The 122930-nt window shown below is 41.8% G+C and overlaps 5 protein-coding genes across 8 annotated transcripts; 1 reads left to right on the plus strand and 4 right to left on the minus strand.

Annotated features, from left to right (window-relative positions):
* Nucleotides 1-1892: 1892 nt before the first annotated feature.
* LOC106611752 (39S ribosomal protein L11, mitochondrial) lies at nucleotides 1893-69755 on the minus strand. Its single transcript, XM_014212296.2, has 4 exons — nucleotides 68899-69755; nucleotides 44036-44192; nucleotides 4104-4264; nucleotides 1893-2285 (listed from the first exon to the last, which is right to left on the minus strand). Exons 2-4 carry the CDS (start codon nucleotides 44087-44089, stop codon nucleotides 2153-2155), a joined length of 348 nt encoding a protein of 115 aa, XP_014067771.2. The 5' UTR covers nucleotides 44090-44192; nucleotides 68899-69755; the 3' UTR covers nucleotides 1893-2152.
* Nucleotides 35564-41069, plus strand: LOC106611751 (transmembrane protein 121). Its single transcript, XM_014212295.2, has 2 exons — nucleotides 35564-36231; nucleotides 39071-41069. Exon 2 carries the CDS (start codon nucleotides 39073-39075, stop codon nucleotides 40129-40131), a length of 1059 nt encoding a protein of 352 aa, XP_014067770.2. The 5' UTR covers nucleotides 35564-36231; nucleotides 39071-39072; the 3' UTR covers nucleotides 40132-41069.
* A 178-nt stretch (nucleotides 69756-69933) lies between the features above and the next one.
* Nucleotides 69934-87185, minus strand: LOC106611750 (uncharacterized). Of its 4 annotated transcripts, none has more exons than XM_014212292.2 (16): nucleotides 86739-87182; nucleotides 83789-83894; nucleotides 81361-81574; nucleotides 80779-80921; nucleotides 78841-79003; nucleotides 78663-78718; nucleotides 78271-78461; nucleotides 77869-77979; nucleotides 77591-77716; nucleotides 77003-77107; nucleotides 76772-76921; nucleotides 75313-75937; nucleotides 73198-73261; nucleotides 72886-73070; nucleotides 72669-72757; nucleotides 69934-70757 (listed from the first exon to the last, which is right to left on the minus strand). In XM_014212292.2, the coding sequence occupies exons 1-16, from the start codon at nucleotides 86925-86927 to the stop codon at nucleotides 70665-70667; spliced, it is 2610 nt and encodes an 869-aa protein (XP_014067767.2). In that variant the 5' UTR covers nucleotides 86928-87182; the 3' UTR covers nucleotides 69934-70664. The 4 variants fall into 4 exon arrangements, with proteins under 4 accessions (XP_014067767.2, XP_014067768.2, XP_014067769.2 ...); XM_014212293.2 differs by lacking the exon at nucleotides 86739-87182 and adding an exon at nucleotides 85546-85798; XM_014212294.2 differs by lacking the exon at nucleotides 86739-87182 and having other exon boundaries at nucleotides 83730-83900.
* Nucleotides 87186-99443: 12258 nt separating this feature from the next.
* Nucleotides 99444-102239, minus strand: LOC106611749 (ADP/ATP translocase 2). The gene is made up of 4 exons (XM_014212291.2): nucleotides 101946-102239; nucleotides 100310-100793; nucleotides 100047-100187; nucleotides 99444-99913 (listed from the first exon to the last, which is right to left on the minus strand). The coding sequence occupies exons 1-4, from the start codon at nucleotides 102054-102056 to the stop codon at nucleotides 99756-99758; spliced, it is 894 nt and encodes a 297-aa protein (XP_014067766.1). The 5' UTR covers nucleotides 102057-102239; the 3' UTR covers nucleotides 99444-99755.
* A 1000-nt stretch (nucleotides 102240-103239) lies between these two features.
* On the minus strand, nucleotides 103240-113480 carry LOC106611748 (solute carrier family 25 member 43). Its single transcript, XM_014212289.2, has 5 exons — nucleotides 112804-113480; nucleotides 107287-107528; nucleotides 106733-106905; nucleotides 105054-105188; nucleotides 103240-104585 (listed from the first exon to the last, which is right to left on the minus strand). Exons 1-5 carry the CDS (start codon nucleotides 113073-113075, stop codon nucleotides 104382-104384), a joined length of 1026 nt encoding a protein of 341 aa, XP_014067764.1. The 5' UTR covers nucleotides 113076-113480; the 3' UTR covers nucleotides 103240-104381.
* Nucleotides 113481-122930: the final 9450 nt, after the last annotated feature.

Genomic DNA, 122930 nt, shown 5'->3' on the forward strand with positions numbered 1-122930 from the left:
TAAATTTGGCTAGATTGGCTTGTAGTACCAGCAAGCAGGCAGGATGAAAACCACTACATTGACCATGATCCTTTGCTAGTTACAACCACATTCACCATGATCCATAGCGATTTATGGTGCCATTCAGCCAATGAGGTATATAAATCCTGGATCGCTGATGCTATTTTTTGGCCAATGAGAGGTCGATCATATTGGCATTCCTCAGAAAAGCAGTCCACCATAAGATTTAATGGAATTATACAGTATTTCATTTAAATGTTTAAAGTACAAAATTACATGTCCTTTAGTGGGGACAGTAACATTAGAACTTTCTAAAACTTATACTTTATGGAAAATATTTGTATATATTTTTTCATGTTTCTGTTTAGCTCACATAATTTAATTTAAAAGTATGCTTTAAGGTGTCTGTAAGAGAATAACCATGGTATAAAAAAAATGAGTAAGTGCATTTCTATAGTCGGAGCTATAGAAAGAGGGCCGAGTTCCCAAGTTGGAATTCAGAGTAGGATGACTGTTCAAATGGTTTTTTTCCCAAGTTCCCAGTTGTTTTGAACGCACTGAGGTCGGAAGTCTGAGATTTCCGAGGTCCCAGTTGTTTTGAACGCGGCATCTATAGTGTCTGTGACAGCATGAGCAGCCATTGAGGCTCTCTCTTTTGAAGTAGTACATTTTATTCTTCACGACTGGCTGATCCCTCCTGATAATCCGGTTGGACATGACTCCAACAGGGTCACCAGGAGGGATCAACCAATAAAGTTGGAAGTCCCACCCAGTTCACTACAATAAAATGGTGGAAACCCTCAATGGCATTGCCCATGCTAATATGACCTTTTTGGCCACTAGAGGCCTCTATCATTCTCTATGGTCCTTCTCCACTTGTACATCATCAGGCAAATTACATTTATAAGGGTGGAATCATAAAGTAAATGTGTAAAGTTATAAAAACTAATTTAACTAGCTGTGCAATATATTTTATAGTAAAAGGATAAGTAGTAAATATTTGTTAAGTGTATGCATGCTTTGCTCCTTTGAGAAAAAAATGCTGATTCAAAACAGGTGTGGTGGTATTAAAGGCCCAATGCCTTATAATCTTAATATAAACTAATTTCTGGTTAACAAGTACCTAACTTTTGTTTCACAATTTAAATTGTAAAAAAAAGACAAAAACAGCTTCTTAGCAAAGAGCCTGGTAGTGGTCTGAGTGATGGGCTTAATTGGACGAGCCTAATGGGAGGGATATACAACCTGAAAACTAGCTGTTATTGGCAGAGGTTTGAAACTCTTTGTTATTGGTCTATTAACTTATACCACCTGGTGATGTCACCAGGCAGGCCAAAACTCCAACCCTCAAAACTCAACATTTTCAAACAGCCATTACACTAAAATGTAATTATCATTTTCACAGTATTATTCCAACCTCATTGTGTGGGAATATACACAGAGTATACAAAACTTTACAAACACCTGCTCTTTCCATGACAGACTGACCAGGTGAAAGCTATGATCCCTTATTGATGTCACTTGTGAAATCCACTTCAATCAGTGTAGATGAAGGGGAGAAAACAGGTTAAAGGATTTTAAGGCTTAAGTGCCTTTGAACAGGGTATGGTAGTATGTGCCAGGCGCACCGGTTTGTGTCAACAACTGCAAACCTGCTGGGTTTTTTCACGCTCAACAGTTTCCTTTGTGTATCAAGAATGGCCCACCACCCAAAGGACATCTAGCCAACTTGACAACTGTGGGAAGCATTGGAGACATGGGCCACGAAAATCAATATTAAGGTGTTAATGTTTGGTATACTCAGTGTATATAAAGCACAGGGAAACCACTTCCCCTGGACCACTCAACCGTTTTTTAATTTGATAGATGGCAAATGAAAGAAGATGCAGCAATTTGTATAACAAATTCCTTTAATACAGCTTGGTTTGATGCCAATATTGAGAGATGAGATACATTCCTTAAATCATCTTCTGCACATCGTTTGTATTTAATAAACTCTAAAGAAAACATGAATCTCCTTGAGAGAAAATTGGCGTAAAACACACTCAACTACACTTAAAATCATACAAGTTTATTTTGCTAAGAAATACAGAGCTACTGTAAATGACATTGACAGAATGTGTGATGTGAGTGGTATGTGTACAGTACAGGGTCAGTATAAATGCATATGTAGGATATGGGGTGGCTGGGAGGGGGTCCTCATTTCTTCTTCACTGACTGCTTCGGCCTCAGATCTCAACCGCTCCTTCTCCTCCAGGAAAGTGTTATAATCCTCTGCCGATAAACTGAAGGTGGGATGAGAGGGAGGAAGGTAAGGCGAGACAGGGTGAGAGAGACAGGGAGAGAGAGAGGAGAAAATAAGAAAAAAAGTGAATAAAATGGCACAACTATTTTATCAACGATACAGTGGTCCTAACTGAATAATGGTGCGTCACGACAGTACCATTTGCCAATGATGAGAATGGCACTTAATTCCAGTCTATCAACACATACACAACCGTTCAAAAGTTTGGGGTCACTTAGAAATGTCCTTGTTTTCCATGAAAACATACATGAAATGAGTTGCAAAATGAATAGGAAATAGTCAAGACGCTGACAAGATTATAAATAATGATTTTTAATTTAAATAATAATTGTGTCCTTCAGACTTTGCTTTCGTCAAAGAATCCTCCATTTGCAGCAATTACAGCCTTGCAGACCTTTGGCATTCTAGTTGTCAATTTGTTGAGGTAATCTTGAAAGATTTCACCCCATGCTTACTGAAGCACCTCCCACAAGTTTGGATTGGCACTTATGTACCATACGGTCAAGCTGCTCCCCCAACAGCTCAATAGGGTTGAGATCCGGTGACTGTGCTGGCCACTCCATTATGGACAGAATACCAGCTGACTGCTTCTTCCCTAAATAGACTTAATAATTTGGAGCTGTGCTTTGTGTCATTGTCCTGTTGTAGGAGGAAATTGGCTCCAATTGAGCGCCGTCCACTGGGTATGGCATGGCGTTGCAAAATGGAGTGATAGCCTTCCTTCCTTCAAGATCCCTTTTACCCTGTACAAATCTCCCACTTTACCACCACCAAAGCACCCCAGACCATCACATTGCCTCCACCATGCTTGACAGATGGCATCAAGCACTCCTCCAGCATCTTTTCATTTTTTCTGCATCTCACGAATGTTCTTCGTGATCCGAACACCTCAAACTTAGATTTGTCTGTCCAATGTCTGTGTTCTTTTGCCCATCTTAATCTTTTATTTTTATTGGCCAGTCTGAGATATGGCTTTTTCTTTGCAACTCTGCCTAGAAGGCCAGCATCCCAGAGTCGCTTCTTCACTGTTAACGTTGAGACTGGTGTTTTGCAGGTACTATTTAACGAAGCTGCCAGTTGAGGACTTGTGAGGCGTCTGTTTCTCAAACTAGACAATAATGTACTTGTCCTTTTGCTCAGTTGTGCACCGGGGCCTCCCACTCCTCTTTATTCTGGTTCTGTGAAGGAGTAGTACACAGCGTTGTATGAGATCTTCAGTTTCTTGCCAATTTCTAGCATGGAAAAGACTAATTTCTCAGAACAAGAATAGACTGACGAGTTTCAGAAGAAAGGTCTTTGTTTCTGGACATTTTGAGCCTGTAATCGAACCCACAAATGCTGATGCTCCAGATACTCAACTAGTCTAAAGAAGGACAGTATTATTGCTTCTTCAAAATCAGCAGAACAGTTTTCAGTTGTGCTAACATAATTGCAAAAGGGTTTTCTAATGACCTTTTAAAATGATAAACTTGGATTAGCTTACACAACGTGCCATTGGAACACGTGACTGATGGTTGCTGATAATGGGCCGCTGTACGCCTACGTAGATATTCCATAAAAAAAAAGAAGCAATTTACAGCTACAATAGTAATTTACAACATTAACAATGTCTACACTGTAGTTCTGATCAATTATGTTATTTTAATGGACAAGAAATGTGCTTTTCTTTCAAAAAACAAGGACATTTCTAAGAGACCCCAAACTTTTGAACGGTAGTGTACAACAGAGAATGAGTTTTTCAATGCCAAGTATTGTTACAATATTAATGACACTGGGCACTTTGAGACAAGGGTCCTACTCGTTGACGATATCAATGCTCAACGAGCGAGCCGAACCGATGATGCTCTTGACGACCGTCTCTAAGGAAGCATTCTGCATCTTGAAGGCCTCATCCTGGGCCTTGAACTGAGCGATCTCATACACAGCCCTCCACAGACACCATTCCGGCTGTCTCATAGCCTAGAGATGGAGAAAGAGATAAGAGTCCAAAGTGGGAATAGGATGTAGAAACCGAGGGGAGCGGAGGGTGGAAGAAAGAGAAAGAGTAAGGAGCAAAAAGGAGGGCAGAGTGTGGAGGAGAGTGGGGGAAAAAACGAGGAAGTGATCAAAGGGAGGAGCTGGCGCGGAAAGAGGAAATCCATAATTCTCTTTCCTTAGCCCACCACTTTTCCCACTACCTTCCTCCTGCCTGTAATTGCCTGGCTCAAAGCCCCCCCCGATCATAAATATATCATCAATCAAAGAAGGCCAATCTCCGCCTCAAAGCCCTGTGTGAGACGTCTGCATCTGCCCGTCCCGGTACGGGCCTGGCCTCAGACAGCCAGCTACAGAGATGGAGTGAGGGGGGGAAACCAGCCAACAATGTCCAAACCTTGCCGGTTTTACTGGCCCCTTTCTGGATGCCAGCCACCTGCTTGAGGAAGTAAGACCCATTTTTCCCGTGTCCAAGGGCATTGAAATATTTGATATTGATTTATACACTATGTTCTGTTGGAATTTAGAATTCCCAAATCAAAGCTTTTGATTTGAAGATCGGTTGGCCGATCTTCAGGTCATACGTCCTGTCAGGCTGCAGTGAGAAAGAGTAAGACAGAAAGAAAGATCGAGAGAGACAGTAGGGAAGAGAGAGTTCCTTTTAGATGTGTTTTAATCCATCAATCAAGATGAAAGTGGAAAGTGGAACGGATGAAAGTGGAACGGACGCTGTATGAAGTGGAAGTTGCTCTCAGTCTCTGTTCTGCATTAACTTGTCAATGGAATTATCTATCATCAGTGACCTCACAATGAAATGACACCATTTTTCTTCTATGAAATAGCCATTCGCTGGGATGGCCTAAATCTCCTGGCATCGATCTGGCGGACAATAGCAACATCCGAGAATTACTCTTGATTTAGGGATGGTGACTTTGTAAAACAGGAAGATTTGCTACTGCTCCTATCCTTTTGTTGAACAGAATGAGTCAGAGACAGGGAGAAAGAAATGAAGGAACAATGAACACAAGACTGATCGAGGCTGCAAGGTTCCAACAGCCCTGTGGCATGCCAGCGAGAGAGACACTTCCACTACACTAGCTAAACCAAGTCTGGGCAATTAGGCCTGGCTTGCAGTCGACGTTCCAAATCATCACATAGGTGTTTGATGGGGTTGAGGTCAGGGCTCTGTGCAGGCCAGTCATGCAGAAACAGGAAAGGGCCTTCCCCAAACTGTTGCCACAAAGTTGGAAGCACAGAATTGTCTAGAATGTTATTGGATGCTGTAGCGTTAAGATTTCCCTTAACTGGAACTAAGGGGCCTAGCCCGAACCATGAAAAACAGCCCCAGACCATCCTCCACCAAACTTTACAGTTGGCACTATGTATTGGGGCAAATAGTGTTCTCCTGGCATCCGCCAAACCCAGATTTGTCAGTCAGACTGCCAGATGGTGAAGCGTGATTCATCACACCAGAGAACCCGTTTCCACTGCTCCAGAGTCCAATGGCGGTGAGCTTTACGCCGACGCTTGGCATTGCACATGGTGATCTTTGGCTTGTGCTTGGCCATGGATATCCATTTCATGAAGCTCCCGATGAACAGTTATTGTGCTGACGTTGCTTCCAGAGGTAGTTTGGAACTCTGTAGTGAGAGTTACAACTGAGGAAAGACGATTTTTACGCGCTGTGCCCTTCAGCACTCGGAGGTCCCGTTCTGTGAGCTTGTGTGGCCTACCACTTCGCGGCTGAGCCGTTGTTGCTCCTAGACGTTTCCACTTCACAATAACAGCACGTACAGTTGACCGGGGCAGCTCTAGCAGGGCCAAAATTTGACGAACTGACTTGTTGGAAAGGTGGCATCCTATGACAGTGCCACGTTGAAAGTCACTGAGCTCTTCAGTAAGGCCATTCTACTGCCTGTGTTTGTCTATGGAGATTTTATGGCTGTGTGCTTGATTCTGTCTGTCAGCAATGGGTGAGGCTGAAATATCCAAATCCACTAATTTGAAGGGGTGTCCACATACTGGTGTATATATAGTGTATTATATAAAGCATGACAAACAATACTCAGTAGATCGACACGGCAAGGGAAATTCTACTAGCATTGGATCAGTAACTGAAAGGTTGCTGGATCGAATCCCCGAGCTGACAAGGTAAAAATCTGTCGTTCTGCCCCTGATCAAGGCAGTTAACCCACTGTTCCCCGGGCGCCGAAGACGTGGATGTCGATTAAGGCAGCCCCCCCCGCACGCACCTCTCTGATTCAGAGGGGTTGGGTTAAATGCGTTAGACCCATTTTAGTTGAAGGCATTCAGTTGTACAACCGACTAGGTATCCTCCTTTATATACACAAAAGGACATTTGGGTAGTGAGGAGATGCTTGTAGTGCCCAGCAGATGGAGCCCGTGAGTAAGAGCGAGGCTGCAGGTGGGTTGGACAAAGTTCTGAGTCTTTCTGTCAGTCAATGCCTATGGGGTTTACAAGGCTTAATCTGTTCCCTCATTAGATATTCCACATATGCACTGACATCAATGCATGTATAATTGGCTAGAGGACTTCGAAAATGATTAACAGAAAAACGCAGCTGTATGAGATATGAAAAATGAATACCATATGAAAAAAAAATCATAAAAGCCACTTTACGATGATTCTATCCTCTTTACGATGATTCTATCCTCTTTACGATGATTCTATCCTTTTATACGCGCTAAATTCTGGGAGACTTTTACGTCCCCCCGGACAACGCTAGATTAATGAATGCAAACGGAAAAGCTTACTTCAGTGGAACAGTATGAATAATGGAGGTTCTTGGGTAATGGTATGCAGCCAGTGAAATCAGGCAGGATCTCTGAAAGGGTAAGCTGTAGGGGGCAGGGCTGGGTACACTGAGTGAGTAGTATTTTTTATCACACCTTAACATGAATCTTGATGGGCAGAGGGATTCCCTTCCTTGAGCTCTTCTGTCTTCTCGTTGAAGTCCTTGCAGAACTGGCCGATAGGGATGCCCTTCTGATGGAGACAGAAGGAGAGAAGACAGAGAGACGGGTGAAATGTTTTAAAATGGATGAGGAGTCTGGACCTGCAAAAACATCCATCCGATTGTCACTCATAGTGGGTGCAGCTCGCTGCTGGAATACCAATAACTGCTGGGGTCTGTCAATCAATCACAGGGCTTTTCAGAGTGGGCTGAGTGTATGTGCACGCATGACCGCCCTGGGGAGTGAGAGCATCTGCAGGTGTGTGTGGTTGTGTGTGTGTCGTTGTTTCTGTAGTGTGTGTGTGGGTGGTTGTTTATGTCCGTCTGTGTTAAAGTGCACACGTGTGTGTGTGTGTGTGTGTGTGTGTGTGTGTGTGTGTGTGTGTGTGTGTGTGTGTGTGTGTGTGTGTGTGTGTGTCAGGGGGGTATGACAGAATCCATGTGCGTGGCCGCTGAGTGGGAGACCTGAGATGAATGAGCCTGGCGTTTCCAGTGCCTGCCAGGCCAACCAGAGCAGAAGCTAAATGGATGGGTGACATTAAGTCAACACGCGCCACTGGCATTCCCCTCTCTTGTCTAGCCTACCTCCACACACCCATAGCACAATAAGCCATTTCTCAGAGTGGCATTGGGAGGCAATGACTAATCAGCAATCTAATTACTGCCGTTGAAATTTAAACTGACCTTCAACAGCCATCTTTCCCCTAAGGCAATGGACACGGTTTGATTGAAATGTTTCTCTCAGAATAAGCAAAGAGCGAGAAACAGATTTTTGACCACAGTCTAATGGTGCTTTGAGCTGTGCTGCCGTGATGGACCATGTTGAACACTGCCTGCAGTTCCTAATTATGTCGCTAATGAAAAGCCATTCATCCCAGCAGACATTACTCAATGACAGGGGGATGAGGAGGACCTTTATTTGGGACTAACGGAGTAGAAAAGCTCTTTTAACATCTTCACTCTATGTGAGAAAAAAAAAAAAAATAATGAATGTGAATCGATCCATCCATTTATCTGTCAATCCCATCCATCTATCTTACTGCCTCTATCACAGGAGGCTGCTGAGAGGAGGATGGCTTATAATGATGGCTGAAACAGAGTGAATAGAATGGAGAACGCGTGGAACCCACGTGTTGGATGTATTTGATACCATTCCACAGATTCCGCTCCAGCCATTACCTCGAGCCTGTCCTCCCCAATTAAGATGCCACCAACCTCCTGTGCTCTCCATGTATCTCAGCATTTATAGAAACCCAACCTGACTGAAGTTACAACACACCGTGTGTCGTCACGACTCACATGGTTTCAGAGCAGATGAGGCCCATTTGAATGATACAACCTCAGTAATGAAAAGCCATGAAGTCCCTGGAGCCCATCCCCCCCCGTCCCTCAGCTGCTTATTAACAGTAATCCTATGTCAACCTCATTTCTATTGCCTTCCCTCCCCTCCTTCCCATAAAACAACAGAGCTAAACAAACAAATGGGGAGGAGGGGAGGACAGAAAGAAAATGTCTAATTAAATAAGGCTTAATATAAAGGCTGGGCTCCCCGCTCACAGATCCGGGCTCCCCTTCTCTCTTCCTCGTTCCTTCTGTTCACCACCATAAGATAATGATCTGTCGGAGACTCTACGGCCAATGAACAATGACACGAAAAGCCACACAGACTAGCAGAGACTAGAGGAGATGGGTCTAATGCCGTTATAAAGTGCTTAAGCACAGACAGAGGGACATGTATGCAGTCAGACAAACGGACGGCCAATTATGCTAAAGAGAGGATGACAGAGAGGATGACATGAAAGGACCACAGACCAGCGGAGATGCTGTCCCATGGTGTTAGAAACAGATTAAAAGAACAGAGAGAGATGCAGAGAGAGAGAGCGAGATGCAGAGAGAGAGAGATGCAGAGAGAGAGCGAGATGCAGAGAGAGAGCGAGATGCAGAGAGAGAGAGCGAGATGCAGAGAGAGAGAGCGAGCGAGATGCAGAGAGAGATGCAGAGAGAGATGCAGAGAGAAAGAGAGAGAGAGAGATGCAGAGAGAGAGAGAGAGATGCAGAGAGATGCAGAGAGAGAGATGCAGAGAGAGATGCAGAGAGAGATGCAGAGAGAGAGAGAGATGCAGAGAGAGAGAGAGAGAGAGATGCAGAGAGAGAGAGAGAGATGCAGAGAGAGAGAGAGAGATGCAGAGAGATGCAGAGAGAGAGAGAGATGCAGAGAGAGAGAGAGAGAGAGAGATGCAGAGAGAGAGATGCAGAGAGAGAGATGCAGAGAGAGAGAGAGAGAGATGCAGAGAGCGAGAGAGAGAGAGAGATGCAGAGAGCGAGAGAGAGAGAGAGAGAGAGAGATGCAGAGAGAGAGAGAGAGAGAGAGAGAGAGAGAGATGCAGAGAGAGAGAGAGAGAGATGCAGAGAGAGAGAGAGAGAGATGCAGAGAGAGAGAGAGAGAGAGATGCAGAGAGAGAGAGAGAGAGAGAGATGCAGAGAGAGAGATGCAGAGAGAGAGAGAGAGATGCAGAGAGAGAGAGAGAGAGAGAGAGAGAGTTCCGGAGTTCCAAATTGAGCAGCAGCTGCTGAAAAATGAGCTCCTACAAATATTGAAATTATTTGTACGTACACAGAAAATAAATGTGCAATAAAAATCAAAAACCAAAGAACAGAATTATTTTCACAATGTCGAGGTGTGAGACAAGGCTGCAGTTTGAGTCCAAACCTTTTCAACATTTATATCAATGAATTAGCAGACATGTTGGACCATTCTCCAGCCCCAGGACTCACACTATTTTACACAGAGGTGAAATACCTGCTATATGCTGATGACTTAGTACTTCTATCACCAACCAAAGAAGGTCTTCAACAGAACATTAATATTCTAGAGCAATATTGCCATAATTGGACCCTGGCAGTAAATGTCAAAAAAACGAAAATCATGATTTTCCAAAAGAAAACCAGATGTCAGAAACACAAATATAAATTCACCCTGAACAACACCATAATTGAGCACACTAAACATTACACCTACCTTGGTCTGACCATATCTGCATCGGGAAACTTTAATATGGCAGTGAATGCACTCAAAGAAAAAGCCCGCAGAGCATTGTATGCAATAAAAATGAAATTATTCAAAATCAACATCCCAATTAGAATTTGGACCAAAATATTTGACAGTGTAATCCTACCAATAGCTCTTTACGGAAGTGAGGTTTGGGGGCCACTCAATAAACTGGACTTTAAAATGTGGGACAAACATCCAATTGAAGCCCTACATGCAGAATTCTGTCGGAAAATCCTACAAGTCCAGAGAAATACACCAACTAATGCATGTAGGGCAGAATTGGGCCGCTTTCCAGTAATAATGAAAATACAGAAAAGATCATTACAATTTTGGCTACATCTAAATTCAATTCCAAATTCAACTCTGCAATTTAAAGCACTCCAAACCCAAGAGCTGAGCCCAGAAACGAGCCCTCTCAGTCAGCTGGTGTTGGACCTCACCAACCAAGCTGACACCAGCACTGCTTCAAAAGAAAGAATTCAAATAAACAAAATCATGAACCAATCAAAGGACTCATATTTACAACATTGGAAAAACGAACCAAAATCCCAAAGCCGACTAAATTGCTATCTGACCCTAAACAGAAAATATGAATTGGCTGATTATCTCTACTCTGTCAGAGATACGAAGCAGAGACAGATCCTTACCAAGTACAGGCTGAGTGACCACCGATTGGCAATAGAAACCGGCAGACATAAAAAGACATGGCTACCCAAAGAGGAGCGTGTATGTGGTCACTGCACGAGATGCACTTTCTCCTTTATTGTGATAAATATTCCTCACAAAGAGATTCCTTATTCACAGAAATTACTACATTTATTCCAAATTTGAACTTATTAAACCCAGAGGAAAAACTAAAAATACTCATGGGCGAAGGAGCAATGGCTCCTCTTGCAGCCAAATATGTATTTGCCTGCCATAGCCTGAGGGACACTGAATAATATCATCTGCATAGTAAGCAGTAACTTACTTATTATTACTATTATTGTTATTACTGTTATTGTTATTTCTATTATTATTGTTGTTGTTTATCATTCCAAATAGTAGTGGTATGGGTAGTAATGGTAATGATAACAGTTTAGTGATGGTGGTGGTAGTAGTAGTGGTAATGATGATAGTAGTTGTAGTACTGATGTAATGGTGAAGATGACCGTTATTTAGTTATAAGTTAGTTATAGATTCATTTTCCATATTTACATTTTTATATTTATTACATTCTACTATTTTACTATTATTTTACTACAATTTTATTGTTATTATTTTTATATTTAATTTTGTATTATTATTTACTGCCATTTTATATTATTATTTGTTATTGTTTATAATTGTATTACAATGTATATTGTATACATTGTTGCTTTGGCAATATTGACACAATGTTTTTCATGCCAATAAAGCAGCTTGAATAAGTGTTGCTTCTCTTTCTCTCTAACTCTCCATCTTATGTAACAAGTGTCATATTGTGTTAGTCCGCTAGGGACCTGTTGTCATCGTATTAAGTTACTAATCAATAACCTACACCGTGTGTGTGTGTGTGTATCCTATGTTATCATTTGGTTTGTTCGTAAAATAATCAAATCAATTTGTGTGGTACGGAATGATCAATGAGACTCGGGTTTGTGAAGAGATTCACGAAGTCTGCAACGTTCAGAATGAGACTGATATGAGGAAATGATTAATTAGTGACTGTTATATCTATATATTCTTGAGTTTAATTCGGGATACAGTAACTCGTTAAACAACTTTTCCCGTGGTGTCCCAAATTCCTAATGAGTTAATTGTTACATGACTAATTTAATCTAATAACAATTAAACGTAGTAGGTAATTATTCAATGAATAACAGTCATCACATTAATGATAGTCACGTCACGACAACCCAATAGAATCACCATACTTTAACGATGACAGCTTCTCCATCCTAGAGGGGGAGATCAACAATTTCCAGGCTCAAGGACATGTACTAGTCTGTGGCGACCTAAATGCCAGAACTGGACAAGAACCCGACAGACAACCTCAGCACACAGGTTGACAAACACCTACCTGGAGGTGACAGCATTCCCTTCCCCATATGCCCCCCAGACACAATTACAACAACATAACCAACAAAAACGGGTCACAACTCCTGCAGCTCTGTCGGACGGTATGTACATGGTCAATGGTATGCTAAGGGAACTCCTATGGTAGGTACACCTATAGTTCATCTCTTGGCAGTAGTACTGTAGAAAACTTTTGCACTGACCTCAACCCAGAGTCAGTTCACAGTCATTCCACTGACACCCCTATCAGACCACAGCAAAATCACACTATACTTGAACAGAGCTTTGCTCAATCATGAGGCATCAAAGCCAAAGGAATATTAACCTGTTAGGGCTAGGGGGCAGTATTTACACGGCCGGATAAAAAACGTACCCGATTTAATCTGGTTATTACTACTGCCCAGAAACTAGAATATGCATATAAGTATTGGCTTTGGATAGAAAACACCCTAAAGTTTCTAAAACTGTTTGAATGGTGTCTGTGAGTATAACAGAACTCATATGGCAGGCAAAAACCTGAGAAGATTCTGTACAGGAAGTACCCTCTCTGACCATTCCTTGGGCTTCTTGGCTCTGTTTATTGAAAATTTAGGATCTTTGCTGTAACATGACACTTCCTACGGCTCCCATAGGCTCTCAGAACCCGGGAAAAAGTTGAATGATGTAATTCTAGCCCCAGGCTGAAACACATTAGCGCCTTTGGTTAAGTGGTCTATCAGAGGACCATCAGACTGAGGGGATCCCATGTTTTTATTTTCTCTCTCTTTGAACGTAAACACGCTTTCCCGGTCGGAATATTATCGCTTTTTTACGAGAAAAATGGCATAAAAATTGATTTTAAACAGCGGTTGACATGCTTCGAAGTACGGTAATGGAATATTTAGATTTTTTTTGTCACAAAATGCGTTGTGGGCGTCACCCTTCTTTACACTTCGGATAGTGTCTTGAACGCACGAACAAAACAGAGGATATTTGAACATAACTATGGATTATTTTGAACCAAACCAACATTTGTTATTGAAGTAGAAGTCCTGGGAGTGCATTCTGATGAAGAACAGCAAAGGTAATAACATTTTTCTTATAGTAAATCTGACTTTGGTGAGGGCTAAACTTGCTGGGTGTCTAAATAGCTAGCCCTGTGATGCCGGGCTATCTCCTTAGAATATTGCAAAATGTGCTTTCACCGAAAAGCTATTTTAAAATCGGACATAGCGAGTGCATAGAGGAGTTCTGTATCTATAATTGTTAAAATAATTGTTATGTTTTTTGTGAACGTTTATCGTGAGTAATTTAGTAAATTCCCCGGAAGTATGCTAGTTCTGAATGTCACATGCTAATGTAAAAAGCTGGTTTTTGATATAAATATGAACTTGATTGAACAAAACATGCATGTATTGTATAACATAATGTCCTAAGATTGTCATCTGATGAAGATCATCAAAGGTTAGTGCTGCATTTAGCTGTGGTTTGGGTTTATGTGACATTATATGCTAGCTTGAAAAATGGGTGTCTGATTATTTCTGGCTGGGTACTCTGCTGACATAATCTAATGTTTTGCTTTCGTTGTAAAGCCTTTTTGAAATCGGACAGTGTGGTTAGATTAACCTGTTGGGGCTAGGGGCAGTATTTTCACGGCTGGATAAAAAACGCACCCGATTTAATCTGGTTACTAATCCTACCCAGTAACTAGAATATGCATATACTTATTATATATGGATAGAAAACACCCTAAAGTTTCTAAAACTGTTTGAATGGTGTCTGTGAGTATAACAGAACTCATTTGGCAGGAAAAACCCTGAGACAGATTCTGACAGGAAGTGGATACCTGATGTGTTGAATTACCTTTAAACCTATGCCATTGAAACACACAGGGGCTTATTAATGTTTTGGCACTTCCTATTGCTTCCACTAGATGTCACCAGCCTTTACAAAGTGTTTTGAGTCTTCTACTGTGAGATCTGACCGAACAAGAGCCTTGGAACGGTGATGGCCGATTAGACTGGCGCACGAGGTCATGTTGGGTACCCTCGTTCCAATACGTTTTAAAAGAGAATGCATTCGTCCACCTTGAATATTATTCATGTTCTGGTTAAAAAAGGCACTAATGATTTATGCTATACAACGTTTGACCGAACGTAAATATATTTTTTCCCCTCGTTCATGAAGTGAAGTCCGGCGGGCTTAGATCATGTGCAAACAACACGGAGCTTTTTGGACATAAATGATGAGCTTTTTTGAACAAAACTACATTCGTTATGGACCTGGGATTCCTGGAAGTGACATCTGATGAAGAGAATCAAAGGTAATGGATTATTTACATAGTATTTTCGATTTTAGATCTCTCCAACATGGCGGTCAGTCTGTATCGCAAAGCGTATTTTTCTGGGCGTAGTGCTCAGATTATTGCAAAGTGTGATTTCCCAGTAAGGTTATTTTTAAATCTGGCAAGTCGATTGCGTTCAAGAGATGTAAATCTATAATTCTTTAAATGACAATATAATATTTTACCAATGTTTTCTAATATTAATTATTTAATTTGTTGTGCTGACTTGACTGCCGGTTATTGGAGGAAACGATTTCCTGAACATCAACGCCATAGTAAAACGCTGTTTTTGGATATAAATATGAACTTGATAGAACTAAAAATGCATGTATTGTCTAACATAATGTCCTAGGAGTGTCATCTGATGGAGATTGTCAAAGGTTAGTGCATCATTTTAGCTGGTTTTATGGTTTTGGTGACGCCGGTCTTTGAATTGACAAAACATTACACACAGCTATTGTCAATGTACTCTCCTAACATAATCTAACTTTATGCTTTCGCCGTAAAACCTTTTTGAAATCGGACAACGTGGTTAGATTAAGGAGATGTTTATCTTTCAAAGGGTGTAAGATAGTTGTATGTTTGAAAAATTTGAATTTTGACATTTATTTGGTTTCAAATGTGCCGCTCTTGAAATGCACCTGCTGTTGATAGGGTGCACCACGGGTGGCACGCTAGCGTCCCACATAGCCCCAAGAGGTTAACCTCTATGGGCTAGGTGGGACGCTAGCGTCCCACCCGTGGTGCACTCCATCAACAGCAGGTGCATTTCAAGAGCGGCAAATTTGAATCCAAATAAATGTCAAAATTCAAATTTTTCAAACATACAACTATTTTACACCCTTTGAAAGATAAACATCTCCTTAATCTAACCACGTTTTACGATTTCAAAAAGGTTTTACGGCGAAAGCATAAATTTAGAGTATGTTAGGACAGTACATTTACAAGAGTTGTGTGTAATGTTTTGTCAATTCAAAGACAGGGTCACCAAAACCATAAAACCAGCTAAAATGATGCACTAACCTTTTACAATCTCCATCAGATGACACTCCTAGGACATTATGTTAGACAATGCATGCATTTTTAGTTCTATCAAGTTCATATTTATATCCAAAAACAGCGTTTACTATGGCATTGATGTTGAGGAAATCGTTTCCCTCCAATAACCGGCAGTCAAGTCAACACCACAAATTAAATAATTAAAATTAGAAAACATTGGTAAAATATTATATTGTCATTTAAAGAATTATAGATTTACATCTCTTGAACCCAATCAACTTGCCAGATTTAAAAATAACCTTACTGGGAAATCACACTTTGCAATAATCTGAGCACTGCGCCCAGAAAAATACGCGTTGCGATACAGACTAGACGTCATGTTGGGGAGATCTAAAATCGAAAATACTATGTAAATAATCCATTACCTTTGATTCTCTTCATCAGATGTCACTTCCAGGTATCACAGGTACATAACGAATGTAGTTTTGTTCAAAAAAGCTCATCATTTATGTCCAAAAATCTCCGTCTTGTTAGCACATGATCTAAGCCAGCCGGACTTCTCGTCATGAACGAGGGGAAAAATATATTTACGTTCGTTCAAACATGTCAAACGTTGTATAGCATAAATCATTAGGGCCTTTTTAACCAGAACATGAATAATATTCAAGGTGGACGAATACATACTCTTTTATAACGTATTGGAACGAGGGTACCCAACATGAACTCGCGCGCCAGGTGTCTAATGGGCCATCATCGTTCCATGGCTCTTGTTCGGTCAGATCTCCCTCCAGAAGACTCAAAACACTTTGTAAAGGCTGGTGACATCTAGTGGAAGCAATAGGAAGTGCCAAAATATTCCTCAGCCCCTGTGTTTTTCAATGGGATAGGTTTAAAGGTAATACAACACATCAGGTATCCACTTCCTGTCAGAAAATGTCTCAGGGTTTTGCCTGCCAAATGAGTTCTGTTATACTCACAGACACCATTCAAACAGTTTTAGAAAATTTAGGGTGTTTTCTATCCATATGTAATAAGTATATGCATATTCTAGTTACTGGGTAGGAGTGGTAACCAGATTAAATCGGGTATGTTTTTTTATCCAGCCGTGTCAATACTGTCCCCTAGCCCTAACAGGTTAACGAGAGTCTTGTCTTTAAAATGGTGTAAAATAGTCATATGTTTGAGAAATTAAAGTAATAGCATTTCTAAGGTATTTGAATAACGCGCCACGGATTCCACTGGCTGTTACGTAGGTGGGCCGAAATCGTCCCACTGGCCCTAGAGAAGTTAAGAAATGCTATAGATGGAAGGAATGTAGTGTGGAAATCTACCAAAAAAACTATTAGACAACAAATTCAATCCCTTCTTGACAATATCCTGGACAAAATGTTTCACTGTAATAGTGAAGGTTTAAATTTGGCAGTAGAAAACCTAAACAGTATATTTGACCTCTCAGCTTCCCTATCAAATCTAAACATTTAAAGCAGACAACCTAAGAAAATTAACAACAAATGGATTGATGAAAAATGCAAAAACCTAAGAAAGAAATTGAGAAACCTATCCAACCAAAAACAAAAAGACCCAGAAAACCGCAGCCTGAATCACTAAAACAATACAGAAATACACTACGGAAAAAGGAACAGCACGTCAGAAATCAGCTCAATGTAATTGAACAATCCATTGAATCTAACCACTTCTGGGAAAATTGGAAAGCTCTAAACAAACAACACAGATTGTTATCTATCCAAAACGGGGATGTATGGATAAACCACTTCTATAATCGTTTTGGCTCGATGACAAAGAACAAACAGCAAAAACATATACACTATCTTAGAATCAACTATTAAAGACTACCAGTACCCATGATAAAATAAAATATACAGACCACAAATTCAAATTGGCTATCCTTAAACTTTTTATCATCCTCAGCTCTGGCATATTCCTCAATATTTGGAACCAAGGACTGCTCACCCCAATCCACAAAAGTGGAGACAAATTTGACCCCAATAACTACCGTGGGATATGCGTAAACAGCAACCTTGGGAAAATCCTCTGAATTATTAACAACAGACTCGTACATTTCCTCAGCAAACACAATGTACTGAGCAAATGTCAAATTGGCTTTTTACCAAATTACCTTACGACAGACCACGTATTCACCCTGCACACCCTAATTGACAAACAAACAAAGTCTTATCATGCTTCATTGATTAAAAAAAAGCTTTACTCAATTTGGCATGAGGGTCTGCTATACAAATTGCTGGAAAGTGGTGTTAGGGGAAAAACATACAACATTATAAAATCCATGTACATAAACAAGAGAGGTTACAATTGGCAAAAAACACACATTTCTTCCCACAGGGCCGTTGGGTGAAACAGGGATGCAGCTTAAGCCCCACCCTCTTCAACATACAGTACCAAGTCAAAAGTTTGGACACACCTGCTCATTCAAGGGTTTTTCTTTATTTTTAATATTTTCTACATTGTAGAATAATGGTGAAGACATCAAAATGATGAAATAACACATGGAATCATGTAGTAAACTAAAAAGTGTTAAACAAATCAAAACATTTGCGGTTTTTCAAAGTAGCCACCCTTTGCCTTGATGACCGTTTTTCACACTCAACATTGTCTCAACCAGCTCCATGAGGTAGTCACCTGGAATGCATTTCAATTAACCGGTGTGCCTTGTTAAAAGTTAAATAATGGAATTTCTTTCCTTCTTAATGCATTTGAGCCAATCAGTTGTGTTGTGACAAGGTAGGGGTGGTATACGGAAGATAGCCCTATTTGGTAAAAGACCAAGTCCATATTATGGCAAGAACAACTCAAATAAGCAAAGCGAAATGACAGTCCATCATTACTTTAAGACATGAAGTTTCATGAACTTTGAAAGTTTCTTCAAGTGCAGTCACAAAAACCATCACGCGCTATGATGAAACTGGCTCTCATGAGGAACGCCACAGGAAAGGAAGACCCAGAGTTACCTCTGCTGCAGAGGATAAGTTCATTAGAGCTACCAGCATCAGCTATTGCAGCCCAAATAAATGCTTCAGAATTCAAGTAACAGACATCTCTACATCAACTGTTCAGAGGAGACTGCGTGAATCAGGCCTTCATGGTCAAATTGCTGCAAAGAAACCACTAAAGGACACCAATTAGAAGAGAGACTTGTTTAGGTAAAGAAACACAAGCAATGGACATTAGATCATGGAAATCTGTCCTTTAGTCGGGAGTCCAAATTTGAGATTTTTAGTTCCAGTCGCCGTGTTGGAACCAAAAAGCAGCCAACAAGTGCTCAGCATATGTGGGAACTCCTTCAAGACCATTGTGAAAGCATTCCAGGTGAAGCTGGTTGAGAGAATGCCAAGAGTTTGCAAATCTGTCATCAAGGAAAGGGGTGGCTACTTTGAAGAATCTAAAATATATTTTTATTTGTTGAACACTTTTTGGGTTACTACATGATTCCATATGTGTTATTTCATAGTTGAGGTCTTCACTATTATTTGACAATGTAGAAAATAGTAAAAAATAAAGAAAAACCCTTGAATGAGTAGGTGTGTCCAAACCTTTGACAGGTACTGTATATATCAACGAATTGCCAAGGGCACTAGAACAGTCTGCAGCACCCGGCCTCACCGTACTAGAATCAGAAGTGTGGTGGCTAATTTCTGCATTACCAAATGAGGAGAGTTACAAACTTCACACACCAGTCAGAGTTATACTTAAACTACATCTTTAATAATAAGAGCTTTGCAAAAGCACTTGACTTTCAATGATGCGCTATCTCTAATGAACCATTGAAAGTGACAACACAAAAGTACAAAGAGCTTTTATAGCCAAGATACACCCCTCTCAACGTACATGACGAACCACAGATACATAGAATGGGTCACAAGGTTAAGTTTTGTATGAAAGATATCTATAAAACATAGCAGAGAGCAACTGCTGTGTCAACAGTTTTCATTGTATAGACCAGTGTTTGGTCCTCCTACTCCAAACTGGAACCGTCTCTCCCTGGTACGGTATAGAACAGAACCATTAGCTCATGTTATCTGGAATGCTCTTTAGGCTTTATTACCCAAAGACATCGTAAATCTCCTCTGTCAGTGCTATCTCATAGAGGCCCATCCTCAGTAAGACACACACACATATGTAGACAATGTTCCATTCTGTCCTCTTCCCTTTCTGATATTCTGCATAGCACCAGGGACATATGAAAGACAAGCCTGACCTCTCCCCTCTCTGGACCCCAAGTGACTGAGCCCTAGCTAAGGGAAGAAGTCAGGCTTCCAACACCAGAGTCCAAAGGGATACATTCTGATTCATCCGCCACAGAAGTCAAATGTCTACTTTTTGCTGATGATCTGGTGCTTCTGTCCCCAACCAAGGAAGGCCTACAGCACCACCTAGATCTTCTGCACAGATTCTGTCAGACCTGGGCCCTGACAGTAAATCTCAGTAAGAAACAAATAATGGTGTTCCAAAAAAGGTCCCGTTGCCAGGACCACAAATTCCATCTAGAGCACACAAAAAACAATATATACCTCAGCCTAAACATCAGCGCCACAGGTAACATCGACAAAGCTGTGAACGATCTGAGAGACAAGGCAAGGGCCTTCTATGCCATAAAAATGAACACAAAATTCGACACACCAATTAGGATCTGGCAAAAAAAAATATTGAATGAGTTATAGAACCCATTGCCCTTTATGGTTGTGAGATCTGGGGTCTGCTCACCAACTAAGAATTCTCAAAATGGGACAAACACCAAATTGAGAGACTGCATGCAGAATTCTGTAAAAATACAACGTAAAACACCAAATAATGCATGCAGCGCAGAATTGGGCCGATACCCGCTAATTATAAAAATCCAGAAAAGAGTGGTTAAATTCTACAGCCACCTAAAAGGAAGCTATTCCCAAACCTCCAAAACAAAGCCATCGCCTACAGAGAAATAAACCTGGAGAAGAGCCCCCTAAGGAAGCAGGTCCTGGGGCTCTGTTCACAAACACAGACAGACCCCACAGAGCCCCAGGACAGCAACACAATTAGACCCAACCGAATCATGAGAAAACAAAAAGATAATTACTTGACACATTGGAAAGCATTAGCCAAAAAAACAAAGCAAACTAGAATGCTATTTGGCCCTAAACAGAGAGTACACAGTGGCAGAATACCTGACCACTGTGATTGACCCAAAATTAAGGAAATCTTCGACTATGTAAAGACTCAGTGAGCATAGCCTTGCTATTGAGAAAGGCTGCCGAAGGCAGACCTGGCTCTCAAGATTAGACTGCTATGTGCACACTGCTCACAAAATGAGGTGGAAACTAAGCTGCACTTCCTAACCTCCTGACAGATGTATGACCACAGAGACACATGCAGTTGAAGTCGGAAGTTTACATACACTTAAGGTTGAAGTCATTAAAACTCGTTTTTCAACCACTCCACAAATTTCTTGTTAACAAACTATAGTTTTGGCAAGTCGGTTAGGACATCTACTTTGTGCATGACACAAGTAATTTTTCCAACAATTGTTTACAGACAGATTATTTAACTTATAATTCACTGTATCACATTAAGTTGACTGTGCCTTTAAACAGCTTCGAAAATTCCAGAAAATGATGTCATGGCTTTAGAAGCTTCTGATAGGCTAATTGACATAATTTGAGTCAATTGGATGTGTACTTGTGGATGTATTTCAAGGCCTACCTTCAAACTCAGTGCCTCTTTGCTTGACATGGGAAAATCAAAAGAAATCAGCCAAGACCTCAGAAAAAAATTGTAAACCTCCACAAGTCTGGTTCATCCTTCGGAGCAATTTCCAAATGCCTGAAGGTACCACGTTCATCTGTACAAACAATAGTACGCAAGTATAAACACCATGGGACCACGCAGCCGTCATACCGCTCAGGAAGGAGACGCGTTCTGTCTCCTAGAGATGAACCTACTGTGGTATGAAAAGTACAAATCAATCCCAGAACAACAGCAAAGGACCCTGTGAAGATGCTGGAGGAAAGTAAAACGTAAGTAAACAGTAAAACGAGTCCTATATCGACATAACTTGAAAGGCCGCTCAACAAGGAAGAAGCCACTGCTCCAAAACCGCCATAAAAAGCCAGACTACGGTTTGCAACTGCACATAGGGACAAAGATCGTACTTTTTGGAGAAATGTCCTCTGGTCTGATGAAACAAAAATAGAACTGTTAGGCCATAAAGACCATCGTTATGTTTGGAGGAAAAAGGGGGAGGCTTGCAAGCCAAAGAACACCATCCCAACCGTGAAGCACGGGGGTGGCAGCATCATGTTGTGGGGGTGCTTTGCTGCAGGAGGGACTGGTGCACTTCACAATAGATGGCATCATGAGGGAGGAAAATGATGTGGATATATTGAAGCAACATCTCAAGACATCAGTCAGGAAGTTAAAACTTGGTCGCAAATGGGTCTTCCAAATGGACAATGACCCCACGCATACTTCCAAAGTTGTGGCAAAATGGCTTAAGGACAACAAAGTCAAGGTATTGGAGTGGCCATCAAAGCCCTGACCTCAATCCTATAGAACATTTGAGGGCAGAACTGAAAAAGCGCGTGTGAGCAAGGAGGCCTACAAACCTGACTCAGTTACACCAGCTCTGTCAGGAAGAATGTCCAAAATTCACAACTTATTGCGAGAAGCTTGTGGAAGGCTACCTGAAACGTTTGACCCAAGTTAAACAATTTAAAGGCAATGCTACCAAATACTAATTGAGTGTATGTAAACTTCTGACCCACTGGGAATGTGATGAAATAAATAAAAGCTGAAATAAATAAATAATTCTCTCTGTTATTCTGACATTTCACATTCTTAAAATAAAGTGGTGATCCTAACTGACCTAGGACAGGGAATTTTTACTAGGATTAAATGTCAGGAATTGTGAAAAACTGAGTTTAAATGTATTTGGCTAAGGTGTATGTAAACTTCCAACTTAAACTGTCCCTCAGATTACACAGGCCCACAAAGAATTTGAAAACAAATCCAATTTTGATAAACTCTCATATCTATTGGGTGTAATACCACAGTATGCCATCAAAGCAGCAAGATTTGTGACCTGTTGCCACAAGAAAAAGGGCAACCAGTGAAGAACAAACACCATTGTAAATACAACCTATATGTATGTTTTGTACTTTAACTATTTGCACATCATTACAACACTATATAGACAATGACATTTGAAATGTCTATTCTTTTGGAACGTGTGTAATTTTTACTGTTCGTTTTTTTATTTTATTATCCATTTCACTTGCTTTGGCAATGTAAACATGTTTGCCATGCCAATAAAGCCCCTTGAACTGAATTTTGAGAGAGCGAGAGCACGAGATGCAGAGAGATAGTGGGAGACGTAGAGCAGTGAACAGACAATGATATGCCAGACAGTGAACATGGGCAAAGAAAAAACACAACCTATATCAGGCAAACAGACAAGTCACCATCGTTTTAATTAAAACATTACCTGAGGATACCAGTCATTGGGGCGTTTGAAGATGACAGGGTGAGTCTCCTTGTCACCCCGGCCCTTTTTAATAGCCTAATTGAAGTCATTATTTGGATTGAGCCGTGTTGGTAATTGTAAATGAGACTCTTTAAACTGGCAGTGGAGGCTGGCATGCCATGAACGCAAGGTTAACTTGGCTCCCTGACTTCCCATGACATTTAGAGCAGAGAGAGTGAGAGCGAGCGAAACTGAGCATTTGCACCCTGGCCAAATAGCCAACCCTGCTCCACGCTCCCTCTCCATCTGAACATTCAAATCATCCCACAGTCCGAGATGAGCGGCCGGCTTTCTCTCTCTCCTCCTGTACCATGACTGATTAGACTCCAGAGCGCAAAATGGCACCCAAGGCGAGCCTACACATTGTCGAGTGAAGGGGATATTTAACTCCCTCATCTTCAAAGAGTTTCTCTGAGATCCTGTCTGTGCATCAGGATTAAGTACTAATCTTTGGCGATATTTTAGCTGTCAGACGCCACAGCGACAGTAGTGAGTAATTGCTCCAATTTATTTCCAGATCCGAGGGTTATTATATATAATAATTAAGAGCGCAATTAGGCATATGCAATTAAAATCTTGGAAGTGTCCGTCTGACTTGACCCTTACACCATATTCTCTCCACTGTGCTTGTCACTCCTCATGTTAATGTGATTGGCCTTTCAGCTTCACTAACTCTTTTTAACAAGATATAGCGAGCACTGACATGAGCGAGAGAAAGGGTAACTGTGAATGTGTATGGAGAGAGAATGAAAGAAGAGAGAAAGAGAAGAGGGAGAGATAGCCGGGAGGTAGAGTTGAGTGTTCAGCGTGAACCGTGATCATCAGGATTAATATTTGAACAAGGGAAAGGTTCATTTTGACCAAGGTGAACAAGGAGAGAAAACAGAAGTACAGAGAGGCACCACAGGAGATCCTCATGAATGTGTGCGCACGCAAACACACATTTAAGTCTGACAAGAATATCAGATGGCGATAGAAAACATGTGTTCCCATATTCTTTCAGAAACAAAACGTTGACATGAAAAGATATTGAGGAGTAAGGCTCTGCGGGGTGTGTGTTCCGTCTCCCCTCTCTCTTTGTATGGTCACACGTGCCTTTATTTGTTAGGGGGTAGATCAGCTTTAATATTGCAGATAGATTGTGGGTTCTGTCAATGTAATTGCTGCATCATTTCCAATCCCCCATATATATTTTTTTCAAATATAGACATTTTCCCCTAACACTACCACCCTTCCCCTAATTGGAGTAAAATAATGGACAACAATACTTAGGCTTCTACTTCCAGCTTTTACACACACATTTTACAGACAATATATTTTACATTAGTTATCTTTTATTTTTAGTCCCACACGTCAGCTACCCTCAACCCTTCCCATCCATCACTGCAAACATCCAGTTTTGATAATAGCCATATATTTTTCAACTGTGCTGTAATTTTTCACAAACGTTCTGAACCTTTCTATTCTCATTGTTTCTACAGATTGTAATTGAAAGAAACATTTTTACAAAAAATATTATTACATTATTGATTGATTGACTAATGCTTTTCAAGAGTTAGCTCCAGGTAAATGTTGCAATTCTTCAGCCATTCCTGAACCTGCGACCAAAAGCAAGCAACTCATGGGCAGTAGCAAAACAAGTGATCAAATGATTTGGTCTCCCCGCAGCAAAATCTGCAAAGCTGGGATGGTTGTCCCCCCCATATACTGTAGCATGAAAAAGTATGTGAACCCTTTGGAATTACCTGGATTTATCCATAAATAGCCCATCCAACCAACTACCTACCTCATCCCATATTTGTTTTTGTTTTTCTGCTCTTTTACACACCAGTATTTCTACTTGCAGATCTTCATCTGCACATCTATCACTCCAGTGTTAATTGATAAATTGTAATTACTTTGCAACCATGGCCTATATATATCACCTTATCTCCCTTATCTTACCTCATTTGCACTCACTGTATATAGACTTTGTTTTCTTTTTCTCTCCTGTATTATTGACTGTATGTTTTGTTTATTCCATGTGTAACTCTGTGTTGTTGTATGTGTCGAATTGCTATGCGTTACCTTGGCCAGGTCGCAAATGAGAACTTGTTCTCAACTAGCCTACCTGGTTAAATAAAGGTGAAATAAAAATGAATAAAAAACTTCATTTGCACACAGTGTATATAGATTTTTCTATTGTGTTATTGACTGTACGTTTGTTTAATCCATGTGTAACTCTGTTCTTTTTGTCGCATTGCTTTGCTTTATCTTGACCAGGTCGTAGTTGTAAATGAGAACTTGTTCTCAACTGGCCTACCTGGTTAAATAAAGGTGAAATATTTTTCTACATTGTTTTTATTAATTGGTCATAAAATTTGATCTGATCTTCATCTAAGTCACAACAAAAGACAACACAGTCTGCTTAAACTAATAACAAATAATTATACGTTTTCATGTCTTTATTGAACACCATGTAAACATTGACAGCTTAGGGTGGGAAAAGTATGTGAACCTTTGGATTTAATAACTGGTTGACCCTTTTAGCAGAAATAACCTCAACCAAACGTTTTCGGTAGTTGCGGATCAGACCTGCACAACGGCCAGGAGGAATTTTTGACCATTCATCTTTACAAAGCTGTTTCAGTTCAGCAATATTCTTAGGAGGTCTGGTGTGAACCGCTCTCGAAGTCGTGCCACAGCATTTTAAAATCGGGTTGAGGTCAGGACTCCTGAAGGCGTATTTTCTTCTGTTGAAGCCATTCTGTTGTTGATTTACTTCTGTGTTTTGGGTCGTTGTCCTGTTGCATCCCCCAACTTCTGTTGAGCTTCAATTGGCGAACAGATATTTTGCAGGAGAATGTAAGGCTGTTTTGATAAACTTGGGAATTCATTTTTCCGTCAATGATAGCAAGCTGTCCAGGCTCTGAGGCAGCAAAGCAGCCCCAAACCATGATGCTCCCTCCACCATACTTTACAGATGGGATGAGGTTGATGTGCTGTGTCTTTTTTTCTCCACACAGTGAGTGTTGTGTGTTTCTACCAAACAACTCAACTGTAGTTTCATCTGTCCACAGAATATATTGCCAGAAGCACTGTGGAACATCCAGGTGCTCTTTTGCAAACGTCAGACGTGCAGCAATGGTTTTTTGGACAGCAGTTGCTTCGTCTGTGGTGTCCTCCCATGAACATCATTCTTGTTAAGTGTTTTACGTATCGTAGCCTCGTCAACAGAGATGTTAGCATGTTCCAGAGATTTCTGTAAGTTTTTAGTTGACACTCTAGGATTCTTCTTAACCTCATTGAGAATTCTGCACTGTGCTCTTGCAGTCATCTTTGCAGGACGCCCACTCCCAGGGAGAGTAGCAACAGTGCTGAACTTTCTACACTTATACACAATTTGTCTTACCGTGGACTGATGAACATCAAGGCTTTTAGAGATACTTTTGTAACCCTTTCCAGCTTTATGCAAGTCAACAATTCTTAATATTAGGTCTTCTGAGATCTCTTTTGTTCGAGGCATGGTTTACGCCATAATGACCATCGTTATGTTTGGAGGGAAAAAGGGGGATGCTTGAAAGCCGAAGAACACCATCCCAACCGTGAAGCACGGGGGTGGCAGCATCATGTTGTGGGGGTGCTTTGCTGCAGGAGGGACTGGTGCACTTCACAAAATAGATGGCATCATGAGGGAGGAAAATGATATGGATATATTGAAGCAATATCTCAAGACATCAGTCAGGAAGTTAAAACTTGGTCGCAAATGGGTCTTCCAAATGGACAATGACCCCAAGCATACTTCCAAAGTTGTGGCAAAATGGCTTAAGGACAACAAAGTCAAGGTATTGGAGTGGCCATCAAAGCCCTGACCTCAATCCTATTGAAAATTTGAGGGCAGAACTGAAAAAGAGTGTGCGATTAAGGAGACCTACAAACCTGACTCAGTTACACCATCTCTGTCAGGAGGAATGGGCCAAAATTCACCCAACTTATTGTGGGAAGCTTGTGGAAGGCTACCCAAAACGTTTGACCCAAGTTAAACAATTTAAAAAGGCAATGCTACCAAATACTAATTGAGTGTATGTAAACTTCTGACCCACTGGGAATGTGATGAAAGAAATTGATTTATTTCTGCTTCTTTTTCTCTACTATTATTCTGACATTTCACATTCTTAAAATAAAGTGGTGATCCTAACTGACCTAGGACAGGGAATTTTTACTAGGGTTAAATGTCAGGAATTGTGAAAAACTGAGATTAAATGTATTTGGCTAAGGTGTATGTAAACTTCCGACTTCAACTGTATGTGCTGTAGAATCGGCACATTGAAAATCTCTTCCCAACTATTTTGTAACCTGTATGGTGCAGCTGCCAATTTTTGGGTCCTTAAATTAAACCGGTATACTTGTTTTATTTATCATAATTTTTCTTTAACCACTTTTGGTATTTAATGTAGGTCCAACATAAGTTTCTTAATTTTTCCCCCTTCCACTTGCCTTTTCCATTTTTCCAGTAATGCTGCAATCACTTGGTTGTAATTTTTTATAGAGCAGACATTTCCATATAGTTTTGTTAGCTGCATGTGTGACAACTCCCCCCGTCCTATTTATGATAGATGGTGCCGACAGAGATAGTTTCCTAAGAACGCGAAGAGAGGAGACCATGCTTGAGACCCAATCACTGGACACTTTAATAAATGGATCACCAGTCACTTTAAACAATGCCACTTTAATAATGTTTACATGTCTTACATTACATGTATATACTGTATTTTATACCATGTACTGCACCTTACCTATGCCACTTGGCCCTCGTTCATCCATATACTTATATCAACATATTCTCATTCACCCCTTTAGATTTGTGTGTATTAGGTAGTTGTTGGGGAATTGTTAGATTACTTGTTAGATATTACTGCACTGTTGGAACTAGAAGCGCAAGCATTTCGCTACACTCGCATTAACATCTGCTAACACTGTATGTGACCAATACAATTTGATAATATCATTAACAAAAAGGTTACCGTTTTTATTTTTCTCAAAAAATATAAAAAATGTTTTATCAAGTAGTATATTTGTGTTTAACCATAATATTTGTTCTGTCTTTTCTAATGGATTAATCTGAAATTGCAACAAGCTTTCTATGGCTTGTTTTAAAAATAGGGATATTTTGGAAATTAGTGACTCATTTCAGCAAACTAGGGATTTGAACGTAAACCATTTTTTTAAAATCAAAAAGCATTTTTGGGGGGCAGAAATACCTTATGGAACATGAATTTTCATGTGCCTTAATAACAAACTTGTATGCCATCTGTAAATTCAAATAAAATTGTGAAATTACAAGTCTAGTTGCTTTAGGCACGGAAAAAGTCAGGAGCCTTCCCGCTAGCCATGATTGGCTGAGATAAATGGATGGGCTGGACATGCTGAGAGATGAGTTCGGATTGGTCTGCCATGTAGCACGCTTCAGTCTATAACATGAGCTGCTCAGTATGAGTAGGTAATCCTTTCTAACGCAGCTTTTTTGATCGATATCACGAAGAACTGCAAAAGTGTTGCTCTCCACTTTCTGGAGGACAGAGTTTTGAAAATCAGCGGAATTCCCAATGGAAGAAAAGTATGATAGCTAAGAGATGGAGAAAATTCTGGTGTTTGACTGCAAATATGCGGAGGGAGTCGAAAAGAGAACAGTCTGTTACAGAAGTCACAGAAGGCTATTGTATAAAACATCTGTCTCCAGATTACATCTTCAAACTAAGGGAAACCATTGCATCCGTGACAGAGAGGGAGAAGAATTTATCCATGTATAAGGGTAAGAGAGTTTAGCTAGTTACATAAGATATACGTTTCTAATTTTGTCAGAAAGTTGTTTTCATTGGAAGTTAAAGCGTACTGTTAGCTAGCTAGCTAGCATTGTGTATAATAGTATTTGTATCTCAGAGCCAGTTGCATTGCTAGTTGGTTAGCTTGAGCTACCTGTAGATTCATGCAGGGTATTAAAGTTATGAGTTGGGATTATGGAAGGCTGGACAATTGAATGAGTCAAAATTAACCCAAGGCTGAAAAATGGCAAAAGAACATTAGCTAAGCTGGAACACTAGCACGAGGCCATAGCAAATGAATGGAATCAAACGTTCGCAAAGCCTGTTTTGACTGGAGTGACGGTTAGAATTCCATTTTGCCTAAATGGCACCAAAAAAATGCATCCCTTTCTTTTTACCACTACCATTTGTTCTTAGGACAAAAATGAAAAATAACTTGTGTAGAAAGTAAAACATCCGCACCTCAATTATGCCAAGTGTGCTTATGTCTGCATAACGAGGATGTAGGGGAAAAAAGTCCAGAAATAGTCAGAAGTTGACTAGCGTTTGATGACAACGGAATACACTGCCCAGCCTTACATAATTAGAAAGAGGAGATTCTCTTGATTAAAAATGGTGTCCGACTGGTGTCCGACTAAATTACACATTGCGAGATATTTGGCGAAATAGACATACATACACTACCATTCAAGTTTGTGGTCACTTAGAAATGTCCTTGTATTTTAAAGAAAATGACATTTTTTGTCCATTAAAATAACATCAAATTGATCAGAAATACAGTGTAGACATCGTTAATGTTGTAAATGACTTGTGGCTGGAAACGGCTGATTTTTTATGGAATATCTACTTAAGCATACAGAGGCCCATTATCAGCAACCATCACTCCTGTGTTCCAACGGCACGTTGTATTACCTAATCCAAGTTTATCATTTTAAAAAGGCTAATGTATCATTAGAAAACCCTTTTGCAATTTTGTTAGCATGGCTGAAAAGTGTTGTCCTAATTAAAGAAGCAGTAAAAAAAAAAAAAAAAATTCAACAAAAAAAAAACTGTCCTTCATTGGACTAGTTGAGTATCTGGAGCATCAGCATTTATGGGTTCGATTACCGGCTCAAAATGGTCAGAAACAAAGACCTTTCTTCTGAAACTCGTCAGCCTAAACTTATTCTGAGAAATGAATAGCCAAGAAACTGAAGATCTCGTACAATGCTGTGTACTACTCTACACAGTTGGCGTTAAAATACACCAGCTATGCTATTTTGGACCACCAGGCTGCTGATATCATGCAGCCTGTAGTTTTTGTGTTTATATTTTTTCATAACAACAATGACAAGTTTGACGACAATAGAATGTTCATGATGTCACTGCAACAACTGTCTACAGACATGTCGATAGACGTAGTATAAACCAGCTTCTAATCTTCAAATCTTTGGTTGTTTAATACACTACTGTACTCACTGTTTAGCACATGGCCTCACATGTGAATCCTTACAGAGATGGGTGGGGCTAAGGCTTAAGAGGGTGTGAACGATGCTGAACGTGTACAAAACGCTGTGAAGTACTTGTAGTTAACGGTATCAGTAATGTTAGTTCATCATAGCTGAGATGTAGCTCCGCCCACTGGTGAAGTGGAGCAGAGCATGCTGGGCGATCTCTAGCTCAGAGAAGAAGATAAACTGGAGAGAAGTCAAGTCAGAGAAAGCTCCAGCCACCCGTGTTTTCCCACCAGTTAGTTTCATTGTGTTAGCCAAGGTCAGTGTGCGTCCTTATTACATATCTTTCAGGTGTTTATGTCTCTGCGACGTCATATTTATGGTTACACTAATTAGTAGATTCTACTGAGAGCTAGCTATTGTGATCTGGCTAGCTCTGTTATGGTGGTTAGAGCATTGGGCCAGTAACTGAAAGGTTGCTGGATCGAAACCCGAGTTGACAAGGTAAAAATCTCTCATTCTGCCCCTGAGCAAGGCAGTTAACCCACTGTTCCCCGGGCACCGAAGATGTGGATGTCGATTATGGCAGCCCCTCAGACCTCTCTGATTCAGAGGGGTTGGGTTAAATGCGGAAGACACATTTCAGTTGAAGGCATTCAGTTGTATAAATAACTAGGTATCCCCCTTTCCCCCCATATAATTTTGGACATTTAACCCTGTATTTGTATAGGATAATGTCCCCAAGTGCGTTGTTTATATGCCCTGTAATTGTATACGTGTAGGGTAAATCATTATATGGGTATAACATTGCATTTCACTGTTTAGAGGTATTCAAGTTCATTGTAGCCCTGTACTGAAGATGGTGCTATGCTTTGTAGTACAAGTGCGGCAGCACCCTTTTGATCTCAGATTAGTACACTTAGAGTCACGTTTTATTGTGCTGTATGTTATTGCCATGCAAATTGTTTATAAGAGATTGTATTCTGTCATTCACCATCTTTATTTCTCTCTTTACACACACACACACACACACACACACACACACACACACACACACACACACACACACACACAGGTTGAAGCAAGTTGCCAGACCACTAAGTACCTTAGCAGATCCATACTATATACACTGTGCGGTGCTGTTCCGTGCATGTGCATCTTCAGCGTTATTACACCACCTCAACTGGAATCCTACCGGTCTGTCATGTGCCTTTACCAGCACATGGGAGCAAACACAAAGTAAAACCTAACCTAAAGAATATACATTCCACCAAGTCCTCACTTACAGAATGGGTGTAGACAAAGAAGAGCTCTCCAGTAGGTGTACCAAAACATTCAAGAGCCAAAAGCGGGGTTACAAGTTTAAAAAGTTATTCAAAGCAGAATTACTTTCCCATTTTTCCGCAATTGTAGTGTATGATATACAATTTTCTAGCTCCGAGTCTATTCATTTATCTAATATAAAAAACACAATTTCAAATTTTGCTACATAATACCAAATCAAGCCGGTCGGTCACATTTCATTTTCAAATAACTTAAAGTGAAAGGTTGTAATCAGAATAAAGGGAAAAAGGCAAATTTTGAATGAGTTTGGAATGAACTTTTGTATGACTGAAGCATTTAGTGAGAGGTTCAATACTTTCATATTTAATAATTTCAGCCCTCCGAATTCATATTCATTATATAAATAACCCTGTTTAATATTGTCTGGCTTGCTGTTCCAAATAAAGTGGAATATGTTTTGCTCATATAATAAAAAAAAAAACAAGTCGATCGGTGTGGGCAGGGCCATAAGTAAAAATAGGTAAACTGGGATATGACTAAAACATTTTTTTTAAATCAGGTTGATTTTTCCATAAAACAAAAACAGGCATTTACCTTTCCATGGTAGCAAGAGCTTATCTATTTTTGCCAACTTTCTGATTAAATGTAGTGTGAGTGTATTTCGGGATATGAATACAGAGTATGACCACTTCGCCGTCAGACCATTTTATTGGTAAACTACACAGTAATGTAAAAGTTGTATTTTTTAACGATCCAATAAATAATATGGTACACTTATCATAATTTGGTTGTAACCCAGAGGTTAGACAAATTATCTAGATCCTTTATGAGGTTGTGCAGGGATACAAGTTGTGGATATAAAAGAAAACATGAATCATCCACGTACATTGACACCTTTGATTTTAAGCCCTGGATTCCAGCCCCTTATTATTGTTGGAGCTCATTTTAATATCTATTTGTTATGTAGTGGACAACATCGTTTCACTCCTCGACAGTTGAAGACTTTCTGAGAAGTATTCATTATTTACCACACAACTTTAACCCATTGTATAAATTAAAATAGTCCAGGCATTTATATATAAATTCTAGTCATACTTTATCGAATGCCTTTTTCAAAGTCAGCTATGAATACCAGGCCTGGTTTCCCAGATTTGTCATAGTGTTCTATTGTTTCTAATACTTGTCTTCTATTATCTCTTACGTATCTTCCATGTAAAAAACCTGTCTGATTAGGATGAATAATATCCAACAATAACTTTTTAATTCTATGAATTTTGCTATTTTTTTTGCATCACATCATTGAAGTGTAAGGGGCCTCCAGTTCACAGGTGTCTCAGAAGCATGTGTGCGTGAGAGAGCGACAGCAAGAAAAAGAGAATGTGTGTAAGCAAGTGTGGCAGACATGCAGGTAGAGGACACAGACATAGGAGGGGGCCTTGGGGCAGGATTAATTGCCCCTGGCACACAGGAAGGACAGGGGATAAATAGCCCTGGCAGGCAGTGTGGTGGTTGGGTGGGATAGGGAGAGGGGAGGAGTTACAGAGGGGTGCGGCCGGGGTTAATTAAACTCCGGTGAAACACTCTCATTCGTTATCTTGTTCATTTCATCTGCTGCCATGTTGCCGTTTTATCACTCATCCCTATCAGGACGTCATTCGGCTGATTGGGTTGACCCGTCTTACCCCTGCAAGGCACGCCTGTCTGCCACAGAGAATAGCAGGTCAGCTCAGGTCCTCTGAGCCCACAGTCAACTCTCACATATTGTACTGAAATAAGTGTACTTCAAGCACATTTTCCAAATGACCAGGATGATGACAACGGACAGTGCCGGCCAAACTCCCAAAAAACTCCTTTCCATAACAAGCGAAACGGGTGAGGAACAACCAGCAGCACGGCTCTGCTCCAAGGGTGTATACTGGCTCCATCTGCTCTAGAAGAGTGTACACAGCAGAGAACCTGCCCAATCAGATCAGCAAGCAGGGCAGGAAAACAAGTGATTACACCATATCAAAGAAAACATGGTATTTTCGACTCCATTAAGTTCCCCTCACACTGTCGACAGTGTTGTGCTTCATGATTAATCACGTGTAGAGCCAGCAGCAGCTGAATGGCCTACAGGAGGCATCAACAAGACACCTCAGGAACTCTGGAGGAGCTAGTGAGAGAGCTAGGAACTGTATCACAGGGGTATTGATTTGGTAGTGTTGCATTGGAGTGCAGTAGTAGTAGTCGTAGCAACAACAATGTAGTAGTGTGGTATTATGGTTGTGAAGGGTTCTGTCATTTCATTTCAAATCAAACTTTATTAGTCACATGCGCCGAATAAAACAGCTGTAGACCTTACAGTGAACTGCTTACTTATGAGACCCAAACCAGCAGTGCAGTTTAAAAAAAAAAATACAGATAAGAATAAGAGATAAAAGTAACAAGTAATTAAAGAGCAGCAGTAAACAAAAATAACATACAGGGGGGTGCCGGTACAGAGTCAATGTGCGGGGGCACCGGTTAGTTGAGGTAGTATGTACATGTAGGTAGACTAAATTAAAGTGACTTTCTCATTTGTGCAATTTAGAAAGCATTCCAATTGCCACATTAAACAAAATTATTCAGTGTGGTAGGTAAAGCAGTGCATGAATAGCAGCAGAGGGTAGAGCTCTGATACATTTGACGGAAAGGAGACTAGTGAGAGCAGATGGTGGAGAGGAGATTGCTATTCTATTCTGGCTCTGTGGTGGTTGGCCTCTGCCACTGGTGGACATCAGCTTGGAACCAATCAGTCCTTAGCATTCTTGGACGGTCTCTTACCCCACGTCCTTCCAAACTTCCTACCCACTCATGTTTAGGAGGGAAAGCGATGACTGTGCAGTGCTGTGGACAGTCTGCCTTCCCTTTCTCCCTCCCTCTGTCCCCCTCTCTCTCCCGTTATGTCTGCTCCCCCTTTTCATGCTGAAAGAGAGCCAGTGCAGACTGACCTTCAACCACACCCACAGGGAACCAAAGGAAAAAAAGGCAGAAGAGAGACAGAGAGAATGAAACTGGAAGGCATGAGAAGGGAGAGAAAGAGGAGGGCTGAGAGAAAAACAAACAAATTGAACCAAGGGAATGGAAAACCTCTGGAAGCCAGTGGAGCGAGAAGCTGATTGTGACAAGAATGATGACTCTCCTTCCCCTTTCTCACACACAGAGACGAGATAATAAAAAAAGGGAGATGGTTAAATGAGAGAGCCTTTGAGTTTAGATGTAACGCTGAGAAGGTGGAGATTGATATGCATATGCATCCACTTAACGGAACACACAATGACAAGGTGAAGCAATGCATGCTCCTTGACTATCAAAATAATGTCAAACATCAAAACCCCATGCATTCCTAAACCCTTTAGGCCACAAGGCAGCCGGCTGGGACTGTTAAATCTACAGTACAACAAGAAACAGGATGGTTTTGTTGTGTAACTAAAGACGGTAAGAAACAGAAGGGGTCTAATTAAAGTAGTAACATCTGTGCTTTGAGATGTGTCCATAGGCTACAGGCATCTCTCGCTCTACTTGGCTCCGTATATCTGAGTGCATCCCGTATATATTTCATTGAGGGCGGCACTGGAAGGGCAATCAAGGCTGTAACCTACTTCCATGTAACACCAATCCATTACGCTAGTTTTCTTCAAAGTGGCATAATGATGATTACCATAACCGATGGACATAACTGTGGGCTGCTAAATTTATGCAGCGGTACCCTCGGTGTGTTATGATTTCACTTAAGGACCAATGGAATGATCTGAATTTTTTTTAACTCCGCCCACACGGGGCACCGGGCGATGCAAAACGAACTCACCCAGTGAGAGAGGACGAGGCGGGGAGCCGAGAGTATGTAACCTGCCTACAAATTAACACCGCAATCATAAACTCTAGCGGCGAGTTTCCTCATGTTTCTCTCTCGTGTCCTCGAGGTTTGCCTTACTGTCGATACTTATCTGGCCGTCTATTCCTGATCATCTTTCCGAGTCAAGCAGCCGTCTACTTCTGCGCTACTTCGACAGCTCACAGAATACCGAGCCCGGCGAACAAGCCCGCACAGCTCCTTCCCGAATAACTGGATCTTCGGCTGCCAGACCGGAGACCCAAGGTGTCAAATTCAATGCGAACATACCAAGAGATGGAGAATTCTGCGCCCACGATGACAGTGGGATAACTGTGCGAAATGACACGTTTATCTGATGACCGAAAAAGCAAAAGCGGCTTGACGTTTTAAATCTTACAAACTCGAAGATGGACAATTACTTTCCCTATTTTATCAGTACGATAAGATCGTCATAGCAGAGTGGGAGTTTATTCAAATATTCCGACAGACACACAGCATTATAGGACTAACACAAAGCAACCGATGTGAAGACTAATTTAGGAGTCACAGATTATACATTTTGGCCTTTAATGTTTATCCAGGGACCGTTCGAGTTCGACTAATAGGCGACGTGGATCTCAATCAAGCCAAGAGGAGCAGCGAAGAACGCATGCTTTGGGTAACTAGCTATCCACCACTTTGAAAGAGTTGAATTATGTATGCACGTATTAATAAAGTGTGATTATGTAACAGGTGGTGCATCATTAAAATGTACCATAAATAAATGAGTGACTAGGTGTTAAGTGTGTGGCTCCAACATAATGGTAGATAAAATCGCCCATAGAGAGGGCATTGAAAACAGATTTCTGTTGAAATTATCTTTTTTTTTTTTTGGGGGGGGGTCAATTTGAGGTACATGCTCCAATACCTATCCAACCTCTACACATGTAATAGCTGTTCCCATAGGCGTACAAATGCCTCGAGACTTCAGATGTTACTGCTGGACGGCAACTCAGTCACCTGGATGAGACACGATTTGCCAATACTATTCCATTAGTTGGACGTTTTTTCCCCTCCAGGGTTTACCTCCATAAATGAATTTAGTTTAATTTTAGACAAATCCTTCTTTCTCTCTCTCACACATAGCCCTATATACCCTTTCCTTGTACAACTTAGCCCAGTCTAGCCATCTCCCCTCCTGCTGGGTAAGATTACATTGGATTTAGTTTGTATTAAGACAAATATCCAAGGGATGTTTTTATATGAATTATAAGTCTAGAGCAATTAATCTTCCTCTTACCTGCCTCCCAGCGCACCTGGCAGACCACCAATATTAGAGAGGCAAACAGACGAGGTGTGTGTGTGTGTCTCCGTGTGTGTAAGGGAGCTCATTTGAAAGCCATAACAGATTACCTGGGTGATTGGCGAAAACACTTCTTTCTTCACAATACACACGACACGCATAACAAACAAAAAGGAATTATTTTTGTCCTTGTACACCTTCGGCTGAAAAATCAACAAAATGTTTTCCTGTCCACCTTTACAGGCCCATTCCTTACACTTGCAGCGGAATCCCCTGAATCAGCCTGTCAGTTACAGTACGGCTTTCTAATGATAGGGATGATGAATTTGGTCATTATTGATGAGCAGAGTGGACATACGGAAGTCATCTGGGCCGCTCACTCAGAACAAAATCAATGTGCGTTGACAAGCCGTCACAACACAAACACAGGCTGACAGAGGAACGCCAAGGTTCCAGGGTACAATTTAAGACGCATATAGAATTGCCAACAGGCGTGTTGGGAATGAGAAAGGCAAACACACTGTCTGGGTTGGCAGACTACCTTTCTCCTTCCACTGACTGCAGTTGGGGGAGGGGGGGGTTGTTCAGATAAAACACAATTTTCAATTCCAATATTCTCACAGTCAACGGATTGGTACACTAGAATCCATTCAATTCCAGCACTGATAATCAGGTCGCAGTGAAACAAAAAAAGCCCTGTATGATAATCAGATATTAGTGAAGCTGACATTTGTGCCCCTCCTCTTCGTTTCCTCACCATACCCCTAGGAGGATTAGTCAGTTAGTCTAGGTCTTTTCCTCACCCATCCATTTTTCACTCCTCTGTTCCAGATATTAAAGTGTTTAATTTCTTCTGATCCCTGGTGATGAATACATTTAAATCTATTCATACACAGAGCAGGCGTAAGATGCCGTGTCTTTTTTAGCTGCCTGCGTCAACATCTTTCTGTCTGCAGCTTCCTCTTCATCACTTTTGGCTTTCCTCTCATCTCCCCTCCAACTCTCTCCAAGCAGAGTTAATTTATGAACTATTACCATCATGCAGTAATACTTTATTAGGCATGTAGACAGCCAAGAGCATATCTCTTACTTTCAATCCCCTCTCCCAAGCCTCTCCTGCAGACCCTTTGACAGTCCCTCTCGCTCAGTGGATGACAGGGCTCAGATGAGTGGTGCATTGAAAAGATTGATGCCTGTCGTCAGTCAGAAGCAGACATAAACACACGTTATTAGCTCTGTTCATTTGTTCCCTTATGGCCGCGGAGCCCACAATCGTTTCACTCGATCACACACTCAAATGTTGCCATTATGGGATATCTGAGGTGGTAATGATTTCATATTAAAATGCCAGATCTCACGGAGGGGTTGACACCCTCGGCCGTGCTAGTCAGATGGCCGACACCCCTCAGCTCTCCTGGCTCCTCAATACGATAAGGAAAGGCATGTTTGATTTCACCGTAAAGTCTGATAATTTCACACTCCCAATCAACACTGGGGTTTTATACTGTTCACTGCTGAAATATGGCACAAAATTAGCCAATTAGAATGGATTACACACACACACACACACACGTGTTCATGAACACACAAGCAATTACCGTCAAAAACATCTCAGAACAAATATTAATAAGAGACGTTATTAATATTCGGCCCAAATGAGAAGGCAATTTTCTGCCAATTTAAGACTGCGGCAGGCAGCAACAATGAGAATCAAACAGGCCGAGTAAACAGGAAGGGGAAAAAAAAGATTTACTGCACTTTAACACAATTAATTAATAATGAATAAGGTAAGACCACCCAAGCAAAACACCATGGAAGGAAACCTGGGTAATACTCAAGAGTTTTAGCCAAGGTGCCCGGGAGGGGGTTGAATGAAACTCATAGTTGAAGAGCTTCATTTAAATGAAAAAGCCGCAGAGGAGTGAGAACTAACACCTCTCCTCAGGATGTATGACCAGGAAGAACGATCTCTGACCCAAAGCTCACTGCTGAACTGGATTCAAAATGATCTTTATCCATAGCAACAAGCAAAAAAGAATGACTAGCATCACTTAAGGTGACAAGAGTCGTGAAGAAAGCTTTTGTCTATCATGCAAGTGAAATTCACTTTGGTAAATGAATGAGGTCAGAGTCTAGACCGGAACAAAACAAGTTCCTCTATTTTGTATTATTTCCCTTCTCTCAGCTTTGTCATGTTTCTGTGTTCTTCTCCCAGGCATGGTGCCTACGCCCCAGGTGTGCGTATCAACCCTGGTCACGGTGAGCACCATGGCAGTGGTCGACCTCTACCTGCTGGAGCAGAGCATGCTGGGAGCCCGTGGCAAGGCCGGGCCCGGCGTGTGGCCGTGCACCGCTGTGTTGCTAGGTGACCTGGGCTTCCTGCTGGCTCTGCGTTTCGTGTCGGCGGGAGTGGTGTCTGAAGCGCGCTCGCCTCGCCGAGGCTTTGCCAACGCACTCTGGTTCCTCTTCCTGTCCCTGCTCCAGCTCAAACTCTTCTTCGTCTGCCAGAACTACCGGACGGAACGCCGACCGCCCGACCCCCTGGCCAGGAAGACGCTCACCTTGCTGCTGTCGGTCTGCCTGCCCTCCCTGTTCCTCATCCTGACTGGGGCTGACAACATGACGCCCCTGCGGAGGAAGCAGGAAGTGCGGGGGAGGCTGCTCTGGGTGGTGGTGGACCTGCTGGATGTTCTGGACCTGCAGGCCGGGCTGTGGGAAGCCCACACAGGGGCCACTGACCTGGGGGTGCCCCTGTGGGCCGAAGGCCTCGTGTTCTTCTATTGCTACGCCCTGCTGCTGCTGCTGCCCTGCGTGGCCCTCACAGAGCTGGGGGCCGCTGCCCTGCCGGGACAGAGGGGGCCCCGTAAGGAGGCCCTGTACCCCTGGCTTAGCCTGGTCACCATCAACGTGTTCACAATGGCCCTCAGGGGCACAGGCATGCTGTGGTACAGGGACCCCCGGGTCTCTACAGTGTTCCTGGGGAAGAACCTACTGGCCCTGGCTGTGAAGCTGAGCTCTGCCTGGGAGAGGCACAAGCAAGGTGGGAGCAGGGGGACAGGGATGGGGGCCGGGGCGGGAGTAGAGTCAAGTATGGACTCCACCCTGGCAACCCAGAGCTCAGAGCAGACAGAAGTCCAAGCCCAAGGCAAAACCACCCCCAGGCCGCCCTCTCGCAACCACACAATGTCCCGCTCCCACAGCCACTCCGTGTCACACGTCAGTCTGGATCCCACAGAGACCTCTCTGGGCCCTTCCTTCATCTCCCATGAACTCTAGAAACTGTCCAGACTGAGACAGCTTAACAGCTGAAGCCAAGCTATCGGAACTCCCCAGTCAGGGAAGCATTTAGCACTGAAGAGTGAAGACCGTTGGCCTCACACAGACGAACAAACTAAAAACAACACGTACACCCCATGCTCTGTGAACCAGCCAAGGCAAACACATCAGTAACTCATTCAATTAGCTCACTTTGGTTAAAGGGATGATTTATCCACCCCTGGGTCCTGACAGCCTGTAGTATTTGGTTATCTGAGGGAGAGAGAAGGCTCAGGGCTGGGGCGGAGTGAGAGATGTACAGCGAAGAAGTGCCTCGCTTTTCAAGGAGCTACAATCCTCAGTACTGGTTCCACTCAGACATTACCATGGTGTGAGTCAGTGTGTGTACTGTGAAAGCTCTTCCACAGCTCTCATCAGCTACACCTCCAGGACAGCTTCTAAACTGTAATAAAGTGTTTCATACTCACAGGCTCGGACACTTCATTGGCCATGTGCGGGAGGGTATTGGCAGGCTGTCACCACAACATTGGAGAAGACAGGATCAGAGGCTGACCATTCACAGTTAGAGGGCCTCAGGGATATACTAGATGTCACTAACTTTCAAAACATCCACTGCATCAAAGCAAATGTGTTTACCCTTTACATATTCAGTGAAAACTTCAGCATTTCTTTGTTGAAGATACGGGCCGATGTTATAGATCGGGAGCTGCTGGGGTGAAGCCCGCCACACATCTGAGGCAGGCGGTGCAATGTGTGAAGAGAGAGTGACAGACAGCGGAACAGCTATCATTTATCACAATTAGACTAGCAGCACCTGCCTGATAGGCGTGCAGTGATCCTTCAGCCAGCCGTCTGGCTGCTGGTCCGGCTTCACTGTCGAAACCTTAAAGCCTGCAGATGTGCTAAAGTTTGTGTGTGTGTGTGTGTGTGTGTGTGTGCTGAGCAATTCATCATCATATTTTTTTCAATTATTAAACAACTAATTGAGCAACATCAGTTCAATTACTTGAATTCCATTTATTTTTTTGTGTGAGCCCAACACGCTGTTTCTCAAATCATTCACGAAAGAAATCAAGTCAAGAACTATGTGGGATGCTAGGCTGAAGGGTGTTGTAGTGTTCACTAAGCAAATATTTAACTTAGTTCAGCACAGAAATGTGGTAATTAACTACACTGACCATAATCCACTGCGACAATTTTTTCACTCGCCAAAATCAGCCCAATGCATTTCTATGGGCTTATTTTGAAGCTAAACTTGCAACCTGCCTTCCCGCCTTTGGGACAACACCACCCCTTGTTTGGGCGGCGACATGAGCATATCACCATTATATACAGATCTCTGGACGGATACAATTTTATGCCTGCTACGTTAGGTTTAGATATACACAGACCGTATGAGAGAGGAATGTACACAACGAGGAGAGGGACAGAGACAGTTCAGGAAAGTATGCCTTATCTACTTTGAAGAAGTAGTAAAATGATTGTCAGACAGCTCTGCAGCATACTTAGGCAGGCTAGCTAAAATAGGATGACTAAAGACAGTCCAGTATGAGGAGAACATAACAGATGGCCTGGCTGGCTGACTGCTATTGCCTGAGCAGAGATGAGATTAAAAATGAAAGGAATTAAAAAGAATAAAGCAGTCAAATAAAACAAAAGCAATATAAACAACTGAAATATTGTATGTCATAGTCATTTCCTATTTTTTTTTTTTTATTTCACCTTTATTTAACCAGGTAGGCAAGTTGAGAACAAGTTCTCATTTACAATTGCGACCTGGCCAAGATAAAGCAAAGCAGTTTGACACATACAACAACACAGAGTTACACATGGAGTAAAACAAACATACAGTCAATAATACAGTAGAAAATATGTTTATATACAATGTGAGAAAATGAGGTGAGATAAGGGAGGTAAAGGCAAAAAAGGCCATGGTGGCAAAGTAAATACAATATAGCAAGTAAAACACTGGAATGGTAGATTTGTAGAGGAAGAAAGTGCAAAGTAGAAATAATGGGGTGCAAAGGAGCAAAATAAATAAATAAATACAGTAGGGGAAGAGGTAGTTGTTTAGGCTAAATTATAGATGGGCTATGTACAGGTGCAGTAATCTGTGAGCTGCTCTGACAGCTGGTGCTTAAAACTAGTGAGGGAGATAAGTGTTTCCAGTTTCAGAGATTTTTGTAATTCGTGCCAGTCATTGGCAGCAGAGAACTGGAAGGAGAGACGACCATAGGAAGAATTGGCTTTGGGGGTGACCAGAGAGATATACCTGCTGGAGCGAGTGCTACAGGTGGGAGGTCTACCTATTGAGGTCTACCTGATCAGAGACAATAGAATATTTTCAATATTTTGAATGCTCACCATTTGGGGCTTTGGAAGTTCCATTAATAAGCTCTGAAATCATAGTAACGTCATTATTTCGTAATGCATTTAAAAAAAAAGTTTTTTATTTTATTTAAATGATCGAACCAAAACCGACCTCAAAAAGCACTAATCGCTCAGCACTAGTGTGAGAGAGAGGAAGTGCTGTTTTTAGGATAGGAAAGGGTCTATTCAATCTCCATCAGTGGTTCCTAATGCACTCCGCACCGCTTCTGCCTCCTCTAACCATTAATGCTCCTATTCACTGAAATTGGGACCCATTTGTCTAAATGCTAAGAGCTTATACACACAGCTTTATGCTTGATTTACAGGATGCGCTAAGAGACTAAACACACACACACACACACACACACACACACACACACACACACACACACACACACACACACACACAGTTACCAGTAAAGCCATTCCTCCAGGGAGTTTCTCTGTAGTTTTGAGAGAGACGGGGAAACGTCGGGGATGTGTTCAGTTCAGTAGACCGGAGTCGGAGTCCGCTTCGCTCTCTCTCTTTCATCTCTCGCTCCCTCACTCCCATTCCATTTCTAAACTACGCATTCTGGATGCACTCCCAGTTGGCCAACGTCTCTCATATTTCTGATATAAAAAGCAGTAACTGCATCGGCAACAGCTGCAGAAAATTACACCTTCCTTGAATTTGTTACACCTGTTAAGCCCCATGTACAATCCTCAGCATCTTCCTGAGGTCCTGAAGAGATATTAGTGGTCCCGCTCTTTTTCCTCCCCTCCATCCCTTCATTGGAGTGTGCCAATTTCACTATGGACTGTAATTATTCTCCCCCACCAAAGCTGTCAGTTCTTTCCTTTTGTATCTTGCGTCCCCTTTTATTTCTCTCGTTTGTTTAAATTTGCCCCGCAGCCGACAGCCTACCTCTCTGCGCTCTCCCTGTCAGGGGCGGTTAGTCAGAAGGGCAAGGGAAGAGGAGAGAGGGAAATTTAAGGGCCGAGGCCAGTGCCTAAAGCCTAGTGGCTGCCGACTGGCACTCATTTACCGTTTACCACACACACACACACACACTCACTCAGCGCTTGATGGAGCAAGGGAGCAAAGAGAGAGGCAAAGAAAAACACACTGGCATGGCGTGCCGCAACACTGACATATGGCATACGAAACCACTAAGAGGGTACCTTTAGACAAACATACGGCTCGGCTTTGCCTGGATGCAACTCATCCCACCTCATTACTGCTCTCTCTACCACACAAAGGCATATTTTCCTAAGCTCGCCAACCCCCCACAGTGTGGCAGAGGGAGAAACTTAACCGAAGGAAGTCTAAATCATTCATCATAGCTCAGCCCTCAAAAGGACCCAACACTTTCTTTTTTTGGCAGGAACTTCCAAAGTATATTTCAAGAGCAACCGCCAACTGATGCACAAGAGCTTGACACTCCAAGAAATTCAAGAGAAGACATGTTAAGAATCTGACAGAGTTTCTCTTCTTGTTTGAAGGGAAATAGAATAGGAGAGACAGGAAGTGGAGTCTGAGCAGTAAGTTTACCTGTCCCAGGACAGGACCCAGAGGAGGTCCGGGAGTCGTCTGTCCTAACCTCATGATAGCCTGGATCAAGCCCCCCCCCCCCCATGTCCACCTTCTTCACGCCCTTGGAGACATCTTGGACATCCCGTTCTGTATGGAACGCCGTCTATCTGTCCGTCTGTAAGGAGAGAGAGACTACAGTGTAAGACATTTGAGCAGAAAAAGCTATTAGCTTCAAAAGACATCACCTTAAAACAACTAATTTACAAACATGATGGGCTCATTAAAATATCACACAGTCTAATCGATAGAAGACAACCCAGGTTTAGCCCGAGGGTTTCTACTTCATAGCAGTCTAGTAATTTAAAAAATAATTTGCCTTCGATCTCACTGCAAGTCACCTGGAGGGCGTTGTGTGGATCAGTGTGTCTGGGTAAAAAGCAAGGCCTTGGGAGAAGGACCCTTGGTACTGGCTGGATTTAGGGATTCTGAGATGAAACATGGGTTGCAGTCCAAATGTCTCCACTGTATCTAATCTGATACCACCACCGAACCAGTACACAGTATAGAACCATAGTAAGCTGTATGACTCATTACCATCATATGTCTCTGTACTGATCCCATCAGCAGAGGTAAAGGGGTCATTTGGAACCTAGCCAAGGCAAGGTCAGGTGGATAAGCATCGTCACTCTACAGTAAGGGCAGAGAGGGGTCTTCTTTTTCATTCCACCTTCAAATGCATTTACCAAATTACCAGTCAATTAGTGGAGTGGGGAGAGTGGGCTGAACTCTTTGCCCTGCTTCGCAGAAAGAGCCAGAACACATAAATAGCAAGCCTGTAGACTGTAATACCCACTTGGAAAAGACCACAGGTGTAAAACCCAAAGATCAATGGGTGTACACAAGAGACAAGTAGGGAGCTAAGGTTTAGCCGGGTGAAATTGGGTGAGACCTGCATTCAATAAAAGTTAGAACTTCGAAGGAGTGGAGAGGAGACGTAAAAACAATTCCGTTTGGGCAAAAAATGAGATCAACAAGAGCAGACACAATCTAAAAGACACAGCCTGGCACTTTTGATGATCCAAAGTAGAAGTTACCAATGAGAAGTTGTCGTTCTATGTACTGCAGCTGGGTTTGTTTAAGGGCAATTTTAGCGTTATGGACTTTACATTTGCACGCAAAATCTAAACTTTAATGTCTCACGGAATGGTTAGACAAAATAGAAATGAAACTCTGATGTGTGTCCATAGTACCCCTTGAGGGAAGTGTACCGTGCCTTCAGAAAGTATTCACATCCATTGACTTCTTCCACATTCTGTTGTGTTACAAAGTGGGATTAAAATGGATTTAATTGTCTTCTTGTCAACGATCTACACAAAATACTCTCATGTCAAAGTGGAAGAAAAATTCTAAACATTTGAAGAAAAAAAAGAAGAAAAACACTGATATACACTACATGACCAAGAGTATGTGGACACCTGCTCGTCGAACATCTCATGCCAAAATAATGGGCATTAATATGGTGTTGAACCCTCCCCTTTGCTGCTATAACAGCCTCCACTCTTCTGGGAAGGCTTTCCACTAATGTTGGAAGTGTTGCGGGGATTTGGTTCCATTCAGCCACAAGAGAATTAGTGAGGTCGGGCACTGATGTTGGACAATTAGGCCTGGCTCGCAGTCGGCATTCCATTTCATCCCAAAGGTATTTGATGGGGTTGAGGTCAGGGCTCTGCGCAGGCCAGTCAAGTTCTTCCACACCGATCTCGACAAACCATGTCTGAATGGACCTCGCTTTGTGCACGGGAGCATTGTCATGCTGAAACAGGAAAGGGTCTTCCCCAAACTGTTGCCGCAATGTTGGAAGCACAGAATCGTGTAGAATGTAATTATCATTGTATGCTGTAGCGTTAAGATTTCCCTTCACTGGAACTAAGGGGCCTTGCCCAAACCATGAAAAACAGCCCCAGACCATTATTCCTCTACCACCAAATTTTACAGTTGGCACTTTGCATTGGTGCAGGTAGCGTTCTCCTAGCATCCACCAAACCCAGATTAGTCCGTCTGACTGCCAGTAGGACTCTGGAGCAGTGGAAACACGTTCTCTGGAGTGACGAATCACGAATCACTCACTACAAAGTTCCAAATTACCTCTGGAAGCAACGTCAGCACAATAACTGTTTGTCGGGAGCTTCATGAAATAGGTTTCCATGGCCGAAACACTTTGTAGTGAGTGATTCGTGATGCGTGATTCGTCACTCCAGAGAACGTGTTTCCACTGCTCCAGAGTCCAATGGCGGCGAGCTTTACACCACTCCAGCCAACGTTGGCATTGCGCATGGTGATTTTAGGATTGTGTGTGGCTGCTCGGCCATGGAAACCTATTTCATGAAGCTCCCGACAAACAGTTATTATGCTGACGTTGCTTCCAGAGGTAATTTGGAACTTTGTAGTGAGTGTTGCAACAGAGGACAGACGAGATAGATAGATAGATTTTTTTTTTTTTTACATATCTACCGATAGGTGCCCTTCTTTGCGAGGTATTGGGGAAACCTTCCTGGTCTTTATTTTTTATTTCACCTTTATTTAACCAGGTAGGCAAGTTGAGAACAAGTTCTCATTTACAGTTGCGACCTGGCCAAGATAAAGCAAGCAGTTTGACACATACAACAACACAGAGTTACACATGGAGTAAAACAAACATACAGTCAATAATACAGTAGAAAAATAAGTCTATATACAATGTGAGCAAATGAGGTGAGATAAGGGAGGTAAAGGCAAAAAGACCATGGGGGCAAAGTAAATACAATATAGCAAGTAAAACACTGGAATGGTAGATTTGTAGTAGAAGAAAGTGCAAAGTAGAAATAGAAATAATGGGGTGCAAAGGAGCTAAATAAATAAATAAATAAATAAATAAATAAATAGCGTAGGGGAAAAGGTAGTTGTTTGGGCTAAATTATAGATGGGCTATGTACAGGTGCAGTAATCTGTGAGCTGCTCTGACAGCTGGTGCTTAAAGCTAGTGAGAGAGATAAGTGTTTCCAGTTTCAGAGATTTTTGTAGTTCATTCCAGTCATTGGCAGCAGAGAACTGGAAGGAGAGGCGGCCAAAGGAGGAATTGGCTTTGGGGGTGACCAGAGAGATTTACCTGCTGGAGCGTGTGCTACAGGTGGGTGCTGCTATGGTGACCAGCGAGCTGAGATAAGGGGGAACTTTACCTAGCAGGGTCTTGTAGATGACCTGGAGCCAGTGGGTTTGGCGACGAGTATGAAGCGAGGGCCAGCCAACGAGAGAGTACAGGTCGCAGTGGTGGGTAGTATATGGGGTTTTGGTGACAAATCGGACGGCACTGTGATAGACTGCATCCAATTTACTGAGTAGGGTATTGGAGGCTATTTTGTAAATGACATCGCCGAAGTCGAGGATCGGTAAGATGGTCAGTTTTACGAGGGTATATGTTTGGCAGCATGAGTGAAAGATGCTTTGTTACGAAATAGGAAGCCAATTCTAGATTTAACTTTGGATTGGAGATGATGTGAGTCTGGAAGGAGAGTTTACAGTCCAACCAGACACCTAGGTATTTGTAGTTGTCCACATATTCTAAGTCAGAACTGTCCAGAGTAGTGATGCAGGACAGGCGGGCAGGTGCAGGCAGCGATCGGTTGAAGAACATGCATTTAGTTTTACTTGTATTTAAGAGCAGTTGGAGGTCACGGAAGGAGAGTTGTATGGCATTGAAGCTCGTCTGGAGGGTAGTTAACACAGTGTCTAAAGAGGGGCCAGAAGTATACAGAATGGTGTCGACTGCGTAGAGGTCGATCAGAGACTCACCAGCAGCAAGTGCGACATCATTGATGTATACAGAGAAAAGAGTCGGCCCAAGAATTGAACCCTGTGGCACCCCCATAGAGACTGCCAGAGGCCCGGACAATAGGCCCTCCGATTTGACACACTGAACTCTATCAGAGAAGTAGTTGGTGAACCAGGCGAGGCAATCATTTGAGAAACCAAGGCTGTTGAGTCTGCCGATGAGGATGTGGTGATTGACAGAGTCGAAAGCATTGGCCAGGTCAATGAATACGGCTGCACAGTATTGTTTCTTATCGATGGCGGTTAAGATATCGTTTAGGACCTTGAGCGTGGCTGAGGTGCACCCATGACCAGCTCTGAAACCAGATTGCATAGCGGAGATTATGATTGAATCGGTGTTGGAAATTCACTGCTCGACTGAAGGACCTTAAAGATAATTGTATGTGTGGGGTACAGAGATGAGGTAGACATAAAAAATGATGTTAAACACTATTATTGCACACTGTGTGTCCGTGTAACTTATTATGCACGTTATTACTCCTGAACTTATTTAGTCTTGCCATGACAAACGGGTTGAATACTTGACTCAAGATATTTAAGCTTTTCATTGTTTATTAATTTGTAAAAACTTCAAATGACATAATGCCACTTTGTCATTGAGTATTGTGTGTAGGCCAGTCAAATTTTTTTGTTATTTAATCAATTTTCAATTCAGGCTGTAAGACAACCAAATGTGTAAAAAGTCAAGGGGTGTGAATTCTTTCTGAAGGCACTGTGTACAGTATACGCAAATAAGCAGACTTCTAAATATTGGAGAAATTAAGCAAATAAGAAGCATTATAGACGTTACATGAAACATAAGCTTTTTGGGGAGACTGAACACATTAGCAAAAGTCTGAGGTTGTAAGTCTTAGATCAAACCATGGATAGCAATTTCAAAAGCAATGGACATTCAAATGTCTTGGTCAAAATATATCATAACACATTTGTCATATGGAAGGTTTTTAAAATGGTCAGCAGATGGTATAGTACCTAGGATTGCATAATTACAGGTAGCCAGAAAAGTATACAAGGCCATACACCACACCCTTACAGGTATTTCTTTTTCTATCTTTATACATATAAAAATGAACCTTTACCAGTTGAAGCTAGACACAAATACGACTTTGCATGACGATTTTTCTGAAATATTGTAACAAATTACGCAAATTAGACAATATACAGTGGGATCCTAAATTATTCACACCCTTGATAAAGATGAGCAATAATGACTGTATAAAATAATTCAAATACTGAGATATAATTTTCCCATTCTTTTCCATAAATTATATTATTTCATACTAAAGCAATTGCTCAGAGTAAGAGATTTTGTTTAACAAGTAATACTTTTCCTCAAAAATGTAGGGGTCACCCCTAAAAGATTATTAGAAAATAAGAACATGTTTAGTATTTGGTCCCATATTCCTACAGTAGCATGCAATGACTACATCAAGTGTGTGACTACAAACTTGCTGGAAGCATTTGCAGCTTGTTTTGGTTGTGTTTCAGATCATTTGTGCCCAATAGAAATGAAAAATAATGTAGTGTCATTTTGGAGTCACTTTTATTATAGACAGGCTATTTCTAAACACCTCTACATTAATGTGGATGCTACCATGATTACGGATGAGTGAGAAAGTTAGAGGTTAAAAGATCATACCCCCCAAGACATGCTAATCTCTCACCATTACCAATAACAGGGGAGATTAGCATGTCTTGAGGGTATGATCTTTGACCCTCTGTATGGATGTAGTCATTGCGTTATAGGAATATGGGACCAAATACTAAACTTGACTACTTTTCAACTTTTAGGGGTGTTAATCATTTTGGCCCTACCTTTGAGGGAAAAAAGTATTACCTGTTAAACAAAATCTCTTTCTGAGCAATTGTATTAGTATAACAACAAATAATTTCCCAAAAATTGAGCATACAATATAGCTCAGTATTGGAATCATTTATTTTATACAGTCATTATTGCTCATCTTTGTAAGGGAGTCCCTAATTTCAACCCCCTGTACATGTGCCTGCTGTACACTACCAATCCACTTTTCTGGACACTGGATGAAGTCAATATATTTTGTGGGGCTTTCAGTTTAAAAAGACACTGCAGGACTATTCCCAAATCGTTGATAAACACTTATCTAGTACTGCCACGTATGAGAAATTCATTTCAGGATACATTTTCCAAAATAATCTTTTCAGTTGCTTCAGTAAAAGTCTGATGAATACATTTCAGAACAAGCACACAAAATGTGGTGAATGCACATTTTGCTGAAAAAAAAAGAGAAAACAATTATAGACCATATTAAAACATTGATGAAAGCCATCTTTACATAGAAAGTTTCCTACTCTTTAATGGTCAAAATCCATAAAATGTCCAACTTAAACATTTAAAATAAAGCCTGAATTCTAACTGTACCTTAAGGACAATTATGAACGTGGTTTCATTCGGAAAATGCTAACTTTATTTGTGGATGCCTAGGTTGACTTATCCACGGAAATGTCCTTAAATGAAAAGCAATTATGGGGCTTAGTAAGAATGTTAACGGAATTAAAACTGGGTCGCTAAGCGTGGGGCAACACAAATATTATTTGGGTTTTAAGAACTCTACTCTAGCCCTTGAAAATGTCCCTCAGGTCAGCCACTACCTTTCGGCAGTCAATTTCATGCTACTCACATAACGTGTAATTCCACTGTAAAATAATCATGTAGCAGTTGAAATTGATTAGGGAGCGAGTCAGAAAGAGAGGAGTCCAGTATTCATAGATGAGCAAGGTAATCTGCCCAATTTCAGGTGGGGAAAAAAGCAACGATCAAAGAAAAAGCACAGAGAAATTAAAATAAATTAACAAAAAACTGCAGAAACTGACAAGCTGCCTTAGAGCTATATTCCTTTTGTTTATTTTTTATAAATGGACCATCATCCTAACACAAACGCAGACATGCAAGGCAAGATGTGGAATTATGGTAAAATACACTAGACAATAATTTGAAATGGCATCAAATGTGGAGTTAGTACTCCAAATATGAGAGTTCGGGAATAACATTAGCAGTGTGAGGAAGTGACCGTGTCATGCTTTAATGCACCACGACCCAAGCCCGAGTATGAATAATGAAAACAGCAGTTCCCGCTAAAAATTAAATTGTTCATCAGAAGGCCAAGCACAGAGGGCTCGTGAAGCACTGACCTAGATAACAGCAACAACATTTCACAATACTGCATTTTGCATTCCTAAATCATACACCTCTTTGTAACTCAATATTCTCTAGAGATATGTAGCTGATACATTATTTGAAGGTGATATGTGTACTGCTATTTTTGCACCTGCTGTGCTTCTAGAGCCAACCTACCATTGATGAGCATGCTAAAACACTTGAGACTGGATAATCAATAACAAATTAGGAATCGACTTTCTTTTCCTAGCCAAACACTGATCACAAAAGAAAGCATCAACCTCTTATTGAACAACAGTCAAATTGGGACATCATTTGAAGATATTTCTGCAAACACCCAGAGGCCCGGGGCCTTTTACCCTCAGCCTTAGTAATCAGTCACGGGACACAGGCCTTACATGTCCTCTGTCAAACATTGTGATGTTATGCCGAGCAATGAATTGTCACCACCAAAGTCAATAGAACCCCAATGAATCACACCATAGGTCTGGATGAGATTAATATAGTTTAGCCCGTCAATCAAATGCTAAGGAGGTCTTGAAGTTCTGATCAATACTGATAGGAACATGGACAAGATGAAGAAAAGAACAAAGTTAAACATGTCATAATTAAAGCCGACACATTCACAGAGAAAATTTGACTTACAAATGCACCTTTTCAAACTGAAAGACTATGGCCAGAGCTTACCCATGAGGTTGCACAACGGTTTAAATCAATGAGTCTTCGTTTTAGTCAAAGTATGATATATTTGGGCATGAAGTGAGAAATCCCAACTGCCCACTTCATGCAAATCCGTGTGAATGCAGTGTCTTTTCCTATGATACGGCATACAAATTATTTTTCAACTTAAATTTCATTTCAGGGCTGGGTTTTAATTTAAACGTTAATCAGAAACAGCTGCAAAGTTATTCCTCTTCACAACTGAGATGAGCTAAAGCCTTGTGTTCACTTGGCTGCCTGGAGAAAATTAAAAACGGGGGTGAAACTTGTGTTTTTGCACCTCCACTTATTTTTTACCCGAACATTTGTCAATGTTCACTTATTATTTTTTGCTAGTCTATTTATATAATGTATACACACACTCCAGAGTGGCTCAGCTGTCTAAGGCACTGTATCTCAGTGCTAGAGGTGTCACTATAGACCCTGGTTCGATTCCAGTACCAGCCGTGATTGGGAGTCCCATAGGGCGGTGCACAATTGGCCCAGCATAGTCCGGGTTAGGGTTTGGCCGGGGTAGGAAGTCATTGTAAATAAAAATGCATTCTTAACTGACTTGCCTTGCTAAAACTTCTGGTGGGTCCCCTGCGGGACGGTTGAGCTAATGTAGGCTAATGCGATTAGCATGAGTTTGTAAGTAACAAGAACATTTCCCAGGACATGGACATATCTGATATTGGCAGAAAACTTAAATTCTTGTTAATCCAACTGCACTGTCCAATTTACAGTAGCTATTACAGTGAAAGAATACCATGCTATTGTTTGAGGAGAGTGCACAGTTTCGAACATGAAAAGTTATTAATAAACAAATTAGGCACATTTGGGCAGTCTTGATACAACATTTTGATCAGAAATACAATGGTTCATTGGATCAGTCTAAAACTTTCCACATACACTGCTGCAATCTAGTGGCCAAAATATAAACTGCACCTGGGCTGGCATAATACATTATGGCTTTTCTCTTGCATTTCAAAGATTGTATATAACAAATAAACGGTTGTTTTTTCCTTTATATTACCTTTTACCAGATCTAATGCATTATATTCTCCTACATTCCTTTAACATTTACACAAACTTCAAAGTGTTTCCTTTCAAATGGTACCAAGAATATGCATATCCTTGCTTCAGGGCCTGAGCTACAGGCAGTTAGATTTGGATAAGTCATTTTAGGCGAAATTTTAAAAAAAGGGGCCGATCCTTAAGAGGTATTAAATATAATATATATATATATATATATATATATATATATATATATATAAAAACACTCAAGTGGCCAGTTAATTAAGTACACCCATCTAGTACCGAGTCGGACCCCCATGTAGCCATGAAGGGATGCACCTGGTCAGCAACGACTTTCAGATACGGTGTGGCATTCAGACATTGCTAAATTGGTATTAAGGGACCCTAACGTGTGCCAGGAATACATTCCCCACACCATTACGCCACCAGCCTATACATTACATTTACATTTACATTTAAGTCATTTAGCAGACGCTCTTATCCAGAGCGACTTACAAATTATACAATTGACATTACGCAGGATGGGGCCATGGACTCATACTGTTTACACCAAATCCTGACTCTGTCATCAGCATGACGCAACAGGAACCGGGATTCATGACCTGGCAATGTTTTTCCACTCCTCAACAGGGTGGTGTACCTAATAAACTTGCCAATGAGTGTATATGACCATTTTATAAATGGTATAATTGTGTGATATGGTAGCATTTTGTTAACCTGCTCCCCCCCATTGCCCACAGAGCAATGGTTTTGACCACTAAAATGTCTTCACTACACGCACCACTGCTTTGATTGGCGTAACGTTAGCTAGAAACCACAAGTGTCTATCCAGATAAAGAAAATGCACCCCGAAAGAACATTCATGGAATTTATAGTTACATGTAATTTGCAGCATGCATGGTCATGAGCAATGACTTGTAGCCTATCATTTAACTTCAACCATAAGCACTTGGCTTTGCTGTACCACAGCCGAAGCCTGCCAGCCGCCTACCTACCAGAGGCTGCACTGTTTCCATAACAACAGAAAAATGCATATACGCCATCTTTCAATAGTTATACAAATTTCCGGGCGGAGGGTCATCTTATTCTTTCTAACTATTTCTATGGCGGATTCACGGCCACAATTTATGTAAGATGCCAAAACTTCAGATGACAATTGATGGCGAAGTCAAAGATAATCCTGATAGGTATCAGTCTGGTGTTTCCTGTAATGACCTTAGTGATCACTGTTTTACAGCCAGTGTTCGTAATGGCTGCTCAAACTACCTGTCCTGATTTGTCATAGACGCTTGCTAAAAACCTTCAATGAGCAAGCCTTCCTTCATGAACTGGGTCTCATTCAGGCAAATGAGAAATAAGTGCACTCACGCTATCCGGAAGGCCAAAGTTAGTTACTCAAAGGAGCAGTTCTCCCTCTGTGGATCTATCCCCAAGAAGTTCTGGAAAACGGTTAAAGACCTGGAGAATAAACCCTCTTCCTCACAGCTGTCCATGTCCCTTAATGTTGATGATGTGGTTGTTACTGACAAGAAGCACATGGCTGAGCTCTTTAAAATCACCACTTCATTTTAAGTCAGGATTCCTATTTGACTCAGCCATGCCTCCTTGCCGTCCCAACATTTCCTCATCTCCCACCCCTTCTCATGCAACTATCCCCGATGCTTCTCACCCTGCCCCGCTACAAAGTTTCTCCCTGCGGGCAGTCACTGAGTCCGAGGTGCTAAAGGAGCTCCTTAAACTTGACCCCAAAAAAACATCTGGGTCAGATGGATTAGACACTTTCTTCTTTAAGGTTGCTGCCCTATCAACGCCAAGCCTCTCTCTCCTTTCTGGGGAGGTTCCCATTGCTTGCACGGCAGCCACGGTTCATCCTTTAAATAAAGGGGGAGATCAAGCTGATCCTAACTGTTATAGGCCTATTTCTATTTTGCCCTGTTTATCAAAAGTGTTGGAAAAACTTGTCAATAATCAACTGACTGGCTTTCTTGATGTCTATAGTATTCTCCAGAGGTTTGGACTCGAGTCACATGACTTGGACTCGAGTCACAAATATGATGACTTGCAACTCAACTTTGACTTTAACACCAATGACTCGTGACTTGACTTGGACTTGAGCCTTATGACTCGACCTGACACCCTCCGCAAGGCCAAATATTAAAAATGATGCTATTAAAGAAAAAGTGTGCAGCGCATCAACTCTTCATGTAACAGATTTAAGTTTGAATCGGACAGCAGCCAATAAAATTGTGCCAGCGGAGAAAAAGTTGCGCGTGGCAGTGCAGAGGAACGTCAGCGGGTGAGTTCAGTTTGAGCCATTAGCAAGATGATACCCAAAATGATTATTTTCGGATATACAGACTACGCAGTAGCCAACAAAAAACAGATTGCAACTTGCAAAACATGCGGGAAGAAAATACAGAGTGAGGCGCAACAACTTCCGACTTTGTTTGACATTTGAAGCTGCAGCAAGAATGGTAAGATGTGGCTAATATAGCCGACAGCTATATCTAACTTTGCTAGTATAGCATGTAGGCTAACATAACGTTAAATCAATGAGCCTCCATACAGTCTGCCAGTGCGGGAATGCGATCATTACACCCAAGATTGCTACTGCCCCGCTCAATTTTTTTATATGCTTACAGATTTGAACAAAACCAGATGAACAAATGTGTCTTAAGTGAACCACAAGTCTCCAATCTCACAGTTCATGGAGACCCGTGTAGGGCAGTACAGCATGAATCATCAACAGCAGAAAGCTTTCAACAATGCAATACTGTCCGACCAGGTTATCGATTGCAACTTGCCTGTCTATTGTGGAAAACAAGAGTTTGTCACTTTCTGTCAGTGCTTGACAGCAAGTACAGCCCAGTGTGTCGTAGAACATTGACATCAAAAAGTAGAGAACCTCGCTACAGAGAGACGTTCAAAACTGAACACAAACCACGTTTCAGTCACAGTGGACATTTGGTCCGACCGAAAGACGAGGGGGTTCCTTGGTGTCACTGTGAACTGTATGGAGAAAGATGGAGAGAGGATACAGCTCAAGTCCAATCTCTTGGCCTGTGACCGCTTCAAAAGGCCCACACATGGCCGAAAGAATCTGTGAGCAATTTGAGGCCATATGTGGTGAGTACAGCATTAAAGATATATTGGACTATATCATTAGTGACAATGCTGCGAACATAAGAAAAGCATTCACGGTGTGCTTCCCCATTGAACAAGAAGATGAAGGCTCAGTTGGTAGAGCATGGCGTGTGCAACGCCAGGGTTGTGGGTTCGATTCCCACGGGGGGGCCAGTACAAAAAAAAAAATGCATGAAATTAAATGTATGCATTCACTACTGTAAGTCGCTCTGGATAAGAGCGTCTGCTAAATGACTAAAATGTAATGTAAAATGTAAGATCACCTTGATGACCCAGAGCTCTGGAATGAGCTAACCCTGGAAGACCAGCAAACAGTTGATGCTGCTATTGCAAAAAAACAGTGCTTGCAGACTTTTGCCCACACTCTCCAGCTGGTGGTGGGAGATGGCTTGAAAAGAAACAAAAAAAGTGATGACTCCTTCTCTTTCAAAGTTATCGAAAATCTGCTCACTGCTATATACAAGCACAACATTCAAAGAGGTGTTTGAGGCTGAATTTGGGGAAAGAGGCATCCCTGCTGCTGTCAACACAAGATGGAACTCAACACAGACAAGTGAAGGCAGTTATCCAATGTGACCATAGAAAACTCAGTCATGTTCTAGAAAAGGCTGGACACAAGGAGTTGTTGTTCACAGTACGGGAGTGGAATAAGTTGAAGGAGTTGGTGGACATCCTGAAGCCATTTGGAGAAGCAACAGATATGACACAGGGGGAGAAGATAGTCACAGTCAGTTCTGTTGTTCCCTCGGTCCTGTCCCTGAATCGCCACCTGGAGCAGCGGAAGCCTCAAGTCCATTTCCTGAGCAGCCTTGTCAGAAGTCTCCAGGCATCACTGAACAAAAGATTTCTTGGAATCTTCATCAATGTGAAAATGGCCAGGACACAAGATGGAATCACCGCCCCCTTTTCATATCCAGTCTACCTCAAAGCAGCTGCCTTGGAGCCGGCTTTTTCTCTGATGTGGGTGGGGCACCATGTGATGGTCAAGGAGGAGGTGGCACAAAGAGTGAAAGGTAAATATTGAGTTTAATGTAACTTCTCATAATTTAATCAAATTGACTGCAACAATAATACTTTCAGTTTAACCCACTGCATCGCCAATACCGGCCTTTTTGTTTCTGCTTTTACATGTTTTGCCAGAACTGATTCTGCAAGATGCTACAGGGACTGAGCAAGCTGTGCCTCTTGTTGATGAGGAAGAGCGAGAGGACCATAGTCTTGGACAAGAAGAAGGGCTGTTTGCAGCATACTGTAAGAGGCAGAAGAAAACTGCTGGGACCACTCCAGCACTACAGTTAAGTCACTACCTTGACATATGCGAAGGACAGAATGCCATCTTGTTCTGGGCAATGAACAGGAAGGCTCTTCCTTCACTGTCCCGAGTGGCCATCAAGGTCTTGGCAGTGCCTGCCTCCAGTGCTCCAGTGGAGCATGTCTTCAGCCATGGTGGCATCATACTGCGGCCTCATCGCGCACAAATGACTGACAGACTTTTATCGAATTTGGTCTTTTGCAAATGCAATGCATCATAGGGCCCTGAGATAAGAGAAAAAAATGAAACTTTATGCATTACACACACGTAGTCTCCATGTTATCTCCCATCTTTGGGATCTGTATTTTTTTTCTCAGACATTCAGGCCAGTGTTCAAATTGTAGGCCTACTTGAAGTTCAGTATCAGTTGTTTTGATGTACCTTTTAATAAACGATTGTAACTTTATGGTAGGATTGTTTTAGGTGTCTAGAGTATACCTGGAGAGAGAGAGAGAGCACACAACAATATTTTGTTTTTTGTTGTCATATTGATGTGTCTTTCTCATGACTACCCATGTATTTCCATGGAAATATAACGTTCATTTGGAAAGTAATAAATATATATTTTTAGAAGCATTCATGATTTGCATAAATGTAATATACTATTACTCTTGTTAAATATGAAATGGTATTACATTTGGTGAAGAGCACATTATGACTTGTTTAGGACTTGAGACGACTCGGACTTGCCTGTCTTTGATATGGGACTTGACTGCTAAGACTTGAGACTTACTTGTGACTTGAAAAACAATGACTTGGTCCCACCTCTGGTATGCAATCTGGTTCCCGCTCAGGTTATGGATGTGTCACTGCAACCTTAAAGGTCGTCAGTGATGTCAACATTGCCCTTCTAAGCAATATTGTGTGGCTATTTTTATGGACTTGGCCAAAGCTTTTGATACGGTAGACCATGCCATTCTTGTGGGCCGGCGAAGGAGTATTGGTGTCTCTGAGGGGTCTTTGGCCTGGTTAGCTAACTACCTCTCTAAAAGAGTGCAGTGTATAAAGTCAGAAAATCTGCTGTCTCAGCCACTGCCTGTCACCAAGGGAGTACCCCAAGGCTCTACAACAAAGCTTTCTTAGTGTCCAACAAGCTTTCTCTACCCTTAACCTGTACTCTATACTCCTCTGTAAACTGGTCATCTCTGTATACCTGTCGCAAGACCCACTGGTTAATGCTTATTTAAAAAACCCTCTTAGACCTCACTCCCCCTTATCTGAGATATCTACTGCAGCCCTCATCCTCCACATACAACACCCGTTCTGCCAGTCACATTCTGTTAAAGGTCCCCAAAGCACACACATCCCTGGTTCATTCCTCTTTTCAGTTCGCTGCAGCTAGCGACTGGAACGAGCTGCAACAAACACTCAAACTGGACAGTTTAATCGCAATCTTTTCATTCAAAGACTCAATCGTGGACACTGACAGTTGTGGCTGATTTGTGTGATGTATTGTTGTCCCTACCTTCTTGATCTTTGTGCTGTTGACTGTGCCCAATAATGTTTGTACCATGTTTTGTGCTGCTACCATGTTGTTGTGTTGCTACCATGCTGTGTCTTCATGTGTTGCTGCCTTGCTATGTTGTCGTCTTAGGCAGGTCTCTCTTTATGTAGTGTTGTGTTGTCTCTCGTTGTGATGCGTTTTGCCCTATATTTATTTATTTTATTCCCAGGCCCCCGTCCCGCAGGAGGCCTTTTGGTAGGCAGTCATTGTAAATCAGAATTTGTTCTTAACTGACTTGCCTAGTTAGATAAAATATATATATATATATATATATATATATATATATAAATAAATAGGCCAGTGGTTTCCATCTGGAGCGAGGTTTTCCCTAAATTAATTCTTATGACAGAACCAGCCATAGAGCCAGCTGGCTAATCTTTTGAATATGGTGTAGTTAAAACAAAAACAGTAACATTACATTAGCTAGCTAGACACCAAACATGTTCATAACTAACCAAAGAACCACAGGGTCTTCCAATGGAACAAATTAATCATAGTGGGCAGAACAAGCAAGGAGGGGGGCAGAGCCAAGCATGAGCTGGTGAGATCCTATTGGCGCATTCTAACATATATTTGTATATTTCCATTAGGGAACGCCTACTCAGTGAAGTGCACTTGTGCAATAACTTTGGCAAAGAGTAAAAACAAACACAAAAAGTCCACTCTGTGCGTAACAGATTTTAGTTTTGGGAACAGAAAACTGTATTGAGATCAAATGTTTTGTCGATGAGAACATTTGCAGAATGATGGCAAAACTCTTTGTGTTGTGTTGTCTCTCATTGTGTTGTGCGTTTTGTCCTAAATTGATATTGTATTTATTTTTTAATCCCAGGCCCCGTCCCCGCAGGAGGACTTTTGGTAGGCCGGCATTGTAAGTAAGAATTTGTTCTTAACTGACTAGCCTAGTTAAATAAAGGTTAAATAAATAAAAATCTACAACTGCTGGCCACTGGGCTTCCTCTCAACACCATATTTGGTAGTGAGTGGAAACGTCAAGCGGATGCTTCACATTTATACATCCGGTGAAACATGTCTTAATGCTCCATCTGTGTAGATGAGGTTAGCTATTATGCTCGCTAGCTCCACTGACAGGTGTCAGTGCCCTATGTGTTGATGTTTCAACTCCACATGGAAATTCCCATAACCAATTCGTGAAGATTTATAAGTAGCCTTCTTCATTTTTCAGAGATCAAATCAAATTTTATTGGTCACAAACACATGGTTAGCAGATGTTAACGCAAGTGTAGCAAAATGCTTGTGCTTCTAGTTCCGACTATGCAGTAATATCGAACAAGTAATCTAACAAATACACAAGGGGATGAATAAGAATATGTACAAATAAATATATGGATGAGCGATGGCGTGTGGCATAGGCAAGTTGCAGTAGATGGTGTAGAATACAGAATATACAGTTAAAGTCGGAAGTTTACATATACCTTAGCCAAATACATTTAAACTCAGTTTTACAATTCCTGACATTTAATCCTAGTAAAAATTCCCGGTCTTAGGTCAGTTAGGATCACCACTATTTTAAGAATGTGAAATGTCAGAATAGTAGAGAGAATGATTTCAGCTTTTATTTCTTTCATCACATTCCCAGTGGGTCAGAAGATTACACACTCAATTAGTATTTGGTAGCATTGCCTTTAAATTGTTTAACTTGGGTCAAACGTTTTGGGTAGCCTTCCACAAGCTTCCCACAATAAGTTGGGTGAATGTTGGCCCATTCCTCCTGACAGAGCTGGTGTAACTGCGTCAGGTTTGTAGGCCTCCTTGCCCGCACACGCTTTTTCAGTTCTGCCCACAAATGTTCTATAGTATTGAGGTCATGGCTTTGTGATGGCCACTCCAATACCTTGACTTTGTTGTCCTTAAGCCATTTTGTCACAACTTTGGAAGTATGCTTGGGGTCATTGTCCATTTGGAAGATCCATTTGCGACCAAGCTTTAACTTCCTCCATAATTTTCCTTCATGATGCCATCTATTTTGTGAAGTGTACAGACCCTCCTGCAGCAAAGCACCCCCATAACATGATGCTGCCACCGCCATACTTCACGGTTGGGATGGTGTTCTTCGGCTTGCAAGCCTCCCCCTTTTTCTTCCAAACATAACGATGGTCATTACAGGCCAAACAGTTCTATTTTTGTTTCATCAGACCAGAGGACATTTCTCCAAAAAGTACGATCTTTGTCCCCATGTGCAGTTGCAAACCGTAGTCTGGCTTTTTTATGGCGGTTTTGGAGCAGTGGCTTCTTCCTTGCTGAGCGGCCTTTCAGGTTATGGCGATATAGGACTCGTTTTACTGTGGATACAGATACTTTTGTACCAGTTTCCTCCAGAATCTTCACAAGGTCCTTTGCTGTTGTTCTGAGATTGATTTGCACTTTTCGCACCAAAGTATGTTGATCTCTAGGAGACAGAACGCATCTCCTTCCTGAGCGGTATGACGGCTGCATGGTCCCATGGTGTTTATACTTGGAAATTGCTCCCAATGATGAACCAGACTTGTGGGGGTCTACAATAGTCACAGAGGGTTTAATAGTCACAGAGGGTACGACATCTCCAATGCACCTGCTAATAAAACTCACTCACCGAGTCAGCGTATACATCAATGTTGTTGTCTGAGGCTATCCGGAACATATCCCAGTCCACGTGATCGAAGCAATCTTGAAACGTGGAATCCGATTGGTCAGACCAGCATTGTATTGACCTGAGCACAGGCATTTCCTGTTTTAGTTTCTGTCTAGGCTGGGAGCAACAAAATGGAGTCATGGTCAGACTTGCCGAAGGCAGAGCGGGGGAGGGCTATGCATGCATTGCGGAAGTTCGAGTAGCAATGATCCAGAATGCTACCAGCTGGTGTCGTGTATTTGATATGCTGAGAACAAGGCTTCCTAAATTCTCTCAGTTTAGCTTTGTTAAAATCCCCAGCTACAATAAATGCAGCCTCAGGATGTATGGTTTACAGTTTACCTAGAGTCCAGTAAAGTTCTTTCAGGGCCGACAAGGGATCTGCTTGGGGGGGGGGATATACACGGCTGTGACTATAATTGAAGAGAATTCTCTTGGGAGATAACACGGTCGGCATTTCATTGTAAGGAATTCTAGGCCAGGTGAACAAAAGGACTTGAGTTCCTGTATGTTGTTGTGATTATAACATGAGTCGTTAATCATAAGGCATACACCCCCGTCCTTCTTCTTACCAGAGATGTTCGTTTCTGTCGGCGCGATGCGTGAAGAAACCGGGTGGCTGTACCGACTTTGACAACATATCCCGAGCGAGCCATGTTTCCGTGAAACAGAGAATGTTCCAATCTCTGATGTCTCTCTGGAAGGCAACTTGTGCCCTAATTTCGTCCACCTTGTTGTCTAGGGACTGGACATTGGCGAGTAATATGCTCGGAAGTGGAGCATGGTGTGCTCGCGTTCTGAGCCTGACCAGTAAGCGCTCCGTCTGTCTCTCCTACGGCGACCGCGTTGTTTTGGGTTGGCCTCTGGGATAAGATCGCTTGTCCAGGGTGGGGGTGCCGAACAAAGGATCCGCTTCAGGAAAGTCGTATTCCTGGTCGTAATGATGGTAAGTTGACATCGCTTTTATATCCAATAGTTAAGATTTTCTGGGGTAACAATGTAAGAAATAATATATTTAAAAAAACGAATAACTGCATAGTTTTCTAAGGACCTGAAGCGAGGCGACCATCTGTCGGCGCCATTTTGTGGAACCTAAATGAGCATTTCCTCTCTAGGACAGGAAATTACATTGAAATAGTGACCAGAGCTGCCATGGTCTATCCATGTCAACTCCAAATTTTGCACAGTGGTTTTCCACATTCAACTGAGAACAGACAGCTATGACACAGATGGCATCGTCTATCTGAAACAAATCTGCCATGTAAAACAAATGAGATGGCACCTAGCATATGCTGTAAGGCCTTGATATTGTCAAACTATTATGATATAAATGTCTTATAATGTCTAGTTAGAAGACAACTATTCGGGTTTGCATTTTTCACACATTAGCATTCAGTCCTTAAAACTCCGCAGCCCCGTAGCTGAATATCGATTGCCGTCATGTGTCAGGCATTCTGAAGGCCAGACAAAGAACTCAATAAGTAAAGTGTTGGAGAAATGCTCACAAAATGCTAACTGACAATGTCTAGACAAGGCTATACAGTAGATCACTCTACCAAGCCCAAACTTAATGTTGATTAGAGGTCGACCGATTAATCGGAATGGCCGATTAATTAGGGCCAAATTCAAGTTTTCATAACAATCGGTAATCGGTATTTTTGGCCACCGATTTGCCGTTTTTTGGGGGGTTTTTTATAAATATTTTTTAACTAGGCAAGTCAGTTAAGAACACATTCTTATTTTCAATGACGGCCTAGGAACGGTGGGTTAACTGCCTTGTTCAGGGGCAGAACGACAGATTTTTACCTTGTCAGCTTGGGGATTCAATCTTGCAACCGGTTAACTAGTCCAACGCTCTAACCATCTGCTTTACATTGCACTCCACGAGGAGCCTGCCTGTTACGCGAATGCAGTAAGAAGCCATGGTAAGTTGCTAGCTAGCATTAAACTTATCTTATAAAAACAATCAATCAATCATAATCACTAATTAACTACACATGGTTGGTGATAATACTAGTTTATCTAGCCTGTCCTGCGTTGCATATAATCGATGCGGTGCGCATTCGCGAAAAAGGTTGCTCCAACTTGTACCTAACCATAAACATCAATGTCTTTCTTAAAATCAATACACAAGTATATATTTTTAAACCTGCATATTTAGTTAATATTGCCTGCTAACATGAATTTCTTTTAACTAGGGAAAATGTGTCACCTCTGCAACATAGTCAGGGTATATGCAGCAGTTTGGGCCGCCTGGCTCGTTGCGAACTAATATGCCAGAATTTTACGTAATTATGACATAACATTGAAGGTTGTGCAATGTAACAGGAATATTTAGACTTATGGATGCCACCCGTTAGATAAGATACGGAACGGTTCCGTATTTCACTGAAAGAATAAACGTGATAGTTTCCGGATTCGACCATATTAATGACCTAAGGCTCGTATCTCTGTGTGTTATTATGTTATAATTAATTCTATGATTTGATAGAGCAGTATGACTGTGCGGAGGTAAGCAGCAGCAGGCTCGTAAGCATTCATTCAAAACAGCACTTTACTGCATTTTGCCAGCAGCTCTTCGCAATACATTGCGCTGTTTATGATTTCAAGCCTGTCAACTCCCAAGATTAGGCTGGTGTAACCGATGTGAAATGGCTAGCTAGTTAGCCGGGTGAGCGCTAATAGCGTTTCAAACGTCACTCGTTCTGAGACTTGGAGTAGTTATTTCCCTTGCTCTACATGGGTAATTCTGCTTTATGGGTGGCTGTTGTCGATGTGTTCCAGGTTCGAGCCCAGGTAGGAGCGAGGAGAGGGACGGAAGCTATACTGTTACACTGGCAATACTAAAGTGCCTATAAGAACATCCAATAGTCAAAGGTATATGAAATACAAATCGTATAGAGAGAAATAGTCCTATAATAACTACAACCTAAAACTTCTTACCTGGGAATATTGAAGACTCATGTTTAAAGGAACCACCCGCTTTCATACGTTCTCATGTTCTGAGCAAGGAACTTAAACGTTAGCTTTCTTACATGGCACATAATGCACTTTTACTTTCTTCTCCAACACTTTGTTTTTGCATTATTTAAACCAAATTGGACATGTTTATTTTATTTGAGGCTATCCAAATAAATTACAAAAAATTATATATAAAAATAAATAAATAGAATACTTAAATATGTATATATTATTTTTTTAAATTTTATTTCATCGCTATCGGCTTTTTTTGGTCCTCCAATAATTGGTATCGGCGTTAAAATCATAATCGGTCGACCTCTAATATTGATAAAGCTGAAATCTCAAAATAGTGATCATGTCAGGCAGCTGCTGTTAATAGACTAGCTAAAAACTGGGCTGACGGGCCTCTGATCATTTCCAGGGGGCTCATTTCTAAACCATGCTTAAGTACAAATATACCCCAAAATGTGTGTGTGCGCCAGTTCATGCAAAAGTTGGCATTTATACAAATTTTACTTGATATGAGAATGTGCTCACCTCACAGCAAACTTTAGACCATAAGTACTCACATCTGCTAGTGGTTGAAATATTGTATTGCAAGCTGGAATGTAAGTATTTTGTGCAAAATGGGGTTCTAAAGCTTATTCATACAAAAAAAAAAACAAGAACGCAGCAATTTACCACTAGTGAGAAGAGCGAAAATCTAAAATAATTAGACAGGAATCTTTTTCCCTTCCATTTTCATAACCATTGCAGAATATATTCCTCACCTTTTCTGGCTGTGATGGGTTCATATTCCCAAAGAAGCCATAGCCTTCAACAAATTACCATATGCATCTCATTTAATTGGACCCTAGTAGCCTAGTAAATAGGTCTAGCCTATATTTACTTCCAAGTTTAATATCATAGGCAGCCAGTTTATAATACTGATATACAGTCGAATTTAACAGCTTATCTACACTGAACAAAAATACACTATATTTATCACACACACAAATGGACGTGGACATCCGTTCAAAGTTAGTGGATTCAGCCGCACCCATTGCTGACATGTATCAAATCGAGCACACAGCCATGCAAACTCCATAGACAAACATTGGCAGTAGAATGGCTTTACTGAAGAGCTCAGTGACTTTCAACTGTAAGTGCTGTTATTGTGAAGTGGAAACGTCTAAGAGCAACAACGGCTCAGCCGCGAAGTGGTAGGCCACACAAGCTCACAGAACGGGACCGCTGAAGCACGCAGCGCGTAAAAATCGTCTGTCCTCGGTTGCAACTCACTAGAGTGCCAAACTACCTCTGGAAGTAACGTTAACACAAGAACTGTTCGTCAGGAGCTTCATGAAATTGGTTTCCATAGTCGAGCAGCTCCACACAAGCCTAAAATCACCACGCGCAATGCCAAGCATTGGCTGGAGCGGTAAAAAGCTTGCCACCATTGGACTCTGGAGCAGTGGAAACGCGTTCTCTGGAGTAATGAATCACGCTTCACCATCTGGCAGTCAGATGGATGAATCTGGGTTTGACGGATGCCAGGAGAATGCTACCCCCCCGAATGCATAGTGCCAAGTGTAAAGTTTGGAGGAATAATGGTCTGGTTCTCATGGTTCGGGCAAGGCCCCTTAGTTCCAGTGAAGGGAAATCTTTACTCTACAGCACTGACAATTCTGTGCACAAAGCGAGGTACATACAGAAATGGTTTGTCGAGATCAGTGTAAAGAACTTGACTGGCCTGCACAGATCCCTGACCTCAACCCCATCAAACAACTTTGGGATGAATTGGAACGCCAACTGCGAGCCAGGCCTAATCGCCCAACATCAGTGCCCGACCTCACCAATGTTCTTGTTGCTGAATGGAAGCGAGTCCCCACAGTAATGTTCCAACATCTAGTGGAAAGCCTTCCCAGATAACTGGCGGCTGTTATAGCAGCAAAAGGCAGGGGACCAACTCCATATTAATGCCCATGATTTTGGAATGAGATGTTCGATGAGCAGGTGTTAACATACTTTTGGTCATGTAGTGTATAAAGAGAAAACGGTCCTCATCCAGATACAGCATAAATTACTGCTAAAGATTCACACACACTACCCCATAAAAAGTGGATATGTCTTAAGTCAATAAGTTTTCATATTCTGCAATGGCAAGTGTAAATAAGTTCAGGAGTAAAAATTACTTAACAAGTTGCATGGACTCAATAAGTGTTTAACATGACTTTTTTTTAACGACTACCTAAAATGTTTGTACCCCACACATACAATTATCTGTAAAGAGCCTCAGTCGAGCAGTGAATTTAAAACAGATTCAACCAAAGACCTGGGAGGTTTTCCAATGCCTATCAAAGACTTGCACCTATTGGTAAAATAAAAAGCAGACATTGAATAACCCTTTGAGCATGGTGAAGTTATTAAATTACACTTTGGATAGTGCATCAATACACCCGGTCACTACAAAGACACAGGCGTCCTTCCTAACTCAGTTGCCGAAGAGGAAGGAAACCGCTCAGGGATTTCAACATGAGGCCAATGGTGACTAAAACAGTTAATGCTTAAATGGCTGTGATAGTTTTAAACCTAACAACATTGTAGTTACTCCACAATACTAATTGACAGAGTGAAGGAGGACGCCTGTACATCATTTTTTTAAATCCCCAAAATGCATAATGTTTGTAACAAGGCACTAAAGTAATACTGCAAAAAATGTGGCAAAGCAATTCCCTCTTTTGTCCTGAATACAAAGTGTTGTGTTTTTATTGGATTTGACCCAAACATATTACTGAGTGCCACTCTCTACATTTTCAAGCATAGTGGTGGCTGCATCATGTTATGGGTATGATTGTAATCGTTAAGGACCAGGAATTTTTTCAGGCTAAAAAATAAACTGAATGGAGCTAAGTACAAGCAAAATCCTAGAGGAAAACCTGGTTCAGTCTGCTTTACACCAGACACTGGGAGATTAATTCATGTTTCAGCAAGACAGTAACCTAAAACACAAGGACAAGTGGCCGAGTTACAGTTGACTTAAAATCTACATGACCTGAAAATTGTAGTCTAGCAATGATCAACAACCAATTTGACAGAGATTGAAGAATTTTGGAAGACGTGGTGAAAAGGTGTGGCAAGCTCATAGAGACTTACCCTGAAAGACTTAGCTGTAATCGCTGCCAAAGGTGCTTCTACAAAGTTCTGACTGAGGGTGTGAAAACTTATGTAAATGAGATTTGTATTTCTTTCAAAATAAATTTGCTAAAATGTCTATAAACATGTTTTCCCTGTCATTGTGGGATATTGTGTGTACATGGGTGAAATCAAAATGTTATGCAAACTGTACCACAGCAAAATGTGTAGGTACTGGAAATATTTCATTCGTATTTTGCGTGTCATGGCATAAAGTCAATAGTTCCAAATTATACAGCAAATAAAGGCCGTTGTCACCATAAAAGGTAGAGTATCAATGCTCATTCCCACGCACACAGTTTTACATGTCTGATTTATTACGGGAAACATGCGTATGAATGGCGTGCGCCAAGTTTATAAATCTCAATATTTTGGTAGGTGCGCACTTTTCTGAAAAGGTGCACGCAGAAGTTTAGTGCGAAATTGACTCAACGGTTATAAATGAGGCCTCGGGGCAGCTCCAGCTGCAACGCTGTGCATGTTGTTTCAATTACCTGAACAAGCCAATGGGGTCCTGTTCAGACTTAATATTATAAATAGGGGTGCACATTATGGGTGTATTCATTAGTCGGATTCTGTTGCAAAATGTTTTTCACGTGAAACCGTTTACTCCAAACGGAAAACGTTTAGCAAAGAAAACGAGTTTCTATAGGACAAATTCAGGTAGGTCCCTCCCTGTTTCGTTTGGTTCCTAAAAAGTTAAACGGTTTCTGTTGCAAAACGTTTAACAGACCAAATGTTTTGCAATGGAATCCGACTAATGGAAACACCCCAGGCTTCCTCGTCTCCTTTTCCTCATATACACTGATGAGAATGAGCATGGAAGCAGAGAAAAGCTCATTCCCAATAGGCATCAACGATTGCCAGTGTTATCAGATGAGTACAGAATGAAGGAAAGAAGACAGGGACAGTTACTGAGGACGGGGAGAGGTGGTTCGTTCTTGTGCAAATGCCATTCTGTATTCCCTTCAGCTCTTCATAGACGGAAGACATAACTAGTACATTAAGGTACTGGAGAGTTCGAGTGACGTCACGGCGATACAAGATTTGACGTCTGTAAAGTGTGTTTGGTGTTTTATTTGATTGTCAAACCATGCACTTCGCTACTCGTCAAAGCAACTGAAACACGGTGGTCCCTCTACTTTCTATCCGACACCAACCATAGAAAGATGATTACAATACAGTTTGAGCATCTGTGCAAAGACGCACACAACATTTAACTAATATCCTCTTTTTGCTAGTTAGTGTGAGCTCGTACTAGCTACATTGCAGAATAGGAGCTAGCGTTAGCTAACTAACGTTATGTAAATCGTATACACATTAAAACAAACTGCAAAGACTAAGCTAGCTAGCAGACACAGATGTAAGAAAGAAAAAAATATATCCTTTACCGTACCTTTCCGTTATTCAATGCCCAAAGCAGACACCTTCACACTTTACCTAATGCTCAGGGCGCAGCCATTTTGAATTAACCTGAAACACCAACAATGCTGCCACCCAATGTGTTGGAGGGAAACTGAAGGATAGCATTGCAGGCAAGAGCATTCAGCAGAGCAGAGGAACACTAAACGTGTTACTTTGAGCTGAGCAAGATCACTGTGCTCAACAATACGTGCTATCAAATCAAGAATATATAAGTATTTTCATATACCTTCTCATTCAAAAAACTATAGGACATAGTTATAGATATTACTGCCCTGTTGAGGCTAGAAACACAAGCATTTCGCTACATCCCCAACAACATTTGCTAAACACGTGTATGTGACTAATACAATTTGATAGGAGAATAGGCTCATTGTAATTGCTGGAATGGAATAATTAGAAAGTTATCAAAAACAAACATATGGAAACCACATTTGACTCAGTTCCAAGAATTCCATTTGAGCCATTACAATCAGTCTGTGTTATAGCTCCTCCCACCAGCATCTATTATCTTGGGTATCTTTAAGCATAGCTACAAAATCCAAATTAATCTCTTAAAACTGCACTATGCCGAAATCGTTTCACTTTCAAGTAGAATGATAAATCTATAGCTCACATTTATGTAAATTTAGTCAGGTCACCCAAAAAGTTACATATTGCCTCTTTAATTATCAAATTGTTTTGTCTGTGAACTTTAATAATGATCAACATGGGGAAAGACAGTTAAAATTCAGTAATCCCATTGGATTAGGATGAATCCATATTCAGAAGACAGAAAATACTTACCACACAATCTAAAGGGGCAGCAGGTAGCCTAGTGTTTAGAGCGTTGGGCCAGTAACCGAAAGGTTGCTAGATCGAATCACTGAGCTGACAAGGTAAAAATCTGTCGTCTGCCCCTGAACAAGGCAGTTAACCCACTGTTCCTAGGCCATCATTGTAAATAAGAATTTGTTAACTGACTTGCCTAGTTAAATAAATAAAAAAATGAAAGCATAACAGGCATATGTCAAAAAAAGCAAGAAAAACCTAAATGACTTTATTAAGAAGGCACATCAACACCAACATCGTCACATTCAGTTGCTTCGCAAGTCATGATAAAACCTAAAGCACAGATAAAGGCATGTGTAATTACTGGCTATTCTCCAAACCAAATACAATATGAACAACTTCAGTCAAATGCTTCTGATCATTTAACACATCTCCCCATCAACTCTGATCGTGATCATAAACGTTTTGGACAAAACTTTAAAATGTAATTCACAGTGCTCTTTTGTTCCTACCAGTAAAGTTTTTCCTTCAACCCATCGAAATAGAAGTGCATTTATGGTCCCTCTGAGTTGTTACCATCTCGATAGCAAATATTTACATTTTCTACACGGGTAAAGGACATTTGAACTTGAATAAACACACGTTAAATTTGCCCATGTTGCTAAATACATAATCAAGATCAACTTATTTCATAGTCAACATATGATACATTTTAAATAATAGGCATGATTCACAGAATGTTTAACGCATGAGGTAAAATAGATTTTCCTGGAAATGTATCATAAGATGTATTTATTATAATACTCCAATCAAGTGTAGACATATGGATTAAATGCTACTAAATGGGATTGTTGTAAGGCCTACAACCAATCAAATAAATATTAACATTTTCAAAAACATCAGAACAACAGTTCACAGAACAAAAGATCATTAAAAAGCATGATTCAGCAGAGAACATCGAAAAATGAGTTAGTTGACATTCACTTTCTGCAGGGTTATGGCACTCACATTAAGGGCATCCTCACCTGGCAGAAGCTGTCTCAACAGGAATGAAAGCAGCATCTATTGAAAATAAAGAGAAGCAAAAGATGAATCAACATAACTGTACAAGACAGTCTAGACGTACAGTACCAGTCAAAAGTTTGGACACACCCACTCATTCAAGTTTTGTTTTACATTATAGAATAATAGTGAAGACGTCAACACTATGAAATAACACATATGGAATCATGTATTAACCCAAAAAAGTGTTAAACAAATCAAAATATAAAGTAGCCAACCTTTGCCTCGATGACAGCTTTGCACACTCTTGGCATTCTCTCAACATGGAATGCATTTCAATTAACAGGTGTGCCTTGTTAAAAGTTCATTTGTGGAATTTCTTTCCTTCTTAATGCATTTGAGCCAATCAGTTGTGTTGTGACATGGTAGGGGTGGTATACAGAAGATAGCCCTATTTGGTAAAAGATCAAGTCCATATTATGGCAAGAACAGCTCAAATAAGCAAAGACAAATGGCAGTCCATCAGTACTTTAAGACATGACGGTCAGTCAATCCAGAAAATTTCAAGAACTTTGAATGTTTCTTCAAATGCAGTCGCAAAAACCATCAAGCGCTATGATGAAACTGTCTCTCAAAGGACCGCCACAGGAAAGGAAGACCCAGAGTTACCTCTGCTGCAGAGGATAAGTTCATTAGAGTTAACTGCACCTCAGATTCCAGCCCAAATAAATGCTTCACAGAGTTTAAGTAACAGACATCTCAACATCAACTGTTTAGAAGAGACTGCGTGAAATCAGGCCTTCATGGTCGAATTGCTGCAAAGAAACCACAACCGAAGGACACCAGTAAGAAGAAGAGACTTGTTTGGGCCAAGAAACACGAGCAATGGACATTAGACCAGTGGAAATCTGTCAAAATTTCTGATTTTTGGTTCTTTGTGAGATGTAGAGTAGGTGAACGGATGATCTCCGCATGTGTGGTTCCCATCGTGAAGCATGGAGGAGGTGGTGTGATGGTGCTTTGCTGGTGACACTATCTAATTCATTTAAAATTCAAGGCATACTTAACCAGTGTAACAGTGTAGGTTCCGTCCCTCTCTTCGCCCCAACCCGGGCTCGAACCAGGGACCCTTGCACACATCAACAACTGACACCCCACGAAGCATCGTTACCCATCGCGCCACAAAAGCAGCGGCCCTTGCAACGCAAGGGGAAACCCTACTTCAAGTCTCAGAGCGAGTGACGTCGCCGATTGAAACGCTATTAGCGCGCACCACCGCTAACTAACTAGCCATTTCACATCGGTTACACCAGCATGGCTACCACAACATTCTGCAGCGATACGCCATCCCATCTAGTTAGCGCTTAGTGGGACTATCATTTGTTTTTCAACAGGACAATGACCCAACACACCTCCAGGCTGTGTAAGGGCTATTTGACCAAGGAGAGTGATGGAGTGCTGCATCAGATGACCTGGCCTCCACAATCACCCGACCTCAACCCAATTGAGATGGTTTGGGATGAGTTGGACCACAGGGTGAAGGAAAAGCAGCCAACAAGTGCTCAGCATGTGTGGGAACTGCTTCAAGACTGTTGGAAAAGCATTCCAGGTGAAGCTGATTGAGAGAATGCCAAGAGTGTACAAAGCTGTCATCAATGCTACTTTGAAGAATCTAAAATATATTTTGATTTGTTTAACACTTTTTTGGTTACTACATGATTCTATGTGTTATTTCATAGTTTTGATGTCTTCACTACTATTCTACAGTGTAGAAAATAGTAAAAAATAAACAAAAACCCTGGAATGAGTAGGTGTCTAAACATTTGACTGGTACTGTATATTTTTAGGACATTTGACAGATATCAAATATAGAGAGACAGAACTGCAACATTGATGAGAGGACATTAGGATCTTGACGTCAGTTCTCTCTTCCAGTGCTCTCTACAGAAACTCAAGAGGCTAGATACGCACATAGATCAGCTTCTTGTTTTCTTCACAGTCCTGGAAGAGCTTAAACGCTGTCTCCATATCTGTCTTCTTCAAGATTAAATAGTTTGAATCTAAAATGAGATCATGTTGTTAGTGAACTGTGAAAAACTTCTCAAATTTCTGTCCAAGCATGAAAAGCAAAATTCCAAACATTTAGATAGAAAAAAATAAAAAACACAAAACACTGTATATCACGTACATCTGGCATTGATGAGGTGGTGAGCTCTGTCTTTGGTCTCATGCTTCTCCTCACTGCTGCGATGGGGTATGGGGCAAGTCATCACCGGCAAGCCCTCGGGCCACTGTTTCTCACGCAGGTTGTCGATATAGGAGGCAATCTGTGCTTCCGTTGGGTTCATATTATTCAAGAAGCGGTTCACTTTCCTAGAGAATATTATAGAACGTCATTCTGGGATTCTCAAAAGGACAAATGTAGATCATCCTATTACTCTGTCAGTATGACGAACCAGGACTGCAGTGGAAAAATGGGAGAATATTTCACAGTTCTTACTTTTTCAATATCGGCATGACGGGTTTCAGAATCGCATCAAATATGTTCAGAAGGATGGAATTGCCTGGAGGGCAAAGTAGGGCGCTGATTATTACACACTATTAAATGTAATTAATATTCATAACCATCCTCAAAAGGTGACTCTTTAATTAAAATATAAACAACTAAAATTACATTGAACAAAAATATAAACGCAACATGCACCAATTCTTTTTTTTTTTACTGAGTTACAGTTCATATAAGAAATCAGTCAATTGAAATAAATTCATTAGGTCCTAATCTATGGATTTAACATGACTGGGAATACAGATATGCATCTGTTGGTCACAGACACCTTCATTAAAAATTAAAATAAAATAGGGGTGTGGATCAGAAACCCAGTCAGTATCTGGTGTGACCACCATTTGCCTCATACAGTACGACACATCTCTTTCACATACAGTTGATCAGGCTGTTGATTGTGGCCTGTGGAATGTTGCCCCACTCCTTTTCAATGGCTGTGCGAAGTTGCTTGATATTAGCGGGAACTGGAACACATACACGTCGGTCCAGAGCATCCCAAAGATGCTCAATGGGTGACACGTCTGGTAAGTATGCAGGCCATGGAAGAACTGGGACATTTTCAGCTTCAAGGAATTATGTACAGATCCTTGCAACATGGGGCCATTCATTATCATGCTGAAACATGAGGTGATGGCAGCGGATTTATGGCACGACAATGGGCCTCAGGATCTCATCATGGTATCTCTGTGCATTCAAATCGTCATTGATAAAATGCTAATTGTGTTCATTGTCCGAAGCATATGCACGCACATACCATAACCCCACCATGGGGCACTCTGTTCACAACGTTGACAACAGCAAACACACCCACACGACACATGTTGTCTGCCATCTGCACGGTACAGTTGAAACCAGGATTCATCTGTGAAGAGCACACTTCTCCAGCTTGCCAGTGGCCATTCAAAGGTGAGTATTTGCCCCCTGAAGTCAGTTACGATGCTGAACTGCAGTCAAATCAAGACCCTGGTGAGGACGACAAGCACGCAGATGAGCTTCCCTGAGACGTAACAGACAGTTTGTGCAGAATTTCTTCAGTTGTGCAGAACTACAGTTTCATCAGCTGTCTGTGTGGCTGGTCACAGACGATCCCTCAGGTGAAAAAGCCAGATGTGAAGGTCTTGGGCTGGTGTGATTACAAGTGGTCTTCGGTTGTGAGGCCGCTTAGACGTACTGCCAAATTCTCTAAAATGACATTGGAAACAGCTTATGGTAGAGAAGTTAACATTAAATTCTCTGGCAACAGTTCTGGTGGACATTCCTGCAGTCAGCATGCCAATTGCTCACTCCCTCAAAAATATTGACATCTGTGGCACTGTGTTGTGTGAGGAAACGGCACATTTTAAAGTGGCCTTTAATTGTCTTCTCACAAGGTGCACCTGTGTAATGACCATACTGTTTAATCAGCTTCTTGAAATGCCACACCTGTCCGGTGGATTGATTATCTTGGCAAAGGAGAAATATTCACTAACAGGGTAGTAAACAAATTTGAGAGAAAAATAACCTTTTTGTGCATATGGAACATTTCTGGGAGCATTTATTTCAGCTCATGAAACCAACACATTGCATTTATATTTTTGTTCAGTTTATCATTTTTTATTTATTATTGTATATAGAAAAAAGGTAACCTCATGTTTCTCCCCAATTTCGTGATGACCAATTGGTAGTTAGTCTTGTCTCATCGCTGCAACTCCCGTACGGACTCGGGAGAGGCGAAGGTCGAGAGCCGTGCGTCCTCCGAAACACAACCCAACCAAGCCGCACTGCTTCTTGACACAATGCCTACTTAACCCGGATGCCAGCCGCATCAATGTGTCAGAGGAAACACAGTGCACCTGGCAACCGTGTCAGTGTGCACTGCGCCCGGCCCACCACAGGAGTCACTAGTGCGCGATGGGACAAGAACATCCCTACCGGCCAAACCCTCTCCTAACCAGGACAATGCTGGGCCAATTGTGAGCCACCCCATGGGTCTCCCAGTTGCGGCCGGCTGCGACAGAGCCTGGACTTGAACCCAGGATACAATTTCAAACAAATGATGAAGTTAGAACTAACCAGATATTGCTTTCAACAAATCAAAAAGGGCTTTGGTTGCTTCCATTTGCTCCCAGCTGGATTGTTCCTTTTTCAAACACGGTGAGTCTTCTAATTTTGTCTGACTCCCCATTTCATTTCCTTTACTCCTGGGGATACCTCCTGACATTTTGAAAGTGAGTTTCTCCTTTTTATTCAACTTTCCACCGAAAGGATGTGATGGACTGTCAGCGAGGTCAAATTGCGAGCTTCCATTTTCACTGGAACGTCGCAGTCTACAGAAAGAGTCAGTCTGGTTTTCAGGGGTGTCTGATTTCGTTTGGGCCAGACACTCCTCTGATCTAGATAGCCCTTTGATTGCCATCTTTAGGTGGGAAGTTATGGGTTTCTCAGATTCCTCGGTTTTGTCTGCATTAACCAAAATGTCAGATTTCTCTATTGGTTCGGTCTCGTCATCTCTGCAGCACTCAATGGAACTGGGTTCTGAAGGAGAATCCTCATCACATTGGGAGATGATGATACATGGGCCCCGGGCCAGGTCATCCCTTGTATCGCCATCCAGGTTCTCAGTTGCAGTTGGTTCTGCAGCCTCCGTTGTGTTGGAATCATCTGGTTTGGTCCCTCTTCCAAGGCTGTTGTGCTTGTCCTGAAAAATTCATTGTGCATTGCAGACCTGGGTTCACATACATGTACATTTGATTATTAAAATTATTGTTTTTGGTATGAGTACGTTTAAATAATGTGGCCCAAATCAACTAGCTACTACTTCTGTTTGAGGTATTTGAAAGTATTTTCTAATAATTTCCCATAAAAAGCCTACTATTAGAAAATATTTCCAAATACATTATTTCAAATACCAAACAGACCTACGTTCAAATGCACGAGAGTGTTTGAAAATACATGGTATTTTGTTTTTCTTAAACTTTTTACCCCTTTTTCTCCCCAATTTCGTGGTATCCAATTGGTAGTTCCAGTCTTGTCCCATCGCTGCAACTCCCTTACGGACTCGGGAGAGGCGAAGGTCGAGAGCCATGTATCGTCCAAAACCCGCCAAGCCGCACTGCTTCTTGACACACTGCTCGCTTAACCCGGAAGCCAGCCGCACCACTGTGTAAGAGGAAACACCGTACAGCTGGCGACCAAAGTTGCGGCCGGCTGCGACACAGCCTGGGCTCAAACCCAGGTCTGTAGTGACACCTCTGGCACCGCGATGCAGTGCCTTAGACCACTGTGCCACTCGGGAGGCCAGGTATTTAGCTTAAAAAATATATATAAATACCCAAATACTTACTTCCAAATGTCTTTGAAAGTCGTGCATTGAAACACTATCACAAATATTGACCAACTGCTGGAGAGTCACTACTGGTTTGGTTTCTTAATCCACCAGCAGAGGGCATCATTTGCCATTTGTGGTGACACTGACATGATACAAGACTACCTGGCTTGCAGGCCTTGCTCAACAGGTTATTAAAATGCCTACCTCATCTTCCTCTTGGCCCGGAGTCAGGAAGTTGGCCAGGCCACTGAAGAGGCACCACACATGATCCTCTTCAACCAGCAGCTTTTCCAGAGGACACAGAAACTGAAATACTGGCTGAGTGTGGCCCACTAGAACATCAGACACCAGCTCCTGGAGAGGACATTTACTTTTATCATATCAGATCACCTATCTGTGTGCATTTATGCTCATGCATGAAGTGTGCCAGTGTACCTGTAAGAAGAGCTTGATGGACTTCCTGGCTTCTTTAAAATCCTCATTGATGTTCACCTCAGTGCTCTCCTCTAACACGTATAGGGAGGGTAAAGTAGCAGAGTCCTAAAAAAAATAAAAAAAAAAACAATCCAAACAAGGGAAAAATAATAATAAAAGAGAAATTGTATGATCTGTAAATAAGAGCGTCTGCTAAATGACTCAAGTGTAAATCTGGACTCATTGAGGATGCAAAAGGGAGACCAGTGTCAAAAGAGACTATACACTCAGACTATTAGCAATGGTTGTATCTAATTGTGCAACATCCATAAGATGTCAAAGATAAATGAAACAGTACAGTATGTGTTACATTCACAAGTCCTGCAGCGCTCTGTTTTGACAACAGTGCTGTGGTTTTGTCATCTTGAGACCCAACAAAATAAGGAAGTTACCATTGGTCTCATTTCTCAAAAACCTTTTACACTGAATTCAATACCAAACAGCATAGCGGCTTTACCTCATTTCATTGGCCATGAGGTTACATAGTGAAATGGTACCTTGTGCAACACAATAGCAGCAATACAATCTCCCTCTTCATAATTCCCTAACCTGCCATAGGTTGCGGAAGTGGATGATGTCTGTTTTGGTCTTCCTCACGTTCCAGTGAAGATTTTCAGGGTTGTCCCTCTCCTCCAGGTGAACTGTAAAATACAGTTCCTCGTTTTCCCTCTCCACCTACAGACAGTAACATCTTACTTTACACACCATTCTGGCACAAACAGGTAACAGAATGACCAAGGACATGTCTTCACACAGCTCAGTTTCATAACTAAGAGTAGTTGCATTCAAAGCATTCCACAGTGACTTGTGTGCGATTAGTGACTTACACAAGGGACGCTGACAGCCCAGTGGCCAACCCGCCACAGCTCATACGACAGCTTGAATTCCATCATATCCTCTTGTACACTGTTCCAGTAGCTCTCCAGATCACTGTCCTCCTGGTGAAACAAACCAATGACAAAATAAAAATGTCAGCTGTGTTATATTTCATCCTCAGTTTGATACTTAATGTTACCAGACTATAAATAGAACAATGTTTGGGGAGGAGAGAGGACATTCAGAAATAATATGAAATAATCTTCTATTGGATAGATGGCAAAACATGTACTGTCTGTATGTATGCACTGTCTTTAGAAATCAATAGAATTGCTATAAAAAAAAAAGACTAGAACAGGGTGAATAGTGCAGTGATGACTGCAGAGCCGCTCTTTCTGGTGCAGTGTCCTTACGCTGTCAGAGTCCTGCTGGTTCCGGATGGAGCCCTCCCGGCTACTCCCTTCATTTTCGTTTGATGGACGACCCTGGATAGACAGGGCCGTGACAACCAGCGCCTGCTCCCTTTTCTTCATCTTCTCCCTTTTAGCCTTCTTCAATCTCATCTTGTCAAGGAATTTAGACCAGCCTTCCTTCAATTTGTTGGCTGGAAAAACCACACATATCTGATTAGCTAAGTGTCGACAATTTTCATGGCCCTTTTCTATGTCACAAGTTGACTGCAACTATGATAACTTTAAGGCAGGAGAAAGAAAACAAACATGAAAAAAATCATCATGGATCACACAGAATAAACTGGACATTTTAATTAGCTTAGTAATGGTTTCAAATACACAAATACCCTCACCTTTCTTTTTGGACTTGCTGTCACTGGTTTGAGCACCCTCTGTTTCTTCCTGTGTCCTAAAATGGCCACAAAACAAAACCAAAGCACAATTTCTTTCTGTGTTCTCTGCACCCTTGCAGCACTGAAGCGTGTTTATTAAAGACAAGAGAGGCAGCCTGGTAGGAAAAGGTCCACTCACGCTCCACTGGCCTGGCTCTCCAGGGAGACGGGAGAGGCCCTGTCAGAGTGGGACTCACACAGCTCCTCCACAGAGCTCTTACGGGTCGCTCCATCCAGCTGACTCACCACCAGCTGGTTGAGGTTGTCAGGGTCTGAGAGCCACCGCACCAGCAGGTCCAGTGCTGAGGGCATGGATGACAAAGTCAATGTGATACTGACTACAGAGTAAAACCACATGGTAGTGGGACAAAACCATGTTCAATAAATACTAAACAAAAATATAAACTGCCCCATGAGCTGAAATAAAATATCTTATTTGGGAAGCTTATTTCTCTTAAATCTTGTGCACAAATTTGTTTACATCCCTGTTAGTGAGCATTTCTCCTTTGCTAAGATAATCAATCCACCTGACTGGTGTGGCATTTCAAGAAGCTGATTAAACAGAATGGTCATTACACAGATGCACCTTGTGCTGGGGACAATAAAAGGCCACTCTAAAATGTGCAGTTGTCTCACATAACACAATGACACAGATGTCTCAAATTGAGGGAGCGTGCAATTGGAATACTGACTGCAGGAATGTCAAATAAAGCTATTGCCAGAGAATTAAATGTACATTTCTCTAACATAAGCCGCCTCCAACGTTGTTTTAGAGAATTTGGCAATACGTCCAACTGGATTCACAACCGCAAACTCGTGTGGGCGAGCGGTTTGCTGATGTCAACATTGTGGAAAGAGTGCCCAATGGTGGCGGTGGGGTTATGGTATGGGCAGACATAAGTTACAGACAACGAACACAATTGCATTTTATCGATGGCAATTTGAATGCACAGAGATACCGTGACGAGATCCTGAGGCCCATTGTCGTGCCATTCATCCGCCGCGATCACCTCATGTTTCAGCATGATAATGCACTGCCCCGTGTCGGAAGGATCTGTACACAATTCCTGGAAGCTGAAAATGTCTCAGTTCTTTCATGGCCTGCATACTCACCAGACATGTCTGCCATTGAGAATGTTTGGGATGCTCTGGATCGAGGTGTACGACAGCATGTTCCAGTTCCCGCCAATACCAAGCAACTTTGCACAGCCATTGAAGAGAACAACCTTCCACAGGCCACAATCAAAAGCCTGATCAACTCTATGTGAAGGGGATGCGTCACGCTGCATGAGGCAAATGGTGGACACACCAGATACTGACTGGTTTTCTGATCCACGCCCCTACATTTTGTTTAAGGTATCTGTGACCAACAGATGCATATCTGTATTCCCAGTCATGTGAAATCCATAAATTAGGGCCTAATTAATTTATTTCATTTGACTGATTTCCTTATATGAACTGTAACCCAGTAAAATCTTTGAAATTGTTGCATGTTGCGTTTCTATTTTTGCTCAGTATACATAGGCAAAAAGCAGACACACTTGCTCAGAATAACAGACCATTACAGAGAGCCTTTCCAACTTGTTTCGCTTTTATACCAATGTCCACCTCCAGTATCCACGTCTCCCAGGCAACAAAACAAAATGGTGTTAACGGTCAAGTTTCACTGAACATTTTTGAGACTCAATTAAGGTTACAGGTGCAGAAGTTAAATGCTTTATCTACAACAGTAAAAACCCTTACCATTACAAAGCCATAAATGTAAATTATCCAAGCCGTTTCACTGGCTCCTGTGATCATTATTAAAAAAAAATATATGTTTTATTGTCACATAGGTGCAGTGAAATGCGTTGTTCTACATTATCTGCAGGTTTCAATAACACAGTATGTTAGCTTTCCTCTAAGGAGAGCCCTAGTTTAGTTACAGCATGGTATGTGCAGTATTTCTAACCTCTATCCTTTACTCATCATGATAAGCAACATAATGATTTCATGCTAATTTGTTATTTTTTCAAAACTTCAGCAATGTGCTGAGAGAATACAAGAGGCACTGATAGGCCTATATTGTGGGGCTTACCTTTTAAGGCAACTATCTCATTTAAGGCACAGTGGCTGACTGCCAGTCCCCATAGGGACTGGGGTAAAAGGTTTCGCACCAGTGCTTCAGAGAACACTCGGAGAACTTCAACCTCCTCTCCTCTAGAGCGGAACAATGGTTTTCTGACACACACAGAGAGAGAGAGAGAGAGAGAACAAAACAGACAGACAAAATTAATAAAAATAGTCTATTTGGAATAATGACAAAGTGAGCAATAATACCTAGATTGATGATTTTATGACAGAGCATAACACATTGATAAGCGAGACATTCTATCCCTGCAATACGTAATACAGGCCATTCTTCCATCATGTGACAACTTGTATAGTACCCTAGGTCACATTAAATCTATTTTTTTTAAGTGCATTACACCCAATAAAAAAAGTTTGAAATTCCGAACTGAGGATGTTAATGATTTATCCAAAACAATCAAATATACATAAACCACTTCAACAGTATAGGCAAGCGATACAGCTGTAGAACGGCAACTCAATATGGGTGATCACATAATCTATGGCTTCTATTGATATTCTACAAGCGACTTCAGGAGAGCTGTATTACCTATGAGACTGTTTGGCATTATGGAGGTGCTGGGTCAGGATGCGAATGCAGCCCACACTTGCAGCACAGACGTCAAAGTCTTTGCCTTTGCTGATGACTTGATCGATGACTTGGTCAAACTCCCTCCACAGCACCTGGTGCAGGAGCTGACTGTCACAGGGCTCAGGGATGCTGTACCAGGGGAGGACTAGCTGGGCGTAGGCACACTCAAACACTGGAGAAAACGCACACTCAAAATCAACACAAAGGCAAAATAGTTGACGAAGACAAAAAAATAAATACATTTACAGCGCATTCGGAAAGTATTCAGACCCTTTCACTTTTTCCACATTTTGTTACATTACAGCCTTATTTTAAATTTGATTATTTTATTGTTTATCCCTCATCAATCTACACACAATACCCCATAATGACAAAGCCAAAACTTGTTTATAGACATTTTTGCAAATGTATTAAAAATAAAAAACAGAAATACCTTATTTGCGTAAGTATTCAGACCCTTTGAGACTCAAAATTTGGCTCAGGTGCATTAGGTTTCCAATGATCATCCTTGAGATGTTTCTACAACTTGGAGTCCACCTGTGGTAAATTCAATTGATTGGACATGATTTGTAATGGCACACACCTGTCTATATAAAAAAGGTCCCACAGTTGACAGTGCATTGCAGAGCAAAAATCAAGCAGCGAGGTCGAAAGAATTGTAGCTTGAGCTCCGATACAGGATTGTGTCGAGGCACAGATCTGGGGAAGGGTACCCCAAAAAAATATGCAGCATTGAAGGTCCCCAAGAACATGGTGGCCTCCATTCTTAAATAGAAGTTTGGAACCACCAAGACTCTTCCTAGAGCTGGCCGCCCGGCCAAACTGAGCAATGGGCGAGAAGGGCCTTGGTCAGGGAGGTGACCAAGAACCCGATGGTCACTCTGACAGAGCTCCAGAGTTCCTCTGTGGAGATGGGAGAACCTTCCAGAAGGACAACCAATCTCTGCAGCACTCCACCAATCAGGCCTTTATGGTAGAGTGGCCAGACGGAGGCCACTCCTCAGTAAAAGGCACATGACAGCCCTCTTGGAGTTTGGCAAAAGGAACCTAAAGGACTCTCAGACCATGAGAAATAAGATTCTCTGGTCTGATGAAACCAAGTGTCTTTGGCCTGAATGCCAAGTGTCACGTCTGGAGGAAACCAGGCACCACTCATCACCTGGCCAATACCATCCCTACGGTGACACATGGAGGTGGCAGTGTATGGGGATGTTTTTCAGTGGCAGGGAGACTAGTCAGGATCGAGGGAAAGATGAATGGAGCAAAGTCCTTGATGAAAACCTGCTCCAGAGCACTCAGGACCTCAGACTGGGGCGAAGGTTCACCTTCCAACAAGACAACAACCCTAAGCACACAGCAAAGACAGCGCAGGAGTGGCTTCGGGACAAGTCTCTGAATGTCATTGAGTGGCCCAGCCAGAGCCCAGACTTGAACATCTCACGAGAGACCTGAAAATAGCTGTGCATCTACGCTCCCCATCTAACCTGACAGAGCTTGAGAGGATCTGCAGAGAAGAATGGGATTAACTCACCAAATACAGGTGTGCCAAGCTTGTAGCATCATACCCAAGAACAGCCGAGGCTGTAACTGCTGCCAAAGGTGCTTCAACAAAGTACTGAGTAAAGTGTCTGAATACTTATGTAAATGTGATATTGCAGGTTTTTTTTATATACATTTGCAACAATTTCTAAAAACCTGTTTTTGCTTTGTCATTATGGTGAATTGTGTGTAGTTTGAGGGGGGAAATGATATATTCCAATTTTAAAATAAGGCTGTAACGTAACAAAATGTGGAAAAAGTGAAGGGATCTGAATACTTTCTGAATGCACTTCAAAAGAGCCCTGAGTATTGTAAGTGAAAGGCTACATTTTGTACTTATGATTTATTTATAAGTGTAGGTTGAAGTGAGCTGGGAAATTCATTTTAGCAGGATTTTCAAAAACACTTCCCGACAGAAAACACTCCAAACCGGTCTGAGCATGCCTTATACAAAATATGCCAACCAACTCGTTCCATTTACAAGCAGAGCTTGGTAAAGCACCACCCGCTTTCCATAATCCACAGCACATTGAAAGAGTTATTTTTGTGTCTATTGCCTCAACATCTTTGTCACACAAGCCCCAGATCATGTAACATGAGATATGTCTTCAGCTGCATTTGCTATCTTATTCAACTGTGTCACAGAATACAGAAGAACTACATTTGGCTGACCAAGTACACTAAGGAAAAGGGCAGAATATTGTTTTCGTTATTCGTCCTTGATCTTAACAATAGACTCCGCTTTACAAATCTCTTACACTGGCAGAAAGCCTGACAGGATTACTTACAAAAAATGTCTAGGAACATTCTGGCAGGATCTCAAATTACGCAGAGCAAAATTGCACACCTTGCTGAAGAGACCTCTTCACATGGGGAAACTGTCTCTCCTGTGATGTTTCAGCTTTAGTGCTTGTTGTATCAGTCACATCACAACCTAAATGGTCGGTGGTTTCCTGTAAGACAATTCAGATACATTACAGTAAAGTTCAGTACAGTAAAGAGTACAGTACAGGGCACAGTAAAGAGGTGATTATAGTGTTTGGACATCATTCATTCCTTACCATGTAGATTAAGTAGAAAGATAGCATAAGTTCATTTTCCATGTAAAAGGACCCATGAGCACTAATATGTGAAGTTGGGTGTCAAATGACTGGGTGTCAGATTGACTTCTAAAACTGATTTAAAAACGGGGTCTAAGAAAACATCGACCAGATAAAAAAGGTATTAGAAATACATCAAAACCAGTGGAGGCTGCTGAGGGGAGCCTGGCTCATAATAATGGCTGCAACAGAGCATATGGAATTGCATCAAACACATGGAAACCATGCGTTTGATGTATTTGATACCATTCCAGCTATTCCGCTCTAGTCATTACCACAAGCCTGTTCCCTTTAATTAAGGTGCCACCAACCTCCTGTGATCAAACACTACAATGTTGAAGTAAAGACCGCTATCAATTAAAATCAACACATATTTAGTTTAGTAAAAAAAAATTCTGCCTTCCGTATGTTTAAGACACGTTGCCTTGTGCCTTGAAATTCTGTTACCAAAAACCCAGATACCTTCAAGATATTTTCTAATTTCTCTCCGTCATGAGGGATGATAATGAAAGTTCACAGAAGTAACAAGGTAGACCTATCAATTAGTTATAGTGTTGTTACTGATATCAATTTTGTTGATAATTTATTAAATGATTAAAACTAGAAATTCTGTTACCAAATCGCTAACAGAATTTTGAAAAAAATCTGTAACGGAATCTCTGCAATTGAGCTACAATGGGAAATTATAGTAGTCAACGCCTGATGTCCATGGATGTTGACAAGCAGATTTCAACACCCACAGACGCCTGGACCAGCATAAATTTGGCCCTAACATAGACGTCCATGATAGGTTCAGATTTGGTTCGGTAAATCTGAACCAACCATAGATGTCTATGTTTCACAAGTTTGAGCACCACTGTATAGTACAATAGAGTAGAGTTCAGTAGAGTAGAAGAGAGTTCTGCACAGTAGAGCACACTTCAGTTGAATACACTATAATGTACTGTACTCTACAATACCCTACTGAGCTTTACTTTGATGTTAAGACTTGTGAAACATGATAGTCTATTATAGGTTAAGATTTGGCCCAGTCCGGACCAACATCATTTGTTCTTGTTTGGTGGCAGAGCTCAAATAAACCTGCAATATGTAACTTTTTGGGCAACCTGACCAAATTCACATAGAAATGTATGTTATACATCTGTCATTCTCATTGAAAGCAAGTTTAAGAAGCGGTAGATCTGTTCTGTGTGTGCTATTTCTATGCTTCCCATTCTTACGTTTCGTTTTGCTTATTTTACTTTCGTTTTTGTACACCAGCTTCAAACTGCTGAAAATACGATCTTTTTGGTTATGGAAAATATATTTTACAGCAGTTTGGAGTACAATGATTCTCTACACTATACTTGCTTGTTTTGTCACATAAACTTAAATTAAAATAAACTGTTTGGATTTTAGCAACCAGCAAATGACGGAGAGATTTCTGCATAGTGCAGCTTTAAAATAATAGCCAGTCTGTAGAATAATACCCAAATAGGCAAAGAAGGATATTGCATATTTCTACCTTTGCGTAACAGGTAGAAGTTTTGGATACATCACAGTGAAGAGAACGACTTCCGTATCCATAATTATGCATTTCTGTGTAGTACATATCAGGGACCCATGATGAAATTACATTTCCGCAAGTCTATTACCAGGTGTCAATCGACTTCACTTAGCGAAGTTAAAAAGGTGCTACACATAGGATTTTTTATTTGCCCATAATATATCGGGCGCTAATAAAGCCCAACAGTGGAGGTGTCATTAACACCCATAAAACCTAGCGGTCAAAGATTTAAATGATTCCAATCGGTTTTCACCATTCATTTTTCCCATAGGAGATTTTACAAACACATAAAATAAGGGCTGTGTTTCTTCTAGGTTTACCCTGGTGTGACATTTTGATAACCATGTAAATCGCTCGGACAAGGGGACTTTTATCAATACTCTCTGGAGCGGCATCTGTTGTCAAAAATGTTCTGACTTTGTGGTTGTGTTATCTAGCGGAAATCGCTCTGTCATTTCCTGGTTGCTCAATTTCAGTTCATGTTTTTTTTTTTAAAACAAGCACTGAATCGAGTAGGGAAGCATTGTACCATCTAAATCGCAAAATAGTTTTCACAGATGTTTGAAGCTGGTGGACCAAAACCGCCCACCAGCTTAAAACAGGTGGTGTTATTGAAAATATATTTCACAGCGATTTAGATGGTACAAGGATTACTGGGCTAGGGGACACACCATTATTTCGCGGGTGTTATCATAGCGCTCCTTTCATCACCCTTGTATCACCTTATTTTCCCCTCCACTTGTAAAAATATGGGCAATTTGCCACCAGCTATATATAGGACATGAGGTCCGTGTCAATAACTTTCCATTATAATTTTATACGTTTCATTTGACCACACAACTACTACAACAGTAATGTTTCATTGGCTAACAACTTAATAGATTGCAGACAGGCATTCAGTTGCAATATTAAAATGTTTGGTGGTATTAATGAGTGAACATTGACATCACTGACATGATTCATAAACTGGTTACATTGTTTCTGTGATTTTGTAAACAAAAGTAACGTGCATGGCTCACTTGCCCAGTTACATTGAATCTCATTATGAGCGTTACATTCTGGCAATGATGATCTCTCGTGCAGATGAAAAAGTAACACCTTACCGCAATTGAATAGTCAGTCATAACAAATGCATAGAATATTTAAATTACCTGGAATAAATCTTCTTCAGCCACATCGTCTGTTTGAGTGCCGCTTTCCCGTCTGGTCTTTATTAAAACATTTGGGGTTGATTGCCAAAATAGTAAACATAAAACAATTTGAGCCGCTACTTGTCCGCGGTCAAATAAATACCACACAAACCCAAGAATGATGGCAATAGAGAAGCGCAACAGGTACATGTTCTATCTTTTCAAGACGCCAGTCTCATTCATTCAACTATTCAATTTCCATTCAGGTAGCTATTCAACGTTTTAGTCTAGGTCTTCATCTATAAAAACATTCCTTCATAGAGGAAAGGCAAAGGTCATTTTCAACTTGCTTGTCTTGATAAAACATTAAAAGAAAATAATTAAACACCCTGAGAAGTGCTCGTGCGCTTCTTCTTCTTCAAAGTTTTATGGCAGACTACACCTACTGGTGTATTGCCGCCGCCGCCGCCACTTCTCTTCTTCTTCTTCTTCTTCTTCTTCTTCTTCTTCGATGGGGTTTAACGGCGGTTGGCATCCAATGTTAATGGTGCATTACCGCCACCAGCTGCACGGGGTATTGAATAAGAAAAACAAAAAAAACATTCCATATTGCCGCCACCTACAGTACGGGGTCTTCTTCTTTGATATTATGGCTGTCGGCAAACAAATACTATAGGTGCATGCCGCGACCTAGTGCTTTGGCTGTATATGAGGGCTCTGGTCAGAGTTAGTTTTTTTGGTTGGGTATGCAACTGATTATGGTATGGCAGGCCATCTGTTGGGAGAAGGGTGCAATTGAGGACCGCAATTTGGGGGAGTTCCTGCATGTCGGCATTCCTGCATCTGCAGAAACCCCTCTTTATTATTTTATTGGTCCATTATTAAGTTAGGACATGCGTTCTGTGGGTGGCACTGTGTGCTTTTTTTGAAGGATGGGTCCCAGTCTCTCGGGGGCCCTGGGATCCGGGGAGATGGGGTGGTATACCGGTCACTGGAATGACAACCCAACTTGGGATGGGAGGTTTTAGTATATGCAAAAGTAGAGAACAATTGGAGGTTTACTTCGTAGCAATGCAAATATCATGGTACAGCTATATGGACACTCAGTCATGACTTTTTAATGGTAAGCTTACAAACATATCTTATGATAAATGGAATTGAAACTTGTATCTCATTATGGTAAATGGTGAAATAAGTATAGCCAGTTATAATTGTAATGGCTTAGCAGATAATAAGAAAAGACGGGGGGGAATATACTTCTCCCATGGGAAAAGAAACTCAAAAGGGGTGATGATATTAATTAACAATAATTTTCATCAGAATGTGCAAATTGTCCAAAATGATCCCCAAGGTAGATGGATTATTTCAAATATGTTATTGGACCATAAACAGATTTGGCTCATTAAACTATATGGTCCAAATAATTATGATCCACGCTTCTTTGTGTATATATACACGTATATACATATATACTAATTTATCAAACCTTTAAGTAATACAAGACTATTATTATGGTGGCAGATTATAATACGGTTTTAAATACATCAATGGAACTGTGAAGGACAATCAAAACAATTCAAATGTATTGGTCACATACAAGTCTTTAGCAGATGTTATTGCGAGTGTAGCGAATATCTGGACTTGCCCACCTTGCTTTATTGGAATGGAAGGAACATTTGGGCGTCACGAATAGGATGATTGATTCTGCCTGCGGAGCTTTCCAGTGGTGGTCTGCGAGGAAAACCGGAAGCACATTTTATAAAGCGTGGGGAAATTCCTGTCTGACCAAAAGAGGATGAGACCCACCCAGACCAGACCCTTACTGTGAGCTGCCCAGGAGGAGACACATCATCCGCAAACAATTGCGGAACGGCAACTGATTTCAGTAAGTCAATTTCAATTAATCTGTATAAAAATAAATGATAAAAAATACATTTAAGGCGAGTAATGCATAAAAAGGTACCCATAGTCTTATAGAGAGAAGGCTATTCACTAGTTTTATGAGAAGACTAGAGTTAGGGTGTAACGATACCATGGAAAGCCCCGCTGACAGCTGTCTGTAGGCATTTAGAAGAGAAGTGTTTTTGTGGTCTGCAGCCACTACAAATAACACAAGGTGTTTTTGAATACAGGGTGTTATTTACAGTACCAGTCAAAAGTTTGGACACACTGTAACGTGCGTCGTATAGAGGGGACCAAGGCGCGGCGTGTGAAGTGCTCATATCTCCTTTAATGAATACACTTAAAACAGAAAACAACAAAACGACCAAACATTTCCGTCAGGTACTACAGACAAAACGGAAAAGAACTACCCACAAAAACCCAGGAAGAAAAACCCCTACTTAAATATGATCTCCAATCAGAGGCAACGAGGATCAGCTGCCTCCAATTGGAGATCAACCCAAACAACCCCAACATAGAAATAGAAAAACTAGAACTAAAACATAGAAAACATAGAAAAACCCAAAACACCCCCTGTCACGGCCTGACCTACTCTACTATAGAAAATTACATCTTACTAGGGTCAGGACGTGACACACACATACTCATTCAAGGGTTTTTCTTTCTTTTTTTACTATTTTCTATATTGTAGAATAATAGTGAACACATCAAAATTATGAAATAACACATATGGAATCATGTAGTAACCCAAAAAGTTAAACAAATCAAAATATATTTTATATTTGAGATCCTTCAAAATAGCCACCCTTTGCCTTGATGACAGCTTTACACAGTCTTGGCATTCTCTAAACCAGCTTCACCTGGAATGCTTTTCCAACACCCTGTAATCATCTCTGTGGTGAGATCGCCAAGATGATAGGGGAGTATAAAAAAATGGTTTCAACTGTGTGTTGTTATTCTCTTTGACATTTGTTTTAGAAAACTGTATTAACAATATTGGTAGCAATAATAATTTGTCATACAGTAAATCATTTCTCTGGATTTACTCAATCAGGTAGTAGTAATAATTTGTCATATTGTAAATAATTTGTCTGGATTTCCTGAATCAGAAATGCCCTAAACTAAACTGTTGTTCTGGTCTGTCCTCTCTCTGGGTTATGGGCGAAGGTGACCCCAGATGGTATCTAGATGCATGGAAGGGATCATTTGACCAAGAACAGTGTGAACCTCAACCGGCTTAAGTAATGGCGACAATGGCGTTCAGTATGGTCCTTCACCACTTCTACCGTGAGACCTGAGTCCAAGCCAGCAACCTGTACACAGCAACCAGTCGAAGCTATCAACTGCCTTTTCTCTCATGCCTTTTCGCTCAGGAGTGCGACATGAGTCCACGTGGAGTGAGCATGGAGAGAGAGATCCCGTCCAAACTTGCTGTACTGGTAGGAAAATAGACAAGACTTAATGGACTGTAAAGGACAGTGGTGGCTCAGGTGAGAGACATTATCAAGGGCCATCCACTTTGAACATGTGCAATGGGGAGGACGAACTGAAACACTATTTGAAGAATAAAATGAAGAAATGCCAGAAGGATAAGTGCCCGGAGGAAGGGGGGTGGTCAACCATGCCCGTAATTGATTTAGGCTTATCCCCCCCAAAATATTTGAGGTATCAGGTTGATTGTGGAGGTCTGCACACTGCAAAATGTAAAGTAATTTAGACTAAGAGTGCATTGAGATACCAATATGTCATTACCGGAAGTGATGAGAATAGTTAATGCTAGAAATATAAGATGAATATACTGTATGTAAATGTAAATGTACATTCTGCCAGTATAGGCGTGTACTAAGTTGAGGGTTTTAAAGTAAAGTGATAGAACCAACGTGAAGCACTAAGGACTGTCATTCTAAATTTGGGTTGGATAACTTATCAATAGTTATAATTATGATTTGGAAAGGCGTGGCTTCTAGTGACAGAGCTATGTCCCTAAATTATGAGGAGAGCCATTAGATTGTAGCAAGGTTGGTGTGAAACTGTTATAACGTGTCCTCTCTCTCTTCCCTGTGAAAGTCAATATGCATGTGCCCTAGACCAAATTCAAGTGATCTCTAGAGACATAGAGAAAATTTGAAATGCTAAAAGAATTACGTAAATTGGCTCTGCAAAACAGAGAGGCTCTTGACTATCTTTTAGCAGGTCAAGGGGGCACTTGTGCAATAATTAGCAATGAAAGTTACACTTTTGTCCCAGATCACTCTTCTGATATGACTGATCTCACCGAATACATTGCCGCTGTTGCTAAGAATAATTCCCCACAACCAGAGTGGACACCTACGACTTGGTTGGAATCCCTGTTCGGAAGTTGGGGATCCCAAATTGCCAAATGGGCAGCAGCGTGTTTTTTTTCTTCGTTTGTCTAAACAATGTTACTTAACATGTTGTGTATGTGTGTGTATTTTTGATGAATTCACTTTCATTAATAGAAGTATAACCTTTATTATGATGATAATATTACCATACTAATTACATTGTATAACCCAGAATGAAGGGCCTGAAATTATGAAGTTCTGGTTTTATGTGTTGATTTCCCTTACTTTAATAGAAATAGGATATTGAAGTTAAAATCTAATGCTTACCTTAAAATGTAATGATTATTATCACACAAGTGATAAAAGGATGGAATGTGAAGGAAATTTGACTTTGTGAAGAAACAGTCTTGGTGTCATGAACAATCCTTGGTTCCTGCCTGTGTCTTGGAAAGATATGAGGGGGGTGCGTCATGTTCTCCTCCTGGCAAAATAGTCAAAATAAAGAAAAACCCTCGAATGAGTAGGTGTCCAAACTTTTGACTGGTACTGTATATATATATATGGGGGGTTGTACATGAGGTAGACAATTACATTGATGGAAGTTACAATCTATCTGCAATATTAAAGCTGATCTACTCCCTAAGTAAAACATTTTATTAAATAAAATTAGGACAGGCGGGAGGCGGTGGCGCTCCAGTACAATAGGTGTCATTAATCCACAATAACGTTGGATGCCAACCGCCAATAAACCCCACAGAAGGGGCGGGGGCTAAACTCTATTCACCCGTAGACAGTGTCCTTCGCCCACGCCTGTCGGGCACTGTTTTCCTGCAGTTCTGTTAACAACGGCGAGGGCAGTTGATCGGCAGGCAGGAGCAAAGTACACTGTGTGCTAGCTTAGCCAGCTAGTCCTAAGGAGGACAATGGTACACATCAGGCGGAAGGTGGGGATGACGTGTGCTAGCTAACTAGCAAGCAGACTGTGTCGGTAACTATCAAGCTAGCTAGTACACAGTGTTGCCCTAGTCTCCTGTGCTAGTGTGAGGCATGGACGACCGGAAGACTGTGTCCTTCGCCCCCACCTGTCAGGCACGGTTTTCTCCAGTACACAGCAGGCGGAGGCGACGACCGTGTGCTAGCTAACTAGCAAGCAAGCACACACTGTTGTTAACTAGCTAGTTAGCTAACACACGGTTTTGCCCCAGTCTTCCGCTTGCTTTGCTAGCGGACAATGTCCTTCACCCCCGCCTGTCGGGCACTGATTTACCCGCAGTTATTTTAATGACAGTGAGGGCAGGTGTTCGGCAGGCAGGAGCGAAGGGCACTGTCTAAGCAGGGGCGAAAAAATTGCAGCCCTTCATTCCGGGCGTTCATTCAGAAACCAATGGGATGCTCGATGCAGATGCAGGAATGCCCCGAATTAAGGGTTGCAGTTTCACACTATTGTCTATAGGCCATCATTGGATCAATTGAGCTTGCTTAAATTTGTCAAAATACAAAAACATTTCAAATGACTGAAAAGGGACAAAACCTGAGGAAGCATGCACCACATTTTTCCAGAGGCCAATGCAAAAAATGTAAATAGAAAAACATTTAATACCATTCGCCTCTCCACAAACTATGAACAGATGGACTGGGGCTTAATCCAGTAATCCAGGGGTTCATGGTTGAGTGCATCAATTGTACCACACATAGGTGGATCAAATCAAATCAAATTTTATCTGTCACATGCGCCGAATACAACATTACCTGTTAAATGATTATTTACAAGCCCTTAACCAACAATGCAGTTCAAGAAATAGAGTTATGAAAATATTTACTAAATACACTAAAGTAAAAGATAAAATAAAAAGTAACTGTCACGTCCTGACCAGTAAAGGGGTCATTTTGTTATTGTAGTTGGTCAGGACGTGGCAGGGGTGTGTGTTTTTTTTTGGTTTTTTTGTGTGTGTTATGTTCTATGTTAATATATTTCTATGTTTGTTCTAGTTCTTCTATTTCTATGTTTAGTTTATTGGGTTGACCTTCAATTGGAGGCAGCTGTTCCTCGTTGCCTCTAATTGAAGGTCCTATTTAGTAGGGGTGTTTTTCCATGGGTTTTGTGGGTAGTTGTTCCGTGTATAGCTGTGAGCCTTACAGGACTGTCGTTAGTTTTTCTTGTTTTGTTTAGTGTTCACGGTTTAAAAAATTCTTTTTTAAAAGTTAAGTATGGACACTTACCACGCTGCGTATTGGTCCGATATTTCTTACTCCTCAGACGATGAAACTTATGACAGAACTACCCACCAAACCAGGACCAAGCAGCGGAGGAAGGAGCAGCAGAGGAGCTATAAAGAGTCATGGACTTGGGAGGAGATCCTGGATGGGGCAGGACCATGGCACCAGGCGGGGGAGTACCGGCGCCCTAAGGAGGAGGTGGAGGCAGCTAAGGCGACGCGGCGCCATTACGAGGCGTTATACGCAAGGATGGGCAAGTACAAGAGGCAGCCCCCCCAAAAAAATGGGGGGGGGCACACGGGTAGTATGGCTAAGTCAGGTCGTAGACCTGAGCCAACTCCCCGTGCTTATTATGGGGAGCAACGGACCATGAAGGCACTGAGCTATGCGGAAATACACACGGCAGCCATCATGCCTCAGCACAGCCCAGTTCGCCCTGTGCCAGCACTCCGCCCATGCCGGGCTACGGTAACAATCCAGCCAGAACGGGTTGTGCAGGTTGTGCGCTCTAAACCGCCAGTGTGTAGTCAAGGCCCCGTGTATCCAGTTCCTGTTCCTCGCACTAGCCTTGAGGTGCGTGTTTCTAGTCTGGCGCCTCCAAAGCCAGCCCCACGCACCAGGCCTTTAGTGCACCTGCCCAGTCCAGGACGTCCTGTTCCTGCTCCTCGCACTAGCTCTGTGGTGCGCGTCCCTAGTCTGGAGCCTCCAAAGCCAGCCCCACGCACCAGGCCTTTAGTGCGCAGTCCCCGTCCAGAGCTTCCGGCGACAGTGCCCCGTCCAGAGCTTCCGGCGACGTCCCACAGTCCGGCGCAGCCCAGGTCGCCCCGCCAGTCCGGCGCAGCCCAGGTCGCCCCGCCAGTCCGGCGCAGCCCAGGTCGCTCCTCAGCCCGGAGCCTTCAGCGGTTAGGTTGGGGACTAGGGCCAGAACCAGAGCCACCTCCGTAGGGGGGTGTTTGGGGAAGGGGGGGTGTTTGCACAGGAACCGTCGGTGACGGTGGCCACCCTCCCTTCCCTCCCTTTAGTTTGGGTTTATTGTTTTGGTAAAAAAAAAATTCAGGTGCATTCGGGGTCTGCACCTTTGGGGGGGGGGTACTGTCACGTCCCGACCAGTAAAGGGGTCATTTTGTTATTGAAGTTGGTCAGGACGTGGCAGGGGTGTGTTTGTTTTGTGTTTCGGGGTTTTTTGGGTTATGTTCTATGTTAATATATTTCTATGTTTGTTCTAATTCTAGTTCTTCTTCTATGTTTATTTATTGGGTTGACCTTCAATTGGAGGCAGCTGTTCCTCGTTGCCTCTAATTGAAGGGCCTATTTGGTAGGGGTGTTTTTCCATGGGTTTTGTGGGTAGTTGTTCCGTGTATAGCTGTGAGCCTTACAGGACTGTTTTTCGTTGTTTTTGTGTAAGTGTTTTTTTTTTTTTTTTCTAATAAAAGAAGAGTATGCATATACCCGCTGCGTTTTGGTCCACCTTTTACGACGCACCTAACAGTAACTCAATAAAATAATAACGAGGCTATATACAGGGGGTACCGGTACCGAGTCAATGAGCGGGGGAATAGGTTAGTCAAGGTAATTTATACATGTAGGTTGTGGTAAAGTGACTATGCATAGATAATATAGCAGCAGTGTAAAAAAAAAAAAGGGGGTGTCAATGTGTATATAGTCAGGGGTGGCCATTTGATTAATTGTTCAGCAGTCTTACAGCTTGCCTGCGCTAGCAGAGTTAACAGTCTGACTTGGGTGTCTTTGACAATTTTTTTGGGGGGCCTTCCTCTGACACCGCCTAGTATATAGATCCTGGATGTCAGGAAGCTTGGCCCCAGTGACGTACTGGGCCGTACGCACTACCCTCTGAAGCGCCTTTTGGCCAGATGCCGAGCAGTTGCCATACCAGGCGGTGATGCAACCGGTCAGGATGCTCTCGATGGTGCAGCTGTAGAACTTTTTGAGGATCTGGGGACCCATGCCAAATCTTTTCAGTCTCCTGAGAGGGAAAGGTGTTGTTGTGACCTCTTCACAACTGTGTTGGTGTGTTTGGACCATGATAGTTCTCGACCCTCTACACTTCAGCCCCGTCGATGTTAATGGGTGACTGTTCGGCCCTCCTTTTCCTGTAGTCCACGATCAGCTCCTTTGTCTTGCTGACTTTGAGGGAGAGGTTGTCACCACACTGACCTCCCTATAGGCTGTCTCATTGTTGTTGATCAGGCCTACCACTGTGTCATCAGCAAACTTAATGATGGTGTTGGAGTCATAATTGACCATGCAGTTGTGGGTGAACAGGGAGTATAGAAGAGGACTAACCACGCACCCCTGAGGGGCCCCAGTATTGAGGATCAACGTATCAGATGTGTTGTTGCCTACCTTACCACCTGGGGGTGGAGCGTCAGGAAGTCCAGGATCCAGTTGCAGAGGGAGGTGTTTAGTCCCAGGGTCCTTAGCTTAGTGATGAGCTTTGTGGGCACTATGGTGTTGAACGCTGAGCTGTAGTCAATGAACAGCATTCTCACATAGGTGTTATTTTTGTTCAGGTGGGAAAGGGCCGTGTGGAGTGCGATTGAGACGGCATCATCTGTGGATCTGTTGGGGCAGTATGCGAACTGTAATGGGTCTAGGGTTTCTGGCATTATGGTTTTGATGTGAACCATGACCAGCCTTTCAAAGCACTTCATGTCTACCGACGTGAGTGCTACGGGGCGGTAATCATTTAGGCAGGTTACCTTCGCTTTCTTTGGCACAGGGACTATGGTGGTCTGTTTGAAACATGTAGCTATTACAGATCTCGGTCAGTGAGAGGTTGAAAATGTCAGTGAAGACACATGCCAGTTGGTCCGCAAGTTGCAAGTGTAGTGCCAAACACAGACCTGAGACAGAGCTTGTTCAGGATGTGCTGCCTGAGGTGGACACTGGTCTGATTTATGGACCAGATGAGGCTGGTGAGAGGAGCTATAGCAGGATGGGCTCATTGTAATGGCTGGAATGGAATAAATGGAACGAGGTCAAACATGTGGTTTCCATATGTTTGATCTGTTTGATACTATTCCATTGATTCCATTCAAGCCATTAGAATGAGCCCTTCCTCCTATAGCGCCTTCCACCAGCCTCCTCTTCTATAGACAGGCTGACCCATGAAAACAATTACTTGTCATGGCTACAAGAACATTGTTGTACAAGTGCAGTTTCTGGACACCTGAAGGAGGCCACTCATTCCCTAGGCCAACCAAAATAGCCATGTTTTAAAAATAAATGGTATGCTTTGTGGCTGCAATCAATGTATTGTTGTGGACACAAGTTCAAATGCAGGGAATCTGTCAAACTTCAACTATACCTTTCTCAATAAGATACCCCACTAGCACAACTTTTACTTTATTATAAACAAAAAACCATTGTTTAAGTTTCTTTGCCATATGAGACTTTGTAATCAAATTATGTAAATCATGTTTGGATAAAAAAAAAAAGTTTCTGTCATGGAATGTAATTTATTAACCACTATAGATTTGTCATAGAAATCAAGTGTAGACATGTCAAGGAACGCATTTGATCCATCATTTACGTGTATGTTGTTGGTGACCCACGCGTTGGTGCTATGCCAACAGTGTGCAAAGGATAGATAAAATGCTAGTAATATACATTCACCACAGGATGGCACTCTATGCATTTCTACGACTGGCAAGTGAACCATAAATCACACTGGTGGTGGTTAAACAGTGTATAAAAAAAAAATACAGATCCCAAATACCATTTTAAATATGGAATATAATTATAATATGAAATAAGCATTGCCTAAATGAGCAACTGACAACGGATCAGCACCTAGAGAGACATTACCACCTACACTTGCAAATATTGAGGCGGTTTATTATAATGCTTACTAACCAATGAAAATGAACTAAATCACCAATTTGGCACATCATTGGGTACGCATTATATTTTCATTGGATTTGGCACATCATTGGGTAAGCATTATAATAATCCACTTTAAAATGTGCAACCGTAGGCGGTACTATCTCTCTAGGAACTGATCCGTCGTCAGTATTGTGAAATAATTCTAACGTTAAGGAAAATGATGAATGGAGAAAGCTGATCCGAGAGCAGCGTCCCCTTTCTTTTGATCCTTTCAGTATCGACACATGTTCCAACTATGCAGTTAGCGACCGTTCTCTCTGCGTGGTGTTTTGGGAAAGATGCATCATTAAACCACTGGTAAACCTACATTTCTTCACTATCGGGAAAACCGGCACCGATTTGAACTCAATGTTGCCGTCCAATAATCACATTACTTTCATATCACTGACTAAGCAGAGACGCGGCTGGATTTGGGGTGTGTAGCCTATTACGTCATTCACCAGGCAAGGACAGGATTATGAAACAGCAGCGCAGTCAGGAATGGATTCCGGCGCATGCCCCCAGTGGTGATGAGTAATCTGCTAAAACCATGTAATCCATCTGCACGATATGTTCTTTGACATTGGTTTTACACCAGTTAAGGGCAGATCAAACCAGTTTCACCTTTTGAAAAATGTGATCAGTAAATAATAATAACACTCCAAACCTGAAAACAGACTAATATTGTGAGTAATTGTAATATTGGCCTTTGTCCCTTTTTATTTTAATGACATCTTTCAAGTTGGGACATGGACAAAAAAAATGGCAAATCAGTCCAAAGGTGTGGCACTGAAAGGGTGCTAGTCTGAGCTCTCTCATATGACCTCAAATGGATGTCTGCTTAATGACTCACGTGGACACAGCATAAATCTGCCTGAATGCCACTGAGCCCCACTACTAAGTGACTCACTAATGCCTCCTAATTCAGTTGTAATGACGCAGAGGTGGAAAGGACATGCTGAAACATTACAAAGTTACCAGCCAAAGTTGTAGGTAGATCACCAGTCTAGACCATTTCTGGCATGACGCAATGGTTAGTGCTATCTGGAATCCTTGGGATGTCCCTACTCTAACCCAGGGGTGTCAAACTCATTCCATGGAGGGCCTAGAGTCTGCAAGTTTTAATTTTTTTCCTTTCAATTAAGACCAGCAACCAGGTGAGGGGATTTCCTTACTAAATTGGTGACTTTATTTTATTAATTACAAGGGAGGAGTGAAAACCCGCACACTTGGCCCTCCATGGAATGACTTTGACACGTGCCCTAACCTAACCATTTTAAACGTCAACTGGCTAGGGATGTCCCAAGGATCCCGAATAGCAAAAACCCTGATGCAAAGGATTACGTTCTAAAAGTCCCACGCAGGAGTTAGGAAGATTACAGATACTTCATACCCTGCTGGGTAATGCACATGTAATCTGAGGCATCGTGAGCTAAATTAAGGGTGTCTGCCATTGAAGAGCATCCTAGACACAATACACCTACAGAGTTCGTGACAGGCCTACTTCAGTAGTTGTCTCCTCTACACTAGTGAAGGTATCCCAAGGACAGGGATTATGACCTAATATATTGCAGCCAGCACTGATGTAACAGTGTAGTTGATATAAAAAAGGGAAAGGAGCATCTGTACTCTTCTTGATGACGCGAGTTTGGATAGGCACCAAGTGGTCCTTACACCTGCTCCTATCACATATCTGGAAGAATCTCAGCCACGTCTCAAGAGTTCAAACATGTCAGCACCCAGTGATTTTGTTTCCTAGTAGTGCTTTATTCCATTCAGGTTTGCCACCATTACAAGTTACCCTGCCATCTTGTCTGAAGGGAAAAGGGCGTTTGCAGTATGATCCAGTGAATTAACACTGCAGAGAAACAATGTGGATTGGCACCCAAACTCACAGGTTAAACAATCAAATTGACATCTTTGAGCAGGGTTTTTATATTGGTTAATCTACACAGTTGACCACACGTTATGGTCCAGCATCTCACCAGTTCCGAGTCAAAAGAGGCTTGATGGGAGATAAATTATGTTTAGAAGCCTGAAGTAATCCACTTCACCAGGTAATCCTGGATTCCTCAGCACCGGATGCCACTTAATTGACTAATTTGTAAACTGCGTTCAAAGATGCATTTTGATTAGGTAAAAACTTAAGCCACCAACTTGTCATAAATCCCTCTGCAACATTTTCTTTCAGGTCGCCAGTATTTGGAACCTTATCACCGGTTTGTATAGATTACACCGAGCCAGTCCAAGTTCGTCAGCTGACTTTGGCAGGAGTCCAACGACAACCGGTGAGGACAACCCAGAGAGTAAGGTTACACCTCCAGGAATAAGACACCAGCTGGCTCTCAAGAGAAACCAAGAGAATCACTACACACCATTCAGGGTTGCTACTTCCAGACACAAAGTAAAAAGCTAATTGTAGGTTCATTCAGTAGGTTGCCTTTATTGTTACAGTATTGACTAAAAAACAGACCATCTGGATGAAACAGGTTGATATTTAAAGATCTGGCATAGTTACCTTTGTTTTATGGGAATGACATTCTGGTGAGGGGGCAAACAAAACAAACAATGGGCCAATTAAAAAGTGCAGAACCGATTTTCCCAGTACAACTAGCACCGACATACTAGTTGGTCCCTATAAACAAGGTGGAATTTGACCGTCCTTCCAACTGTACAAGATATGTTACAGTTTAAACATCTCACAACATTTATGGTGGACAAAAACAGTTTAGAGGACCTTCTTCAACTCATCGTACAAAACTAGCACAAAGGCACCACCCATGCCTCGGAGAACATTGGACCAGGCTCCTTTGAAGAAGGCCTTGCCACCCTCATCCCTCGCGATCTTCTTCCAGCAGTCAATGGTGCCAGTGTACATGATGTCACCTGCAAAACACATGGAAAATAGGTCATACCTCTGCCTTGGCTGAATGGTACGCACAAGATGTAGCTCAATGTTGGTGGATAGCATGACTGAAGACAACATAAAACTGACAAGTGTTCAAAAGTTTACAATTACCTCCTTTGCGCCCAGACTGCATCATCATACGACGACGGACGGTATCAAAGGGGTAGGATGTAAGACCGGCGACTGCAGTCACAGACTGCGCGATGGCCCAGCTGACAAGGATACTTGCGTTCTTTGGATCTGGCAGCATGCCTACAGAGAAAAAAAACAAGAGGATTAAAGCAGGCTCTAATGTTCTTTGAAACAGACACTTGCAGATCCTCTACTCAAATATGATGATTGAGGCTTGTGCTCAGAGCAGCGAATGGACTCACCCTTGGCTGTGTCATAGACGCCGAAGTAAGAAGCTCTGTAGATGATGATGCCCTGGACAGACACGGAGAAGCCCTGGTACAGGCCCTTCAGACCGTCAGCCTTGTAGATCTTCTTCAAGCAGTCACCCAGGCCGTTGAACTCACGCCCAGCACCGGCCTTACCGACATCAGCAGCCAGTCGGGTTCTGGCAAAGTCGAGGGGGTACACAAAACACAGGGAGGTGGCTCCAGCAGCACCGCCAGAGGCCAGGTTACCAGCGAAGTATCTCCAGAACTGTTTCTTGTCCACGCCATCCAGGAAGATTTGCTTGTATTTGTCCTTGAATGCAAAGTTGAGGGCCTGGGTGGGGAAGTATCTGATGACGTTGGCCAAGTTGCCTCTCCAGAATGACAGGAAGCCCTGCTCCTTGGGGATACGGACGACGCAATCCATGATGCCCTTGTACTGCTTGTCAACGGTGATCTGTTTGCTAGCATGTTGCACCTGTAATCAAAAAGACAAATCAAAATCCCACCTCTGCTTATACTATACATTTACGAAATATAAAACATTTGAAGAGAAAACTGTTTAATGACAAATGTCAAAAAGGCTTAGCTATATGGGGAGTTCAACACGTTGTGTGCCCTTCAATCATTGCACAATGTTCTTAGCAAAGTTGACAACTACCAACTAAATAAACAAAGACAAGTAGCCAACACCCCTGTCGATGCTTCTCATGGTAATGAAACATGGGCAAACAAAATGTTTTGTCACATACACCAGAGCTAAATGTGTTTTACAGGGTCACCCCTGGAGCAAATTAGGTTTAAGTGCTTTGCTCAAGGGCACACCAGATCTTTCACCTTGTCGGCTCGGGTTTTAGAAGAAGCGACTTTCCGATTACTGGTCCAACACTAACCGCTTGGCTACCTGCCACCCCTAGGGCAACATTGTGGATACCGGTACATGGATAGTAGTAGCTAAAATCCAGGAACTAGTCAGCACCAATCACATCTCGCTGTTCAACATTCACAATGCAGAAGGACCCGCCTCCGCACGAGCTTGGTGCTCGCTAGGCCTCAGTTCACACAGGATGAAGCCTCCGTTTGTTGCGACCTTGGCCATTTCTAGGGCCTAATAACTACCAGCTGCGCCATATTTGATGACAATGGGTAAGGACACAAATTTGAGTAGTAGGGATGACATTGATCATAAGACGAACACGGTGTCTCTTACAAGTCAACTTAACTTGCGTGGTTGCGAAATAGTCCTTGGCAACAAGCAAGTTTCAAACTAGTTAAGCCAAATACCAAGACACCGGTCTACTACTGAACTGACAGTCTCAAGTGATCTCACGGCACGCTAAGAGGGACCAAGATGGAAGGGTCACTCGCATCTTCGCAACGCACCAATGTCATTAGTTAAGTTACGTTAGGAGCTCGCTAACTAGTTAACTTACTGTCAATGTCACTAATAACATTAACGTTAGATATATTAATATAACTGACATGATAATTGACAAATCTGTTTGACCATGCCATTTGATCTGAAAGGGTATTGCATTTTATTTGAAAGGAGATCGTGATCTTGAGAGAAACTGCAGAGTCAAGGGCTAACATCAGTCCATTACATTTCTGAAAAGCCAGTCAAACGTACCTGAAGAAGCAGCTTGATTCTTTCAATAGGGGCTACAGCTGTTTTGGAGATGGCAGCGGAAATACCACCAGCCAAGAAGTCCTTGCCGAACGAGATGACGGTCTCATTCATTTTCGGTTGTTATCGAGGACGTTGTTACACGGAAACCTTCCCGTTCAACGAAAGGACTGCTGGGGTATACCGGCTCAGTCGAAATGGCCGATCCATTTAGTTGAGAGAGGATTTAATACCACTGTGTTCGCGAGACAAAACGGGAGCTGGAAGGCGGCCTGCCATTGGTGCGCTAGTGGATTTAGTGGGCGGAAACCTATTTTAATGATTGTCCCCTCGGCTGAAAGATGAGATTTGTCCCGTCTTCGTGAATTTCAATTAAACTGCGTTGTTGGCCTCTGCTCAAAAGTATTTCTAAATAAACATTTAATTAATATCATACATGAAAGGTTGGCCTATAATAATAAACGTGATAAAAGTTATATCCAAAGTTTAAAATAGTACTTTTTGCTTTCATGTCATTCAATAGGTTGTAAGTGCAGTACGCCTACATGGTTGATGGGGAGTGAATAACACTCATCAAACCTTGCTTATGCCTTACCAACTTTAGGTTGAGTTCTGGACACAAGGTCATGTGAAAAGCATGGCAGCTTGGAGCAGCTGAAACTCCTGTCTACTACTCTGTGTTAATCATCAGCTGTGAGAGCCAGAGGACACTTAGATACAGGGGGAAAGGTCATCCCACCAGGTTAAAATGTCCTTGACTCTGCAGTTTCTCAAAATTCCTTTTAGATAAAATGCCATGGTCAATCATATCTGATATGTTATATTATGACATTGACACAACTGATCTTACAGTCCTACAAAGTGACAATGATAGGCAGTCCTGTGATCAAACTTCCTTGGGAAAAAATAAATAAAAATGCATCTGCTCCTCAAATATCCATTACATCTTTTGGGAAAATTAAATTCTGCTGTCTACAGGCCTACTGTAATAAGGTGGTGGGGTCAGCTCGCACTGGGGGAACAGTAGCTGATCAGGTTACAGTCTCCTGACTAGGGTGTTTTCTGTAGGGTGCACCTTTAAGATAGAGATAGAAATCATGAAGGAGAGAACCACATGTGTACACCCATTCTGTAATCTGTATTCAACATTTCCATCAGAGACATTCTTCTGAATGTAGTGTCCTGACAAATATGATACTCAGGGAGAAATTGCTCCATTCATTTCCTTTGTAGTAGAAATGGAATTTGTGTTGTCATCCATACATTGTCAACCCATGTTCAGGAGAGCCACACCACCTTGCTTAGCAAAGGAGTTTATTTGTGCATTACAATGACTGTTCAAGTAAAATTTACTTCAATGATTCTGAATCATCTCAATCTAAAATAATTCATTATACATTTCATAGTTTCATCCATCAAATGTATTACATACCATATACATGTAATCTTAAAGGGGAATGGAAACACTTTAGGAGTTAGTTACAGTGAACTGGCATTCTAAAGCCTAGTGTTTCCTTTCCCCTTTAATTCTCAGTGACACTGAAGTGCTTCAGTTACAATCTTATTGCTAGGTTCACAACACACGATACAGTATGTGCTATGAAAGTTAACTGATTAATGGCTTCGACTCAGATACTTGTGTGAATAATTACATAACTACCAATCATAATTAAAACAGTCGTCAAAATAAGCCCTATAATCAATAAAGGAAACCTTAAGGCACATAAACATGATATACCCAAGTCTGTTAAAATAGTCATTACTACATTACAAATATAATGAAAAAAGCATTCATTTGCATTGTAAGATAATTCCATTTTATAAACAGGTTTGTGCTTTGTGTTCCACTTCATGGCCATTACGTAAGGCCAAGACCATTGTTAGAACCAGGTCAGCGCCGTAACATTTAAAAATAGTAATTTAGCAGACGCTGTTATCAAGAGCGATTTACAGGAGCAATTAGGGTTAAGTGCCTTGCTCAATGGCACATCGGCAGCTCAGGGATTGAAACCAGCAACTTTTCGCTTACTGTCCCAAAGCTCTTAGCCTCTAGGCTACCTGCAGCCCATAAGCATGAATAAACTGTAGTAATAACACAGAGAACTGTCAAAAAACTGTTTCATAAAAAAATACTTTAACTCTGAATGAGGAATTGCTGAACAAACTTAAAGTTTTTTCCATGTGTTAAGTATAGAAGTGCAATTCCTATGATTGCATTGCAACTTTCAAATATCAATGGATCTACCTCTGATTCTGAAATGGTTGCTAATACACAAACACAAAGCTGTAAAAGACCTGACATCAACCAAATTGTCATCTTCAAAGCATTGAAGCATTCCAACAAATATTCCTGACTCCTTTCCACAATCATTCAGACACTTTCCTATACTAATGATGATCATCCCCTTCAGAAATCCAGACGTTTTTGTTCCACTAGTTTTACCAGCGACTTCCTTGCTGTGACTGAAAACTCCTATTCTTCAGGTACCGTTTCACCTCTTCTACCTCAGTGGGACCCATGCTCTGGTCCACTCCTGGTGCCAACTTATAGCTCAATGGAGACACAATGTACCCGTTGCGGTACAGACAGACCTGCTTGCACATCTCAAAGCAGCTGAAGAGAAGGCCAAAGTAAGGGACAATCTAAGGAGGAAAAACAGGGAAAATGTCAGTGGGCTCAATAGCTTTTGAAGTATCTCTGTGTAAAATGTGAAGAGGTAGGTTAGAATCTGCCCTGATGGTAGGGCCTGGTTATAATTATCTTGTCCACAATTTAATTGTTAGACTGTTCATGAGAGGAGATTTTACACCAGTAAACCAAACAACTTCACTGCCATCGTGAAAAGCCATTTGGAGATGAAAAATGAGCGCAGTGCATGCCGTTCCAGAAACAGACCCACGTCAGCCAACTTGTAATATGCTTTGTTGGTAATTCACAAAAGGGATCTCTCCCTCGGTTTGATATAGGTGTGTTGACTGTATATTACCATCTCTACAGCAGACAGGACAGAGGAGGACTAGTAGAGGGGTGGGGGTTAGAGCACAAGAAATCAGTACGATAATAGGCTAATGGAAAAATAAATAATGGGAACATGACATAGGTTGTCATACCTTGACCATGTTGGCCGTGATGCCACTCCACAGCGTCAGGATGCCCTTGTTTCTGATCACCTGCCTGAAGCAGTCCAGCATTCCAGTGAAGTGGACATCGGCCCCACCGTAATGCGGGAGCCGAGGATTCTGGGCCTGGCGATAAACGAGGACAAAAATTCCTGATTAGAGGAGTTATGACACTTCATTATGTAATGAGAGCGTTTTACAGTTAGACCAGTTACTAGGAAAGTGACCCCGGAGAGCACCAATATAAATACATTTAGGATCAATAAATGACAGATATTTGGGACCAACCCATAAAAGGGTCAGTGCTATCCGGAATCTTTGGGACATCCCTACCCCTTTACCATTTTAAATGTCAACTTCAATTGAAGTTGACATTGAAAATGGTAAGGGTAAGGTTTATGGTACGGATGTCCCAAGGATCCCGGATAGCACTGACCTACATAAAAGCGGTGTGTGATCCAAGTAGTAAGAGACTATGGAATGAATGGAATTATTCCATGAATGGAAATTCCTCAAATGTTTGATAATTGCGCAAACTGACCAGGGATCTGTGCTAAGGGACATTTGTAACTTGGATGTCGCATGACTCAATATTTTGATATAAGCAAATGAACTGAGCAAATGTGGGTGTGGTCTCAGGCAGTATTTTCACCGGATGTCCATATATGCACATCCCAAAACAAAATGTTCTCTCGCTTTGTCAAGCATTAACCACTTAACTGGCTCGGCACTGGATGCATCCTCATTTTAGAGGGCACTTCAATCCAAGAGAAGAACTTCCCCCAAAGACAACAGTCCCAGTCACAGGGCCTTTATAGATTTCAAAGTCTGGGTTTGTTAAGGAAATGCTATACTGGCTGCTGAGTGAAACAATAACTGCATCCATGCCTCAAGCAAGCTCCTTTAAAAACATTCTCGCTTATGGGTTGTGTCATCTGTTTCTACTTGACACTTCTTGTTTTGCCCTAATCACCAGATAGACTTCTATGCAACATGTGAATAAAAAGTATTTGTGGCTGCAGCCTTAGATTCATTTGAATACATGTAGTTGTGTTGGTTCTGTATGTCTGAAACTAGGCAGAGGGGATTAAAGAGAGGTTCAGTTTGTTTTATTGGCTTCTCAATTAGGAGTGTGCTTGTCCACTGTGTGATAGCTGCCAGCTATATTTAGAGAACTTATCTATATTGCAGGCAGACCCTGAACAGCGTTCACATTCTCAGCTGCCGGAGCACCTTGAGGTCATTAACAACACGTTGATGAAAACGGATGTAGTATTCTGTCCTTCATAAAAGTCCTACTGAACCCTCTTATACATAGAGAGAAGGCCACGTGAGGAGAGACATTAACTTATACTTGGGCTCAAACTATGGTAACTTAACTTACAATAGTTATTGAAATGTATTGTTTATAAAGTGTACAAAGAAACTGTCTTCCTAATCTTATTTTAGAAACTTTGAAAGTGTAATTATATTTTGGGGATAATTTCTAAGCTTCTATGTTGCATTTTGTTTATAAAGTAGAAAAAAACAGATGCACTCGAGGGCTATTTTATCAAGGACAAGTGTTTTACTACCAGTATGTACTGGTAAGAGGTACCAGTACAAATCCGCCACCTTATGGACAGATGTGGTATTACCAATCTGGTTACATCTCATAAAATGGCCCTTACCTGCATTTTCCTTTTTACAGTTTCAAAGGGGTAGGAGAAGGTTTGAGCTATTCCTGCCGCTAAGCAGCCATTTATGAAGTTCTGTAGTGGAGTGAACTGGAATTGGGGCTCCCGCCACAGCTTATCCAAGTTGACGTAGACTGCATAGCAACCAATGGAGAAGGGAAACGCACCTGCAGAAGAATAGATCCACAGTTACTAGCCATGCCCCATAGAACAACCTAAATAAACTCTTGAAATAAATATGATTTGTTTGGCTGTTCTAAATTTAAAAACAATGAAAACTCAAGAGGTTCTAAGAGGGGCAAAGGGTGTTTCACAAGTAAGCAGACTCCGGACACTTTATAGTTATACCAGCGTTTCCCAAACTAAAAAGCTTGATGAGTTGATTATTTGAATCAGTTCTGTAGTACTAGGACAAAAAAACAAAAAAACATACACCCCTTAAGGTCCCCAGGACCGATTTTGGGAAACGTTGAGTTATACTGAATCATTATGTGGCTTTTCTTAGGAAGATCTTTCTCCACATTTCTGTAGTATACAAACATGTGTACCTAGGACTGTGAGAGAGAATCCACTGTAGAGTGTTCGAAGGCCTTCGGTCTGGTATATCTTGGAGAGCGTGTGGACCACCCCCCTGTATGTGGGCTCTCTGCAGTTCTGAGCTATGAGGCGAGTCTCTGCCACCTCCAGAGGGTACGTGGCCAGTGCAGCACTTACACCAGCTAGCCCACCAGCCAAAATGGCCCTCCACTGAGAGATGTAGCCCAATTCATCCATGTGGAGGTGGACGATACTGGAAAGCCAAAAAAACAGAGGTCAACGTTTTGGTTCTAAATAATTTTGATCTTGAAAATGTATTTACTTTCATCAATGCATGCGAGGCAGGTATAGCCAGTGAATATATGTATGATTATGGCTTCATGTTTATCAATACGATACGTCCAGAAATTATAGAAATAAGTAACTGTGTTACATAACTAACAGAGCATCTAATTCAAGAACAGCTTTAATTTTTCATAGAGAGTAAACATACTATGCAAATATCACGTTCTCCATTGAGAATCCACCATAACAGAATATTAAAGACGTTCTCCAGCGATTTGTGAACATTTGCTATTGAAAAGCGATATTCCAAGTGTAAATACAGTAATATACACACTTAAGGGTAAAAACTAGTTCTGAGCTCCCCCTTGTGCCATGTCATATGTGCCTTTTGTTAACACCTGATTTACTGAACCTCTACAGGATCGGTGGGTCCCCCACGGGACGGTTGAGCTAACGTAAGCTAAAGCGATTAGCATGAGGTTGTAAGTAACAAGAAAATTTCCCAGGACATAAACATATCTGATATGGGCAGAAAGCTTACATTTTTGATAATCTAACTGCACTGTCCAATTTACAGTAGCTATTACAGTGAATGAATACCATGCCATTGTTTGAGGAGAGTACACAGTTAGGAACTTGAAGTTATTAAACCAATTAGGCACATTTGGGCAGTCTTGATACAAAACAGACATACAATGGTTCATTGGATCAGTCTAAAACGTTGCACACACTGCTGCCATTTAGTGGCCAAAATTTAAATTGCAACCTGGGCTGGAATAATACATTATGGTTTCCCTTGCATCTCTTGGTTTTACTTTGTATTATCTTTTACCAGTTCTAATGTGTTATATTCTCCTACATTAATTTCACATTTCCACAAACTTCAAAGTGTTTCCTTTCAAATGGAATCAAGAATATGCATATCCTTGCTTTAGGTCCTGAGCTACAGGCAGTTAGATTTGGGTATGTCAAGTGGAATGGTAAAGTGGGATTACACAACTAAAACCAGCGTGTTTTTCTCTGAAGTGACACCATAGTTGGCTGAGTTTTCAAAACCATCTGATTGGTCAGAATAGAAGGAATCTAAAAACAGCGGAAGTGAGTTGGATTTAATAACTATAATGCTCCACGGTAGAGCAACAATAATACCGGTTCCGCAGATGTGTTCATTTCAAACTACGTCTAGCTAAGTAATCATATAATCTATTGGTCTTAGCAAATATAGTACCAGCCTAAAGTTGACACACCTACTCATTCAAGAGTTTTTATTTTTACTATTTTCTACATTGTAGAATAATAATGAAGACATCAAAACTATGAAATAACACATATGGAATCATGTACTAACCCCAAAAAGTGTTAAACATATTTAATATTCTTCAAAATAGCCACCCTTTGCCTTGATGAGAGCTTTGCACAATCTTGGCACTCTCAACCAGCTTCACCTGGAATGCTTTTCCAACAGTCTTGAAGGAGTTCCCACATATGCTGAGTACATGTTGGCTGCTTTTCCTTCACTCTGTGGTCCAATTCATCCCAAACCATCTCAATTGGGTTGAGGTCGAGGGACTGTGGAGGCCAGGTCATCTGACGCAGCATTCCATCACTCTCCTTCTTGGTCAAATAGCCCTTACACAGCCTGGAGTGTTTTGGGTGCTTGTCCTATTGAAAAAGAAATGATAGTCCTACAAAGCACTTACCAAGTGGGATGGCGTATCGCTGCAGAATGCTGTGGTAGCCATGCTGGTTAAGTGTGCCTTGAATTCTAAATAAAGCACTGACGGTGTGGCGGTGCTTTGCTGATAACACCATCACACCTCCTCCTCCATGCTTCACGGTGGGAATCACACATGCAAACATCATCCGTTCACCTACTCTGTGTCTCAAAGACATGGCGGTTGGAACCAAAACCTCAAATTTGTACTCATCAGACCAAAGGACAGATTTTCACCAGTCTAATGTCCATCGCTCATGTTTCTTGGCCCAAGCAAGTCTCTCCTTATTTGTGTCCCTTAGTAGTGGTGAATCAGACCATGAAGTCCTGATTCAGAGTCTCCTCTGAACAGTTGATGTTGAGATGTCTGTGACTACCTTATGAAGCTAGTTGAGAGAATGCCAAGAGTGTGCAAAGCTGTCATTAAGGCGAGTGTGGCTAATTTGAAGAATCTCAAATATATTTTGATTTGTTTAACACTTTGGTTACTACATGATTCCATGTGTTATTTCATAGTTTAGAGGTCTTCTGTGTTATTCTACAATGTAGAATATAGTAAAAATAAAGAAAAACCCTGAAATGAGTAGGTGTGTCCAAACTTTTGACTGGTACTGTATGTAAACCCAGTAAAAAGATGCGCTCGTTCTTTCTTTGTCCCAAACAAGCCTTATCAGCCTGGTTGATTAATGTTAGCTAGCTAGCATGGTAATTACACTGATTTCAGTTACAGTTCATTTAAGGATTTCACATGGTCACAAATACTTTTTTTTTTTTAAAGGTAGGGGCGTGGATCAGAAAACCAGTCAGTATCTGGTGTTACCACCATTTGTCTCATGCAGTTCGACACATCTCCTTTGAATAGAGATGATCAGGCTGTTGATTCTGGCCTGTGGAAGGCTGTCCCACTAATCAGTGGTTGTGCGAAGTTGCTGGATATTGGAGGTGAACTGGAATATGCTCTCGTACATGTCAATCCAGAGCATCCCAAACATGCTCAATGGGTGACATGTCTGGTGAGTATGCAGGCCATGGAAGAACTGGGACATTTTCAGCTGATAAATTCTCTAAAATGACATTGGAGGCAGCTTATGGTAGAGAAATTAACATTCAATTCTCTGGTAACAGCTCTAGGGGACATTCCTGCATTCGGCATGCCAATTGCACAAAACTTGACACATATGTGGCATTGTGTTGTATGACATAACTGCACATTTTAGAGTGGCCTTTTATGATCATGCCGTTTAATCAGCTTCTTGATTTGCCACACCTGTGAGGCAGATGGATTATCTTGGCAAGAGAGAAATGCTCACTAACAGGGTTGTAAACTAATTTGTGCACAACATTTGAGAAAAACAAGCTTTTTGTGAGTATAGAAAATGTTGCTCATGAAACATGGGACCAACACTTTTCATGTTACATTTATATTGTTGTTCAGTATACTGCAGGGCAGCCAACTTTTGAAGAAAGCTTGGAGTGAGATTTGATAAGTGAATTTCATTGCCCCCTGGCACAATCCCTACACTGGGGATTATTTTTTTTTTACTGTTTTAAAGCTAATTTCCTGCAATTCTATGTATTTTGACATGGCTTAGGCCTATGACCAGGGTGGAAAAGTAGGTGCATCATGATGCTTTGAACATTAAATGAACACTCAAAGTAGACCGCTTTGTTACATCAAGATTTTGGAGGAATAAAATGTAAAGTATGCAAATATTTTTTAGGTGGTTTGACACTTTATACATACAGTAATGAAATGAGATTGGCAAATGCTAGAAGCTGTGGGAAGGTTGAAAGCAGGGATTGATCTCTGTTCTCAGGTGGAAAGTTGTATGAGACCCGTGCAAGGGGAGTGTTACCACTATACCAAGGCTCTGCACAGGAAATAGTAATGGCATATGGTAACCAAATTATAGATTGCAGTCGTCTTGTCCATAGACTGCTTTCGAGGTAAGGACACAAACATTTTGTAATTTGGGTGAACTCCTTTTTTAAAATAGTTCTGGAAGAAAATCCTGCTGGCTCCCCAGGAAGGTTGGCCTTCCCTGATCTGTTTCCCAAGTGCTGGGTGTTTGAAAATGTTCTTGTTATAACAATGTCTCAAGATCATCCAACCTTCAAGAAAAATCAAATGAATATCAATATTCATGTGGTTTATGCCTACTATAATAGTTGAAGATCTTTGCCATAATTTTACTCTACATAGACAGAAAATGATGCGTTTGAGTTGAGTCCCCCTACCATCTCTGCTTTGCATTTGCACAATACTAAATTGTCAAATTATATTTAATTCCTGTAGCATTTAATATCCAATGCTTTTTGTATGATTTAGTCAAAACTGTCAATGAATGTATTTTTGAAGCCATATCCTCATAATGAACTTTCAAAGAAACAAGTAGGGATATCAGATTTCAAATATGTGGTTATTCTGGCAAAAATTGGGAAGAAGTGGAATAATAAATTAAGTGTGGAGAATAAGAGCCATGTTCTTGCTGACAAGCACAGTAATTACCCTATATTTTATCCCTTTGTTAAGAATGAGAATTGTTCCACTGATCAGACTAAATAAAGTAAATACCTAATAAAATCTAGTTCATAAAATTTTACATAAATCCTTCACTACTCTACCCAAATTGTTTTATTTATTGTACCCCCTCTAGTATCAAATGTACACATTTAGGTTTACAATCTAACAAAATGATTTCCATAGTTACAAATCAGGTCACCCTACCAAACTTCCCTGCTAAAACATACTGTAGGTCTTTCTGCTGCTTGTTAGTTGTAACAGCATAAATTCCAATAACCAAACGAGGGGACTAATGCAAGAGTGGATTAAATCGACTCTAGTACATGCTGTCAAAAGACTGCATTCTGCAATAGGGACGGGAGTAACAGCAACCTAATTTTGCTGACAACATTGTACATAAAACAACGCAACTGAACTTGACATTTTTATAAACTCAGTGGAAAACGTTCTCTCCATTCAACTCCACTTTAATCTTGAGGGGCGTTTCTTTAAAACGCGAATCCAATCCCCTTTATCCTTTACATAACTAGACCAATCATATGCTTCAATGTGCCGCGACAAGACAGGACATTGAGATTTCACTCGTGATTTTAAATTGCAGGCGCTCGGATTTCAAAATGATTTGGAGCACAGTTAAAGCGCTGACTACACAATGGACTAATAAAAGCTGTACTTTTCAATGCGTGAGATAAGAGGTGTGCCGTGAGAGCGTCAAATGCGTGTGTCTCAGCGCTGGTACGGCTTGTTCTAACGCAGGGGTGGGCAACTCTAGTCCTCGGGGCCTGATTTGTGTCACACTTTTTCTCCACCCCTAGCAAACACAGCTGAATAATCAAATTCTAAAACTTAAGCTACTGATTGTTTGAGTCAGTGTGTTGGCGGGGGGAAAAACGGACACCAATCAGGCCCCTGAGGACTGGAATTGCCCACACCTGCTCTAACGTTATAGATAGTTGTCTAAAATAAACTTAGAACTCAGAAACAACACATTGTTTATTCACTCACTGTTTGTATGTTGCCAAATGGACGGCGCTGTAAGGAAACAGGCGGAGACAGGAGACGAGGTTTCCCTTCCAAAATCCTCGTAGGCCTTCATTCTGGTAGATGACAAGAAAGCTGTGCAGAAAGCCTTTTTTACAGTGAAATGTGCCTACTTGACTCTTGATTTTCACCAACTCCAGAGGCGACGTGACAGTTTTACTGAAAACTCCCGAAAAACCAACGCACATAAAGCCCTGAGAACTTGTCAGTCTGTCATCTGGTTTAACTGTTGCCATTACTCTAGCTCTGTATGTAACCGACTTCCCTAGCCGATTCTACTACCTCATCGGTATATTGTCTGTAGGACCAGCAGCACCGCTTGTTTATCTAAGGCCAACTGAAAACAAGACCCAGCGGCACCGTCATCCGCAATTCTGATTCCTGTCACGTTGGTCTGAGGGGAGGGGGTACTGAGGGTTTTGTCTAGAAGGGATAAAGCTTTTGTCAAATTTGACTTTTTATATCAGGTTAATGAGAATTTACGCAGCAGGATAGGATAATTAAGTTACGATTTGTGAAAGGTTAAGGGTTAGCTAAAATGCAAAAAAAACAAAAACTTTTTACATCACATTTGACAAAAGCTGTATTCTGTCTAGCAACCTGACATGGCCGATACTGAATGCACTGGGCAGGCGTGGGGACATCAAGGTTCTCATCCAGGAAAAAGTGTGTCCTCTGGTGGCTATTTAATGTATTAACGTTTTTATTTTGTATTTAACTAGGCAATTAGTATTTACAATGATGGCCTAACTCGGCCAAACCCTAACCCGGACCCGGACGACACTATTCCAATTGTCCGACGCCCGATGGGACTCACAATCACGGCCAGTTGTGATACCGCCTGGAATCAAACCAGGGTCTGTAGTGACGCTTCTAGCACTGTGATGCAGTGCCTTTGACAGCTGCGCCACTTGGGAGACCAAAACGTACTGTACTTTACCGCAGAGTTTCTAAACCCAGAAGCGCAACATCGCGAGAAATCTGGGAACGCTTGCGAAGCAGACCAACCCGGGATTTGAGAAATGAAATGGTGTTAATTTTATCGAAATGTAAAGGCACAACCTAGATTGGAGCCAATGTATTATGTCGTTGAACGTATTATTACTCCAACCTCGTGAAAGTGAAAAACTGACAAGTTTGTATTTTCGTCCAAAACTACAGTACATCGAAGTAGAGCGTTCGATATGACGGCATGCATGCGCAGTTCGGCGCGTGACGAACGTTAGACCGGATGAAGTGTTTCTACGCATGAGTTTCGCTCGCCAACGTTGCCATGACATCGCCCACAAGCGTGATGAGGGATTTCCATTGTAGAAGCAGTTTTAGCTTATGTTCATACTGTACTGTCTTTGACTTTACTATATGGTATAATGAAAAAAAGGAACGAGCAGCTAGTAGTAGGTCATAGGCCTATTTATAAATGATTCACTTATGTTACAGCCTCCTATGCATGAGTCATGACCCCAATTGCCTCAAAAAGATCTGTCAAGCCAAGAAGTTCATAGATTTAAATATCTTCCAAATAATAATTCAAGGATGATTTGTGTTTATTTAAATTAGCCACAATCTCCATTGTTCACCGGATACAAATAGTTGATGAAGCCGTTCAGCTTCGACTAATGATCAGTTATTACAAGTATTCCACTTATTGTAAAGACCACTAGGGGGTAGTCTAAGCCCAGTAACTTTATGCAGTGGTAAATCTAAATCAAATCAAATCATTTTTTTTGTCGCATACACATATTTAGCAGATGTTATTGCGGAAATGCTTGTGTTCCTAGCTCCAACAGTGCAGAAATATCTAACAATACACAACAATACACACGAAATTTAAAAGTAAAATAATGGAATTTGAGAAATATAGAATATTAGGACAAGCAATGTCGGAGTCCGGAGTATAAAAAACGTAATTAAAATAATAATAATATCTATACATATATACAGTACCAGTCAAAAGTTTGGACACACCTCCTCATTTAGGAATTCTTATTTGGGTTTAGGTAGGAATGCTTTGAATTAAGGGTGAAAAGTGATTTACATTGTTGTCATATTTATTTTGAAACATCTATAAATTAGCCATACATGTGTAACAGTGTAGGTTCCGTCCCTCTCTTCGCCCCAACCCGGGCTCGAACCAGGGACCCTTGCACACATCAACAACTGACACCCCACGAAGCATCGTTACCCATCGCGCCACAAAAGCCGTTGCAAGGGGAAACCCTACTTCAAGTCTCAGAGCGAGTGACGTCACCGATTGAAACGCTATTAGCGCGCACCACCGCTAACTAACTAGCCATTTCACATCGGTTACACATGTATCCCCTCTCTCATCAATTCCTTCTCTCCTATCTTGTAGTTCCTTTCCTGTTAAGGCCCATGTTTGTTTTCTGCTTGTGTCTGCCTGCTTGGAGCACCTCCCTCCCCTGCTGGGCAGACAACCTCAGCTGCCTGTGAAGAGCCACCTCCTGTCTGTGGCCACTTGGCTCATTCACAAAGGCTACTGGAATAACAGAGCCCTCCAGAGGAAATGACAGCCTGTTCAAAAGAGGTTTCTCCCCCCTTCTCGATCCTCCTCGCTTTCGGGCTTCACCGAGGTGGGGGAGGGTGTTGGTGGGTGAGGTTTTACCACTAAATGCTGAGCTACTGATCTTGATGAAAATGGGGGAAAAGAGGATTGGCCTAGATTATGAATGATCAATTAATTTAAATGTTTCACTCGTTCATATTTCTATGGAAACTTTGTAGACTTAAATATAATGTATCATATTCGGTCAGGAACCGATAACAAGTCACCAAAGGCATTTCTGAAGTTACACTTTTTTATATCTACATGCAGTAACTGCCTTTGTTGGGGATAGACAGGAGTCAGGCTTAAAATAATTGAACACTCTAATAACGTCTAGGCGTGCGAAGGCGCTCGGTTCCAGAAGACTCCTCTTAACTCTGTCACCGTTCTCTAATTGAAGAATGTCAGAGTGGGAATGAGAATTTCCCCTGGTCCCAAGAGCAATAAAAGACCCAGTGCTTCCTTTGAAAGTGCTAGGAAAGACCCCTTTGATCTCACTGTCATATGCATGCGGTTCCTAATACAAGATAATGAGCTGGACGTCTTGAAAGACAGGTGGTGTGAAGTGTGCACGTGTGTGTGCTGCATCTTATCAGTTTGCTGCCTGAGCGATTTAACAAGACACCCAAGGTATGTGTTGCCACACGATCTACGCTGTCTGGACCTCAGTGTCAACTGTCCCCTTCAATCACAATGTCATCACCCACAGCACTTTGTATGAGACAGGAATAGAGCAGTGGCTCTATCCTGTGCCCTCCTGCTTGCCCAGCCTTCTCCCTGAATTGGTATTTCCTCCCCTCTGAGGCGCGGGAGCCTCCAGCCTTTCTTTCTCCACCGTCTCCACGTCCAAGGGCCTGATATATAGCAGCAGGAGGAGGCTGGGTGGGGCATTGTCATGCCATGCATGTCACGCGCAAATGTACTCTTGATCTTCCACGTTGAAGTGGGAGTGCTGGAGGAACTGCAACTGTGGTTTGGAATGTTGCTGGGGAATTATACTAGGCTGTAGGGGGCACCTGTGACCAGCGCTCGTGCAAAAAAGACCTGGGTTCCCCCTTCTCCTCACAGACTGGTGCCAGGTCCAGAGACTACTGCAATACAGTTCCCACCTCATTATCATGTACAACCACATCACAGGCCTGTGTTGGGGAGGGTGGGAAAGGGAGGATGGGGGGTGGGGACGGAGGGGTGTGGTGGGGTGGGGGATGAAATAGTGGGAGAGATGAGGGATAAGCATAACCCAGGCACTGTGTCAACACCTCCGGCCTACAGTAGAGAGACTCAGGACACACTCTGACCCACTTCACAGGAAGGAGAGAGAGTTGTTATGCACAGAAGCCCGCTTTTAAATGAATGGTTTCAGTAATGGGTTAACTGTGAAAGCTTACCGCTGATTGTTAGCAATGACCCACATACCACTGCAATTCAGTTGTGATTAATGAAGTGTTCTTCATCTTTTTTTACTGCATACTACAAATTCAGATATAGGATATTTGACATCAGCCAGTGGATAATTATAAATATACAAAGTATACAGTTGAAGTCGAAAGTTTACATACACTAAGGTTGGAGTCATTAAAACTAGTTTTTCAACCACTCCCCAAATTTCTTGTTAACAAACTATGTTTTGGCAGGTCGGTTAGGACATCTACTTTGTGAATGACACAAGACATTTTTCCAACAATTGTTTACAGACAGATTATTTCACTTATAATTCACTGTATCACAATTCCAGTGGGTCAGAGGTTCACATACACTAAGTTGACTGTGCCTTTTAACAGCTTGGAAAATTCCAGAAAATTATGTCATGGCTTTAGAAGCTTCTGATAGGCTAATTGACATAATTTGAGTCAATTGGAGGTGTACCTGTGGATGTATTTCAAGGCCTACCTTCTAACTCAGTGCCTCTTTGCTTGACATCATGGGAAAATCAAAAGAAATCAGCCAAGACCTCAGAAAAAGAATTGTAAACCTCCACAAGTCTGTTTCATCCTTGTGAGCAATTTCCAAACGCCTGAAGGTACCACATTCATCTGTACAAACAATAGTACGCAAGTATAAACACTATGGGACCACGCAGCCGCCATACCGCTCAGGAAGGAGACACTTTCTGTCTCCTAGAGATGAATGTCCTTTGGTGCGAAAAGTGCAAATCAATCCCAGAACAACAGCAAAGGACCTTGTGAAGATGCTGGAGGAAACAGGCACAAAAGTATCTATATCCACAGTAAAATGAGTCCTATATCGACATAACCTGAAAGGCCGCTCAGCAAGGAAGAAGCCACTGCTCCAAAACCACCATAAAAAAGCCAGACTACGGTTTGCAACTGCACGTGAAGACAAAGATTGTACTTTTTGGAGAAATGTCCTCTGGTCTGATGAAACAAAAATATAACTGTTTGGGCAAAATTCATTCAACTTATTGTGGGAAGCTTGTGGGAGGCTACCTGGAAGAAAAAAAAATGTTTGACCCAAGTTAAACAATTTAAAGGCAATGCTACCAAATACTAATTGAGTGTATATAAACTTCTGACCCACTGGGAATGTGATGAAAAAAATTAAAGCTGAAATAAATAATTCTCTCTACTATTATGACATTTCACATTCTTAAAATAAAGTGGTGATCCTAACTGACCTAAGACAGGGATTTTTTGCTAGGATTAAATGTCAGGAATTGTGAAAAACTGAGTTTAAATGTATTTGGCTAAGGTGTATGTAAACTTCCGACTTCAACTGTAATAGCTTTTAAAAATGAAATATAACCTTGGCTGACTTTCCTGAAAGTTTTTTTGTTTTATTGTGTTTTGGTAACATTCAATGAGAAATTACATGTCAAACAGTGTATCCCTCTCCTGGTTGAAAAAATGAGTCCATTTGCCTATTAAGCAAAACAATTCATATATTGTTTTTGAAGAATACTAGATAGTATGTATTACTGTGTATCTCACTACACTCTGAGACTTGGCTGTGTCTTCAAGGATGCAGATGAAGGGGTAGTCCATTGTCTGTCTGTGAGGAGGAGGCTGGGTAGGGGGAGAGCTAACAGCTCTGGGCTCCTCCTGGCAGCTGGTGTCCTCCTATCTTCACATGTACGACCAATAAATCAATATCAAATCTAAGGAACAGGAAGCCAGATGGCCTGCCCCCAGACCTCCTTGACCTAGCAGGTCAGAGCCCTCTCAGAACCACCATGGCTACTGTACAACCAGCCATGGAAGCAAGCCCTTTGAAGGCATAGACATTCAACAAGGACTCCATGAATAACTAAAGGGGACAAATAAGCTGTTACGACTCTTGTCAAATCAGTGTTTGTGTTTCCATCCACATCAAAGGCTCAGGCCTGTTTGATGTTCAGCCCCACACCTTGATCCATTCCATGGACAGGTAGAGAGAGGAGGAGGAGTCCATTGAGAAGATGGGGGCCTTGTGGTGTCTCCACAACTCTGGCCAAAGGGCAGTTGACCCAGACGAGGGGTCTGGCGGTGCCTATCTTTCCCTAGGGTGCAATTGGCCCCCTTATACTTACCTCAAGCTACGTAAGGCTGCCCTGTTGAGTACATACAGTTGAAGTCAGAAGTTTACATACACTTAGGTTGGAGTCATTAAAACTCGTTTTTCAACCACTCCACAAATTTCTTGTTAACAAATTATAGTTTCTACTTTGTGCATGACACAAGTAATTTTTCCAACAATTGTTTCCGACCATCGTTATGATTGGAGGAAAAAGGGGAGGCTTGCAAGCCAAATAACACCATCCCAACCATGAAGCACGGGGGTGGCAGCATCATGTTGTGGGGGTGCTTTGCTGCAGGAGGGACTGGTGCACTTCACAAAATAGATGGCATCATGAGAAAGGAAAATGATGTGCATATATTGAAGCAACATCTCAAGACATCAGTCAGGAAGTTAAAGCTTGGTCGCAAATGGGTCTTCCAAATGGACAATGACCCCAAGCATACTTCCAAAGTTGTGGCAAAATGGCTTAAGGACAACAATGTCAAGGTATTGGAGTGGCCATCACAAAGCCCTGACCTCAATCCCATAGAAAATGTGTGGGCAGAACTGAAAAAGTGTGTGCGAGCAAGGAGGCCTACAAACCTGACTCAGTTACACCAACTCTGTCAGGAGGAATGGGCCAAAATTCACCAAACTTATTGTGGGAAGCTTGTGGAAGGCTACATGAAACGTTAGACCCAAGTTAAACAATTTAAAGGCAATGCTACCAAATACTAATTGAGTGTATGTGAACTTCTGTTCCACTGGGAATGTGATGAAATAAATAAAAGCTGAAATAAATAATTCTCTCTACTATTATTCTGACATTTCACATTCTTAAAATAAAGTGGTAATCCTAACTGACCTAAAACAGGGAATTTTTACTTGGATTAAATGTCAGGAATTGTGAAAAACTGAGTTTAAATGTATTTGGCTGAGATGTATGTAAACTTCCGACTTCAACTGTACATGCCTCTGTAGATGCCATATTCAGACGAGTTATGTATCCACAGCTCTCATTTGACTGTGCAGCCAATACTTTTATAATAAATTAATAAGGTACCCTTCTCTTTGCCTGTCTGATACTCAGTTACCATGACAACTCAATCAATCAGCAGATGTCACAAAGTACTTATACAGAAACCCAGCTTAAAACCCCAAAGAGCAAGCATTGCAGATGTAAAAGCACAGTGGCTAGGAAAAACTCCCCAGAAAAGCAGGAAGCTAGGATGAAACCCAGAGAGGAACCAGGCTCTGAGGGGTGGCCAGTCTTCCTCTGGCTGTGCCCGGTGGAGATCATAAGAGTACATGGCCATTAAGGCCAGACCGTTCTTCAAGATGTTCAAACATTCATAGATGATCAGCAGGGTCAAATAATAATCACAGTGGTTATAGATGGTGTAACAGGTATTTGTATTTGTATTTATTATGGATCCCCATTAGCTGCTGTCAAAACAGCAGCTACTCTTCCTGAGGTCCAGCAAAATTAAGACAGTTTATACAATTTTAAAAACATTACAATACATTCACAGATTTCACAACACACTGTGTGCCCTCGGGCCCTTACTCCACCACTACCACAGGTCAGCACCTCAGGAGTAAATGTCAGTTGGCTTTTCATAGCCGAGTATTCAGAGGTCGAGACAGCAGGTGCAGTAAAGAGAGAGAGTGAGAGAGAGAGAGAGAGAGGGAGAGAGAGGGAGAGAGAGCGGGAGAGAGAGAGAGAGAGGGAGAGAGAGGGAGAGAGAGCGGGAGAGAGAGAAGGAGAGAGAGGGTCAAAACAACTGGCTTCTTTGAACCTTTCATTCATTTAGCGGAGATAGTGGAGAGGGTATAGGCTGCGGGGGTGGGAGGAGGAGGATCGTCGATGAGGTCACCTTCCTAAACGCATCCCGCCAGACTCATCTTGATTTCTGTGTAAGTCAGTCAGGTTAAACAGTAGTTTGATTGAATGGCTGTTCACAGGCCAGTGTGAAATTCCAGCTCTATTGCAATGTGTGAGAAGGGAGGAGGGGTCTGCCCTGGCCTTTGTGTAGACCAAAGTCTGAGTGTGCAGCCCCCATTGTTAGAGCTCGACCGCCCAGCCCCTCAGACTCTCCCCAACCTGCTTGAGCAGCGTGACCATTTCCTTCATCCAGGGCAGGGCTAGGTCGTGACTTTGGTCACAAGTCCTCCCTGTCTGACTGTGCTGTCTGCACGCCAATAAATACATGCAACGTTAGCCAGATGGACTGTTGTGACCTTACTGGGAAAAGTAACTATTTAAATCCTTGTAAGACTGAGGAGAAGAGGTATGAACACAGGTACTGGTCAAGTAATATGGATAACTTGGATGCTTTTCTAAAAGCATTTAGGAGGTCAACCACTGACAGGATGACCTTAACGGTTGAATAAACCTGTGGGTCATAACTTAAATGGTTGAATACCTCTTGGGTCAATAGGTCCCAGCAGTGTGACAGTGGAGTCTGCACGGTCAAAGTGAGAGACATGTCACAAGCCCTAATAGTACTAATAGAGTGTCAAATATACAACCAGACTTAGCAGTTGAAGATAACCTCTCAGATAACATTAATAATAGGCCCAGCTATTAGGCTGAGAAAGGTAAGGGGTAGAAAACAGCACCCCTCACTGGCTAACTCTGTCCTTAGGCAGCCTACCTTATCCAGGCAAGCCCTTGATATTGATAAGAGGAGGAAAGTCCAACGTGCCACCAGGAGCAGCGTGGGCAGTTCAGGTCAACATAGTGCTGTGAGGGAGGCTGCCTTGAGAAGGGAGGAGGGAAGGAGGAGAGGGACATTGCCTGAACAATCCCCCTGGGCCTTTGATCTCTGAGAGGCTGATAAGGGGTTACAGAGTGTCAAACTGGGCGGACGAGCAGAGCGACACGGCAGGTACAAACAAGGACTCTGAGGGCTCTGAAGACAGCAAACAGTTACATAGGTCAGACTGTTGGGTGGGTCACTGGTCAAATTCAGGAGATGGTTTTACACAACTTTCTCTCTCATAATACACAATCTGTGTGACGGTAAACTCTTTAGGGGCTCAATGCACTAAAAGGATTATGGTTAAACAGTATGCACATGACTTTATACAGTCTAGTTTAACTTCTCTGCATGAACAATGACTACACTGTTTTTTAGGTCTTCAAAAGCAATTCACTCAGCAAAGGGTGCTGTTGCTACTCAGAGGCACTGGTGATCAATACAGGAACTGCTCATTTACTGAATTCAAGAAGCGGTATAAATGAAGTAGACAAAAAAAACTATATGGAGGATTTTGAAAAAGAAAAAGGAAAAGAAGGAGCCGACTCCACACACCACGAGTCTGTTGAAACGACTCCACACACCACGAGTCTGTTGAAACGACTCCACACACCACGAGTCTGTTGAAACGACTCCACACACCACGAGTCTGTTGAAACGACTCCACACACCACGAGTCTGTTGAAACGACTCCACACACCACGAGTCTGTTGAAACGACTCCACACACCACGAGTCTGTTGAAACGACTCCACACACCACGAGTCTGTTGAAACGACTCCACACACCACGAGTCTGTTGAAACGACTCCACACACCACGAGTCTGTTGAAACGACTCCACACACCACGAGTCTGTTGAAACGGCTCCACACACCACGAGTCTGTTGAAACGGCTCCACACACCACGAGTCTGTTGAAACGACTCCACACACCACGAGTCTGTTGAAACGACTCCACACACCACGAGTCTGTTGAAACGACTCCACACACCACGAGTCTGTTGAAACGACTCCACACACCACGAGTCTGTTGAAACGACTCCACACACCACGAGTCTGTTGAAACGACTCCACACACCACGAGTCTGTTGAAACGACTCCACACACCACGAGTCTGTTGTAACGACTCCACACACCACGAGTCTGTTGAAACGACTCCACACACCACGAGTCTGTTGAAACGACTCCACACACCACGAGTCTGTTGAAACGGCTCCACACACCAAGAGTCTGTTGAAACGACTCCACACACCACGAGTCTGTTGAAAC

The sequence above is a fragment of the Salmo salar genome, chromosome ssa09 (genome assembly GCF_905237065.1).
Source record: "Salmo salar chromosome ssa09, Ssal_v3.1, whole genome shotgun sequence".
Classification (NCBI taxonomy): Eukaryota; Metazoa; Chordata; class Actinopteri; order Salmoniformes; family Salmonidae; genus Salmo; species Salmo salar.

Coding starts and splice junctions, on each gene's coding strand:
- LOC106611751 (XM_014212295.2), top strand. CDS start 39,073: ATGGTGCCTACGCCCCAGGTGTGCGTATCAACCCTGGTCACGGTGAGC.
- LOC106611752 (XM_014212296.2), bottom strand. CDS start 44,089: ATGAGGTTAGGACAGACGACTCCCGGACCTCCTCTGGGTCCTGTCCTG. Junction 4,265..44,035: donor TGGGTCCTGTCCTGGGACAG/GTAAACTTACTG, acceptor CTCCATCTCTAG/GCTATGAGACAGCCGGAATG. Junction 2,286..4,103: donor AGCATTGATATCGTCAACGA/GTAGGACCCTTG, acceptor TCCCACCTTCAG/TTTATCGGCAGAGGATTATA.
- LOC106611750 (XM_014212292.2), bottom strand. CDS start 86,927: ATGTACCTGTTGCGCTTCTCTATTGCCATCATTCTTGGGTTTGTGTGG. Junction 75,938..76,771: donor CGGGCCAAGAGGAAGATGAG/GTAGGCATTTTA, acceptor TGAATTTTTCAG/GACAAGCACAACAGCCTTGG. Junction 73,262..75,312: donor TTTGTTGAAAGCAATATCTG/GTTAGTTCTAAC, acceptor TTTGCCCTCCAG/GCAATTCCATCCTTCTGAAC.
- LOC106611749 (XM_014212291.2), bottom strand. CDS start 102,056: ATGAATGAGACCGTCATCTCGTTCGGCAAGGACTTCTTGGCTGGTGGT. Junction 100,794..101,945: donor GAATCAAGCTGCTTCTTCAG/GTACGTTTGACT, acceptor TTTTGATTACAG/GTGCAACATGCTAGCAAACA. Junction 100,188..100,309: donor CGTCTATGACACAGCCAAGG/GTGAGTCCATTC, acceptor TTTTCTCTGTAG/GCATGCTGCCAGATCCAAAG.
- LOC106611748 (XM_014212289.2), bottom strand. CDS start 113,075: ATGGCAACAGTTAAACCAGATGACAGACTGACAAGTTCTCAGGGCTTT. Junction 107,529..112,803: donor CATTTGGCAACATACAAACA/GTGAGTGAATAA, acceptor TTGGCTTTCCAG/TATCGTCCACCTCCACATGG. Junction 105,189..106,732: donor CTGTAAAAAGGAAAATGCAG/GTAAGGGCCATT, acceptor GTTTATCGCCAG/GCCCAGAATCCTCGGCTCCC.